Consider the following 143,050-nt stretch of genomic DNA (forward strand, 5'->3'; position numbering starts at 1 on the left):
TAAGAATAATTATAGATGAAGTCGAGAAGGAGGAAAGGGAAGCAAAGCAAATAGCTACTTATTCCTGGGCACATTAAAGTTTTTGTTTATTGGTTTTGGGTTTATTTTAATTGTAAATTTTGTAGAAAGATGCCATCATCCTGTCAGGTTAGCGTTGGAGATAATGATGAACAGGAAAAGAAAACAGTTGTTAGGGGTAGCCCAGCAGCCCAGAGCCATGAAATAGTGAGAACACTAAGTATTGTCACAGGGCCCTATGAGTTTATTAATTCATAACTGAATTTGTCTTCATGATCACTACTAATTGTAGCCTCTCTGGTGCTGGCACCAGCTGGTCTGTCTCGGCAACTCCGGAAAGAATAGTCCAAAACAGACTGCGGCTGCTTGGTTGGAATAGAAAATGTGGTGGATTTAGACTCTGAGGACCTAGGTATGGGTTGCAGCTCTGTTGCTGATTAAATTGGGTCTTTTCTTCCAGCTCCACTTAACCTTATGTGTAAAATGTAGGGGTAAATGCCTACCTCATAAGCTGTGTTAAGGGCCAGATTATGAAAGTACTGTGGACTTAATGGCTCAGTACCTGGTATATAATGCTGAAATATTAGTTGAATTTAGGTCAGTAACACAGGGCCTGTACTCCCAGGGAGTTAATAATCTAGCAGGGAAGATGACCTAAAAATGGAAATGACAACATTCATTGGCAGAATAGAGCAGTAGTTTTAAAGCCGCCTGGGTGAACATCTTGTGGGGTTGGGGAAGAGAGTTGGAGCTTGTACCATTTTCATCCAGAGTTGGTGTTTTACATATTTGGCTTTCCTAGTAGGCTTTCCCTTTGAAAACTGGGTTGAGGTTAGGGGAAGTAAATGTTTGGAAACCACTGAGGCAACAGACAAATTCACTCTCTTCATTTAATAGTAGCTTGGGAGAGGAAGGGCTCACTGGGGACTGAGGGTCCAAGAAGAATTCACTAAGCATGTGAAACTTGAACCTAGCCCTCCCTGACGGATAAATTCACTAGGCTGTGATGAAAGGCTTAGAGAGCTCTGTGATGTGAAAAAATTGGGTTTATTTGTGTATGTGTTAGGGAACTGTTGACAGGGTATGTGTTTGATTTTATTTTAAATGGAAGCATTGGGAATGCCTGTTGCCAGGGTCTGAATTGTGGGGACAGGTATAAGTAATTCTGTATAACAGGAATTGGTAAAGGGCAGAAGTTTAAGTCTAAAAGAGAGAGGAAAGATGATGGAAAGTACACAAAAGATCACTGGAGATGAAAGGAAGGCTAGCGACCCCAAGATAGTAGGTCAGGGCACCAGGACTGGGCACAGTTTGTAGGAGGCCTTTGTCCCCAGCCGAGGAAGATCAAGACACCAAACAAATGAGCTGCCAACTGCTACTGGCTGGTGCCATATTAATCTAGGTTATGATATACCTTGTGTCCAAAATTGTCTCTGTTGTGCTCATGCACCTAACCTGTTGAAATGCTGACCTGCCAGGCATTAAGTGGAATGGAAGCTGACTCTGGTGAAGACGTGAGGAGATGCTGTGGTAAGAGAATGCCTCAGAGGATCTCAGTGATCACCCTCAGCTGTAACTTAGAAAAAGAGCAGATGACAGCTCTAAGACCTCTGCTGGAGTAGCATGATATTTAAATGCTGTATGTTCTCACCTCACAGAGCTCCCCATGAGAGCCAGAAATACAAAACCACCATGACCTACCTGTTCATATTCCAGCCTTAAGAGCCCTGGATCACACTATGAAGAGAATACCTGTACGTAATTTTTTTTTTTAATTGGAGTATAGTTGATTTATACTATTGTGTTAGTTTCAGGTGTACAGCAAAGTGAGTCAGTTATATGTATACATATATTCATTCTTTTTCAGATTCTTTACCCATATATGTTATTACAGAATATTGGTTGGTTATCTATTCCACATATAGTAGTGTGTGTATGTTAATCCCAAGCTCCCAGTTCATCCCTCCCCCTGATGTTTCCCCTTTGGTAACCATAAGTTTGTTTTCAAAATCTGTGAGTCTGTTTCTCTTTTCTAAATAAGTTAATTTGTATCATTTTTTAAATTCGATTCCACATATGAGTGATATCATATGGTATTTATCTTTCTCTGTCTTACTTAGTATGACAGTCTGTAGGTCCATCCATGTTGCTGCAAATGGCATTATTTCATTCTTTTTTATGGCTAATATTCCATTGTATATATGTACCATATCTTCTTTATCCTTTCCTCTGTCAGTGGACATTTAGGTTGTGTCGATGGCTACTGTAAATAGTGCTGCAGTGAACATTGGGGTACATGTATCTTTTCTAAGTATGGTTTTCTCTGGGTATATTCCCAGGAGTGGGATTGCTGGGTCATATGGTAGTCCTATTTTTAGTTTTTTAAGGAACCTCTATACTGTTCTCCATAGTGGCTGTATCAATTTACATTCCCACCAACAGTGCAAGAGGGTTCCCTTTTCTCCACCCTCTCCAGCATTTATTGTTTGTAGACTTTTTGATGATGGCCATTTTGACCGGTGTGAGGTCGTACCTCATTGTAGTTTTGATTTGCATTTCTCTAATAATTCGTGACGTTGAGCATCTTTCCATGTGTTTCTTGGCCACCTGTATGTTTTCTTTGGAGAAATGTCTATTTAGATCTTCTGCCCATTTTTTGATTGGGTTGTTTGTTATTGTGGCATAGAGCTGCTTGAGCTGTTTGTATATATATTTTGGAGATTAAACCCTTGTTGGTCACGTCATTTGCAAATATTTTCTCCCATTCTGTGGGTTGTCTTTTCATTTTGTTTATGGTTTCCTTTGCTGTGCAAAAGCTTTTAAGTTTTATTAGGTCCCATTTGTTTATTTTTGTTTTTATTTTCATTACTCTAGGAGATGGATCCAAAAAGATATTGCTCTCATTTATGTCAAAGAGTGTTCTGCCTATGTTTTTGTCTAAGAGAGTTTTATGGTGTCTGGCCTTGCATTTAGGTCTTTGATCCATTTTGAGTTTATTTTTGTGTATGTTGTTAGAGAATGTTCTAATTTCACTCTTTTACATGTAGCTGTCCAGTTTTCCCAGCACCACTTATTGAAGAGACTGTCTTTTCTCCATTGTATAGTCTTGCCTCCATTGTCATAGATTAATTGACCATAAGTGCATGAGTTTATTTCTGGGCTTTCTGTCTTGTTTCATTGATCTATATATCTGTTCTTACACAAGTACCATACTGTTTTGATTACTGTAGCTTTGTAGTATAGTCTGAAGTCAGGGAGCCTACCTAATGGTTCTTTGATACAGACTAATCAGCTGCCTTTTTTTTTTTTTTTTTTTTTGCGGTATGTGGGCCTCTCACTGTTGTGGCCTCTCCCATTGTGGAGCACAGGCTCCAGACGCGCAGGCTCAACGGCCATGGCTCATGGGCCCAGCCGCTCCGCGGTATGTGGGATCTTCCCAGACCGGGGCACAAACCCATGTCCCCTGCATCGGCAGGCAGACTCTCAACCACTGTGCCACCAGGGAAGCCCCAGCTGCCTTTAATAAGACGTCAGAGTACATGAAATTTGATCCTATTTTTCCACAAAGACTGATTTTGGAGACTTAGCTGGAGAGCATTTTGGCAGTAAGGATGTAATTTGAGGACTTCAACATGGTTGAAATCTCACATGTAGACATGTAGAAATGTGATAAGCCTAACTGTCTAGGCAAGATTCTGAACTTTCTTCACTATTGATTCCACAGTGGTGCCTGTGATTCTTACTCTCTTTTTTAAAAGTTACTAATTTCAAGTAAATGAATCATGAACATGGTAACAAACTGTATATACTGAAGAGTCTTCTCCCACCTCTGTGCCCCAGCCTTTAGCTCTCCTTCCAAGAGACAACCTTTTTTTTTTTTTCATTTTTTCCATCTTCTTTATTAATCAAATGATACAAAACAACCATCATTCTGTAAATGCCCAAGCACCCACCTGGTCCTCTCACTCCCAAAACTCACCCTCCTCAGCCTCTCCCCCACCCTGCTCTCTCTCTTCCCCTGCCCTAAGCCTGGGAGACAGGGTCCTGAGAGGAGGCTGGGGCAGAGCTGGGGGCAAGGAGGGACAGCACTGGACAGACAGTTTGGGTTGGGGAAGAGGTTAGGAGGAGTAGGCTCGTAGAGACCCTTTTTAGAACCGAATATCCATTCCTACTTCCACCCCCTTCAAATCAGTTCCCATAGCTCAGCTCCTCTCTGCCCTTCCCCCACTACTCAATGACTTGGCCCTTACAGCATCTTCAACCCTCCAGCAGCCCTCCAATACATCCCTGGCCCCAGCCACCCCCTGAGCCTCCCCCAGGTGGGGACCCCTGGACCCATTAGCCCCACAGAGCTCCCAGGGATGAAGTACACAGAGGCCCCAGGAAGGGCCATTATGAACCTGAACCTTGCAGAGGTGAGACAGGTGGGGCTGGGGAATAGTGTGGGGGTGGTGGAGAGAGGAGTTTTATTTCCAGGCCCCCCAGGCTCTGGAGGCCCCCTTTCCCCAATATCCCCCCACCGCAGAATTCCAGGGGAAGGTTTTCAACTCCCCCGGACAGGGCTCTCCAGCTTCACACTCTTGGCTGCTTCTCCAGTCAGCTCCCAGAAAGTCCCGAACTCCAGTTTAGAGTCGTTACAGCTGCCTAAGTGAGACAACCATTTTTAACGAGTATGTTTTTCCAGAGCTATTCTATGCATATACAAATATATTTTTTAAAGTTTATTTTGACGTTATTTTACACGAATTGTAGCATATACACATATGTGCACATATAAACATGGTTTTGCACCTTGATTATTTTGCTTAACGTACCAATCCCTTCCCCTCTAGGGACACACCTTAGTTGAATGAGTTGAGTTTATTGCTCATTGCAGTGAGGGAGAACACACACCATGGGGAATTATAGGGCATCTCAGTTGCAGTGTGTTGGAAAGGACTTACCGGATTGGGGTTTGGATTTGTTGGTTTTGGGGGAAAGTTTTTTTTTTTTTTTTTGCGGTACGCGGGCCCCTCACTGTTGTGGCCTCTCCCGTTGCGAAGCACAGGCTCCGGACGCGCAGGCTCAGCGGCCATGGCTCATGGGCCCAGCCGCTCCGCAGCATGTGGGATCTTCCCGGACCGGGGCACGAACCCACGTCCCCTGCATGGGCAGGCGGACCCTCAACTACTGCGCCACCAGGGAAGCCTGGGGGGGAAAGTTTTAAGGAAGCTCATACTTGCTGTGGATTGGATGCTTTCAGGTTGCTGGAGCAATTCTATGATTGCATATTTTAATAAATCTTAATAAGGCAGGAGGAATGAATTGAGGCTAATGTTACAGTTCCTAAGTGCTGCTGTTACAGCAGTCACTCATATCAGCCAGGATAGAGGGATGTGTGGTCATGTTTGTAGTTACAATAATGTTCATGTTTTTATCTGTGTTCAGACATCATTACTAAATATTCTTGTTTTTGTCCTGACCTGTCATGGTCACAGATCTCCTTGTCTGATGTTGGGGTGTTTTGGGAAATTTTTTATGTTCAACAGGAAAACAATAAGGCCTAGCTGTGAGTGCCAGGCCAGCTTCTAGCAACATCGAGTTCTAGATGATGGTACCAGGCCATCTGCCCAGTGTCAAGGGGAGCTTTTCTGTTAGTGTTGTCTCCACTGCACAGATGTCCTAATTTATTACGCATTCCCAGAGAGATGGACATTTAGATTGTTTACTATTCAAACAGTACTGCAATAAATAACATATGTTACTTTGCCTGTGTGCAAGTTTATCTGTAGAATAAATTGCTAAGAGGAAAGTTGTTGGGTCAGAGGCCTTGTGCATTTTAAATTTCATTAGATATTGTCAGATTGACTTCAATAGAAGTTGTACCAATTTATTTTTTTTATTTGAGTTTGCCTGTTGATCCACATCATTGCCAAAATAAGGTATTACTGAACTTTTGTATTTTTGCCAACTTGATAGGTTTAAAAATGGTATCTTAATTCCCTTTCTGCATAAGTAAGCTGCAGAATTATTTTTAAATTGCAGTAAGGGAATGGTGGAATGGTGACAACTTTATTAGCATGCGAATCTTTCTGGAAGACTAACTGAATCACAGACTATGTCATATATTTTGTTAAAAACCCATATGGCTATAAGATGTTGAATGGGAAAAGGAAGAGGATTATTAGATTGAGGAGTGTTTCTCCTATTTTATTTGTAGCATAGTCTTTCAACTTGGCCATCTTTTGTCATTGGAGAGTAGTGTTTTTTCACGATAATTATCTTCCCTGAACACTGATGAAAGCTAAGTGCCATCTAGGCTAAGGGAGCGTCCAGAGGACCTAGTTGCTCTCCTTGTTTTAAAGTTCTATAAGATGTAACTGTTAATACCTGTCTGCCTACCAGCAGCTACTATTGGCTCTGACATCACTTATGAGACATTCCAAGGACTCAAATTTACCTGTCCCAGATATAGGGCTGTATTGTAGCTGTGTAGGACCTGAGGTATGGAAGATGTTTTGAAAAAATAATTATCAAACATTTATTGAACACCTACTACATGCCAAGCACTGGTGACAAAGTCCCTGCCCTCAGGAAGCTTACTTTCTAGACAATAAACAAATATATGAGAAAGAAAAAAAGCATCCCTGATAGCTGTCAACTAGCGTAGTTACAGTGGTGTTCCCCTACCGAACATAATGTTACCGAATATCAACAGCAGATGAGGACTCTGCATGATTGTGAAAGGCCATCTTCAGTCATAATTAAGCCTGAATGAACACCATGCAACACAAAAATGACAATACACCCCCCCCCCGATTAATACTGGTAACTAAGAGGGACTTCCCTGGTGGTCCATTGGTTAAGAGTCCGCACTCCCACTGTAGGGGACATGGGTTCAGTCCCTGGTGGGGGGAACTACGATTTTGCATGCTGCGTGGCGCAGCCAGGAAAAAAAATACTAGTAACTAAGATACTGAATTGCCCAAGCTTTCTGAAAACACTCAATCTGGAATAGCACCCCACTTGTTTTCTTGAACACTCTGTAACATCACCTAACACAAGCCCAAATCCTGTACAAGTCCCTCCTAAAACCCTCTGAGATTCCCCACTCTTCTCCGTGGTGTTCAGTCTCTCTTGCTACAGGGAGTTTAATTTTAAAAACTAACTTTGACTAATGTGTGTTCCTGGTGATCTTTGGCTGGTGGGAATTGACTCTTTAGGTAGCAAAAGTGCTGTCTTTGTAACACACACACACACACACAGACACACACACAGAGACACACACACACACTAGAAAACAGGATGAAAGAGACAGGAGCATTTGCTGCCTGACAGCGCTAAAAGGCCTGCAGAGGTGACTTTTATGCAGAGGCCTGAATGAAATGAGGAAGGACCCATGTGGATATCTAGGGGTGGAAGGAATAGCAACTGTGCTGGCCTCTGGAGCAGGCTTGGCATGTTCTCCAAACAATTATGAGGCCAATTTGGCTTAAGAGTGAGAAGGGAAAGGGTGATTGGAAATGAATTTAGAGAATTAGCCAGGGCTCTAATCCTGCAGGCTTCAAAGGTCCTGGTAAAGACTAGATTTTGCTTCTGGTGTTATAGGAAGCCATTGAGAAATTTTGGTTTTGTGTAGGGGAGTGACTCACGTACCACATCGCCATTGTAGCCAAAGTGACACTGCCCTTGGGCCAAGGCAGAGAAGGCCTCATTCACCCACCTCTTTCTGTGTGGGGCGACTTGCCTGGCCTTGGAGGCAGTTTCAACAAGCTCTTTTGGGTCCTTTATTAGGAGCCCAGAAGAATGAGGTTGCACAAGGAAATGAAAGCTGCAGCAGAGCCATAGCAGAATGCACCATGAGCTACAGTGGATTGAAGCAGCAGTGGATGTAATAGGAAACTGGAGTTTTCTTTTCTTCACTTGAATAAAAAATTCACAGGCTGTCAAACTAGAGTTATGAGTGTCTTGTTTTTAGTTTAGAGGTCGGCCTTTGCAGATGGGCACCAGCAGAGGGTGCTACAAACTTCCAGCAGCCTGTGTGCCTTTGTCACTTAGGCACAGAATGAACTACGGAAGTTGCTGTTTTGAACAAAGTATAGTGTGGGTATCAGAATCACCTGGCTTGTTAAAATTCATTAGATCCTACCTCCTGAGTTTGATTCCATTGATGGGAAGAATTTTCATTTCTAACAGGTTTCCAGGCAATGCAAATTCTTCCAAATTGGTTCTCTATCTGGAGGCAATCAGAATCACCTGAAGACCCTTTCTACAAGGCTGGGCGCCCTTCCCTAAGGGCATTTCACAATCGGGTGTAGTGAGAATGCAGGTGTTCACAAAGCTCCCTCGTTTCCTCCTCTTAAGTGGCTGTGAAAGTTCACTGAAGCTTGTAAGCATCATGCTTAGCATTTTTTTTTTTTTTTTTTTTTCTTTTTGCGGTATGCGGGCCTCTCACTGTTGTGGCCTCCCCCGTTGCGGAGCACAGGCTCCGGACGCGCAGGCTCAGCGGCCATGGCTCACGGGCCCAGCCGCTCCGCGACATATGGGATCCTCCCAGACCAGGGCACGAACCCGTATCCCCTGCATCGGCAGGCGGACTCTCAACCACTGCGCCACCAGGGAGGCCCATGCTTAGCATTTTTATTCCCCCATTTCTTCTTTTAATTTTGCTTTCCAATTGTATGTTACTAGTGTATATAAATACATCTGATTTGGGAATATTGATCTTTTGTGACCTTGCCAAACTCATGTATTAGTTCTAGAAGTTCTTTTGTAGATTTGTTAGGATTTTTTGCATAGTCATAGGCAATCTCGTTGTCTGCGAACAGGGACAGTTTTATCCTTCCCCCTGTCCATCTTGAACTCTTGTTTCTCTGGTGGCCAGAAATAGATCTGCTGACCCCATTCTGTCATGATATTCAAGAGCAGATAACGTACCAGTTCACAAAGCAATTGACAGTATTCTGAATCCTAAGTGACCACTGAGGACACTACGGGGAAAACATCTGAAATGTTGGTAATAGAGAGACCTAGCCTTGAAATAAGAGAGACCTAGCCTTGATGAAATAGTCTGTACTTATTGGCCACAGCTAGAGAGTCTAGCCTTTAGCACAGCCCTGCTACTCTAAGCCAGGAGTTCCTGAGTTGCAGCATCCCAAGGGACTCGGGTTAAACCTTGGGGCAGACAAGGGCTTGGCAGAGGTGAAGGTAGCCCACTTGATAGGTCCTGGGAGTTGGTAGCTGCATTCTCATGGAGGGCTCCAAATGGAAAGCAACAGATTGGGCTTCTAATGTAGGCAGCAGGGAAGAGGAAGTTTGCCTTTTCCTGGGCAGTAGTTGAATGGGGATGAATAGCATCTGGGGGCAAAGTAATGTGTTTGTGTCCTTTCTCCCTGCACGCTGCCTGGTGCCTTCATACATTGGCACTAGGAACATAACCTCCCTGGGCCCCCCCTTTGCCAAACCGCATTTCCTGGGGTCAGTTTACTGAGAGTTCCCATTTTCACAGCTTCATCCTTCCTCTGCTTCTATTCTTAAAGGTGGCCATTGTCTTCTCAAGGAAAATATCATCATGTATAAAATGCATTACATTTTCATTTCCCTAGCTGTAGGGTAGCATGTTTTGGAATAGATTCAAAATTGGTACTGCCTTTGGCCTCCCACTCTGGGCTCCACCTCTCACCCCTTATAATTCTGCCTGTTAGGAAAATTACTTAAAATAGAAATGGCTGATAACCTCAGCTGTCACACTGTAATAGGTCTTGTATAGGGGAAAGACCTTGGTTTTGTCTCCTAGTTTTGTTTTTTTTTTTTGTCTCCTAGTTTTGATGTAGTGGGACTGTGGGTGAGTTTAGGCAAGCCATCAAACCACTCTGACTCAATTTCCTCATTTGATGTAATGGGATGATAATATTCAGTATTTGGAAGGTAGAATAGTATAGTGGTTTAAGGACATGGGCTCTGAAGTCAAGTATCTGGAGTCAAATCTTGGCTCCTCTACTTACTAGTCATGTTAACCTTGGGAAGTTACTAAGCCTCTTTGTCTCTCAGTTTTTTTTTTTTTTTTAAAACATCTTTATTGGAGTATAATTGCTTTACAATGGTGTGTTAGTTTCTGCTTTATAACAAAGTGAATCGGCTATACATATACATATATCCCCATATCTCCTCCATCTTGCGTCTCCCTCCCACCCTCCCTATCCCACCCCTCTAGGTGGTCACAAAGCACCAAGCTGATCTTCCTGTGCTATGTGGCTGCTTCCCACTAGCTATTTTACATTTGGTAGTGTATATATGTCCATGCCACTCTCTCACTTTGTCCCAGCTTACCCTTCCCCCTCCCTGTGTCCTCAAGTCCATTCTCTACATCTGCATCTTTATTCCTGTCCTGCCCCTAGGTTCTTCAGAACCATATATATATTTTTTTAGATTCCGTATATATGGAATATAGCATACGGTATTTGTTTTTCTTTTTGTCTTTCTGACTTACTTCACTCTGGATGACAGACTCTAGGTCCATCCACCTCACTACAAATAACTCAATTTCATTTCTTTTTATGGCTGAGTAATATTCCATTGTATATATGTGCCACATCTTTATCCATTCATCTGTCGACGGACACTTAGGTTGCTTCCGTGCCCTGGCTATTGTAAATAGAGCTGCAATGAACATTGGTACATGGTACGTGTCTCTTTCTGAATTATGGTTTTCTCAGGGTATATGCCCAGTAGTGGGATTGCTGGGTCGTATGGTAGTGCTATTTTTAGTGTCTCTCAATTTTGAGTTGGTGATAGTACTTACCCTCATAGGGTTATTATGAGGATTTATGAGTTAATACATGCAAAGGATGTAAAATAGTACCTGGAACATCCTAAGTGTAAGATATCATCATCATCATCATCATCATGATTATAAGGATCCGGTGAGTTCATATTGTAAAAGTACTTTGAAACTGAAAAATGATACCCACCTTTGACTCTTACCTTAGTTATGCTTAGTCTGCAGGTTGAGGAGGGCTGTTTTGAATGTCACCTTCCCAAAACCCTGAAAAGCTGCTCTTGCCTGACAGTTCCTCTGCCCACAGAATGGCATGGAGGACCTAGGTCCTCTTTATTTACACAGAGCCTTAGGTGCTGATGCTATCACACCCCCAGGGAGTGACTGAACCACCTCTGTAGAAGGGAGTTGAAGAGGGAGGTCTCAGTAGGTGGCAGGGACAAGGATAATGCCCTGGCATGGGACAGAGACCTGACAGAGAGTTGTGAGATTCCTGGCTCTTGTGCCAAACTTCTGGAGGACTGGAGGGTAGTCCCTCCAGGCCTTAGTTTCCTTACCTCTAAAAGAGGAACAAGAGTCCCTGTTCTCACTTCACAAGGCACTGGAAAAGAGGCAGTGAGTTAATAAGTCCCAGATATATATTTAAAAAAAAGGTATTATTGGAATAAAAGGTTGTACTATTACTTGGCAAATTCCCATTCCTGAACCAAACCTCCCTAAAAGTGAGTTCTGTTGGAGAGTTAGGGTGTGTGGGTGAGCAGTAAGCCCTGCTCTCTTGCTGGCCTCTGTCAAGGCTTTTTGCTAGATTGTACTCTAAATTGCACCCTCTGAAGGCTTTGGTTGAACCTGCAAAAGTTTGGCCACTCTGCCACTCAGTTTTTCCAGTGTTCTATCTCTGTATGGTCAGGAGCCTGGGGAAGGCTTGCTTTGCTTTTCAGCCCTTTTGCACTCACCCCACATCATACAGGTGTTTTTGCCCTGGCACCAAGTCCTCTGCGGTAGACGCTATACTCTTTTGCACTGTGACTTCACTATTCCATCCATCAAGACACAAAGTCTGTTTCCCCAGCCCTTGTAGGTGCTGTCTTCGTGGCTTGCTTTAATTAATAAAATGTGGTGGAATTGCTGTTATGTGACTGAGGAAACTACCACTTTCACCGTCTTGGGATGCTGGCTGAAGCTGCTGTGCCATGAAGGAGACTGGGATGAAAGATCTTGTAAGGAGAGAGAGGCTCAGCTGACCAAGCTATCCCAGCTGAGCCCAGTCCCCAGCTCACCCACCAGCTGATGCAGCTGCATGAGTAAGCCCGAGGGAGACCAGGAGAACTGTCCAGTCAATGCACAGGGTTATAGACATAAACTGTTTTAAGCCACTAAGTTCTGGTATGGTTTGGTTTGTTCTGTGGCAATAGATAACCCACATACCTAACATTTTATCTCTAAAGCCCCTTCACATTGGTATTCTGTCTTGAAAGACCTGGCTCTATGTCTTTAAGAGTGCAGAGTGTGTTTGTCCAGACTTCTTGGTCAATACCCAGTTCCATGCTGTCCTGAAGTGTGTTTTCACAAGGCTGGTCTTGGCTCTGAGGCAGTTGTTTTTTTTTTTTTTGCGGTATGCGAGCCTCTCACTGTTGTGGCCTCTCTCGTTGCGGAGCACAGGCTCCGGACCCGCAGGCTCAGCGGCCATGGCTCACGGGCCCAGCCACTCCATGGCATGTGGGATCTTCCCGGACCGGGGCACTAACCCGTGTCCCCTGCATCGGCAGGCGGACTCTCAACCACTGCGCCACCAGGGGAGCCCAGTCAGTTGTATTTTAAATGCAGTCTCACTGGTGAGTCACTGGTGCATTGTCGCTTGGCTTTGCCTGGAATTAAAAGGACCAACAAATATGCTTTCAAATTTTTTCAATTAAGAAATCACAAATTTAGGGACTTCCCTGGTGGTGCAGTAGTTAAGAATCCACCTGCCAATGCAGGGGACACGGGTTCGAGCCCTGGTCCAGGAAGATCCCACATGCTGTGGAGCAACTAAGCCCATGCACCACAACTACTGAGCCTGCGCTCTAGAGCCCATGAGCCACAACTACTGAGCCCCCGTGCCACAGCTACTAAAGCTCACATGCCTAAAGCCCGTGCTCTGCAACAAGAGAAGCCACGACAATGAGAAGCCCACGCACCGCAACGAAGAGTAGCCCCTGCTCGCCGCAACTAGAGAAAGATTTCTGCCCGTGGCCAAGGTGAAGCAGTGGGGTCCAGATTTACCCTTCCACTTCATTGATGCCCTCTAGTTTGTCACCATCATCATCCTAAATATGGTATTCCAGTTGTGATATGGGCCTAATACTGAGGACAGCCAGCCCATGCTTCCCTTGATCTGGACTCTATATGTCTATCACTTCACATTTGTAATTTCATGAAGGAGGTAGAACCTGAGCAGGCATTGTCTGGTAGCTTGTGACCTGGCCTCAGCTGACCTCTCCAGACTGGCCTTGCTAGAAAACCCCTCTTCCTGCTACCTCCTCCCCTAATATCCCATCTGTTGTCATTCCCATTCTTGTCATATTTTGCAGTTTGCTGAACATGCCATGCTGCATCGTGCCTGAGCACTCTTTCCTTATGTGCTGCCCTTCCCCTCCTTGTCTGCCACACAAACACATCCTCTACTTTTAAGAATCCGTTGAACTCTGAGGCCTTCCTGATGCTTTCAGGGTGATCTGATCCCTTCATAACCCCACTGTCCTCTGTTCATATAGCAATTCTTGCGCAGACAGCACTTTACAATATTTGTTCATGTTTGTCTCCCTTTCTAGACTGTGAGATTGGTTTTTTTTTTTTATTAATTTATTAATTTATTTATTTCTGGCTGCGTTGGGTCTTCGTTGCTACATGCGGGCTTTCTCTAGTTGTGGCGAGTGGGGGCTACTCTTCATTGCGGTGCGCGGGCTTCTCATTGTGGTGGCTTCTCTTGTTGCGGAGGACGGGCTCTAGAGCGCAGGGTCAGTAGTTGTAGTGCACGGACTTAGTTGCTCCATGGCATGTGAGATCTTCCTGGACCAGGGATCGAACCAGTGTCCCCTGCATTGGCAAGCGGATTCTTAACCACTGTGCCACTAGGGAAGCCTGAGATTGTTGATTTTTAATTAGCCTCCGGCACAGTGTCTCACACACACTAGTTGCTTAATAAATGTTTGTAGAAGAAAAGGAGAGAAGGAGAAATGTGTGTTACAAAATCTGAAAGAATAGGGATTTCCCACCACCACCTGCCCCAGCTGGAAGAATAGCCCATGCAAAAGCTGAGTGGTTCCTTCTGAGTGATGAATACAGTAACTTTTATTTTTGTTAATTAATTATTTATTTAATTTATTTATTTTTGGCTGCGTTGGGTCTTCGTTGCTGTGCGGGCTTTCTCTAGTTGCGGTGAGCAGGGGCTACTCTTCGCTGCCGTGCGCAGGCTTCTCGTTGCGGTGGCTTCTCTTGTTGTGGAGCACAGGCTCTAGGCACGTGGGCTTCAGTAGTTATGGCTCGTGGGCTCTAGAGTGCAGGCTCAGTAGTTGTGGCACACGGGCTTAGTTGCCCCGCGGCATGTGGGATCTTTCCGGACCAGGGCTCGAACCCGTGTCCCCTGCATTGGCAGGTGGATTCTTAACCACTGCACCACCAGGGAAGTCCCTGAATACAGTAACTTGATTTCATTGCTCTGTTAATTGGGACTTCACTAATTTTGAAGGAATAACAAGTTGGATAGTTTATTTTATACCATTTATAAACACAGGGTTTGTTCAACTGAAATCCTGCCATATAAACAAGAGCAAGCATTTCAAGTAGCCTTAAACACCTGACAAGTAATCCTTTCCGTATACACAATTGATGGACTGAATTAGAAAATATTCTCATCTGTTCATTAAAACAGATTTCCCTTAAGACCTATACTGAAAAGCAATTTATTAGCATAGTTCCACTAGATTCCTGAAGGTATAAAACTGAATTTCTTTTAATATGCTTTATGATTCAAACCAACTCTTGTCAGCTGGACCTAGTTAATCTGAATTAACTATACATGAAGTCCTTGGCACTGCAGAGAGCCGAGTGATTCATTCAAATGGTGTGTCCTTGTAGCTTGTCTCATAAAATTGCTGGAAGCTCAGAGAAAATGGATGCTGTTTTGAGGGCAGTGAAGGAATTGTCCCTGGTACACTTTGGCTTCTAGATTTGAACCTCATAAGCTTGGTAGCTTTCTACTAAATGGGAGCTGTAGCAGCAGCCCTGACTCTTAAAAGGCACCCCTCCCAGTGACTTCCTACCTCCAACCCCCAAAATGCCCACTTCTATATATATATCATACCCATAGAACTTTCATGGGGCATCAGGACCCTAAATGAAGAAAAACACAGACTCGTCATGGAGGGTCATCCTGTTAGAAGACAAGGGAAGGAACCTTGCTACACATGAACACACTTGCCTACTGGGGGAACAAAGAGATCACTAGTGCTGGGCTGTACCCCCAGCGGGGCCTTAGGCAATTCTTCTACCTACAACTTTTCTACTCTTGGCTCAAATATCCTAGAGCTGGGGTTTCAAGGGACTAATGAGGTTTTGGGAAGAGCTGAGGTGAGTGTGAAGACTTCCCCTCCCATCAGAGAGCAACATTGGGCTCGTGGGACAGGTTACACCCTTTCCTGAGCCTCCCCAGATCCAGAGCCACAGCTGGGCATACAGGCAGAAGATCTAGGGATTCTAGTAGCTTCCTCCTGCACAGACCAATGACAGGTTACTTTGGAGGCCACCCCCGATGTGCTGTGGCTTCCCCCACCAAGTCAGAGTTCATGGGAAAACCCTAAAACCAACATGGTCTGGGGAATTCCCTGGTGGTCCAGTGGTTAAGACTCCAAGCTTCCACAGCAGGGGGCACAGGTTCGATCCCTGGTGGGGGGACTAAGGTCCCGCATGCCACGCAGTGTAGCCAAACAAAACAAACAAATAAATATTGTTATTTAGCACAGGGAGATCAGCTTGATGCTTTGTGATGACCTAGAGGGATGGAATAGGGAGGGTGGGAGAGAGGCTCAAGAGGGAGGGGATATGAGGATATATGTATACATATAGCTGATTCACTTTGTTGTACAGTGGAAACTAACACAACATTGTAAAGCAATTATACTCCAGTAAAGATGAAAACAAACAAAAAACAGAAAAAAACCCCCAAAAAACCAAAAACATGGCCTGACACCATGTACTGAATGAGAAGGCTATACTCTCAACTAGGCAGGAAAGCCCTGGCTCTGTATGTTCTAATTGTGTCCCTACATTGACCCATTGTTCATTATCAATCTTTGCAGTGTCCTTCCTTCATTTTTCTTCCATTTTTTCCTAGTTACACTAAGCTTGGGTATGAGGCTTTTACTGCTAAAGTAGCTCTTCCTGGTTGTGTTTACAAGACTTAGAGTGCCAACCTCTGCAAAGGGGCCTAGGAGCACACCTTTGGAATTCCTGGCCCTTTTCTTGGCAGTTATTTCTGAAATCACGGTTCTTTTATATATTTCAATATTATATATAATAAATATATTTTATATATATTATATAAACATTTCCTATTTTATACATGTGTTTTGAATATTTCCTGTACCATTGGTTGACTCTCCTCATTGGCGCTTCTGCCCCTTTTCTCTGAGATGCCCCTTTCCTTCTGCAAGGAACCATTTTTTTCCACTCGATTTAACAGCTATTTGTTGGGCCACAGTGAATAAGGCCCTTAAGGGGAGTTAAAGATGAAGATTACACTGTCTATCCTCAAGACTTATAAATCTGATAAGGAAAGTAGAAAAAACCACAAATGACTGTAAACCATAAGTATCATTCTGTCTGTTGAGTACCTGCTATATGCGCAGTGCTTTAAGTGTAAGTTTTCATTTAATCCTTGTAAGCCTTGCAAGATCGTGGTGTAATCCCCCATTTTACAGCTTGCTGAGGAAATTCCTAAAGGTTGTACTGCTAGCAAGTGACAGAGTTGGGATTCGAACCTGGTATACTGTCTTCCAGAGTCCTTGAGCCTCCCTACTGTATCAGGAGGCCTCTCAGAGCAGACCATAGAAACAGATTCCATAAAAGTGATGTGAGGTTCCAAGGAGGAACTGAATCTGAAAGGGCTTTAGAAACACATTTGAGACAGGTATGCTAGTTTACATCCTCTCAGCAGCAGATGCCAAGATGGAATTAAATGTGCAAGAGGTTTACTGAGGGATATGCCGGAGGCAGATAAAGAAGAAAAAGCAGTAGCAGCTTCAGATTTGGATACAGGAAGAAGATTGGGTAGAAGAGTTTCAAATGACAATGTAGCTCTAAGAAAGTTTCAGCCAGGTCAAAGGGGCATCCTGTTAGACGAGTCCCATGTTTTGCAGGGATGGGCCTGCATGAATACCCCCATCATGCTTGGTCATCAGCAGCAGCTTGTGTGGCTTCACTGGATCCAGAGGGGCAGCAGCCAGAGCAGTGAATCTGCCATGCTCCTCACAGCAGCAGATGTGAACAGTGCCTTTTCATGGCTGCCATGATAGCCTTAGAAAAACTGGTTAAATTTCAGGGGTAGCTATGTTGAGAATGACATTTGAGATAGCACACTTTCTATGGAACACTAGGCTCTCAAGATCCTTGTTGAAAAAACTGGGAATTTGTTGCATTCTCCTTTCAGAGACTCATCATGCACAATAATTCAAGGCTCTGTGAAGTTCCACTTAAAGAAATGGGTTAACCTTGGTTTAATATAACAGTTCCCACACCTATTTAATTACAGAGCTCTTTCTATGTATGTAAATTCTGTTAAAGCCCTGTGTGATTATTGTTCAGCAGAACTCTGTGCTTACTTAGAAAGTTAGGTATCAGCCATATGGTGAAGGGTTTTAACCTGTATTTAACCTGGGTTGCTTTATAGAGGGGTTCTGAAGAGGGGATTCATACAATCAGAGTTGTATTATCTGGCAATGGTGTGTAGTGGTGATTGGAGCAAGAGGGTGACCCTTAAAGTTAATCCCTGATTACTTAACAGCCGTAACCAGTCCTGGGATTGCCTCCAGTCTCCAGAAATAGCATGTGAATCATTTGAAATCCAATTGCTTTACTTCCAATCAAAGGACTAGGAGAACTCAAATTGTTGGGAGGGGTGGGTCACCCAGTATCAAACTGACCAACCTCCTACAGCCAGAAATAATGGCCCATTGTCCTGCTGGCTTCCTCATCAATTTCCCTCTGTACTGAGTGTCTAGGCAGCTGCCAGTCAAGCTGCGCTTGTGACTTTCCCAGGCCTCAGAACTCTCCCTCACACTCCTTCCACTGCCTCCTGCACCAGCCCTAGAGACACAGGGCAGCCACACAGTAGATGCAGGCAGCCATGGGATGTGAGTCATGAGACATTCTCATAGGTGACCCAGTGACAAGTCTATGGACAAGCTAGCTTCCCTCTCCCCCATTTACTTTCATTGTGGAGGCTCATGCCCTCATCACAAACCTACCAGGGAAAAAAAATTTTTTTTACATCTTTATTGGAGTATAATTGCTTTACAATGGTGTGTTAGTTTCTGCTTTATAACGAAGTGAATCAGCTATACATATACATATGTCCCCATATCTCTTCCCTCTTGCATCTCCCTCCCTCCCACCCTCCCTATCCCACCCCTCTAGGTGGTCACAAAGCACCGAGCTGATCTCCCTGTGCTATGGGGCTGCTTCCCACTAGCTATCTATTTTACGTTTGGTAGTGTATATATGTCCATGCCCAGGGAAAATTTTTCAAGGCAACTGTCTCTGCTAATGGGCCATGACAAGGCTGGTACAAAGCAGTGGACTCTTTGAACATTCCATAAGTATGGTTAGTTACCTGCATGGGGTAAGGCTTTGACGATGGGGAGGCAATGTGAATGGTTAAGAGCATGTGCCCTGACTCACAGTTGGGCTTAAATTCTGTCTCCACCACTTAAAGGTATCTATGCATACTGGGCTAGTTACCTAACCTCTGTGTTTCTAATCTATAACAGGTATAACAGGCATCCTTATAGTACCTGTGTTCATAGGGTTGTTATAAGAATTAAATAAAGCATATGAAGTGTTGAGAACAGTACCGGCACAAAGGAAGTGCTTGATATGTGTTAGCTGTGATTATTTTGATTGTGTTTATCCTTACTAGTGTCATCATTATTAGTTACTGGATGGGTGGGTGGGGAGGTGGGTGGGATAAAGTTAAGTAAGAAATGGTTCCCACCATTAAAGAGTTTGATAGGGAAAGGCAGAAGGCAGAGTGTTTTTTAAAAACATGATATGTAGGTAAATTTTAATTTAAAAAACCAAAAATATTGAAATCTAGTTAATTATATGTATGCTGAAGTATTTAAGAATGAAGTATACTGATATCTGCAATTGACTTTGAAATGGACTGATGAATGGATAGATGGAAAGATATGGGATAAAGCAAATATAGCAAAATGGTAAATGTAGACTCTAGGTAATGGATACATGGGGGTTCACTTTACAGTTCTTCCAACTTCCCGGCATATTTGAACATTTTCATAATAAAATATTGGAAATATATGTTAATACCTTATGCCATAAGGTAAAACATACCATAGAATTTCAGAGGGAGTAAAATGACGTGTAACTGGTAGGTCAGAAAAAAACTGTGGTGGGCGTATATTCGAGTTGGGCTTTAAAAGGATTCAAAGGGTTTAATTCAAAAATGGTGGGGACAGGAAAGCATTCCAGGTGGGATGAACAGCAAAGGCCATGATACTAAAAACAATGTGATTTGGGAATGTATGACCTGAATTAGTACAGGTGGTAGGAGGGAAACATGACTGTGACGGAAGGCAGAGTAGGATAATGGTCCATCTTCCTTATATCAAGGACCTTATCCTACAGATAAATGGGAGCCACTGAAGTTTCTTGAGCAGGAGACTCTCTGCATTTTTCCTGTCACTTTGGGCTAGGCTTTCCCATATAGGAAGGTGTGAACTTTTTCAAGGAACTAAACAATGTTTCATCAGTGTTTTAATTAGAATTCTGATCAAGACCACAGGTTGGACTGGATGATAAATAGCAAAGTCCTTTTATTACATATCAGTCTCTATACAAACCCAGAACCACTGGTATATCAGTTGAGAGGAACTGCATGAAACTTGCACTTAATCTGTGTCCTGACTGTTAAGCTGTAACTCCAGTATCTGCTTTAATAGTCACATCTTACATTAAATACTAAATCAGAAACGGAGTCCACACTGCATGTTTCTGGAGAGCTTTAGAATGCTCCTCTTTTCCCCTAGGGACTGCTGGGACTTGATAGACAGTCTAGATCAGTGGTTTTCATGCTTCAGTGTGCCTAAGAATGACAGCCCAATGTTGTATGCACAAAACCAGGCACACTGTCCTTTATGTGGAATTTCAGGGATTTTTTTCACAGGTACTGGCTTGAGTTTTGAGCCCAGTTAATCCTAAAATGGCCCTCACCCCCAACTGTGGGTCTTAACTCCCCCAAATATTTTAAGTCCCTCTATTTATCTGTGCTCTCCTTAGTTTTCATCTCAATCCTGTCTGTGCTTCCTTCTTCCTGGTTTGTCCTCCCACTGCTGCTCTTCCTGCCACCCTATCCCATGGAGCCCTCTAGAACCTTGTTCCATTGTAAACAAACTACCCTAACTCCTTAGTTTCACCACTTAGTGCTCTTTCACTCTGCTCACCTTGGCAAAAAGCTACCTTTTTCCATTGATATATTGGATCCTAGGGAAGACTGCTCATTTTCCCACACCCTCCCACATCCTAGGGCTGGACCTGGGGATCAGGAAGGATGGCCACTTTCTTAATTCCTCCACCCTGCTATAAAATCACCTCCTTTGAGGTTCATGCCATCAGTTCTACCATCCTCTACTGAGGTCATCCTTTATGGCCAGCTTCCTGTGTTCCCTGAGGACTTTGGCACCTGACTCAGTTTTCCTATCTCTTATCCTAGCAACATTCTGGTAACTTCAGTATCCCTGCCAGCAAACTGTGCCTATTCCACCATTGTGTATTGGATGTGTGGGGGGCAGGTAGCTCCAACAACCAAGCCTCACCTCTTGTCCTGGACCACCTTCAACTCCAGTGAACTTCACTTCCACCCTTCCATGGCCACTCCCCACCCAGAATGCTCCACTGCTAAACCTTATACCCCAACATTCCACATTCTAACTGTGCTTAGGGTTCTCTCTTTCTCTTGTCTCACCTCAATAAATGTTCCAATTGTATAAAGATTCCCAGTGCCAAGCCCCGATGACCCGGGCAAGAGGAGCCCCCACCCCAAGTCTCATACTTTAGAGGGCCCCAGTCTAACCCTTCTCAGATGGTGCCTATTCCTCTAGGGTAAGGAGTCTGCAGGGCCAAGGGAACATGCCCACCAAAGCCCGTGCTCACTCTCTCCATATCTGGACCAAACTCTGGATACAGAAGATCTCAGTTTTCCCTGTTGAAAGAGTCCTGATCCTGCTTCTGGGGCCTGCATGGGCTTTGTCTTCAGAGTCCTTTCTCTGGAGCATGGATTGAACTGTCAGTGACACACCGCTAAGCCCATGGGGTGGTCAAGGAGTGAGCTATGTGAGGGAGGATGGAGCTTGCTGTGCAGGCTACTGTGTACCCTTCACAATGTGGGGTGGAGCCTGGGGCAGGAAGAGAAGGGGTGTGTATCTAGGGCTGGCTCTTCCCATGTGACCTCATCTGGCACAGTCAGGATTAGGACTGAGTCCTAATAAAGGAATCTTGAAAACCGACCTGGCTGGATTTCAGAACTGCTGTGGACTCCATGTACGTCCTGTTTCCCCTTTTTGACCAGGGGTGTCTTCAGCAGTTATCTTGTGCCTAACCTTCTCCGTGTGTGTTGGATATGTGTATGTGTAGGGGTAGGCAGATTCTCTTTAGTTCACAGATCTTCAGATTAAGAGGAACTGTACTGGAGCTGCCGTACTTAAAGGAACTACACCTGACAAGCCTCTTGCTGATGCTATAAATGTGAAGGTTTGGGGGAGGCTTTAGGAGGGAGTTAGTGCATTTTCCGTGTAGAAGAAATGTAAATAATGTGACCAGAGTGTTGACTATGGTAGTTTAAAATGTATCCACAAATTCTTTGATACACCTTTCAAAAGGAGGAGCCTAATTTCTCTTCCCTTGAGGGTGGACTGGTCTTAGTAACTCGCTTCTAACAAATAGAATAAGGCAGGAATAACAGTGTGATTTCTGAGGCTGGATCATATAAGACATTGTGGCTTCCATCTCTCTCTCAGATCACCTGCTGTGGGAGAAGCCAGGGACCATGTCATGAGGATGCTCAAGCAGCTGCCCTATGGAAAAAGCCACATGGTGAGGAACGGAGGCCTCTTGCCGAGAGCCACGTGAGGGAGCCACCTTGGAAGCAGATCCTTTAGCACAGTCAACCCTTCAGATGACTGTAGCCCAACTAATATATTGACTACAATCTCATGGGAGGCCCTGAGCGAGAACTACCCAGCTAAGCTTAATTTTTGACCCACGGGAAGTTTCAGATAACAAAATGCTTGTTGTTTTAAGCTATTAAGTTTTGGGGTGATTGGTGACACAGTAATAGCAACTAATATTATACTTATTCGGTCTTGACCTCACTTGACCAGTCCTCAGGACGTGACACTGTTCAGCACTCCCTCTTCCACCCACGGCTTTCCCACATTGGCTTCCAGGAAAGTACTTCCACTTGAGTTTTCTTTTAGCCTCCTAGCCAGTCTTTGTCAGTTTTCTTCATTAGCTCCTCTGCTACTTGTCCCTGAAACAACCAATTCTCCTAAGACTTCTATCTTTACTCCTATCACATTGCTTATTGACTTTAATCACACCCATGATTAGTCATAATTAAAACTAAAATTTTCATGTCAATGTCTCCTCTCCAGACCTGTCTCCTAGGCTTCTGCTTATAGGATAACCGCTTATAGGACAACTCTATTTAGAGTTGGTGGTCCCTGGCTCCTCATACTTACTTGAAATTGAATCATCCTCTTTATCTTCACACCTGTCCCTCTTCCCATAGCCCTTCCAACAATGAGTGAGACCGTTGTCCTCCCAGCTGCTCAAGTCAAAAATGTTGCTCCCAGCCACCCTAGACCCCTCCTTACTTGCTGCTTTCAGGGCCTTAGTCATTTGACTCCAGCCAATATCTTTAGACTTATCTTGCAATTTTTTTTTTTTTTCCGGTATGCGGGCCTCTCACTGCTGTGGCCTCTTCTGTTGCGGAGCACAGGCTCCGGACGTGCAGGCTCAGCGGCCATGGCTCACGGGCCCAGCCGCTCCGCGGCATGTGGGATCTTCCCGGACCGGGGCATGAACCGGTGTCCCCTGCATCGGCAGGCGGACTCTCAACCACTGTGCCACCAGGGAAGCCCCATCTTGCAAATTTTTCTACAGGTTTTTTCCAGCTTTACTTAATTACTTGTGGTTTCCAAACGATTCTTGCCACTTCAAGCCCCTGTATGGCTTTGCATATGCCTCTTTCTAGAATTTTGCTTTTCCATCCTTGACCTGTTGGCTTTCCAATTTTGATAAGTCCTACTTTCAAACTTTAGCGCAAGCGTCTCCTCAGTCTAACTGTGCCCACAGTTCTCTGTGCTTATGTTTAGCATCGTCCTTGCAACTCCTGAATTCTCCATCCTACTTTGTAGGGCAATTCTCCATGGTATTTCTACATGTCTTGTGACAGCTTTTATCTCAAACTATCTTCTTAAGAATGTTTGCATAGCAAACAGCCTTGGGAGTCAGGGGTAGTAACTCCCTCTGGGACAGGAGGCAGAGGGCAGATTTTATTTCCAGAGAAGTATAATAATGTATGTCTCTGGGGCAAAGACTGGGCAGGTTAGCAGCTCCTGATAAGGCAGGAGGTTTTCTAAGCTTAGGATTCCTCAGCTGTGACACAAATGCATGGTGTGCAGTTTCTACCTAGGGTGCTCTGCATCACCCCTGTGGAACACAGAGGGCAAGGGGAACTGATGTGAACATGAAGCTTATGCTGCCTGCTGAGCCATACATAATAAAGTCCTTTGTCTGACCTTCAAGTTTCATGTCTTCTGCCAGCATCTATGAACCCATGAAACTATGGCAGGCTAATTTGCTAGCTTGCACATAGGGAAAATCTTGGACTCTTCCCAATTCTTGACACCTCTCCACATGCTTGACTGTAAGTGCCTTGAGAGCAAGAGCTGTGTCTGAATGGACTTTGCTTCCCTTGTGGGTGACACAAGGTTGTTGCTTTATAAGCGGTGGCTGCTACTAATGATGCTTCGGTCTAAAGGGCTTTGGATGTAAGCACTCAGATATATTTACTGAATCGAACTTTGAAATAAATTGCCATGATTCTGCTGCTGGCTATTAGATCTTGTGTACATTCCTCCGAGTTGTAGAGGGTGAAGGCTCAGATCTGTGTTCTGTGGCACAGTGAAATTCTCTGGGGGTTAAAAATGCTAGATAGTTCACAGGGTGATAAGCCCTACTGCAGGTAATGAAGGTGGCTGAGCAGAGTCTAGGTTTTTCTGGGAGGTGGTATATTATGCTGCAATTGTGATGGGATGGCATTCTCTGCCATTAGCCTCACAGTAGCATCAAACATGGCCAGAGCAGACCAGTTCCCTGTGGAACCAGACTGATTTCAGACCAATCTGTCTGAGCTTGAATGAAGGAATTTATCAGTGCTTCTGGTGCTTGAACTTTTAAGAGCAAAGGCTCTTCCCTTCTTATAACCCTTTGCAATGACTAATCCCAACCATGACTAGGCAAGATTGCTGGCTGGGTTTGCTCGTGGGAGGGAAATCCACCAGGCTGCAGCTTTAATCCGGCTTTGCATTGTGGAAGCCTGTCTAGCTATCCTTTTTTCCTGGTTTAGGAGGAGATGGAACCTTGTCAGCATTTGAGCAGAGGTGGCTATCAGAGCCAGAGTCAGGGGTCAAAAGGCTTTGCTCATAGTCTATGGCCAAATGGTTATTAAAGACCACTTCATCTCATTTAAACTTATAAATAAAGAAACTGGGGTACAAAGGGGATAAATTGCTGATAATTGGCGATCGATTCCGGAGCCTAAATTGACTCTATTTCCATCTCAGTAGACGCCTCACTTTTTCTTATTCCCTTGGCTCCCTCACTCTTCCTGCATACCCAGGGAACTTCAGTGCAGCATTCTAATGCTTGGTCAGCATGATTCCTAAATTTTCTAGCAGGCTTGACTCACTAAGACAGCTCCAGTTCCCTGAGTGTGTAAAGCACTCCCACCTCTAAGCGAGACGGAGGCGGCAGAAAAGGAACCCTAGGGCGTGAGCCGGGGAAGGGGGGCGTGCGGGGCAAGGCGAGGCACCGCGAGACGTGCTCGTCTGTTCAGGGAGCGGCAACCCAAGAAAGACTCAGGTCGAGTCCCGCCCTGCATGGCGATTACACGGTGGTGGGAGGCGGACGAAGGGAGTGCACAAGGGGCGGGACGTGCGTCTCTGTGCCCCACTCGTTTCTCCCTGGGCCAGGAGAGAGAGACAGTCTTTCAGAAGCGCACGCTGTACTTGTTCAGTGTAGAAGGGGTAACGCTCAGCTGACTCCCTCCTAGACTGGGGATTGGCTCTGCAGGGTGTGCGAAACTCTCCGAAGGGAGTTGGAGACAAGTACTTGACCGGCGGTGCGCGGCCGCGCCCAGTCGCGTCCAGTCGCGCCCAGGGGCGCCCAGTCGCGCCGAGCCCCGCGCAGGAACGCGCCTGAAGCCCCGCCCCGCCCGTGACGAGCGCGCGCGGGGCCTCTGCCCCATCCCTCGCCCGCGCGTTCCCCTCCACGCTGCCTCCTCCGTTCCCCGCCCCCTCGCCTCAGGGGCTGCCCTCATAGCTGCCTGACTTGAGGTCCGGCAGCTTCTGCTTTTCCTGCCCCTTCCGAGGGACCGAGGGAGCTCACCCCGTGGGCAGCGGTGCTCTCGGAACACGTGGCCATTTCGGAGCAGGTTGGAGTGAGCAGCGGGCGGCGCTGCGGGGACAGGCGCGGTGGGCAGCCCCAGGGGCAGCGGCAGGGTCCTGGCGGGGGGAGGACAGGGTTGCGGCGGGCGGAACGGTGTCTCCTTCACTTCGCCCTCCAGCCGCGGCAGTTGCAGCGGGACGCCGAGCTAGCCGAGCGGCCTCAGCTGCTAGCGGAGCGGCAGCGGTGCCTCCCCCTCCCCCCAGGAGACCACCAGGTACCGCCGCGCCCGCCTCACTCGGACCTTGGGGCCTAGGCCCCGGCGGCCAAGCAGGACGCCTGAGCCGGACTCGGGGTCGGCCCAGACTCCCTAAGATGGCCGCGCTGCCCTGCGGCCCCTCTCCCCTCTGTCTGAGACCCCCTTCTGGTCCCTTGATTCGCCTCTGAGCCCCGCTGACCGCACTTCTTGTCCCTCCCTCAGATCACCTCTCCCCGCGGCCTCGCCATGGCGACCTACGGACAGACCTCTCCGCGGCGTAAGTAGAGCGGAGATCTCTGCGGGATGGGGCGGCGGTGTCTGGGCAGCCGAAGCCTCCCGACCAGAAAACCGCAGCTTTTTTCCCCCTCTCTCTCCAAGGGCTTGGAAGTTCTCCCCTTTCGGTAGCCACTCCACCGGCTGACTTCTCTGGCTTTGCGGAGGAGGGGCTGGGTGGTTGGATTTCGGATAGGGGGACTGACTAGGCTTGGGGAGCTGGTCTGTAGCCGCATTCACGTTCAGCTTTGACGAACTCAGAAGCAGAAAGTTATTAATGATTGGGTTCAGCTTTTGCAGGATTGGATCGGTCACGTTTTTAGAGGAAGTAGTAACCCCCTGTGTGAGGGCGCAAGGTCATTCATTACATGTGCTTCTAAGGGCGTGGACGTGCTATGTAGGATGAATGAGCTGGTGTAAAGACCTCAGATTGCTTGCCCTTAAGCCTCACAGCGTGGGCCGAGGACTTGAGTGTTATACTAATATGTTTAAAGTGCATTTGATATTTAGTTGATGTAGGCGCTTGAGTGAAACATAAATGGCTTTATTTTTTTTTTAAGTTCCAATATTTAAGTTTCAGAAGTATGAATTATCTTTCTCTTTCTACTTCGGAATATTGGTTTTGATCTCCGTGAGGATACTAAAGGATGAACAGGGGGGAGAGGGACTTGTCTTAGTTTTTAATCTTATCTCATTTGGTTAAATCAACACATTCCAGTGAATTTTGGCAGGTATATCTGTATGTACAGATATATACGTGTGTATGTGTTTGATTCTTTGTACTAGTCCCATCCTAGGAAGTGAGGCTACAGGCACTGTGTAAATTTAGGAATAGAAAATCTTTTTATATATTTTGGAGGGAATTTCCCAAGTTTGTATAAACACTTAACTGTGATTATCTATTTTAGAAATAAGCCTTTGGTGCTGATACCTCCTTCATGGATCATACTAGACTACAGTGTTATTGTAGCTTCTAGTGGTATCAAAACCAAGTTGGACTGCTTGGATTTAAAGGTAGCAGTGGGTCATAAGCTAGTTCTTGGACAGACTGGGAGAACAGGGAAGTTAACACTGGAATGTTTCTTCCCACCAGCAATGTGTATTCCTCCATCATATGCTGACCTTGGCAAAGCTGCCAGAGATATATTCAACAAAGGATTTGGTAAGAACTGTTTAAAAATTTTAGATCTGAAGCGAAAATGTGTGTTTGGATTGCTTAGTGAATTAGTAATTTCTTCAGATTGTAAATATCTTGCTGCACTAAGTCTTCTATTAGCTACGTTTAAGGTAACATTTCTGTTAAAAGAGTACTGTAACAATCCACATTTCCCTCCATCCCACATTTCCTCCCTCCATCCCAATTTCCTCCTTTTTTTCATACTTTAGTTCAGGGAATTTACCTTTAAGATAAAAAACAATTGTGCTTTCATTTCCTTTGGATATAGTTTAGGCCTTGGTTGACTAGAATTATGATGTTTTACTGTTTTTTGCTTTTATGGTGGTGACTCATAAAGGGTTATGGGTTTCTGCAAATAAATTTGGGTTTTGTTAAAGATTTTGTTCCACACCCCACCCTCCCTATCCTTTAGGTTATTTCCCCAGTTGTTCAAATTATTAATTCCAAAGCGAGGTATGCCTTTGGGATAAATGTTCTAAATGCCTGTATCATAATAAACTATTGACTATTTTGATATTTAAGTTGAATTGATTTTCTGATCTGATGTTTAGGTTTGAAAAGCATGTTTTAATAAATGCTTTGATAAGATGATTTGGAAGCTGTTTTTGAGGATGGGTGCCAAATACACACCAACATACTAGGAAAGCTTCATAGACATGTTCTGTCCTTTACATGTTAGTTTACATAGAATAATTTAAATTGTTTTCATTTAAATATTGTATATCAACACACATTTTTATCCCCCTCTGAATATGTGAAATCTTTCTGGTTTTTGTTTTTTTTTAATGTAGAGTCAGCTATTGGTATGCATCCTTTATACAAAAAGATCATTTTGTTCTTTTTTGCTCTCTACTTGAAGGTTTTGGGTTGGTGAAACTGGATGTGAAAACAAAGTCATGCAGTGGCGTGGTGAGTGTTAGGTATCTGATAAGTTCTGACGAGCCTTTATACAATTTTTCAACCCATAAAATAGTCATAACTGAAAGATGTCTACCCATTTTATCTTAAAGAAGGGGCAAAAGATAATTTCGTTTTAAGGGAATTTTATCTTGATTTATTTTGGCTTTGGATATGATTTCTGATTTTCATGTGGTCTTTTGCCATATTACTATGTATGCACAAGGAACTCAGGAAGGACACTGGTCATGTGGGATTCTGTTTACTCAGTAAGGTTGCAAGCTTAAAGGCAGGGAACCTGTTATACTTTTTTGTAACCCCTTCTTTTAATGCCTGTGAAAAACATTAAGAGTTCTGGGCATAAAAATATTCAGTAACTCTTAATTTGAGTTTACTAATCGTTTATGTAATGGTCATATTCTAGCAGCCCGCCTTGGGGAAGATTTCCACTTGTATTTTGTGAATTTAGAGAGTCCTAAATTTGAGTATTTTTAAAGAGGTTACTATTTTGATATTTGGATGTCTTGATCCTGCCTAACAAACTCCCTCAAAGAGAGTAAAGTAAAATTTAATTTTGTGTAATTTTTTTCTTCTAAAATTTTTTGTTTGGGGATTGTTTTGGGGATGGATATAGTGTGCATATTGAATATTATTGGTTATTTTGATAAATTCTTCCTACAGTTGTTAACTCCCTTAGTGCATATACCTGGTATTTATTTAACTTAATCATTTTGTAGTTTCTCAATGCCTAGACTTGGATTTCTGGGGTTTTATATTGGTCGCATCTGTTTTTTTGGTTTCTTTGGTCTGAGTATTTAGTGTGGTTGAGTGACTTACTTGCTCAAGGTAACAGGTTACAGAGCAGTGACTTAGTGTTTGTTTTGTGTTCCCTCTCTTAACCTATTGCCCCTTATAAACCACTTGCTGTGTATTTGCTGAAACACAAAAGGCCTTCTAAAAAAAGTAGAAGACTCAATTCTTGTGTTTAAAAAGCTTGCTTGCTGGCTGGAGAGACAAAATAAACTTTAAAGTGGGGAACAGTCAGAGCAGTATATCTAGTACTAGATTGTTTGATAAATCAAAATCTTTGTTGGAAAGGAAAGGCTTATTGTGGATAGGAATTTTATGAAGTTAAGCTTAAGAACATGAAGGATATATAAGAGCTTGATTAGATATAGTATGTTTTAATTTACATTTAATGTATGTAATTCAGAAACGTGGTACTGATCTTGTAATATGTACCTGGCCCCAAATAGTCCCATTTCTCACCTGAACTGCAAAGATGTCTGGGCCACTGCAGAAGGTAGAAGCCTAAATGTCTTGGTGAGGAGTGAAAGGGAGAGTATAAGCTCCACCAGTGGTGTCATCTGACCCAATTCTGGTCCCAGATCACAGTGTGATCTTCTTGGTTTTGTGTCTTGAGGACTCCTTGGCATGTACTTGGCATGTATATAAGCTGGCTCAGTCTGTGGGCTGATGGTTGGCAGTGGGTGGGACCTCAAGAATCATTAATCATTGTCACTCAGGACTAAAAATAGCTACTCATACACATTTGCATTTCAAGTATCTGTTAGAACATGGCTCCATATATATTTATATTGTTTTAATAATGCATTCCTGTTGTGTAGAGCATGTGAAAATGTGCAAAGCTTTCAAAGTCTCAGTCCAAGTTAATCCTCCAGAAGTAGGTTTTGTTATTACAGTTGAGGTAACTGAGACCTAGAGAAGTGTCTTCCTCAGTGTTACTCATTTAGTAAATGCCAGCCAGAACTGGATGTCAGGACTCCTAATTTCATATCCAGTGTTCTTCCCTAACACAATTTGGTGCTTTTTAGTATGGGCATTGAGTGCCAAGCTTTGACTTGAAATTTCTGTTACTGAAAGCATCTAATTTCAGGAGATTGTATGTAAGACCTAAAGAATTGAGTCTGTTTCACGGCAGAGCAATAGTTACACAAATGCTCTGTTTTCTAAGTGAAGGATGATTTGGTCTTTTCTCCTTTTGATAGAGTTGTTGGTATTTCCTGATTCTGCAGGTATCACAATTTCAGGTCGAAGGCTTTTCCTTATTAGTTCAGATCAGCCATCTTTAAACTTGGCTTTCCAATGGCCTTAAGAGTATAACCATCATTAGCAGTCAGATCAGAACCCTCAAAGGGCATTTTTAACATTTTATCTTGGAAGATTTCAGTTGCTTGCCTGTATACTAAGCTCTGAAAGGTTAGATTTCTGGATTATCTGTAGCAGATTTTGAATTTCAGATAAGCCCTCTCCATATTATGCCTTCCTTTTCAGTTGGTGTGTAGTTAGGGATTGGCAAGTTATTTATATTTGCTACAAACATAAGATTATATAGTGCACTTCAAATTGATCACTGCATAGGTTGTTTTTTCTACTAATATCATCTGTTGTACAGAGTATAGTTTATATTATGCATGATATAAACCAGTTATAGAGTAAATCCTATAATTTCCCTCCCCGTTTTTTTTTTTTTAATGAGAATGTAAAGATGGTTGGAAAGGCATTAAACCTGATGAAGACTCTTTATGTCAGAAACAGAATATTGAGGTTACCAAAGAATTTTTTTAAAAAATCTTTTGTTTGTGGCATAGATTCTTACAGTGGGGTGCTTTCCTTTTAAGGATTTTCAGGAACCATTTCATAGTAAATTGTGTATAAACTCAGATTTTAATGAAGGGTGTCTGTGATTAGCCATACTGACCAATTTAGTGTTTCATTCAATATCAGGCAGATTGGAGGCAGTACTAAAACATCCATCCATCCATCCCCACTGATTTTTTTTGAATCCCAAATAAAATCACCTTAGCAGAAGTTTCCTTAAAAGCTGTATAGTTTGTTGTTCACTTGAGAATCAGATACAAGTAACTTTTGATCCATTGGTTGGAAATGTCAGCAGTAGTAAGATGTAGTCAGTAACTTACAGGCTAATTTGTCACTCTTGTATATACTCAGTAGCAGAGGGTAGGAGTGTTTGGGAAGCTAGAAAAAAAGAGGATTAGTGAAATTATTATGTTTCAGTGGGTTTGTGTGTGTGTGTGTGTGTGTGTGTAAATTAGGAAGTGGATTCTTCTAGGCTTATGAGAAAGTTCCTGAAGTTTGTCTTGTCTTGTTAGGAATTCTCAACATCTGGTTCATCTAATACAGACACTGGTAAAGTTACCGGGACCTTGGAGACCAAATATAAATGGTGTGAGTATGGTCTGACTTTCACAGAAAAGTGGAACACTGATAATACTCTGGGAACAGAAATTGCTATTGAAGACCAGGTAACGTCTGAAAATGTGCTTTAGTATTAATTATTTTATTTTTGTATTTCAAAAAAGAAATAAAGCTGAAAACAAATTCTTTTTCTCTCAAAATAGATTTGTCAAGGTTTGAAACTGACATTTGATACCACCTTTTCACCAAACACGGGGTAAGCATGGACATTTTTATCTGCTTTAAATTTAAAAGCATTCTTCTTTGGTATATTTAAGAAAGGTGCACATTCAGCTGCCTTGTGGTGGTGAATTTCAGTTTCTGCCTTTGGAGCATGAGCAGTATGGTTGTTGGCTTGCCTTCAAATATTTGCCTCTTATTGTGACACTAACTTGGGTACCTAACATGTTTTTTATAGGCTTTTGTGACTGATAACCAGTTCTGCAAAGCAGTCTTCCTATGGTGGTGGTGGTCCAGTCGCCCCTTGTGCCTGTCTTTTAGTTCATTGAGCCTTTTTTTTTTTTTTTTTTTTTTTTAACCTCTTATGATTATCTTGCTACCTCTTATACAGGCATACCTTGGAGATATTGCAGGTTTGGTTCCAAACCACTGCAGTAAAGTGAATATTGTAAAAAAGCGAGTCATACAGATTTTTTGGTTTCCCAGTGCATATAAAAGTTATGTTTACACTATACTGTTGTCTGTTAAGTGTGCAGTAGCATTATGTTGGGGAAAAAAACAATGTACATACCTTAATTTAAAAATACTTTATTTCTAAAAAATGCCAACAATCATCTGAGCCTTCGCCAAGTCGTAGTAGTAACATCAGAAGATCAGTGACCACAGATCACTGTAACAAATATAATAATAGTAATAAAGTTCGAAATATTGTGAGAATTACCAAAATGTGACAACAGCAACACAAAGTGAACAAATGCTGTTGGAAAAAAACACCCAAACAGATTTGCTTAATGCAGGATTGCTGCAAACCCTCAGTTGCTACAAATCCTGCTACAAACAGGTGGTGGTGGGGGGGGAAACACAGTAAAGTGAACTGCAGTAAAACAATGAAGTGTGCCTGTACTCCCCAGTTACAGTGAGGTTCATTTAAATCTGTTTTGTGCCCTCTGTGCAGAAGTTATGTCTGTAAATCTTTCCCACTGACATCAGTTTTAAGACAGATTGTTCTTTTTCCAGAAAGAAAAGTGGTAAAATCAAGTCTTCTTACAAGAGGGAATGTATAAACCTTGGTTGTGATGTTGACTTTGATTTTGCTGGACCTGCAATCCACGGTTCAGCAGTCTTTGGTTATGAAGGCTGGCTTGCTGGGTACCAGATGACCTTTGACAGTGCCAAATCAAAGCTGACAAGGAATAACTTTGCAGTGGGCTACAGGACTGGGGACTTCCAGCTACACACTAATGTGTGAGTATTTCTTTTGTGGGATATTATGATGTAGGACCTCAAAGTGGTATTGATGTCTCCTGTCATCTGTGAATCTAAGTACAATGTAAAGGAGTTCTCTTAACATAAAAAGATCATCCTTGGGCATTTCTAGAATGCCCTTCAGAAGTGTACAGTAAAAACCATTAGTCTGAGTCTTGGTGCTGAGAGAGTAAATGTTCATTTCACATGAGGCTTGATGTGCTTTGGATTTTTAGAAGAGGCTAAGACGGGAGTTCCTTGGTGGTCTAGTGGTTAGGATTTGGAGCTTTCACTGCCGTGGCCCAGGTTCAGTCCCCGGTCAGGGAACTGAGATTCCACAAGCTGCATGGTATGGCCAAAAAAAAAGGCTAAGACATTGCCAAACTCTATGTGCATTCATTTGACTTCATTGTCTGTGATGTGTGAGGTGCTCATTTGATAGGATTACCTAAAATGTATAGTTTTTACATAACCCAAGTTAAATGTATATGTAGAAAGGACTTAAAAATAATTTTTTCCCTTATAAAAATGATGCATTGGTATATAACAGAAGTACAAAGAAGAAAACAAAAATGTTTCATAATCCCACCATCTACACGTATAATTTTTGTTAATTGTTATTGCTTTGATGTTTGATCTTTTTATATGTTTGTATATAAAATACATACCAAAAAGGCTGTTTTATAACCTTCTCCCCCACCTTAATACATTTTGATCATTTTCCTATAGCATTATATATTCTTAGTGATGGTTAGTGGCTGCATGATAATTCTGCTGGATAGATATGCCATGATTGATTTGACCAATCCCTGTTTTTGGACATAAGTTGGGAAAGACCTTTGATGACATTAAAAAAATTTTTTTTTTATTTATTTATTTTTGGCTGTGTTGGGTCTTCGTAGCTGTGCGCGGGCTTTCTCTAGTTGCGGTGAGCGGCGGCTGCTCTTCGTTTCAGTGCGTGAGCTTCTCATCGCAGTGGCTTCTCCTGTTGTGGCGCACAGGCTCTACGCGCGCGGGCTCTAGAGCGCAGGCTCAGTAGTTGTGGCGTATGGGCTTGGTTGCTCCGCAGCATGTGGGATCTTCCCGGACCAGGGCTCAAACCCGTGTCCCTTGCATTGGCAGATGGATTCTTAACCACTGCGCCACCAGGGAAGCCCCGAAAAGACCTTTTAGAACTAAAGTTTTCAGTGGAACACTAGAGACCCATGTAAGCAATGGCTTTTATTTAAATGTAATGCTACAGTATCAGCCTTGTGCCTTAGACATTATTATTACATTGTCTAGTCTAGGTTGACTAATTTAAAATATCTTATAGCAATGATGGGACAGAATTTGGAGGATCAATTTATCAGAAAGTATGTGAAGATCTTGACACTTCAGTAAACCTTGCTTGGACATCAGGAACCAACTGTACTCGCTTTGGCATTGCAGCTAAATATCAGTTGGATCCCACTGCTTCCATTTCTGTGAGTACTGCTGTGGGCTTAGAATGGGATTTTGGTTGTGGGACTTAATCTTTGGGTATATTGGATTGTGTTGAAAATTTGAACTGTGGTTCATACAATTCCCAGTTTACACACAGATTGGGACTAGAACTTGGGAATGCTGCTTTTTTTGTTGAGACAGAGATGTTTGCTATCCAGGCCACAGGAGTTTGATTAAATTAACTTCAAAAGCTGCTGAAGTAATGTAGATAATAACTATGAGGGCCAAGCCTGTCCAAGCCCAGGGATGCCAGTGTTTTGGGCCCTGGGCATTTCTCATTCTGGTTGGAAGGTAATAGTACTTTGTTACTTTGTGTTTGTCTTTATGGTTTACAAAATATCTTCAGATTTGATCTGAGCAGCCAATGGTACATATGCTGTTTTGCAAGTGAAGAAACCAAAGCTTGGAGAGAGGAAGGACTTAGACAACAGCTAGGGAAGGAAGGAAAGAGAGGTAGGGCCAGGACTGGACTTGCATGTCTTTTGATTTCCCTTCTGTCTAGGGTGACTAGGTAGCTCATCCTGCTTTGCCCGGGACTATCCCAACTTCAGCACTGAAAGTCCTGCATCCCAGGAACTCCCTCCCCTCTATCATGGGTTGGTTGGGTTGCATGGCCACCCTAGTCCTGTCCTTATACTCTTTCTGCTATTTCTTCCTTCAGTCATAGTGGATTGTGGTAGGAGGGAGTACAGTGTCTGAGGGTATAGAGTGCTGGCTCCAGTTTCAGGCAGATCAGCAGCTCTTCCTGTGTGTTAGTTGCTTACAGGTCAGGTACCATATGTACTAGAATGAAAGAGTTAAACCTTCCGTGAGAGTTATTTCTGTTACATAAAGTCATCTTCATTCCTGAGGACGATATGTTTTGATAATTTAGGCAGTTAAGTTTTAGCCCCATTCTTGTTTTAGCTTAGCAGAGTTGTAATCAGAGAGAATGAGAAGCACCCGGAATGCTTTTCCTGTTGGCAAGGCAGTGATTCATTTATTTTTCCCGTCTCTATTTCTGACTACACTGTAGCAGTAAAATCCTCAGGATTCACACAGCACACTGTGCTGTGGTAGCTACATTGCTTTTCTCTTCAAATATATGTCTATGGCACCATCACAAGTTTAATGCCAGCAGAAGATGCAGCTCTCTCACAGTCTAAAATGGGAAGGCAGCTTGGGACCTGTGTGCCAGTGAGTGACTTCTGGGGATTAGTTTGGAAAACTATTGAATACTTAGCATGGTCCACCTAAGTAGTGCTGCTGTTACCCTAATCAAGCATCACCCCCGAAGCATTGCATAATGCTTAGTTTCATGGTTGACTCCTAAAATAGTAGGAGCTATTTTATTGTTTGGGGCTCTTAATTTGTTTGGCGCAAGATGGTTACTAGTGGGGCATTTCTTCCTTAGACAAATAACTCACATGGTCATTGGTGGCTCATGAAGACTTGGCTGTAGTGCCAAGTGAATACAAGTTTTGTTTCTGTGACTTTTGCCTGTATAGTTGGATCATTTCTCTCTCAATTGGGCTGTTTTGATATACATTACAGAAGAGTGTAGACATCAAATCATTTCCAAGTCTGTTTTGATCCCAGAGGCTGTTTGTTACCTTTTTATTACCATAGCACTCAAAAGGCTGAAGAGCAAAGTTACCTGACTAGGCAACCTAGGCCTTGGAGAGCAGGGTGAGATGCCCCCATTTACAGCCATAGGCCTCTGGTGTGGCTTAAGTGATGTCAGTAGTGGGAGAGAATGGAGCTAGAAGCTTCTCCTGACCATGTCTTGCTCTCCAGGATTCCTTCCAGCCCTTGAAAGTCTGTGACTAAAATCCTAAAATAGTAGAATTGTACAAGGAGGGAAGGGGTCTGGATTGGCAAATGATGCCCCTTTGGAACGCCTTCTTAAGCACAGTCCAGTTATATACAGCCAAGACTCAAGGGCATTAATGAGAGGTATGAGAAAGTGAGGTGAAGGAGTTGTAGTCAGTCTCTTTCTTCAGAGGAAGTGCTTGTCATTTGGAGATTTAGAACATGCATGGTTTAGATTCTTTAGGAATACCCTTGAAAGTAGTGTGTGTCATAGTCACAAATTTAAACTATACACATGCCATACTTTGAGGGTGGTGTGTGTGTCAATGTCATGTAGTTAGTGAGCCTGGTGAACTTCCATTACCCACATTCTGGTATGGTTTTATGTGCTAGATTAGACTCAACAAGGACAGTTTTTATGAGAGTGCTTAGGCTTTTGTGCTATATGGACAATTTGGGGTCTGTGGACACATCCCAAAAGATTGCAAAAGTTTTGTGTCCTGCTGACAATTTGAATTTAGTGGATGAGGATTAAGTGGCACCTAGTTTTTGCTTAGCTTAATACAATATTAAATTTTATTAACTCACGTGGAAAAGTGAACGCGTCATAATTGTATGATAGGGAAACACCCAGGGGCTTTGTCTCTCCATTCAAAAATTTGCCTTACATTTGTTTTTGCCTTTTATCTTAGGCAAAAGTCAACAACTCTAGTTTAATTGGAGTGGGCTACACTCAGACTCTGAGGCCTGGTAAGTATTAAGGATTGTTCTGATAGTGGTTTCAAAATTAGTTTCATTTCTCAGCTTTTTTTTTTTTTTAATGGAAACTTGAGTTTATGCTTCAAAAGGCAGTATTAAGAGAATGAAAAGACATACCATAGACTGAGAAAAATGTTTGCAAATCATACAAAGGACTTGTACCCATAACATGTAAAGAACTCTTACCACTCAATAATATGACAAACAACCCAATTAAAAAATGGCAAAAGACTTTCAGAGACATTTATATGAAGACAAACAAATAGCTAATTAGCACAGGAAAAGGTGCTCAGTGTCATTAGTCATTAAGTAAATGTAAATTAAAACCACAATGAAATACCACTTCTACCCACTAGAATGGATATAATAAAACATTAGAAAATAACAAGTGTAGATGAAGATAGGGAGAAGGTAGAGCCCTCATACAGTGCTGGCATGCACATAAAATATTACAGCCACTTTGGAAAACAGACTGTTAGATGTTTTTTTAAAAATAGATCTTTATTGGAGTATAATTTCTTCATAATACCGTGTTAGTTTCTGTTGCACAACAAAGCGAATCAGCCATATGCATACATATATCCCCATATCCCCTCCCTCTTGAGCCTCCCTCCCATCCTCCCTATCCCACCCCTCTAGATCATCGCAAAGCACCAAGCCGATCTCCCTGTGCTATGCTGCTGCTTCCCACCAGCCAACTATTTTACATTTGGTAGCGTATATATGTTGAAGCTTCTCTCACTTTGTCCCAGCTTCGCCCTCCCACCCCATGTCATCAAGTCCATTCTCTTATGTCTACCTCTTTATTCCTGCCCTGCAACCAGGTTCATCAGTACCATTTTTTTTTTTTAAGATTCCATATGTATGCGTTAGCATACGGTAATTGTTTTTCTCTTTTTGACTTACTTCACTCTGTATGACAGACTCTAGGTCCATCCACCTCACTACAAATAACTCAATTTCGTTTCTTTTTAATGACTGAGTAATATTCCATTATATATATGTGCCACATCTTCTTCATCCATTCATCTGTCGATTGACATCTAGGTTGGTTCCATGTCCTGGCTATTGTAAATGGTGCTTGCAGTGAACATTGGGGTGCACGTGTCTGGTTTTCTCAGGGTATATGCCCAGTAGTGGGATTGCTGGGTCATATGGTAGTTCTGTTTTTAGTTTTTTAAGGAACCTCCATACTGTCCTCCATAGTGGTTGTATCAATTTACATTCCCGCCAACAGTGCAAGAGGGTTCCCTTTTCACCACACCCTTTCCAGCATTGATAGTTTCTAGCTTTTTTGATAATGGCCATTCTCACCAGGGTGAGGTGATAACATCATTGCAGTTTTGATTTGCATTTCTCTAATAATTAGTGATGTTGAGCATCTTTTCATGTGCCTCTTGGCCATCTGTATGTCTTCCTTGGTGAAATGTCTATTTAGGTCTTCTGCTCATTTTGTAACTGGATTGTTTGTTATTTTGATATTAAGCTCCATGAGCTGTTTGTATATTTTGAGGTTAAACCTTTGTTGTTTCAATTGCAGATATTTTCTCCCATTCTGAGGGTTGTCTTTTTGTCTTGTTTATGGTTTCCTTTGCTGTGCAAAAAGTTTAATTAAGTCCCATTTGTTTCTTTTTGTTTTTATTTCTGTTACTCTAGGGGGTGGGCCAAAAAAGATCTTGCTGTGGTTTCTGGCAAAGAGTGTTTTTCCTCTAAAAGTTTTATAGTGTCTGGTCTTAACATTCAAGTCTTTAATCCATTTGGAGTTTATTTTTGTGTATGGTGTTAGGTAGTGTTCTAATTTCATTCTTTTACATGTAGCTGTTCAGTTTTCCCAGCACCACTTATTGAAGAGGCTGTCTTTTCTCCACTGTATGTTCTTGCCCCCTTTGTCGTAAATTAGGTGCCCATATGTGCGTGGGTTTATCTTTGGGCATTCTATCCTGTACCATTGATCTATATTTCTGTTTTTGTGCCAGTACCATACTGTCTTGATTACTGTAGCTTTGTGGTATATAGTTTGAAGTCAGGGAGCCTGATTCCTCCAACTCCATTTTTCTTTCTCAAGATTCAGCTTCTTTTGCAAACCTTTCAAGCATACAGAAGAATTGACAGAGAGTACAGTGAACACATGTTTACCTTTTGCCACAGTTTTTTATTCCTTTCCTTTTTTTTTTCCTATGCTGGGCTGTTTGGAAGTTGCAGCTATCATGACATTTCCCTAAATGCTTCAGGATGCATCTCCTCAGAATAAGAACATTCTCCTGCATAACCACAATACTGAGAAAGTTAACAGTGATTCCATATTATTATTTAATATCCATTCTCTATTTACTTTCCTCACTTGTACCTGAAATGTCTTGTAGTAATTTTTATTTCTCCAATCATAGTTCACTCATTGCTTTGGTTGTTTGGTCTCTATAGTCTCATTTACTTTACATAGTATTTTGAGCCTTGCTGTGTTTTCTGGAGCAGTACTTCTCGAATACCAGTGTGTGCATGAATCACCTTGGGAATCTTATTAAAACACGTAGGTCTGGGGCGAGGGGTTCTGACTTTCTAACAAGCTCTTAGGTGATGCCAGTGTTGCTGGTTCTTGAACCACCAGTTGAAGAGCAAGGTTCTAAAGCACTTGGAACTTTTTCCCCAGACTTTTTGACTGTTTTGAAACCTAAAGAAAATAATGGTACCACGAACACTCATACCTTCCCCACATTGACCAATTACTAACATTTATTTTGTTGGTTTTATCTTTCCATGTCTGTATATATAATCCTTCTTTTCTTTTTTCCCCACATATCCCTATGAATTATTTAAATATGTTTTCCAAACACATAGACAGATCAGCCCTAGCATACATATCATGAGAGTAAGACATTTTTACCTGCATCATTTTAAAGACATCATAACTATAATACTGTTTTCACAGCTAAGGGAATTAACAGTTTGAAATAATACTTAATATGTAGTGTATATTTGGATTTCTGCACTTGTCCCAAAAGTGTCTCTTAATTGTAGCTTTTCCTTTCCAGGATCCAATTATGGTTGTCTTTTAGTCTGGATAGTGTTTTGAACATGATTATATTTTCCAGAGCTGTTTGAGCTTTATTATGAACGTTCTTATGCTCTGGGACTTGATGCCTTCCTTACTGTGGATGTGCAAATGAGTTGTCTGGTGTCTCAGATACTCCCAAGCGCCCTCTGGTGGCTGGCACTAGTAGGTCATCTGACAAGCTGAGGAAAAGCGACAGGTTGTGGCGTGACTGCAGGCTCTCCCATGAGGTGTTTCAGGCACATGATAGTTGTCTGCTTTTGTTTACAGGTGTGAAGCTTACACTGTCTGCTCTGGTAGATGGGAAGAGCATTAATGCTGGAGGCCACAAACTTGGGCTTGCCCTGGAGCTGGAGGCTTAATCCAGCTGAAAAAAACCTTTGGGAATGGATATCAGAAGATTTGGCCTTAATATATTTCCAGTGTGACCAGCAGGCTTCCCCCCCACCCCCACCCAAGAAGGTGATCAAAACAAAGGATGATCTAAACAAGAGCTGTATTTTAAATATTTAGGCAGTTACTTGTTAGCTGGTTTCTAGTTGAATTGGTTATCTTATCTAGTTACCAATGCTGCAGTCGTGCAGTCACCTACATTTATTTAAATGTATTTAACTGTTAAATGCGCTACCCACCAATAATGAAATAGACCTTTATGAAAACTGTGCAATTGTGTGCATGTTTGTTTTTATGTTTCTTTTAACATTGAATATTGCCATTGAATGAGATGGATCAGTGGATGTTTTAAGATGAGGTTAAAATTTTTTGTTAATTTCAACCATCATTAGAATTACTTTTGGTATCCCAAAACATTACAAATTATGAATAAAACAAGTATACATAATTAATGACTCTTAAGTATTTGCAGAGTTAAAAACTTGGCAGCTAGGGTCAAATCTTCCTTGTTTCTAGCTAGTACTTTATTTTTCCAGTGAGCATTTATTTTGCTCTTTTCATAAATCTGTGCCACAGAGTCCTCTGACCTGAGAGTAACTCCATGAGATTTTTAGACTACAGAAAAGTAAGAAGATATATGCCTTCATATCTTCAGTTTGTAAATTTGAAAAATTACATTGGATCATTGTGAACTCCAGGAAGAGTTAGCAAGTGATGAAAAAAGAGAAACGAAGGGATGGTGCTGAAGGTTGTATACACCCACCACACCCCTTTGGGTTATTGCTTTGGAAATGATCCAGGCCATAGTTAGGTGGGATGGGATGAGGTGTTAGGGAAAGGGAGTAAGGCGTAGACAGACAGTGTCAGTACCCAGAGGGTCTGTAGAATGGAAGTGTATGGGCCCCAGTGAGAGGTCATTACTCATTTCTTTTCAGGCAGGCACTGAGAAGCTTGGGCCTAAGTTTGTGACCAGAGTGCCTTCAGGCTATGTGGCCATTGGCCTTAATCTGGACTTGAGCTGAATGATAGAAATTAATAGATGATTCTGGTTGGAAAAGTAGGAAAGAGGGATTTTGATGGGAGAAGAGTTAGAAAGATACCATCAAAGGTTAGAGAAGGGTTTTGTTGAACAAATGCATAATACTAGATCTGTGGTATAGTTTGAAGTCAGAGAGAACAGATAAGAAAGTGTAGTACTTACTCATTACCCAAAAAGTCATACATGCTGAAAATTTCCAGGTCAAGAAGAATCTGATGAGAGATTAGCAACCCAAACAAGCTTTCCATACAGGTGGAATGGGGGGCACAAAGGCCCCTTCTGATCTCACTGTTTGTCCTAAGGGACTGGCTGGAATGGCCCATTGAATAAGACACATAACTTAATGGCAGTAAGTTGGAATTTGAACCAGTTTGTTTGAATCAGGCAGGACCTATTGCTAGGTAAGAAGAAAAACAGGAAAGGGTGTCTGCAAGCTAGGTATGAAAGCATCTCTTGTATTTTCAGGATACTTAAAGAGTAAAATGGACCTATTCACCCATGTGCTTCTTATATACTTTTATAAGTGGGAGAGAGGATAGTTTACAGCCAGGTTCCTGAGGGTTGTCTGAAATGCAAGTATATATCCCAAATGCTGTAGGGTTATGAAAGTTGCCAGCTGTGAGCTCATGGGGCTCCTGTGGCCTTGATATGTTAGAAATTAATAGATGATTAATTTATTAATCAGCAGCCTCCAGGTTCAGTTCCACCACCCAGGCCTAACAGATGGTGGCAAAACCTAATTCTAGGCTGATGCCATTTCTGCCTGAGGCTGTGTTGGTGGAAAGGAGACTTCATATCTGAGCCTGATCTTCATTTGTGGTGTGGAGATAAGATCTTCCTATGGATTGTGGAGGTTTAAACCACAAGAGTGAAGCACCTGGCTCCCTCTCCACCTTGGCTCATAGGCTCATAGATGTTTGTGTTGGAAAGCTTAACTTTCTCTTCATCTTCCTCTGGGGAACTTGTTAAAAACTGCCTCCTACCTACTGGCCTGTCTGCTTCACACCTCTGGCCAGTGATCCCACTCAGTCTCTCATGTTCTTCAGGGACTTCAGGGGGAGGACAGGATACATACTCCAGTCAACCTTGAGGCCCTCAGGTCTAAGTCAAGTGGCCTGGTCTCAGGTGATGTTGACCAGGGCCTCCACTGCAGAGGTGAGGCCAAGCTGACAGTTCTGTGACAACATGAGCAAACAGCCAGCAGAATTGGCATAACCTACAACACTTACACGGAGCAAGGCCCTTTTCCTGCCATCAGATCCCAGATTGGTCTCCACTGGTTCCAGCTGCACTGAACAGGAACTTCATTCATTTGCCCCTCTTAGGAAGAGGTGTTAGAGGGAGACCACAGGGGCTCTACCAGGCTTCCAGCCCTCAGATCCTGTGGAGGCAAATCTCCACAAGGAGCTGGGGTTTCTGACCAACTGCATGTGGGCAGGTCAATTAAAACTTTTGATACCCTGCTTCCAGTCAGCTGGAAGCTCCTGTGGTCAGGCCACAGCCCTGGTGCCAGAGGGTCCTCAGGAGTGTGCCAGGGAGGGGATGAACATCTGTGGCCTCAAGGCTCCCTTTTGTTGAAGATGTAGCCAGTGCGGGGCCTTCACTTCCTACCCCACTTCAGCACATATGGAGGCTCAGAAGGTCATCGTGTCCCAGGCCTCACTTTATTGTCAGATTTAAAACTCGATGTCGATGGCTGGGGGTCCCAGGGCCCCTCGAGGCCACTCGCTAGGGGCCAGCCCTAGATCTTGAAGGCTAAGGTGAGGCCGTCGCCCAGGGGCAGGAGGCTGATGTGGACCCTGGCGTCCCGCAGAATGCGCTCATTCAGGTTTCGCACACACTGGGCCGCCTTGTCCTGTGGTTTAGGCTGCAACACCTCTCCACGCCACAGGACCTGCGGAGGGGCGGGGCATCGTGGGGGCTGGGCCGGGGGGGTGCCTGAGCAGGAGGCGGGGTGAGAGCTGGAGACCCAGGACCTGAGCAGGGAAAGTGGAAAACCTGGGGACTCAGTTCGAATACCTGGGGGGAGGGGCTTACGTGATTGTACTAGGCGAGGCTCTGGGGCAGGGGGGCGAGGAGGAGCCCAAGGAAAAGACGGACCCAGCTCAAGAGGGTCTTTCTCCCCCGGGGCTGCCCCTTACACTGAGCACAGCGAGGACGCCTCCGGGTCGCAGCAGCTGCAGGCACCGCTCGTAGTAGGCGGTGCAGTTCTCCTTGTCCGCATCCACCACGGCCACATCGAAGGTGCCGGCCTCGCCCGCGGCCAGGAGTTCATCTTGCGGGGGAGGGAGGGGCAGATGCAGCTGAGTCCGCAGGCCCCAGCGGCCGGAAGACCCCGCCCAGGCCGGCCCAGGCGCTGTGACCATTCAGGTACTCGAGGGCCCCTGCCTGCCACTCTGCATGTGGCCGCGTACCGGGTGGCGGGGGGGCTGTCATTGCCCAAGCCCGCCCTTTGGACCGGGTCACTACCTCGCGCCGGGTGGTCCCATTTGGGAAATGGCGCCAAGGCCCTTTCCGCTCCGTTGCTCACCCAGGGTCTCCAGGGCGGGTTTCAACCGAAGTTCGATCTTGTGCTCCTCCTCGGCCTACGTGCGGGAGGAGCGGGGTCAGAGTCAGCATGTCCTTTCTTCCGGAGCTGGGAGTGGCCGGGCTCCAGGGGCCCGACGAGGGCCTCAGGTGTGTGGGACACTTACCTGCCTCCACAGGGGACGTCCCAGCTCCGGGGGCCCTGCGTCCACTTCGCAGGTCACCACGCGCCCAGCCGGGGGCAGCGCCAGGGCCAACGCTAGGGCCGAGTAGCCTGTGAAAGTGCCTGGGGACGTGGACAGGGACAGGCTCAGGCCAGAGTGGGGCGACGGCCCGGTGACTCCGGCCCCCAGTGACCCCAGCCGCGCGCCCTACCCAGGTCCAGCGCCTTCTTAGCCTTGATGAGGCGAGCCAGGTTGGCCAAGAGCTGGGCCTGCTCACAGGTCATCATGGAATCGCCCTGCGGCTGCTCCAGGGTCAGCTGCTTGGGGGGAGGAGAGGGTCGCACTAGCCCTGCCAGTCACCCAGCTGAGCCCCAGGTTTAGAGCCCCCAGAGGCGTGGCTGTGGGCGTGGCCCAGGGGCGGACCCTCATGGAACGCCCAACCATGCCCGGCCTGCGCGGACGGGGGCCACCGACCAGCCCTAGGTCACACAGCCACGTGGGTCCCTCCCGGCCCGAGGTGGGCGCCCGTTCCCGCTTCCGGCCCTGCTGACCAGCCGCAGGCTCCGCAGCGCCGGGTGCTCCCGCATGGAGCGGCTCAGCAGATACTGCCACAGGGGGCTGTCCTCCGGGGGCTGCAGGCGCTTCTCTCGCCGGGATCGCCATGGAGGGAACCGTCTCCCTGCCGGGGAGGGGTGGTGCTGGGTCAGGGCCTGGGGCTCCAGGGCGCCAGGGGTGAGCCTCAGCCGCAGCCAGCCTCGCGGGTTCACGGGCTCTGCTCCTGCGTCCGCCCGCCCGCGGGGCCTCTGCCGAGGGTGCCGAAGGCCCGGCCCTACTCACCCAGGAAGAGGCCGCTGGCGAAGGCAGCGCCCAGTGCGGCCGAGCCCAGGGCGAGCGCGGCGGGCACAGAGAGCCGGGGCACGGGCTGGGTCATGGTGCGGGCAGGAGGCAGCGGCGTCCAGGTCACTTGCGCTAGGGCTACTGGGACCGCCCTGGGACCCGCGGGCCCTCGCGGCTCCAACTTGCCCGGGCAGTGCCCTCGGAGCCGCGGCCTCGACCACCATCTGGCGGCCTCATGGCCTTACTGCAAGACCCGCCCAAGTGGGTCAGTCGTCATCTAGTGGCCGCTTTCGGAACTGTGCCGGCGGCTGTACTGCTTCCTCATCGCTACCATTTTTGCTGAGAACCCCCAGGGGCATATGTGGGTGGGCGAGTAGAACGTCGGTATAACAGGGTACTAACAGGTACAAATGATAGAAATTAAAGGAACCCTGGGAGGGACCGAAAGGATCGGGGGGGGCCTCTTGGGGGAGGTCACCAAGGATGTCAAGTTGAAGGAATGTATGTTTGGGGGGAGTTGGGGTTTGGGACCCCTGGGTCATGTCTGGTTGATGGGGTGCTGAGACAACACCCTTAGAATCATGCTCTTGGGTGCCAGCTAGGCTTAGGTGTGAGATCTTGGGCCCATCAGTCTCTGAGCCTCAGTTTCCTTTGTGTAAAACTGGGACCACTGTCTTACTATTAATGGCACCAGATCCCATAGCCTGGCACACAGTAGCTGCTCAAGAAATGGCAGCCGCTGTTATCATAAGTTGAAGATATCTTGGGGAGGAAAGATCAGAGGGCAGGTGAAGTCCCCTTTCAGGGCTGTTCCGCAGGGACGCTATCCAGTGAACAGTGATGGGAACCCCGACTGTGTGCCAAATGGGGCGAGGTGAAAGAAGCTGTCCTGGCTTGTGTTAGCGAAGCTGGGCTCAGAGACCACAGGACACGGGGAACTTGTGTGTCCCGGCTTCACAATTTTCTGTTCTGTAAAATGGGGTTCTTAACAGTCCTGACCTCTCGGGAGATGAAATGAGAAAATCCAGGTGAAGGATTCACTCAGGGCCTGGGACTTAGTGGGCTATAGCTGTTACATTTAAAAGGAGTCAGATTCCATCGGCTGTTGCTCCGCGGCTGTCCCCTGACACCAGCCTTCAGCAACCACACTGGGCAGACCTGAGCCCCACCGGGGGCTTTCTAGACGAGGCTCAGCCCCAGCAAGGCTCAGGGACAGGCTTGTTGGGGGAGGTTGGTGAGGGAGTGGTTTGGCTGAGGCTGAAGACGGGACGAACTAAAGAAGCCCGGGCGAACTAAAGAAGCCCGGAGCTCAGAGCCCGGGACTGACCGGAGCTGCGGGAGCTCTGGGCCCGCGGGAGACCACGCAGGAGCGTGGACACACAATGAGCTCTTTTGACCCGGGGGAAACCAGAAGTGCTTTCATGGTTCCTCTGCTGAGACCCTTCCACCAGGCCAGGCGGCACCGGGGCGCTGGGCTCAGCCGAGGCTGCAAACCGGCACTCTCTTTCCTGTCTGGGGGTCTGGGTTTGGGCAGGCCCCCAGCTCACACCAGAACCTCCCTCCCCCCACCTGGCTTCAGGCCGGAGCCTGTGGAGGTGGGAGGCGGGCAGGGAGGGGAGGCATGTCACCATATATCCCCCTCAGATTAAAAAACTAATTTGAAAAGATTAATGTATTCCATTCTTGTTACGCTGGCTCTGATACCTCTGGGCCTGCGGCTGCCCTGCCCCCTGATTATTGAATTTTTATGGCCTGGTAATTAATTGCAGATTCCCTGTTTTGTTCTATTTCTTTTTCTCTGACATTTTAATTTCAACAAAAAGCAGTGGTCTCCATGCAGGTTCTCTCTGGAGATCCTAATGGTCTATAAAACAGAATGACTTATAGACGTGGCACCCACTTCAGTTGGCGAGCGATTGTTTGAAACCTTGCTGATCACGCAAAATTTAATTTTTCCACCTCCCTCCCCCGTTCGCTACTCATTTCTTGTCTCTTCCATTACAGCGCCGGTGTCTCAGTTCACAATGAAGGGAGCAAAATGTCGCCTCCGAATCTGTTACAGGGCCTTTTCCTAGAAGACCAGGGGGCTGAAGACAAAGTAGGTTTGGGTTCTTTTCCTTGGAGGTGGCCCCAGTGGTGGCGGTGGAAGCTGGGCCTCCCCAGAGGGCCACGTGGATGTGGGCAGCTGTCTCTAGGGGTGGGGGAGGATCATTTCTGCCTCTCTCAGTTGCCCTTTTGGCCAAGTGCAGCTGCCCCATGAGGCACCAAGGCACCTGCTGGTCATGAGGGCAGAGAGGATGGGTGCCCATACATGTTGTTGGGTCGACACCAGGAAGTCAGGGGCTTTGACCCCTGCCAAATTCTTAGCCGGACTGGGTCACTGGAAACAGCTGTTCACAAGAATGGATCTGGTAGAGGCCCCTGAGTTACTAACCTAATGCCCCCAACCCCTACTTCTCTCAGCCCTGCTAACATCACACAGGCTGGGCGCCTTCCCTCAGGGCCCCCCAGGACTGGGCGGGGTAGGGGCAGAAGAGTAAGGTTATGGAGTCAAGTTGGGCCTAAAGGATTGGAATTCAGATATCTTCAGGGGTCAGGCAGGCAGGTGAGGGGAGGGCGGTAGGGAGCAGTGGGGACTGTGGTGCTCCAGAACTGATGCCCCATCAGGTGTGGCAGCCTCTCAGCTCCTGCTTATTTGGCCATGTGGGAAGAAGAGCATGTTGTGGCTGGAGCTTCTGATTTTTCAAAAGAGGTTGGAAATCTGGCTTTTAATGTGAAATCTCACAATTTAAAACACTTGGGTTAGACTCTTTTTTTTTTTTTTTTTTTTTAATCTCCATGTCAGCCAAACTGAATACATCTTTGATCTTTGTGTCTGACCTGGCCCATAGGACAGCTGTTTCTTCTAATTTGGAGCATGGGTCAGAGAAGTTAGGACATAGGAGTGGAGTCTGTCGGAGCCAGAGAGGCCTCACTGGCTGGCTGATCACCCCCAGTTCCCAGGCCCTGCCCCAGGAATCCTCCTCCTACCTTTGGGCCCTTCAGTCCCGTTCCTGCACTTGTGGGCTCTTCCCCGGCAGCTGTGGTTCTCCCAGAGGTGCCTGTGAGCCTCTGTCCAGGGCTTGCCTTCTTGAGGCCTCCTCTCTCCACAGACAAACTTGCAGCCTGGAGTCTGACCACATCTGGGTGAGGTCTGCTGAGCTTTTCACCTAAGACTTTGGGGGGCGATGCTGTGACTCTAGTGGCTCCGGGGGCCGTGGTGGGCCGAGTGGGCTGATGCAGACAGACCATGAATCAGGAGCTTCTGGGGCGCCTCAGATGAGTGGGGGAGGACAGGGGCCACGGCCTGCTCCCGCCTCCTCTGTGCTGAGATGCTGTGGAGCTGGCGCTGGCAGTGCCCTGGCCTCTCATGCCTCAGTTTCCTCATCTGGACAGGCCAAATGGGAAGTGACAGCATGGGCTCCGGAGTCTGAGGGACTTGGGTTCAAACACTGGTCCACCACTCACTTTGTGGCTGTGTGAGCTCAGAGTTTCTCAGCTAGAAAGATGGGGATGATCCTTCTGTCTTAGTGTTCTGTGCTGTGTAATGAACCACCACACGCTGAGTGGCTTAAAACAATGCCATTTTTTAATCTCATCGTTCTGTAGGTCAGGAGTCAGGCCAGGCCTGGCTGATCCTCCGCTCAGGGTCTCACCAGGTGGAAGGCACCTCGAATACTTCTGGTGCTTCAGATCACTCTGCCTTCCTTTTCTGCTTTTCAGGGCTCACGTGATTCCAGGGGACCCACCCGGCTAATCCAGGATAATCTCCCCATTTCAAGGTGAGCTGGTTAGTGACCTTAGTTCCATCTGCAAAGTTCCCCTTGCCATCTGAGTTGATGACCGAGAGAGTAACATTGGTGGTAGAGATCATGAGAGAGTGGTCAAATTCTGCCACCAACTGCAGCCTCTCAGTGTGGTTGTCAGGATGAAGATAACCCTGCCTAGTTCCCGTCCTCCCTCTTTGAGAACCACGGTGTGAGGTTTTTGGTTTGTTTTTATTTTTGGCCACGCCACGCGGCATGCGGGATCTTAGTTCCCTGACCAGGGATTGAGCCTGGGCCCCTGCATTGGGAGCGAGGAGTCTTAACCACTGGACCACCAGGGAAGTCACATTAGGTATTTAAATACAGAGGATTCCCTGCTACTGCATAGACAGAATGGGCGGTGGGCATGTTCCTCACAGCCACCCTCTCAAGAAGCTAGCATTGCCCCCATTTCCAGATGTGCAAACTGAGGTTCCCAGATGTCAGGTGACATATAAGTGGCAGAGCTAGGTGTGAACCTGTCCCTGTCTCAGCTTCACATAAGAGTTTGTCATCTCACCACTGGCCCAAGTCCAGAGCTCCTATATCCCCTGGAAGTTCATCGAGTTCTCTTGAGAGGTTTCCACCATGTGCCAGAGATTTACCTGTGATCCGATTTCTCTGGTTCAACTCAGGTCCTGGCATTTGGGTGTCTCTGGGAGTCCCCAGTGGATGACTTAGGTGTGTGTTTCATGGTGTCACCTGCTCCTTTCTTCTTCTTTTTTTTTTTTTTTTAATAAATTTATTTGTTTTTATTTTTGGCTGTGCTGGGTCTTCGTTGCTGCACGTGGGCTTTCTCTAATTGAGGTGAGCGGGGGCTACTCTTCGTTGCGGTGCGCGGGCTTCTCATTGTGGTGGCTTCTCTTGTTGAGGAGCACGGGCTCTAGGCACGCGGGCTTCAGTAGTTGTGGCACACGGGCTTAGTTGCTCCGCAGCATGTGGGATCTTCCCGGACCAGGGCTCGAACCCGTGTCCCCTGAATTGGCTGGCAGTTTCTTAACCACTGTGCCACCGGGGAAGCCCTGCTCGTTTCTTCTTGATGGGATGGCCAGGGTGCCACTATCACAGCCACTCCTGGGTGTCATCGCTTTTACCGGACACCTCAGCTGACACTCAGGAGCCGTCAAATGGTCAAGACTTCATGGGGGTCCTTTTGAGAAATAGCAAAGAAAGTCCCCCTGCAGCTCTTCTCTCTCCTCCTTGAGACACTGGCCTACATTGTGAATCCTTCCTTCCCCAAAAGAAGACAAGCACACACGTCCCAGCCTCCCCTGCAGGTACCAGACCTGATGCCCACAGTCAGATGCAGTGCACAGGATTCGCATGCCAAAGTGGCATGTGAGTCCATGGTTGGAAGGAGAGTGATGCTGTGTCGCATCCAAGCTCTGGCCCTCCCAGAGTCGGCTGTTTGCCACAGAGTAGAGTTTGCTATTTGCAACAAAGTGGATTCTGTTATTTGCAACAAAGTGAAGTCTGCTCTTTGCCACAAAGCAGCTTCTAGATTTGCAGTTAGGAGTCCTCCTGCCTGGTACCTGCTCCTCTGTGGGACTGATTCTCCCGCTTCCAGCACACGGTGTTACCATCCACTGCAGAGCCAAACCCCTCCTTCTGCTTTACCAACAGGAGCCCAGTATTGTTCAGGCGACAATGTGCCCAGATCTGGGGGATGGACTGTGATCAGTCTCAGGCTGTCACAACCCCCCTCCCCCCCAGTCCCTTTTTCAAGATATCCAGGGATATCTTGCCAGGGAAAAAGAGGTGCTTCTCAGGACTTTTTATTCCCTGATAATAAGAAATCCCCTCTTCTTGCTTAGCCTTTTCTTACCCTGAATAGGGTTGTGTAAAGACGAAATGCTTGGAACTGTAGCAGCTATCTTGTGGCCATGAGGCAACAAGCTTAAGGATTAAAAAAAAACAAACAGTGAGGATGGTGATGGTCCTTGAAGACATTATCTAGACATTAAACCACTCCCAGCAACTGTTTACCTCTAGCCTCTTTGTTATGTGAGAAAATGGAGCCCTTTGTGTTTAAGCAATGATTAGCTATTTATTCTTTATTTGAAGTTCAAAGCATTCCTAACTGATACAGGCACTCTAGCAGTGTGGCCTGTGCCCAGGGGTGATTGAGAGTTGGTGCTGAGATAACCCCTTTTGCTTTTTTTCAGGTTGAGTGACAGATTCCACACTGAACTCAAAATCACGCTCTCCAAAGGTAAGGCCTCGTTTTCCTCAGGGGTCAGTTTTCTCCCAGGAGATGCCCTATCCCTCCCCCACCTGACAAGTAGAAATGCCAGTACCGTGCACCCTACCCTTGCCCTGCTGCAGACTCGTGGTGTCTCATCAAGCCTCCCCAGTCCCTGGTGAGGCAGGCATGATCACCCACCCTCTACAGACAGGGGACATCTGGGGTCTCATAGGCAGGATGTGGGGATTGGCTCCAGTTCTCTATGGCACAAAGCCTGGGGTCTCCCCACTCCAAGGAGAGTCTCTCTATTTGCATCAGAGCCAGAGGTGCAGGGGCTTCTGGGACAGTGGATGACCAGACAGGGTGGGAGCTTCTGTGCAGCAAGCTGGGTCCAGGTTGGGGAAGCCCATGACCTCCCAGCATAGCGGTCAGGTTTCTGCTGCAACATTGCTGTGTGGCAGCCCCAAGTCTCAGCAACTTCCAAAATAACCACCTACTTTTCTCACTGCTGGGTCAGTGGATCAGCTGGGCTATTTCTGCTTGGGGTTGTGGGTCCAGATCATTCTGAGACCAGAAGCTACCTGGGGGTGCTCTTTCCCAGGGGACAGCATGGGGGCCAGAGGCCAACCACACAGGTGCTTTGAAAGCCTCTGCCTCAGTCAGGTCTGCTCATGCTCCAGCGGCCCCAACAAATCACTCAGCCAAGCTCTGCATAGGGGGCAAGTGTGTGTACTCTGCCCTCTCTGTGGGGTGGCCCTGTGAGCTCACGTGGCAAAGGGTGTGGCTGTGTAGCCCTATGATGGGTCAGGGAGAGAAGAGTCAGGATCAGCAGTTCAATCTACACACAGATCCCAAGGGCCCCTGGGTGTCCCCAAAGCCGTGGGTGCAGAGATCCCCACAGGGCAGGGCCTCAGCAGGGACAGGAGGGCCAGGGTCCCTGCCTTGTGCCTGAGCTGAAGATTCCCCAGTCTGTGTCTCAGAGGAGGAACTTGGAGCTCTGGGAATCAGAGTGTCACCTGAGGTCACAGGGCAACCTCCTGCCTCTGTCCACCTCACTGCCATCCTGAACCCAGCGGGGAGGGAAAAAAGGGTCAGGCTCACCTTCCCTGGGTTCAGCCCAGGGCGCCTACCTCCCTGGGGAGGACGAGCCCCTTTCTTTTATCCCCATGCTCAGCATATGCCCATTTTCCCCCGAGAAACCAGGACATGGAGCCTGGAACTCAAGGATTCCGACTGCATTGCATGGGAGACCTCTCAGTGCTTGTTTACTTCTGGTGGCCCCTGAGCTGGCCTGGGGACATATTTTGTTTGCCTCGATCAGTATTTTGTTTATTTGAATGGAGCCAACACTAAACAATCAGAAAATTTCGCAAAGAATTCAGATTTGATTTCCATTTCTTTTGAAAGAGCAGCAGATTTGACAACACTGGGCCCATTTTGCTTCAGGGCAGGTTGGCTGGTGCTGTGTGGTGCCTCCCCCATCCCCCACGGGTCATGTGCCCCTGCCCCAGTCCCCACCACTCCCTGCTGCCCTAAACCCAAAGAGGTTCCCTCATATTCCACATTGGTCTTTGAGCTGCTGGCGCATGAGCTGTAACCTCTGGTTTAATCCACTCCCCTGAGGCCCAGAGAGGAGAGACACCTGCCCAGGGTACACAGCCCACCTCAGGCTTTTGTTTCTCTTTCTCGCTTGCTGAGTAAGAACTTCACCTGGATTCCAAAGAGCAATCCCTCTGTGGGCTCCAAACAAGGATCCCAGGCGGTGCCGCCCACCCCAAGCAAAACGGTTCATGTCATGGTTGAAACTCAGAACACCTCTGGCGTTGCTACCCTGAGAGCACAGCCACTTTGAGGGGAAAATCTAGACTGAGATGAGCTTTGGGAGATGTTACAGGGACCCAGGTCCCTGAGTTACATAGGGAATCCCCCTAGATCTACAAAAATGGAATACTAACGGCTGATATTTATATAGCAATTACTGTGTGTCAGTTAAACTTCCTATTAACTCAATCTTCACATAAACCTTGTAAGGGGAAAGGCACCATTTTTATCCCCATTTTACAGGTGAAGAAGCTGTAGCACAGAGAGGTTAAGCAACATTCCTAAATTTGCACAGCTTATAAGTAGTAAAGTTGGGATTTGAACCCAGGTTCTCTGGTTTCAGGACTTATAGTTCTTAACCACTGACATATCCTAGAGGAAATACCTACTGAGTTGGCCACTTTTCCTGTAATAACTCATTTCACCCTTGGACTTGCCCAACAAGGTAAGGTTGAGTTTGGCTGTGAGAGACAGAAAAATCCAAAAAAGAAGTTGGTTTCTACTTTATACAGATGTAACTTGGAGGTTTTACGGAGCCTCCAGGGTCAACTGAGACTCGGGCTTCTCCTCTGCTGTGTTGCCATCCTCATGTGGTGTCTTCTCATTAAACAGGATGACTGCTTGAGTTCCAGCCATCACACCTTCAACCCAGTTTTTAGGAAGAAGAAAGGGACAAAATAGAACTAACCTCGTTCCTTTAAGGACACTTCTTGAAAGTTTCATAAGATATTCTACTTGCATCCCTTTGAGCAGCACTTAGTCACATGACCACACTTTGGCCTGGAAATAGTCTTTATTCTAGAGGGTTATATGTTCAATGAAAAAATCAGTTCTATCATTAAATTTAAAAGGGAGAATGGATACTGGGAACATTCAGCATCATCACTGTGTTTTTTACAGATAAAGAGACTGAAGCTCAGAGAGGTGAATGACCTTCTGGCGGTCACACAGCCAGGAAGAGGTGGAGCCTGGATCTTCTGTCCCTGGGCCCATTGGAGCAGGTGGGCTCCAAAGATATACTCTGCCGATTTCTTAAGGGGTGAGGAGGACTGTGGATACGTGCATAACCCCCTCTACAGACCCTGGGAACACCCAGTGCCAAGGTCCTGCCAGCCAGGCAGCCTTGTGCCTGCAAGCCCTGGCAGCCTGTCTGGGCCCAGATCCATCACCCCGGCACCAACCATGCCCTGGGCCTGACTCCATCCATCCCTCTAATGCTGCATCGACTGTGCTCGGGCACGTTCCTGAGGCGGCCTCAAGAGCGCTGAATAATTCAGTTCTGCGTAATGGGATAATGAATTTACTGACAACCCAGTGTGGTCTTGGTACTTACATTTCAAGAAATACTGACTCCCTAGGCCTGCTCTGCAGGCTGGAGACGTACACGTGCCAAGAAACTGTTGCCTTTACTTGCCTCGTGAGGTTCAGGCTTGAATGAATGGAGACCCTACTTTGGTCTCACTGATTCTTAAACTGTTTTGGCTAGTGGGGAGCCTGGGGGTAGGGGGACTGCCTGGTTGGAACTTTGGGGTGAGGTGGAAGTGAAATCACAGAAGCTTGGACATGCAGAGCTGGAAAGGACCCCTTGGTCCTGCATACCCATTTTATGAACCGGGAAACTGAGGTTGTGGCAGGGACGGGCCTCTGCTCCTGCACACTGTGTTCTGTGGCTGGGAACGCCGGGGATGCCTCGGGACTCCGGGGAGGAGACCTGCTTGTTTTCCTTCTAACCTGCTGGTTTCCCCGTCCCCCAGCTGCTGAAGGTTGCTGCTAATGACTCCCAGCTGCCCCTTCGCTGGAGATGAGCCCTCAGCCAAACGAGAGGCGTCCCCCGGAAGGCCGGCCCACCCTGCCTTCCTTTCCCGACCTGGGCAGTCGATGGCTGATGACCGGCTGATGTGGTGCAAAAGACCACCCCAAGCCTCAAGGTAGGACAAACTCTGTGATGCTATTAGGGGTCCAATATCCTTGGTGGGACTGTGGCTTGACCCCAGCTGAGACCATGTTCTGGCTTAGCTTTTACCCCTTCCCTATCCTGCTTCCCTCACTCCCTTTCTCCTCAGGGCCTCCCCAGACCCCATAACTCATCTGAATGGGAATCCCTGACTCAGGCTCTGCTTCTGGGGAACCCTCCTGAGACAGCTGCGTTTCCTGGTCTGAGCCCTCCTTTCCGAGGACTCCTCCCAGAGCACTAAGAAAGGCTCAGGGCCACTGGCTCTGCTGTGTGATGGTGAGGAAATCACTTCTCCACCCTGAGCCTCAGTTTCTCCTTTTGTATGGCTGGGGTTGGGGGAGCCTCTCTCAGATCCCTTCCAGCTCTGAAGGTCTGTGATATGACCTGAGGTGCCAGGAAGCCTTCTCCTTTCTTAACTAGCGCCACATGTGCATGGAGTCCTACCATCGGGGACTTTTCTCTGAAGGCCTTTTCAAAATACAAAAGCATCTGAGACGAGAATGAGTTTCACGTTAGGTGATCATGCTGCAGGGCAGACTCTCTTAAGGTGGGAATCCTTGCATCACCTGAAGGGGTGCTTATTATTAATATTTCCCTTCCCTTCTTCATATTTCTTTGAATGTGGTATGTGATGTCTGGAGCTGCAGCAACTATCTTTCAATCATGAGGAAACAGCATGAGATGTAAACAATAAGCTAAGGAGAGTGAAGCAGAAATATATAAAGAAACTGATTTTCACTGGCATTTCTGAATCATTGTACAAAACCTGAAAACTACCTCTAGAATCTCAGTATGTGAAATAATTGTCTTTATTGCTCAAGCAAGTCCTGGTTGAATTTTCTGTTATTTGCAGCCCAAAGCATTCCAAACAAATCAACAGTCTTTTTTTTTTTTTTTTTTTTTTTTTTTCTTTTTGCTGTATGCGGGCCTCTCACTGTTGTGGCCTCTCCCGTTGCGGAGCACAGGCTCCGGATGCGCAGGCCCAGTGGCCATGGCTCACGGGCCCAGCTGCTCCGCGACATATGGGATCCTCCCAGACCGGGGCACGAACCTGTATCCCCTGCATCGGCAGGCGGACTCTCAACCACTGCGCCACCAGGGAGGCCCAAATCAACAGTCTTTATCTCACTGAATCATAATAACAGTCTTTAAAAAAAAATATTTATTTATTTATTATTTTTGGCTGCATTGTGTCTTCATTGCTGTGCACGGGCTTTCTCTAGTTGTGGTGCGTGGGGGCTACTTTTCATTGCGGTGTGCGGGCTTCTCATTGCGGTGGCTTCTCTTGCTGCAGAGCACAGGCTCTAGGCATGCGGGCTCAGTAGTTGTGGTGCGCTGGCTCTAGAGCACAGACTCAGTAGTTGTGGCGCACAGACTTTGTTGCTCTGCGGCATGTGGGATCTTCCCAGACCAGGGCTTGAACCCGTGTTCCCAGCATTGGCAGGCGGATTCTTAACCACTGCGCCACCAGGGAATTCCATAATAACTGTCTTTTAAAGTAGGGATTATTATTATTGGCTCAGAGAGGTTAAGTGACATAGCTAAGGTCACACAGCTGACAAAGGGCAGCATCCTTTTGGGCTGGAACTTTCAGGTTGGGAGGAATTTTGATTATTGATGAAAATTTAATTCCTGTCTCTGTTGTGTGTGTCCTATTGTAGCCTGACCACTGGGAATAATCTCCTTCCTTCTCCATTCTTGTCTTTGGTCATTCTCTCCCAATCCATCCCACCCTAGGTCTCAGCTTAGAGACTCGGCAAAGGTCCCTTGTGAGGTGGGGAGAAGGGGGTGGCAGGTAGCCACTGTCCATTCCTTCATGGAGTTTTCCAAACGAGTGTGGCCAGATTCTGGTACCAAGGACGAGTGGAAGGCTGAGCCCATTTTGGAGTGATTCTGGCCTCTAAGCAGCCCTAGACTCCTGTGTGGGGGTTACAGTGAAAGAGAGAGAGAACGCAGACAGAAATAGACAGACAGAGAGATGGAAGGAGAGGGAGAGAGAGGCAGAAGTCGAGCAGGAGGAGGGTGAGAGGAAGGGAGAAGAGAAGGAGGACAGGTTTTAGAGATAAACGTTGAGACAAACGTGACAGTGAACCTCAAGTCAGACACAAGCTAGTCCATCACCCTGCCCCCGCCCCCGTGCCGCAGCTGCAGCCTCTTCACTGTGTAATGGAGTAGACTGGGGCACCTGCCTCACAGGGCCGTCGGCAGGGATGGCTCAGCACGGACCTGGCGCAGGCGCTCCGCCAGTGGGTGCTTCTTTCCCACCCAGACTGGTCTGACGGTTTGGTTGCTGCTCTGAAGGTGGAGGGAAGATGATGTGACCTCAGGTGAACCTTTGTCTCACCTCTTCTGGAGAGCAGTGGCCTCTTGGAGAAAGGGGAGCAGCATTTGTGTATATGTGTCCCAGACTAGGTGCTTTCAAGTTATCAGAAGGCTGGGTATTTTGCTTGATGGGAAAGTGGCCTCCTGGACTAACAGCAATACCAGAAACGCATTTGTCTCCTGACCAAGAGGGTGGGGTGGGGTGGGGGGAGATTTTTAAAGAGCCATCAGAAGGAAGGGAATTGGGGAGCCACAGCTGGGGTTAGCTGGGGGGAGAGTCAATGCTCCAGACTCCGAGACTGAGCTCCCAAACCTCGGGGGTTGATGTGTGTGTGTGGAGCCCACTCTGAGGGGCCTCCCGTCTGCCCCAGATTAGTGAGGAAGGCAGGGACAGAAATGGCCCCAGACTAAGGACGAAAAGAAGGATCTCTGAGTGGTGGGGTGGAGGGGGGATGAATTGGGAGATTGGGATTGACATGTATACACTAATGTGTATAAGATAATAAGAACCTGCTGTAAAAAAAATAAAATAAAACTTAAAAACCAAAGTATTCATAAAAAAAAAAAAAAGAAGGATTTCTGTCAGGAAAACAAAGCACCTGTGGGTGGTGGGCAGCAAGGAGCCCAGGGGTCGCCTTTGGCTTGGGTGCTCTCTGGGCAGAGTCTGACCTCCAGGTCCTGGCGTGGAGCCTCAGCTGAGTGCGTGAGCCCGGGGCTCCACCAGGCCTGGAGGCTATGAGCAAGGGTGAAGGGAGCAGTACTCCAGCTTCAGCTGGGGGTTCCGGGCTGGGGCAGGAGGGGTGGCTCCTCTCTCTGGCTCACGCCCTGCTCACCTGGGTAACTCCTCCTGCCTGTCAGGGAGGCAGACAGTGCTGTCTCCCTCAGGCCCGATGTGCCCCTGACTGAGCCGGTGCAGTGGCATAAAAATGTGACTGAATCCTTAGACCATCCTCTCATCGGGAGGTGGGGTCTGTGTCCCCTCGCCCTGAACTGGGGCGAGCCTCCTTGAACAGAATGTGATGGAAGCGATGTTCTCTGACATCGCTTGGAATGGTTGGAAAAGGCCAGGTAGCATCTCCCAGGTTCTCTTGGGAAGTTGCTCTGGGAGCTGTCAGCTGCCCTGTAAGAAGTCCATCTCTGCGGAGGCCGCCTTGTGCAGGGATCACAAACAGTGGGAGAGATGCCTGAGGGGCCCCAACTCATCCATCCCCAGCTGTTTGAGTCTCCCCTGCCCCAGATATCAGACATGTGCATAAGGAAGCCTTTGAGATGACCCTAGTCTCAGCCACCAAATGCCTGCAATGCATGACAGACCCAGAGTGAGAAGCTGCCTGCAGTCCAGGTGACCTCCGGATTCATGAGTGGAAGACAAGATCATATATGAGTTTGCTAGGGCTGCCTAGGTAACAAATGGCCACAAACTGGGCAAAACAACAAAAATTTATTCTCTCAGAGTTCTGGAGGCTAGAGTCCAAAATCGAGGTATTGGCTTGTTCCTTGTGAGGGCTCTGAGGGAGAATCCCTGCCTTTCTCCTAGCTTCTGGTGGTTGTAGGCAGTGCTTGGCTTTCCTTGGCCTGTAGGTGCATCACTCTGGCCTCTGCCTCCATCTTCGCATTGTGTTCTTGCTGTGTCTCTGTGTCCAAATCTCCCTCTTCTTATAAAGGACACCGTCACATTTGATTAGGGGCACCTGTACTCTGTATTATCTCATCTTGACTAATTCCATCTGCAATGACCCTATTTCTCAAATAAGATGACATTCTGAAGTACTGAGGGTTAAGACTTTAACATATCTTTTGGGGGGACATAATTCAATCCATGACATATCGTTATCATTTTAAGCCACTATTTTGAAGTGATTCGTTATGTAGCAGTAGTTACTCAGAACATGAGGATTAAAGGATGGCTAGGGAAGCAACTAAAATATCAGTGGAAATGTAATTTACCAGAACATCCTTCTAGGAGGCTACTGTATGTGGTTGGGATAATTGATTTTCTAAGTAGCTTGGGGTCGGGTCTGGATCCTCCCCACAAAAGATGGATGTTCCAGCAACAACATGTGCTTGAATAATAACAGACAGCTTCCCTAAAGCCTTCTAATGTGGGAAAAGAACTTGAGTTTTGCTTTGTATTCCTCCCCCTTAAATAAATGTTGAATATTTACTTAAAGAGAATCAATGTGATTATTAGAGTGTTCCTGGCCTCCATATATCTCAGCATGGCCTTGTTTATTAACACCTACCCTGTCAGAGCACTGATTAACCGTGGGCTACAGTTGCCTGGTTAAGTGTCTCGTTTCTCCATAGACTGGAAGCAACCCTAAGAGCAGGGACAGGCTATGTCTTGTTCTCTCCTGAATCCCCAGCACAGTTCTTGGCACATAGTAGGTGCTTAATAGTTAGTCTCTGAAAGCATGGATGTTGGAAAAGGAACAAAGGGACTTAAAATCTATATGATGATTAAAGGTATACAAATATATCAGCTACAGAACATCTAAGGATGCTAGAAAAAAATATTTTTGAAATTTGAAGTTCTTTTCTGTTAATGGAAGAGCCTATAAGCAAATAAGGGAATTATGAGAGGCCAGGAACAAATTGGAAACATCAGTCCAGGGAAGGAAAGACTGCTGGACACCCTGAGGACTTCTACCTTGTTGGGCAGCCTACAACTTCCACACCTTGAGCTTCTGTGGCACAAGAAAGACAAGGAAGAAGCAAGGGATGATAAACATGACCAGGAAGACTTGAAAAAGAACCAGACAGAGGTTCTAGGAATTTAAGTATATCACATACAAAATTTAAAACTCAATGGAACAGTTAAATAGAATAGACACTGCTGGAGAGGGAATTAGTAAACAGGAAGATAGATTTGAAAAATTATACATAATGCAGTACAGAAAGAAAAATGAAACTATGAAGAAGAGGTTAAGAGACATGGAGAATGGAATGAAAAGCTCTAATATATGTCTAATCAGATATTTGGAAAGTGATTATAGGAATAATGGGAGAGAGGTATTATTCAAAGAGATAGCAGCTGAGAATTTTCTATGATTATTAAAAAATATGAATCTTCAGATTCAGGAATTCCAGTGAATCCCAAAAAGGGTAAATAAAAAGAAGTCCATACAGAGATACGTCATAATCAAATTAAAGAATATCAAAGACAAGTAGAAAAAAAGAAAAAAAGACAAGTAGAAGATCTTAAAAATACCCAACAGGAAAAAACTTTGTTGTTCACAACTTCTCTAATTAGAAGAAATTAGACTAATGGTGATTAGTTATAATACTATAAATAGTAACAATGAAAAACAGAATAATGATGACTTCAAAGGGCTTTTAAAATTCACACCAACTAGGGACTGTATACCCCAGCCCCTAATAAGACTGAAATAATTTCTTAAAAGATAATTTATCTTTTAAGGATAAATGTAGATCCTAAGTATGTGCTAAAGAAAATTGAAAACATATATTCATACAAAAACTTGTACACAAATGTTTATTGCAGCATTATTTATAATAGTGAAAAAGTGGAAACAACCTAAATATCCACCAACTTATGAATGGATAAACAAAATGTGGTATATCCATACAGTAGTGTTACTTGCCATAAAAAGGAATGAAGTTCTGATCCATGCAACAACATGGATGAACCTTGAAAACATTATGCTAAGCAAAAGAAGTCAGACACAAAAGTTCACAAATTGTATGATTTCATTTATATAAAATGTCCAGAATAGGCAAATCGATAGAGACAGAAGGTAGATTTGTGGTTGCCAGAGGCTGGAGGGGAATGTGGAGTGACAGCTAAGGGGCGTGGGGTTTCTTTTTGGATGATGATAAGTTCTGGAATTAGATGGTGGTGATGTTTGTTAAATCTTATAAGTACACTAAAACCACTGAATTGTACACTTTCAAGGGTGAATTTTTATCGTATGTGAATCATATCTCAATAAAAATGCAAAAAATAAGGGTAGAAATAAGGACGTTTTCACTTACAGGCATACCTTGGAGATGTTGCAGGTTTGGTTCCAGGCCACTGTGATAAAGCGAATATTGCAATAAAGCAAGTCACAGAAAAGATTTTTGTTTCCCAGTGCATATAAAAGTTATGTTTTGGGAAGTCCCTGGTGATCCAGTGGTTAGGACTCGGCACTTTCACTGCTGAGGGCCCAGGTTCCATCCCTGGTTGGGGAACTAAGATCCCACAAGCTGCGTGTCGTGGCCAAAAAAAAAGTTATGTTTACACTATACTATGTTCTGTTAAGTGTGCAATAGCATTATGTCAAAAAAGTGTACATAGCTTAATTTAAAAATATTTATTGCTAAAAATGCTAACCATCTTCTGAGCCTTCCAATGAGTTGTAGTAGTAACATCAGAGATCACGGATCACAGATAACCATAGCAAATATAATAATAGTGAAAAAGTTTAAAATATTGTGAGAATTACCAAAATGTGACACAGAGCAATGAAGTGAGCAAATGATGTTGGAAAAATGGCGCAGATAGACTTGCTTGATGCAGGGTTGACACAAACCTTCAATCTGTAAAAAAAACACAGTAAAGAAGCACAATAAAATGAAGCTCAATAAAAGGTATGTCCGTTTACTATAACTGAGAGAATTTATAAACAACAGGCCCCCATTCAAGGAGTTTCTGAAGGATGAGCTTGAGAAGAAAAATGATCTGAGGAAAAAAGTCTCAGATACCAGAAGTGATGATGAATTGAGAAAATAATAAAAATATGGGTAAATCTAAACAAACACACTGATTGTCCAAAACAATGTCTATTTTGTGGGGTTAAACAGGAGATGGAACTAAAAGCCTGGACCGTAAGTATAATAAATGGAATTAAAGCTTTCAAAGCACTTTGCATTGTTCAGGAGAAGGGTAAGATATTGATTAACTTTAGACTAAGTTAAGTTAGGTAATAATTTCAAAATGCTAAGTCACCAATAAAAAAAAAATAGAATGTCTATCCTCTACACAGTAGAAGGGGGAGAAATGGGATGAGTAAAAAACCTCAATTCAAAATAATGCAACAAAGAAGATGAAAATAAATCCTTAGGAAGCAGGACAAATTAAAATAAAAACAAAACAGAAACAAGATCATAGAAATAAAGTCAAATATATTTGTAAGCTCTATAAATATAAATAGACTGAACTCTCCAGTTAAAATTATATACTCTCAGATTGGACTGAAAAAAGAATAACCAAATGCTGCTTACATGAGACATGTCTAAAAGCGATAAAAAATTGTAAGTAAAACAGTGAAAAAAAATCAGAAAAATATTAACCAAAAGAAAATTAGCATAGTTATATTACTATCAGACAAAATAGAATTTAAGGCAAAAAGGCATCATTAGAGATATAGAGGGTCAGTGTATGAAATTTAAATTTACCAGGAGAAAATAGTAGTTCTAAATTCATGGATACCTAATAATGTAAGTCCCTTATCAGATATATGACTTGAAAATATTTTTTCCCATTCTGTGGGTTGTCTTTTCACTTTATTGATGGTGTCCTTAGAAGCACAAACGTTTTCAATTTTAAGTTCAATTTATCAATTTTTTTTTTCTCTTTTTTCTCATGCTTTTAGGGTCACATCTAAGAATACTTTGCCAAATCCAAGATCACGAAGATTTAACCCTATGTTTTCTTGTAAGAGTTTTATAGTTTTAGCTCTTACATTTAGGTCTTTGATCCATTTTGAGTTAATTTTTGTGTATGGTGTGAGGTAGGGTTCAACTTCATTCTTTTGCATGTGGATATCCAGTTGTCCTGGCATCATTTGTTGAAAAGACTATCTTTTCTCCATTGAATGGTCTTTACACCCTTGTCTTTATACCCTTGTCAAAAGTCAGTTGACCATAGATATATGGGTATATCTGTACTTTCAATTTTAGTTCACTGATCTCTATATCTATCCTAGTGCCAGTACCACACTATCTTGATTACTGTTGCTTTGTAGCAAATTTTGAAATCAGGAAGTGTGAGTCATCCTACTTCATTCTTCTTTTTCAAGATTGTTTTGGCTATTCCTGGTCTCTTGTAATTCCATGTAAATTTTAGAATCAGCCTGCCAGTTTTACAAAGAAGTAGCTGGGATTCTGACAGGGATTGCATTGAATCTGTATTCAAGTCTCACATCTCTTTGCAAAGTGAGCGTATCTCCAATCAACTGGTCCACGAGAGTAGGACCAAAGGATGTTCCTGACCAAGCTGGTCTGGTGTGACCCCATGTATGTGTCCTCAAGAAGCTACGTTCAGTGTGGGTATCCCTGGGACTGAATGTGTGCAGTAAGAGTGTAAATGACTGAAATAGGAACCCAACTCTTCAAGACCTTTCCAAGGTTGTCCTCATGACTGTAGTAATGGATGATCTTAGGTTGGGTCCCCCAAGAAGCAGACCTTGAGGCAAGGATTCGCGTGAAAGTAGTTTTGTGGGAGGTGGTCTCAGGAAGTTCTGGAAGGGGAGTGAGGAAGGTGACCAAGGAGGGGAGAGAAGTCAGGAGTGTGTGCCTAACTGAGCAGGTCGTTGCTATGGGCATCTGGGGCTCAATCCCACTGAGGATCTCTGTGAGAGGGTAGAGAACAGGGTTTCTCAACCTCAGCACTATTGACATTTTGGACTGAATAATTATTGGTTGTGGGGTGCTGTCCTGTGTGTTGTTGGATGTTTAGCAGCATCCTGGCCTCTACCAGATGCCAGTAGCAACCATCCAACCAAAATGTCTCCAGCTATTGCTCCATGTCCCCTGGGGGTGCAAAACTGTACCTGGTTGAGAATCACTGGTATAGATTTGTCTCAGAATTGTCCCATCCAAGAGGGGAGAAGGTGGGGGTATATATACACCAACTCCCAATCGTCTTGTTAAGGCTGCTTCTGAAGGTGTCAAATCCCTGCACTTCTGGCCTGTCCTGAGGGTCTCCTGAATCCTAGGCCAGAGAAAGCTCTCAGGCAGCAGAGAAACTGCCCATAGTAAGAAGCCACCAGCATGCGTGGAAATAACGAGGGCTGCAGGGATGTGGGCCCCCATAGTGCAGCTACCTGGATTATGCTGTGTGAGGCTTTGGAGACCCCAGCTCCTTCCCAGATCTGCAGCTTGGCCTGGACTTCCACGTTCCTGGGGCTTTGCGGGTTCCACTGCATCACTGTGTTGAAACCAACCCACCCCCGAGCAAGGCTTTAGCCCCTCAGCTCACTTCCTAGTCTCTGCATCTGTCACTGCTCCTGCAGGATGAGGAAAGATGACTTGCGAAGACTGATAGACAGAAAAGACCTAAGTGATGTTGTTTCCCCAGGTGGAAGTAACTGGTGGGAAAGTTGCTCACAGAATTCCCCTCCTCTTCCCGTCTCAGCTCCTTGCACCCACTAGAGACACTAAGGATGTTCTCCTTTTTCAGCATGCTGTGTGGCTTTGGGCAATCACACCTCCTGTCTGGGCCTCAGTCTTCCTTCTATAAAAAACACGGGCCTGCTGGGGGTGGACCAGATGACCTTGAAATGTCCTTCCATCTCGCGTGGCTGCTGAGAGCCCTGGGAGGCGGTGGGGAGTCACCAGGCAGCCAGAGCCTGGGGGCCGGCCGGAAAATGTGACAGCTCGGCCTCCAGTGGTGTTGCCGGCCTCTGATCTCCACTGTGTGCCCGATACTCTGGGTCTGGTCACAGCCCATCGCGGCCCCTCGCTCACTCAGGAACATCTGCTACAGCATTTACCACGTTAATAGATTAGCTTTGAGAATCGGGCAGGTGTTTTCCACCCAAGCCAGAAAACATCAAAATCAGATTGCTCTCCAAGACTTTCCGCACAGGCAATCGAGTTAGAATGACTCGTACGGTCTAACAGATAATAAAACACACATAACATTTGCTTTAAGGTACAGGCAGGGGTATTTTGTCCCGCACTTAGGAGAAACAAAAACTCACTCTATTTGGGAATAGGGTAATTGAATACAGATGGGAGGAGGTAAATGAAAGAATTTAGCAAATATCTCAGCGGAATAGCTAATGGGAATGAGACAGAATAGGAAATTAAAAATTATTCGAAGCAGATGGACCATTCTTTGAGTTTTTAAAAATTTATTAGGGCCGCGAAAAAATGTGTCTGTTTATTTTCTACGGCCATGAAATTAATGACTTGGTGAGTTTTGCTTGTGCAATTTTATGACTGCCATGTCATCTGTCATAATTTGGGGGCTGTTTGATATAGATTTATGAATGTCCCCACCCCCGCACCCCTCCCTGATTTATTGGCGTGGGTCAGACATGAATTAGGCTGTCCCCTATCAAGGGAGCAATGCCAATGGCAGTGTAACCCCACAGGCCCTGGGTGGGGGGCCTTGGGGGATTCTCAGCCCAGAGGTGAGTGGAAAAGCCATGGAGGGGCTGTGGGAAAGGGGTAGGCCTGACCTGGCTGAACTTCCTCTGCAGGGATGACCCCAGCCTGCCCGGGCTGGGGAGGAGGTGCTGGGAAGGGGTTTCTTGCAAACGGTGGGGGGCAGGAAGACAGCCCGGGCTGCTTGTGCTTGGCCGGGAGTGAGGTGAGGGCTGTTGCTGCTGCTTCAGCCCAGCCCAAGGGCCACCTGGCTTCCTGTCCCTTCAGCCCCCATAGCTGGGCTCATCTGTCTCCAGACCTGAAGCTCAAGGAAGGAGAAGAAAATTCACAAATTGGGAATCTGTGTGCCTGGCTCATGCTGGGGGCTTACATGCATCCTCTAGATGGTGGTTAAAATAGGGCTTTACAACCAGCAGATTTGGGTCCAGTTTCACTCTGATTCTTCCCAGCTGTGTGGCTTTGGGCTGGTTACTACCCTTTCTGAACTTCTTTCCTCCTCTGTAAAGTGAGAATAAAAATGCCTAATGGAAGGGATGTTTTGAGGCTCAAAGGAGATAATGTAACATCCCAACACATAGCAAAGTGCTGGTAAATGGTAACTCTTATAATTATTAATAAGCATCTTGAGGTGGATATTATTATTTCCACCTGACAGATGGGGACACTGAGGCTCAGAGAGGTTAAGTGATTTGTCTGAGGTCACGCGGTTAAAGGGACGGAGCTGGGCTTTCCGCATTGATTTGCTCTTTCTTCCATAACTCTGACACCCAGCCTATTCTGAACTGAGAAACTCCAGACCCCTGGGGGCACAGTTCAGGGCTCCGGACACATGACTGTTCTCTGCTTCCTCTGCCTGGGCCTGGCCTGTTCCCTACCTGACCTAGATGTCCACTACAAACTTAGTCCTGGTGATCAGTCCCTTCTGCTGCTCGGGCTCCCTATGGGAACAGAGAGCCTCTTCTACACCCCATTGCTGGGGTAGCTGGGCACCTTGTCTAGGTGTGGGTGGGCGAGTCTGTCCATCCTGAGGACCAGGAGCATCCCAATCCCCTACCTCCCTCCCCCGACCCCAGCTCCCGGAGGATGCTGCAGTGAGTGGGGCTCGAGGGCCCCTCAGGCTAGGGAGCTCTCTAAGGGCAAATCCCTGCCTTGGCCTGAAGTCTCGGTATGTGGTGTGTGGCCTCTGGACAGGCTGCGGGTAGCTTTGAGTCCCACCTGAGCTCTCTTCTCTTTAGCCCCACCTGTTCCCAAAGTCCAGGCCCTTTCATGCCTCTCTCAGCACCTCCAAATTACTAACAGTAATAACTCCTATTTCCCGAGCACCTGTGAAGGGCCGGGCACTGTGCAAAGTGACTTGTTCATGCAGTCAGCCATTTATTCCTCCATTGTTTCAATATTTATTGAGTGATTTCTGTGTGCCTGGCATTGTCCCAGCACTGGGGATACAGCAAAGAATAAAACAGATATGGTCCCTGCCCTCACTGAACTTAACATTCCAGTAGGGAAGATAGGCATTCGGTAAACATATTACTCTCTAATGTGTTAGGTAGACGTAAGAGCTTTGAAGAAAATTAAAGCAGGGTAAAAGATAGGAAAGGAGGTGGTGGGCGATGAGTGGTAGTAGGTGGTGGTGTCTGTTTTTTTTTTTTTTCTTTAATGTGTACACTTTATTGAAATGGTCTCAAGTCAGTGTACAGGTAAGCCTGGCTACCTCTGCACCTCAACCCGCTCCCAGGGGGACCAAGAGCCTTCATACATCTCAAGTTGGGGGACAAAAAGGGGGGCCATGATGGCTGACCATTCAAAATAAAACAAACGAAAAGAACAAGTATTAAAGCGAAGATTTAAAAAAATTGTGGAGTACATAATTTACACAAAAGCAGTGCTATCACCTTCCCCCGTGTGGACTCGGGCGAGGACTGGCCCTTCTCCTCAGGGAGAAGTGGGGCAGCTTTTGGGAAGGCAAGGGACTTCCTGTAACAATGCATCTCACGATACTTGGAATGACTATTAAAAAAAATAATAACAATGTACAATCAAAGTCCTCGGCTAGGGGCTTCCCTGGTGGCTCAGTGGTTGAGAGTCCGCCTGCTGATGCAGGGGACATGGATTCGTGCCCCGGTCCGGGAGGATCCCACATGCCGCGGAGCGGCTGGGCCCGTGAGCCATGGCCGCTGAGCCTGCGCGTCCGGAGCCTGTGCTCCGCAACGGGAGAGGCCACAGCAGTGAGAGGCCCGCGTTCCGCAGAAAGTCCTCGGCTACCTTGTAGAACTTTGGGGATGCTCCATCCAGCCAACTGCCGTCACCTTCACCGTTCCAGTTTTTAAATCCTGAGTCAAGCGCGCGTGCACACACACACACACACAAATCAAAAAAGACAACAACAACAAAAAAACAGATAAAGCCATGCCAGTCTCATCTCGTTTTCTGCACGAGTTAGGTTTTGTCAAGAAAAGGGTGTAATGCAACTAACAGTCCACCTGGAAGCATTTGCGGTCGACGATGGAGGGGCCAGACTCGTTGTACTCCTGCTTGCTGATCCACATCTGCTGGAAGGTGGACAGCGAGGCCAGGATGGGGCCGCCGATCCACACGGAGTACTCGCGCTCAGGGGCAGCAATGATCTTGATCTTCGTTGTGCTGGGAGCCAGGGCAGTGATCTCCTTCTGCATCCTGTCGGCGATGCCTGGGTACATGGTGGTCCCGCCAGACAGCACCGTGTTGGCATAGAGGTCCTTGCGGATGTCGACGTCACACTTCATGATGGAATTGAAGTTAGTTTCGTGGATGTCACAGGATTCCATGCCCAGGAAGGAAGGCTGGAAGGGACCCTCAGGGCAGTGGAACCGCCGGTTGCCAATGGTGATGACCTGACCATCGGGCAGCTCGCAGCTGTTCTCCAGGGAGGAGCTGGAAGCTGCGGTGGCCATCTCTTGCTTGAAGTCCAGGGCGATGCAGCAGAACTTCTCCTTGATGTCACGAACGATTTCCCGCTCGGCCGTGTTGGTGAAGCTGTAGCCATGCTCCGTGAGGATCTTCATGAGGTAGTCCGTCAGGTCCCCGCCAGCCAGGTCCAGATGCAGGATGGCGTGGAGGAGGGCGTACCCCTAGTAGATGGGCACCGTGTGGGTGACCCTGTCACTGGAGTCCATCACGATGCCACTGGTGCGGCCAGAGGTGTACAGGGCTAGCACAGCCTGGATGGCCACGTACATGGCTGGGGTGTTGAAGGTCTTGAACATGATCTGGGTCGTCTTCTCACGGTTGGCCTTGGGGTTCAGGGGGGGCCTCAGTCAGCATCATGGGGTGCTCCTCGGGGGCCACACACAGCTCATTGTAGAAGGTGTGGTGCCATATCTTCTCCGTGTCCTCCCAGTTGGTGACGATGCCCTGCTCGATGGTGTACTTGAGGGTCAGGATGCCTCTCTTGCTCTGGGCCTCATTACCCACATAGGAGTCCTTCTGGCCCATGCCCACCATCACGCCCTGGTGCCGGGGTTCCCCCGCGATGGAGGGGAAGACAGTCCGGGGAGCATCGTCGCCTGCGAAGCTGGCCTCGCACATGCCAGAGCCGTTGTCGACCAGGAGTGCAGCAATAGTGTCATCCATGGTGAACTGTGGGGAGAACAGGACTATGAGCCAGGGGTCAGGTGGGCTGCCCTCGCCCTACCCACTTTCCTGGTGTCTGTTTTAGATAGGCTGGTCTAGGAAGGCCTCTCTGACACGGTAACATTTTTTTAATATATAATTTTATTTATTTTTTAAATTTTATTTATTTATTTATTTTTGGCTGCGTTGGGTCTTTGTTGTTGCACACAGGCTATCTCTAGTTGCGGTGAGCGGGAGCTACTCTTCCTTGCAGCGTGCGGGCTTCTCATTGTGGTGGCTTCTCTTGTTGCGTACCATGGCCTCTAGGTGTGCGGGCTTCAGTAGTTGCAGTACACGGGTGCGTAGTTGTGGCTCGCAGGCTCTAGGGAGCAGGCTCAGTAGGTGTGGCTCACGGGATTAATTGCTCTGTGGCATGTGGGATCCTCCTGGACCAGGGCTCGAACCCATGTCCCCTGCACTGGCAGGCGGATTCTTAACCACTGTGCCACCAGGGAAGCCCTGTGGTAACATTTTGAGCTGAGACCGGAAGGAAGTGAGCTATGCATATGGATATTCAGGAAGAGACTTTCCAGGTATAGAGAATAGCAAGGGCAAAGGCCCTGAGGTGGGAGGATGGTTGGAGAGTCGGAAAAAGCAAGAAAGCCAGAGCAGAATAAATGAGGAGGAAAGTGATTTTAAAGTCCATTATCTCATTTGAACCCTATCACAGTTCCCCAAGGTGGGCGTTATTAACCATAGTTTTACTGATGGGGATACTGAGACTCAGAGAGGTCAGGTCACTTGGCCAAAGTCACACAGCAGAGAAAGCTTCCAGCCCTGTGCCTCTGTGAATTTTTCCCGCTGTACCATATTACTTCTCTGGACATTACAATTGGGTGGCACTGCAGAGTGGGACCAAGGGTCCAGAGAGAGGGTGAGAGCTGGAGAAAACTGCAAGGTTGTTTACAGTTCCTGAGATGTCTGGAAGGTGTGGCTCTGAGTGCAGGCAGGGCTTGCTCCTGTGGCCAGGAGGCCCGTGGCAGCCCGAGCTGTAAGGATTCTTTAAGGCTGAAGCACTGGGCTGTGACAGGGCAAGATGGATGAGATCACTGGGCTTAGTACCCGACTGAATTTCCTGAGCAGTTTTCATCCAGATGGTCTCTGGGAGAATAAGGTTTAAGAAGATTGATTCCCTGGGAAGGGAGGACAGGAAGGAGAAAGGGCTCCTGGCCTGTCTGCTCCCGGTGGAAACGTCTCTTGTCTTTGAATAAAGGAAACTACTTCTTTGAAAGGTGTGACTGGACGGGCTTAGTGGCTCGTGTGATTTGCAGGCCTCAGGAGTGGGGCGGGAGGACAGGAAAGGGGTGGTGATGGCTTTCCCACCTGGGAGGAGGGCAGAGGGGGAGGCGCCCCTCCTTCTGGGCAGGGGCACCTGCATCCCGTGCAGTGCTAGGGGTCCACTTGGGTGCAGTCTCCTCAGCCCCGCCTGGATTTCTCCATCCTCTGCTTCCTCTTTCACCTCTGAATGACTTCAGGTCTCCTGTTGACCCCAAATGCTCACAGCTTCATGCCTCCAGGTCTCTTCTCATGCTGAGCCTGGGCTTGGAAGGCCACCATTCTGTGGTGGGCTGGCCAGTGACGTGACACTTACTGTGTGTGTGTCGGGGGATAAATGAGACAGAGAACTGGCATCATGGCAGGAAAACTGGCATGAAAGTTGCAGAAACCTTCTTGGAGAGAAAGGACCAAGACTTGAAGGTATTCAGAGCTTTGGGAGCGTGTATGTGAAATGCTGTGAATGTTTGGAAACTAACTTGGTGATGGTTGTACATTTTTGTGACTTGACCAAAAACCATTGAATTGAACACTTACAACGGATGAATCGTGGGGTGTGTGAGTTGTATCTCAATAAAGTAATTATTAAAACAACACCAAGGGGCTTCCCTGGTGGCGCAGCGGTTGAGAGTCTGCCTGCCGATGCAGGGAACATGGGTTCGAGCCCTGGTCTGGGAGGATCCCACATGCCGCGGAGCAACTAGGCCCGTGAGCCACAACTGCTGAGCCTGCGCATCTGGAGCCTGTGCTCCACAACAGGAGAGGCCGCGATAGTGAGAGGCCCACGCGCCGCGATGAAGAGTGGCCCCCGCTTGCCACAACTGGAGAAAGCCCTCGCACAGAAACGAAGATCCAACACAGCCAAAAATAAATAAATAAATAAATAATTAAAAAAACCCAACAACACCAAAAAGACCCAGTGGCAGGGAGGGCTATTGAGGTCCCTGAGATAAAAATCATCGTGGGGACAGGCTTGGGACCGGTGGGTTGGCTGGTGGCTCTGCGTGGGGCAGAGAAGGCAGCAGAGACTAAAATCTGCCTCAGTCCAGTTGTTCTTGTTTGTCTCCGGGATTTTGTGTGTAGCAAATTATTTTTTTTAATATACTTTTAGAAAATTTCAAACAGACGAAGATACCAAAGGATTCATTAAGAAAATGTCAAATGGAACATTTTAAATATCCCAAAAGAGAATAGTATAATGAACTCCTGTGTACCCATCATCCGACTTCAACAATTATCAACTCATGGCCATTTTTTTTTTCATTCACATCCCTGTTCACTTGTGCCCTTTCCAGCTTATATTGAAGCAAATCCCACACATCATATTTCATCTGAAAATAACATTAGTATACCTAAAAGAATTAATAGTAATTCCTTAAGATCATCAAATCCAGTCATTATCCAGATTTCCAAATGTTCCATTAATGTCTTATTTTTAAAAATTTTAGTTTGTCTGAGTCAGGATCTAAATAAGGCCAAACATTGTGATTAATTGATATATCTCTGAGTCTTTTATATATATATATATATATATATATATATATATATATATATATATATATGAATTTATTTATTTATTTATTTATGGCTGTGTTGGGTCTTGGTTGCTGTGCACGGGCTTTCTCTAGTTGTGGTGAGGTGGGGCTACTCTTTGTTGCAGTGCGTGGGTTTCTCATTGTGGTGGCTTCTCTTGTTGAGAAGCATGGGCTCTAGGCGCGCAGGCTTCAGTAGTTGTGGCATGTGGGCTCAGTAGTTGTGGCTCATGGGCTCTAGAGCACAGGACCAATAGTTGTGGCACACGGGGTTAGTTGCTCCATGGCATGTCGGATCTTCCCAGACCAGGGCTTGAACCTGTAGCCCCTGCATTTGCAGGCAGATTCTTAACCACTGTGCCACCAGGGAAGTCCCATCTGAGTCTTTTTTTAATCCATAAGTTCCTCCTCTTTTTTTTTTTTTTTTTTTTCTTGAAGTTGGTTTGTTGAAGAAACTGGGTTGTTGTTCAGAAAAGTTTCTCACAGGCTGAATTTTCCAATTGTATGTTTAGCAAGCTCCTCTGCACTCTGAATTTCCTGTAAACTGAAAGTTGGGTCTTGAGGTCTGATCAGGTTCAGTTTTTTTGTTTGTTTGTTTTTTTCTGTTTTTGGCAAGGCTATGTCGGTGGTGGTGCGTTATTCCATCAGGAGACACATAGTGTCTGGTTGTCTTTCTTTTTGTGATACTCAATGTCTAGATCCATAAATTCATAAGGGGCTGCAAAAACTATCATTATTCCTTCTGCATTTGTTGCAAAGAGAAACTTCTCCTCATCTACTATTTGGTTTCCCAGTGGTACAATTCATATAGGAAAGGCAGGATAAAGCTGGATTTATCCTTTTATCTACCAGTCTTTAAAAGAACGAGTTAGTTTCCTATCATCCTCCTGAGTTTGTTTGTTTGTTTGCTTGCTTTCAGTATCATTATGAACTCATAGATTTAAACATATTTGGTGAATTTCAATCCATTGCAGTTAGTTTTATTATTGATGTCTTACTTGTCCCATCTTTGTCCAATGGGAACACTTCAGTTGGCTCCCGAGTCCTTTTGATGCCACCCTAGTGGTCTTTGAAGAGTCCTTGCTGGCTGATACGATATGGCTCATCTTGTCCATTCCCTGCCTCAGAATTGGGATCAGCCATTTCCTGTGGGTGAATAAACCTAGGTACGTTTGTGGAGAGGAGCATCCTCTCTTACATCCTGTGTACCATTTTGGCTTGGGCACTGCATGACTCAAAGAGCTCAATCTGGTCCCATTGCTGCGGACAGAGCAAGTGGCCGAGGTCTCAGTGTAAACAGCACTTTCTCAAGAAAGCCCTCAGTGCTCCCCCAGACCACATCAACAGCCCCTCTTTTACATTTCTTATTTTACTCATTTTGGCAACAGTCAACATTCTTGGTTGCAAGCAACAGAAACTACCTCTGCTGACTTAAATGGAAAAAGGATTGCTTTTTTAAGAAGTACGTATTAGGATGTTGGTTGGGCTGTACTGACAGATAAAGATAGAGCATTTATTTCTGTCTTGTAAAAATGTAAGATGATAGGCAGTTGGAGCAGGGGAGGCTGCAGGGTGACTCTGCTCCTCAGAGTTGTCCAAGGACCCAGGTTCCTTCTGTCTTGTTGCTCTGCATCCTCCATGACAGTGCTGTCCAATAGAATTTTTGGTGATGATGGAGATGTTCTTTACCTGTGCTGTCCAGTACAGTAGCTACTGGCCACATGTGTCTATTGAACACTTGAACGTGGTTAGAGTGACTGAGGAACTGAACTTTAAATTTTATCTTAATTAATAAATTTAAATTAATTTAGGCTCATGTGGCTAATGGCTCCAGGGTCAGACAGCATATGTCTAGAAGTTGTCCTCACTGCCTGGCTGTGAAAGAGACTCTACCAACCTACCTTATAGATTTCAGGATGGGAAGAAGGAGGAGGGGCAAGCAGCTTCCTTCTGAGGACACAGATCAGTTCCTGTCCCTTCCCATTGGCCAGAACTTAGAGGGTCAGGCTTTGCTGCAAGGGAGTCTGGGAAATGAAGTCTCTAGCTGGAGAGCAGTTGCTACTAAAAGGAAGAAGAGGGAGAATAGATATTGGTGGACAACTAGAGACAAGGAAACTGGGTAGCTTTAGACTGTTGCCAGGAGGTGGGGACAGCAGAGACTTAGGTTTTGAGGCCTCCAAGGCAGACATAAATCTCAAAATTCTCACTGTGTTGCTGATCCTGTATCTTGCTCACTCTGTGTCTCCTGGGGCACAACTGAGGGGTTAATATTGCCACCCCAGATCTTACAACAGGATCCCCAAGTTCCACAGCTAGCTGTATGGTCATTTCATTATTTAATTCTCAAAAACAATTCTAGGAGGAAAGAACTGTCACTATTCCATCTCCAAATCTCAGCCTCCATCTTCACATCACCTCTTCGTGTCTGTCTCGAATCTCCCACTGCCGCTCTCTCATAAGGACACTTGACATTGGATTTAGGGCCCACCTGGATAATACAGGATAAGCTCCTCTTTTTAAGGTCCTTAACTTAGTTGCATCTTTTGCCATATAAGGGAATACTCTCAGGTGCTCAGAAAGGACATAGACATATCCTTTTGGGGGTCAGCCTTTATCCCACTACAACCCAGCTCACAAACCTGGTAAGTAGGTCCCTGGGTGACACAATTGCAGACACATGGTGTTTAGCATGGTGGTCCTATTGGTGACGGCAGAGCTGGGATTTGAATCCAGGCCAGCCTGATTCCAAAGCCCACTGTTTCCATCTAGAATTTAACCTCTAAAGGTTTGAGAGTTAGAGCAGTTAGAGCAGTTCAAGAATAGATAGCTGTGGTTAGCCCAACACTGGTTAGATTCACGCTGAAGGCTGGATCTGAAGTTCTCATCCTGGATGAACTTCTCAGCTCCCGCCAGGATCAGGGGTTTTCTTCTCTGTCTCTCTTCCCCCTCTTACTAGTTCCTCCACCGCGCTGGTGGGTTGTGCTGTGCCTCTAAAAGAGAAGAATTCCTCACATCTGTAAAGTGATTTACCCTTTATAAAGCAACTTCATATAATATAAATTTGATGACTTTTTTTTTTTTTAGAATTGGTGCTACTTATTGTTCTTGATTTAAAAAGCAGAAGAGTTGAGATCCTTCGGTATTTTTAAGGAAAAACAGCCCCCAGATTAAATTGGCTTTGTAGCTGACCGTGGCTTCATTCCTTTTTAGGGTCAGTGGCCTTTGATAGAAAAAAAATACCCTCACTCCTGCAGCCTGAGGAAGTGGAAAGACAAAGGAGGCTTGAGCAGCTCAAGGCAGGAAGAAGGCAGCCCAGCGTGGGAGCTGCTCCCCAGGGCAGGGGGCTGTGGAGAAGGGAGCTGCCCAAAGGCCTTGCTTGTCTCCATGGGGAGGCTGGTTCCAGGCTCTTCAGAGCTGGGTGCCAGGCTGGGAAGCAGTACCCAGGGGACCAGCCCCTGACTGGTTATGGCTGCTTTTCCCCGAATCCTAGCATGTGCACCCTCAAGAGCACTCATGCCCATTCACTGCAAAGCTGCACACATTTCCATACTCAGAACCCATATCGACACGCACTGGTGCGCGCGCGCGCGCACACACACACACACACACACACACACACAGGTCTATTTTTTTTTTTTTTTTTTGCGGTACGCGGGCCTCTCACTGTTGTGGCCTCTCCCGTTGCGGAGCACAGGCTCCGGACGCGCAGGCTCAGAGGCCATGGCTCACGGGCCCAGCCGCTCCACAGCATGTGGGATCTTCCCGGACCGGGGCACAAACCCGCGTCCCCTGCATCGGCAGGCGGACTCTCAACCACTGCACCACCAGGGAAGCCCCACAGATCTATTTTTGAATAATACTTGCTAGCACTTATTAGGCACTTCCTGTGTACTCGCACCATTTGATGAAGTGCTTTTCATTCATGAATTGGTTTCAGTCATTACCACAACCTTGTAAGATAGGTAATATTATTCTTCCCATTTAACAGATGTAGAACCTGAGGCACAAAGAGACTAAGTCACTTGCCTGAGTTGGATTTGAACCCAGCCCATCTGGGCCTAGAGTCCACACTGCTTCACCCAGGCCCCCATCTCCTCTGGTGTGACACATATGCATGTACACACACACACACACACATTGTGCCACTCACGGTGCTACCAGTTTGTGTGCAAATGCACTCCGACACACACACTTACTGCTGACCCTACACGTGCACTCCTGCTGCCCCTCCTGCCTTCCTTCCCCTCCTAGGGACCAGTTTTCTTCTGAAGCCAATGACGGAGGCCCGGCCAGCCGGGTGTCAGGGTCAGGATGGGGGCAGGGTGGCCGCTGACAGGGTGATGGAAAGCAGGAAAGTCACAAATAAGCAAACAGCCCTGCCTGGACACAGCCTCGCAGAGCGTTTCCTGAATGTCCAGGGACATGTTTATTTTTCGACGACTATCCAGAGCCGACCCCAAGTCTTTTCCTTCCGCATGGCTGTCTTGATGGAGCCATGGTGCTGTGGGTCTGGCTTGTTCAGAGCTGATGTTTACAAATGTCTCTCTTCTCTAACAGAGGCTGGCAGGCCCTCATGGGGTGGGTCCTGTCTTACTTTTCAACCTCATCCCTCCAACCCCAGGTTCCTGGCTCCTGGCTCTCTGACCCCACACCCTTCAGCCCAGTCCAGCCCCCCTTCCTTTGTTTGAGCTGTCCTTTGCCTGGGATGGCCAATTCCTGTTTTCTAGGTAAATTCTACTCTCCTTCCTGGGTCTAACTCAAATGACACTTCCTCCAGGAAGCTTTCTAGGATTCTTTCAGGGTATAAGGAATCTCTTCCTTTCCATGGCACTGAAAAAAAAGTTAAATTTTAATTGTGGTAAAATACACATAACATAAAATTTACCATCTTAGTCATTTTTAAGTGTACAGTTCAATAGTGTTAAGTACATTCACAATGATGTGCAACCATCACCACCATCCATCGACAGAACTCTTTATCTTGCAAAACTGAAACTCAGTCCCCATTAAACAGTACCTCTCCATTCAACCGTCTCCCCAGCCCCTGCAACTACCATGCTACACTCTGTCTCTGTGAATCTGACAACTCTTGGTACCTCATATCAATGGAATCGTACAGTATTTTTATTGTGTGTGTGTGTGACTGGTTTATTTTACTTAGCATAATGTCCTCAGTGTTTATCCATGTTGTAGCATGCATCAGAATTTCCTTCCTTTTTAAAGGCTGAATAATATTCCATTGCATGTATATACCACATTTTTTTTATCCGTTCATCCATCAATGGACACTTGGGTTGCTTCTACCTTTTTGCTATTGTGAGTAATGCTGCTATGAAAATGGGTATATATCTCTTTGGTACTTTGTTCTTTTAACACAGCACTTGTTTGTCCATTCATTTGTTGATGGATATTTGACTATTTTCCAGGTTTGACTATTACAAATAAAGCTGCTATAAATGTTTGTCTGCAAGTCTTTATATGGACCTATGCTTTCATTTCTCTTGGGCAGATATCTGGGAGTGGGCTGGATATGCTAGGTGTATATTTAACTTTCTAAAGAGACTGTCAAACTGTTTTCCAAAGTGGTCATACCAATTTACATTCCTAGGAGCAATGTATGAGAGTTCCTGTTCCTTCATATCCTCACCAACACTTGGTATGATAAATCTTTTTTTTTTGCAGTATGTGGGCCTCTCACTGTTGTGGCCTCTCCCGTTGCGGAGCACAGGCTCCGGACGCGCAGGCTCAACGGCCATGGATCACGGGCCCAGCCGCTCTGTGGCATGTGGGATCCTCCCGGACTGGGGCACAAACCCGTGTCCCCTGCATTGGCAGGCAGACTCTCAACCACTGTGCCACCAGGGAAGCCCTGATAAATCTTTTTTATTTGAACTATTTTAATAGGTGTGTAGTGGTGTCTCATTGTGGTTTTAATTTGCATTTCCCTATTGACCATTATTTCTCATTTCTCATTATTTTTCACTTCTTTGGGAAAGTGTTCAAATCTTTTGCTGATTATTTTTTTATCGGGCTGTTTGTTTTCTTATCATTGAGAGTTCTTTGTATATTCTTATCATATTCTTTGTATATTCTTATCATTGAGAGTTCTTTGTATATTCTGGATATAAGACCTCTATCATATGTGATTTGTAAACATTTCTCCCAATCTATGACTTGTCTTTTTATTCTCTTAACAGTATCTTTTGAAGAGTAGAAAAATTTAACTTTGTTGAAGTCCTATTTATTATTTTTTCCTTTATGTATATGCTTTCAATGTCATATCTAAGAAATTTTTGCCTACCCAAAGTGACAAAAATTTCTAAAAAAAAATTTTTTCCCTTTGGGGCTCCACCTTTTAATTGTCACATTTTAGGGAAGGAACGGAGTAGGTGATGTAATAAAACAAAACAGTAGGCATTTCATCACGATCATACCAAACTGGAAAGCAAAACATATCACTTGATGGCCTTGGAGGAGTGTATTTATGGAAAACTCCAGGATTCTCTGGAATTCACACTGTACAGGAAGCCCTAGTTTCTCATCTCTCCTTAGCAAGGTAGAGAATAAGAGAGAAAATAAGTCACTACTGGCAGACCGAGAAGATGGCAGACTAGTGTCTCCGATAAACCACCTTATCGGGGTTTGGATGCCAGTTTCTTTTATAGCACAGAAAGGGGTTAGAGACGAGGAAGTAAAGTAAAAAGGCCATACGTTTTGCAAATATCCCCTGGAACTGCCAGCCTGGGTGAGGGGATGTGTTAATGTCTTTTTTTTTTTCTTTTTGGCAGCCATCCATGGGTGGGCAGGGTCAGACTGTCTCCCTCTGGGTCCCGACTCCCGGAGGTGGGAAGCAGCGACTGCTGAACCCGAGCGCAGGTGACCGCGGCTCTCCGCGTCCTTCCCTGACAGCTTCCGCCCCGCGGGCTGGCGGGCAGCAAGCCCAGCGTGGACACCCTCCCCCACTAGAATTTTTATAGTTTTAGATTTTACATGTAAGTCATGATCTATTTTGATCGAATTTTTTTACATACATATACATAAGTATATATATTCTTTTTTTACATTCTCTTCCATTATAGGTCATTACAAGATATTGAGTATAGTTCCCTGTGTTATACAGTAGGTCCTTGTTGGTTATCTATTTTATATATGGTAGTGTGTATATTTTAATCCCTAATAAATAAACTCCTAATTTATACCTCTCTCCTCTTCCCTATTAGTAACTGCAAGTTTGTTTTCTATGTCTGTGAGTCTATTTCTGTTTTGTAAATAAGTTCACTTGTATCCTTTTTTTAGATTCCACATATAAGCAATATTGTATGATATTTGTCTTTGTCTGGCTTTCTTCACTTAGTATGATAATCTGTAGGTCCACCCATGTTGCTGCAAATAGCATTAGTTCATTCTTTTTTATAGCTGTGTAATATTCCATTGTATATATGTACCACATCTTCTTTATCCATTCCACTGTCAATGGACATTTAGGTTGCATCCATGTCTTGGTTATTGTAAATAGTGCTGCAGTGAACACTGGGGTGCATGTATCATTTTGAAATATGGTTTTCTCCAGATATATGCCTAGGAGTGGGATTGCAGGATCATATGGTAGTTCTATTTTTAGTTTTTTAAAAGAACCTCCATACTATTCTCCATAGTGGTTGTACTAATTTACATTCCCACCAGCAGTGTGGGAGAGTTCCTTTTTCTCCACACCCTATCCAGCATTTGTTATTTGTAGACTTTCTGATGATGGCCATTCTGACTGATGTGAAGTGGTACCTCATTGCAGTTTTGATTTGCATTTCTCTGATAATTAGTGATGTTGAGCAGCTTTTCATGTGCCTTTTGGCCATCTGTATGTCTTCTTTGGAGAAATGTCTTTTTAGATCTTCTGCCCATTTTTTGATTGGGTTTTTTTTTAATTGAACTGTATGAGCTGTTTGTATATTTTGGAGATTAATCCCTTGTCAGTTGCATTGTTTGCAAATATTTTCTCCCATTTTGTGGGTTGTCTTTTATTTTGTTTATGGTCTCCTTTTCTGTGCAAAAGCTTTTAAGTTAAACTAGGTCCCATTTGTTTACTTTTGTTTTCATTTCCATTACTCTAGGAGACGGATCCAAAAAGATAATGCTATTTATGTCAAAGAGTGTTCTGCCTATGTTTTCCTTTAGGAGTTTTATAGTATCCAGTCTTACATTTAGGTCTTTAATCCATTTTTTTTTGCGGTACGCGGGCCTCTCACTGCTGCGGCCTCCCCCGTTGCGGAGCACAGGCTCCGGACGCGCAGGCCCAGCAGCCATGGCCCACGAGCCCAGCAGCTCCGCGGCATGTGGGATCCCCCCGGACCGGGGCACGAACCTGCGTCCCCTGCATCGGCAGGCAGACTCCCAACCACTGCGCCACCAGGGAAGCCCTTTAATCCATTTTGAGTTTATTTTTGTTATGGTGTTAGGGAATGTTCTAATTTCATTCATTTAAATGTAGCTATCCAGTTTTCCCAGCAGCACTTATTGAAGAGACTGTCTTTTGTCCATTTTATATTCTTTTCTCCTTTGTTGTAGATTAATTGACCATATGTGTGTGGCTTTATTTCTGGGCTTTCTATCCTGTTCCATTGATCTATATTTCTGTTTTTGTGCCAGTACCATACTGTTTTGATGACTGTAGCTTTGTAGTATAGTCTTCAGTCCGGAAGCCTGATTCCTCCAGCTCTGGTCTGCTCTCTCAAGATTGCTTTGGCTATTTGGGGTCTTTTGTGTTTCCATACAAATTGTGAAATTTTTTGTTCTAGTTCTGTGAAAAATGCCAGTGGTAGTTTGATAGGGATTGCATTGAATCTGTAGATTGCTTTGGGTAGTAGAGTCATTTTCACAATGTTGATTCTTCCAATCCAAGAACATGGTATATCTCTCCATCTATTTGTATCATCTTTAATTTCTTTCATCAGTGTCTTATAATTTTCTGCATACACGTCTTTTGTCTCCTTAGGTAGGTTTATTCCTAGATATTTTATTCTTTTTGTTGCAATGGTAAATGGGAGTGTTTCCTTGATTTCACTTTCAGATTTTTCATCATTAGTATATAGGAATGCCAGAGATTTCTGTGCATTAATTTTGTATCCTGCAACTTTACCAAATTCATTGATTAGCTCTAGTAGTTTTCTGGTAGCATCTTTAGGATTCTCTATGTATAGTATCATGTCATCTGCAAACAGTGACAGCTTTACTTCTTCTTTTCCAATTTGGATTCCTTTTATTTCCTTTTCTTCTCTGATTGCTGTGGCTAAAACTTCCAAAACTAGGTTGAATAAGAGTGGTGAGAGTGGGCAAGCTTGTCTTGTTCCTGATCTTAGTGGAAATGGTTTCAGTTTTTCAGCATTGAAGACGATGCTGGCTGTGCGTTTGTCATATATGGCCTTTATTATGTTGAGGTAAGTTCCCTCTATGCCTACTTTCTGCAGGGTTTTTATTCTATTTTATTTATTATCTATTTATATTATTATCTATTATCTATATCTATTATTATCTATTTATATTATTTATATTATTTATTATTATCTATTTATTCTATTTTATTCAGTGTTGAATTTTGTCGAAAGCTTTCTCTGCATCTATTGAGATGATCATATGGTTTTTCTCCTTCAATTTGTTAATATGGTGTATCACGTTGATTGATTTGCGTATATTGAAGAATCCTTGCATTCCTGGAATAAACCCCACTTGATCATGGTGTATGATCCTTTTAATGTGCTATTGGATTCTGTTTGCCAGTATTTTGTTGAGGATTTTTGCACCTATGTTCATCAGTGATATTGGCCTGTAGTTTTCTTTTTTTGTGACATCCTTGTCTGGTTTTGGTATCAAGGTGATGGTGGCCTCGTAGAATGAGTTTGGAAGTGTTCCTCCCTCTGCTATATTTTGGAAGAGTTTGAGAAGGATAGGTGTTAGCTCTTCTCTAAATGCTTGATAGAATTCGCCTGTGAAGCCATCTGGTCCTGGGCTTTTGTTTGTTGGAAGATTTTTAATCACAGTTTCAATTTCAGTGCTTGTGATTGGTCTGTTCATATTTTCTATTTCTTCCTGATTCAGTCTTGGCAGGTTATGCATTTCTAAGAATTTGTCCATTTCTTCCAGGTTGTCCATTTTATTGGCATAGAGTCGCTTGTAGTAATCTCTCATGATCTTTTGTATCTCTGCAGTGTCAGTTGTTACTTCTCCTTTTTCATTTCTAATTCTATTGATTTGAGTCTTCTCCCTTTTTTTCTTGATGAGTCTGGCTAATGATTTATCAATTTTGTTTATCTTCTCAAAGAACCAGCTTTTAGTTTTATTGACCTTTGCTATTGTTTCCTTCATTTCTTTTTCATTTATTTCTGATCTGATTTTTATGATTTCTTTCCTTCTGCTAACTTTGGGATGTTTTTGTTCTTCTTTCTCTAATTGCTTTAGGTGCAAGGTTAGGTTGTTTATTCGAGATGTTTCCTGTTTCTTAAGGTAGGATTGTATTGCTATAAACTTCCCTCTTAGAACTGCTTTTGCTGCATCCCATAGGTTTTGGGTCGTCGTGTCTCCATTGTCATTTGTTTCTAGGTATTTTTTAATTTCCTCTTTGATTTCTTCAGTGATCACTTCGTTATTAAGTAGTGTATTGTTTAGCCTCCATGTGTTTGTATTTTTTACAGCTCTTTTCCTGTAATTGGTATCTAGTCTCATAGCATTGTGGTCAGAAAAGATACTTGATACAATTTCAATTTTCTTAAATTTACCAAGGCTTGATTTGTGACCCAAGATATGATCTATCCTGGAGAATGTTCCATGAGCACTTGAAAAAAATGTGTATTCTGTTGTTTTTGGATGGAATGTCCTATAAATATCAATTAAGTCCATCTTGTTTAATGTATCATTTAAAGCTTGTGTTTCCTTATTTATTTTCATTTTGGATGATCTGTCCATTGGTGAAAGTGGGGTGTTAAAGTCCCCTACTATGATTGTGTTACTGTCGATTTCTCCTTTTATGGCTGTTAGTATTTGCCTTATGTATTGAGGTGCTCCTATGTTGGGTGCATAAATATTTACAATTGTTATATCTTCTTCTTGGATCGATCCCTTGATCATTATGTAGTGTCCTTCTTTGTCTCTTCTAGTAGTCTTTATTTTAAAGTCTATTTTGTCTGATATGAGAATTGCTACTCCAGCTTTCTTTTGGTTTCCATTTGCATGGAATATCTTTTTCCATCCCCTTACTTTCAGTCTGTATGTGTCTCTAGGTCTGAAGTGGGTCTCTTGTAGACAGCATATATATGGGTCTTGTTTTTGTATCCATTCAGCCAATCTGTGTCTTTTGGTGGGAGCATTTAGTCCATTTACATTTAAGGTAATTATCGATACGTATGTTCCTATTCCCATTTCCTTAATTGTTTTGGGTTCGTTATTGTAGGTCTTTTCCTTCTGTTGTGTTTCTTGCCTAGAGAAGTTCCTTTAGCATTTGTTGTAAAGCTGGTTTGGTGGTGCCGAACTCTCTCAGCTTTTGCTTGTCTGTAAACGTTTTAATTTCTCCATCAAATCTGAATGAGATCCTTGCTGGGTAGAGTAATCTTGGTTGCAGGTTTTTCTCCTTCATCACTTTAATTATGTCCTGCCACTCCCTTCTGGCTTGTAGAGTTTCTGCTGAGAGATCAGCTGTTATCCTGATGGGGATTCCCTTGTGTGTTATTTGTTGTTTTTGCCTTGCTGCTTTTAATATGATTTCTTTGTGTTTAATTTTTGACAGTTTGATTAATATGTGTCTTGGCGTATTTCTCCTTGGATTTATTCTGTATGGGACTCTCTGTGCCTCCTGGACTTGATAAACTATTTCCTTTCCCATATTAGGGAAGTTTTCAACTATAATCTCTTCAAATATTTTCTCAGTCCCTTTCTTTTTCTCTTCTTCTTCTGGAACCCCTATAATTCGAATGTTGGTGCGTTTAATGTTGTCCCAGAGGTCTCTGAGACTTTCCTCTGTTCTTTTCATTCTTTTTTCTTTATTTTGCTCTGCATCAGTTATTTCCACTATTTTATCTTCCACCTCACTTATCCGTTCTTCTGCCTCAGTTATTCTGCTATTGATCCCATCTAGAGTATTTTTCATTTCATTTATTGTGTTTTTAATCGATGCTTGATTCATCTTTAGTTCTTCTAGGTCCTTGTTAACTGTTTCTTGCATTTTGTCTATTCTATTTCCAAGATTATGGATTTTGGAAATAGAATCTTGGATCAGCTTTACTATCATTATTCTGAATTCTTTTTCAGGTAGACTGCCTATTACCTCTTCATTTGTTAGGTCTGGTAGGTTTTTATCTTGCTCCTTCACCTGCTGTGTGTTTTTCTGCCTTCTCATTTTGCTTATGTTACTGTGTTTGGGGTCTCCTTTTTGCAGGCTGCAGATTCGTAGTTCCCGTTGTTTTTGGTGTCTGTCCCCAGTGGCTAAGGTTGTTTCAGTAGGTTGTGTAGGCTTCCTGGTGGGGGGGACTAATGCCTGTGCTCTGGTGGTTGAGGCTCGATCTTGTCTTTCTGGTGGACAGGTCCACGTCTGGTGGTGTGTTTTGGGGTGCCTGTGGCCTTATTATGTTTTTAGGTAGCCTCTCTGCTAATGGGTGGGGTTGTGTTCCTGCCTTGCTAGTCGCTTGGCATAGGGTGACCAGCACTGTAGCTTGCTGGTCGTTGAGTGAAGCTGGGTGCTGGTGTTGAGATGGAGATCTCTGGAAGATTTTCGCCGTTTGATATTATGTGGAGCTGGGAGGTCTCTTGTGGACCAGTGTCCTGAAGTTGGCTCTCCCACCTCAGAGGCACAGCACTGACTCCTGGCTCCTCAATTTGGGATGATTTGTTGTCTATTCATGTATTCCACAGATGCAGGGTACATCTAGTTGATTGTGGAGCTTTAATCCGCTGCTTCTGAGGCTGCTGGGAGAGATTTCCCTTTCTCTTCTTTGTTCTCACAGCTCCCGGGTCTCAGCTTTGGATTTGGCCCCGCCTCTGCGTGTAGGTCGCCGGAGGGCGTCTGTTCTTCGCTCAGACAGGACAGGGTTAAAGGAGCAGCCGCTTCGGGGACTCTGGCTCACTCAGGCCGGGGCGGGGGGAGGGAGGGGCACGGAGTGCGGGGCGAGCCTGCAGCGGCAGAGGTCGGGCGTGACGTTGCACCAGCCCACGGCGCGCCGTGCGTTCTCCCAGGGAAGCCTTCCCTGGATCCCGGGACGCCGGCAGTGACGGGCTGCACAGGCTCCCGGAAGGGCGGCGTGGACAGTGACCTGCGCTCGCACACAGGCCTCTTGGCGGCGGCAGCAGCAGCAGCCCCAGCATCCCACGTCCGTCTCTGGGCTCCGCGCTTTCAGCCGCGACTCGCGCCCATCTGTGGAGCTACTTTAAGCAGTGCTCTTAATCCCCTCTCCTCGCGCACCAGGAAACCAAGAGGGAAGAAAAAGTCTCTTGCCTCTTCGGCAGCTCCAGAGTTTTCCCGGACTCCCTCCCGGCTAGCTGTGGCGCATTAGCCCCCTTCAGGCTGAGTTCTCGCCGCCAGCCCCAGTCCTCTCCCTGTGCTCTGACCGAAGCCCGAGCCTCAGCTTCCAGCGCCGCCTGCCCTGGCAGGCGAGCAGACAAGCCTCTCGGGCTGGTGAGTGCCGGTCGGTACCGATCCTCTGTGCGGGAATCTCTGCGCTTTGCCCTACCCAGGTACGTGGGGAGTTTCTTGCCTTTTGGGAGGTCTGGGGTCTTCTGCCAGCGTTCAGTAGGTGTTCTGTAGGAGTTGTTCCACGTGTAGCTGTATTTCTGGTGTATCTGTGGGAAGGAAGGTGATCTCCGCGTCTTACTCTTCCGCCATCTTCCCCAGAAGTCTCTGGAGAGCTTTTTTTAAATTTTTCTTTCATGGACTCCTTTAATGCCTCCAACATAAGTTCTTTTTTTTTTTAATCGACATATAGTTGATTTACAATGTGGTGTTAGTTTCTAGTGTACAGCAAAGTGAATCAGCTATACATATACATATATCCCCTCTTTTTTGGATTTCCTTCCCATTTAGGTCACCACAAAGCATTGAGTAGAGTTTCCTGTGCTATACAGTAGGTTCTCATTAGTTATCTATTTTATACATAGTACCGATAGTGTATATATGTCAATCCCAATTTCCCAATTCATCCCACCCAACATAAGCTCTTAATCTGAGGTCTGTATATGCAAAATGTGTGCATATGCATTATTCTAGGAAGAGCCTGGAGAGTTTTTTTTTTTTTTTTTGTCATAAATAGATGTTGAATTTTATCAAAAGCTTTTTCTGCACCTATTGAGATGATCATATGGTTTTTATTCTTCCATTTGTTAATGTGATATATCACACTGATTGATTTGCAGATATAGAAAAATCCTTGCATCCCTGGGATAAATCCTCCTTGATCATGGTGTATGATCCTTCTAACGTATTGTTGGATTTGGTTTGCTAGGTTTTTTTTTTTTTTTTTTTTTTTTTTTTTGCGGTACATGGGCCTCTCACTGTTGTGGCCTCTCCCGTTGTGGAGCACAGGCTCCAGACACGCAGGCTCAGCGGCCATGGCTCACGGGCCCAGCCGCTCCGTGGCATGTGGGATCCTCCTGGACCGGGGCACAAACCCGTGTCCCCTGCATCAGCAGGCGGACTCTCAACCACTGCACCACCAGGGAAGCCCTGGTTTGCTAGTATTTTGTTGAGGATTTTTGCGTCTATGTTCATCAGTGATATTGGCCGGTAATGTTCTTTTTTTGTGGTATCTTTGTCTGGTTTTGGTATCAGGGTGATGGTGACCTCATGGAATGAGTTTGGAAGTGTTCCTTCCTGTGCAATTTTTTGGAATAGTTTCAGAAGGATGGGTGTTAATTGATCTAATTTTTTGCACATGGTTTGAGGTATTGATTGAATTTCATTTTTTACATATATGTAAAAAAATTTCATTTTTTACATATATTCAGTTGTTTCAGCATCATTTGTTGAAAAGACTATCTTTTCTCCACTAATTTACCTTTACATCTTTGTTGAAGGTTAATTATTCACTTATTGTGGGTCTTTTTCTGTTCCATTGATCTATTTGTCTACCTTGATGTCATCATCACACTATTTTCATAACTGTAGCTTTATAATGTATCTTGAAATCAGGTAGTGTTAGACCTCCAACTTTGTTCTTTTTCCAAGTTTTCTGGGCCACTCTAAGTCTTTGTATTTCCATATGGATTGTAGAATCAGCTTGTCAATTTCTAGAAAAAAAGCCTGCTAGGATTTTGATTGGGATTGCTTTGATTCTGTACATCAATTTGCGGAGAAGTGACATCCTAACCATCTCTGACCTATGAACATGGTATTTCTCTATATTTATTTGGATCTTGTTTATTTTTCTTTCAGTAGTGGTTTGTAGTTTCTAGTATACAGGCCTTACACATCTTTTGTTAGATTTATCCTTAGGTAGTTCATATTTTTGCTGCTATTGTAAATGATATTTTTCAATTTTAATTTCCAATTGTTTATTGCTAGTATATAAAAACACAATTTTTTTTTTGAAATTGATCTTGTATCCTGTAATCTTGGTAAACTTACATATTAGTTGTAGTAGGTTTTTGTAGATTCCAAGGGATTCCCTATATAGATTATCAAGTCATATACAAATAAAGACAATTTGCTTCTTCTTTTCCAGTCTTTCCTAAGATGTCTTCTTAGAAATCTTTCCTTGCCTTATTGGATTGTCTAGAATCTCTAGTACAATGTTGAATTGGAGTGACAAAATCTAACATCCTTACCTTGTTCCTGATCTTAAGGGAAAAGCATTCAGCCTCTCACCGTTAATTATGATGCTGGCTGTGAACTTTCCATAGTGCCCTTTATCAAGTCAAAGATGTTTCCTTCTGTTTCTGGTTTCTTGAGAATTTTCATCATGAGTGGGTGTTGGATTTTGTCAAATTCTTTTTCTGCATCTATTGAGATAATCAACTGGCTTTTAGCCCCTTCTTTCTATTAATGTGGTGTATCACATTAATTGATTTTTGGATGTTAAATCAACCTTGCATCCTTGGGATAAACCCTTCCTGGTCATGATATGTTACTCTTTACATACTGATGGATCCAATTTGCTAAAATTTGTTAAGAATTTTTGTATCAAGTTTTATAAGGGATATTGGTCAATCCTTTTCTTTTTTAATAATGTCTTTGGTATCAGAGTAATTCTAGCTTCATAGAATGAGTTCAGAGGTATTCTATCCTCTTCAGTTGTCTGGAAGAGTATGTAGAATTGGTATTATTTCTTACTTAAATGTTTGATAGAATTCATCAGTGAAACCGAAAGTAAAATAGTTAGCTAGTGGGAAGCAGCAGCATAGCACAGGGAGATCAGCTCGGTGCTTTGCGATGACCCAGAGATGTGGGATAGGGATGGTGGGAGGGAGGGGATCTGGGGACATGTGTATGCATATGGCTGATTCGCTTTGTTGTATAACAGAAACTAACACAGTATTGTGAAGCAATTATACTCCAATAAAGATCTATTTAAAAAAAAAGAATTCACCAGTGAAGTCTCTGGGCCTGGGAAGTTTATAACTACAAATTCCAATTCAATACGTATCTATAATAGATATAGGAATATTCAGGCTATCTGTTTCTTCTTGAGTAAGCTTTAGTAAGTTGATGAAAAATTTTGGCCATTATTTCTTCTTTCCCTTCTCCTTTCCTTTAGGGATATATTCATATAATATTCATATACATATTCATATAATATATATTATATGTATGTATGTGTACATATACATATATATGTATATATGTGTGTGTGTGTATATATATATATAAGGCTGCTTGAGTTTTTCCACAGTTTATTGATGATTAGTTCAATTTTATTTCTCTAGAGTTGATTTGGGTCTTTTTTTATGTCTTCTGTGTCTCTTCTCAACACGTTTGCTCTTTCCTCTAGCTTTTGAATATATGGATACAGTTATAATAACTGTTTTAGTGTACTTGTCTGCCACTTCTAATATCTGCATCATTTCCAGGTTTTACTGATTGATTCTTATCTTCATTGCTTGCACTTTCCTACTTTTTTGCATGTGTGGTAACTTTTTTTTTTTTTGCAGTACGCGGGCCTCTCACTGCTGTGGGCTCTCCCGTTGTGGAGCACAGGCTCCAGACGTGCAGGCTCAGCGGCCATGGCTCATGGGTCCAGCCGCTCCGCGGCATGTGGGATCTTCCCGGACCGGGGCACGAACCCGCGTCCCCTGCATCGGCAGGTGGACTCTCAACCACTGCGCCACCAGGGAAGCCCCTGTGTGGTAACTTTTGATGGATGCCAGACATTTTGAATTTTACTTTCTTGCATGCTTTGTGTTCTTATAAGTCTTCTCGAGCTTTGTTCTAGATGCCATTATGTTACTTGGAAACAGTTTGATCATTCTGAGTCTTGCTTTTAAGATTTGATAGGTAGAACCAGAGTAGTGTTAATCTAGGGCTAATCTTGTCTCACTGCTGAGACAAACCCTTGTAAGTACTCTACCCAATGCCTGTTGGAAACCAAAAATATTCTTGGCCTTCTAATCTCTTCTGGTAGTTCTTCCCCTGGCCTCGGGTAGCATCCTTATACACCACGCACTGCTCAGTACTCTGCTGAGTACCTGAGGGGGAGGTGCTCATCTCTTGGGTTGCCTCTCTGTGCAACCCTCTCCTATCCATGGCTCTGTCCTGCAAATGCCAGGTGCCCGGGTTTCCTCAGAGACCATCTTAGCTCCATCTCCTTAACTCATCACATTAACTAAGCTCTGCCTGGGATTCCTCCACCCTTTGTGGCATCCTGGAAACTCTCTCAAGGCAGTGATTTGGGGAAAGTGCATGGCTCACCTCGCTGATTTCCCATCTCGGTTGCTGTATGTTCAGTGGCTCGAAAATTGTCTCATATACTTAGTACAATGTTTTAGTTGTTTCACGTGGGAGGGTAAATCCAGTCCCTGTTGTTCTATCTTGGCTGGAAGTGGAGGGCGCTCAGTGCCCTTTGGCTTTTAGCAATAGTGCCGTCAAACCGGGAGGCTAGCAGTTCTGGAGGAGTCTGAGGTGTGTTATGGGGTTGGCTGGAAGAAGAAGGGTCAGTTTATATGAAAGGGTGAGCATCTCTGTGCCCGTAGCTGTGTATCTGCTGTCCCTGACTGCACATCTGTCTGCACGTATCTCTGCACGTCTGAATGCATTCTGCTGGAGTCTGGGAAGCTGTCTGTGGCTGGCCCCCTGGAACAGAGTCCCTCCTTTTGTCTGCTCAGGTGAAACTCCAGGCTGCTCATACAATCACTCTGCCAAATTTCTGGATGTCCCACACCAGAGTCCATCAGGCCTGCGCTGGCCTTGGTACAGCCTGAAGATGAGGCAAGCAGACGTTGCCTTTTTTTTTTTTTTTTTTTTTTTTTTTTTGCGGTACGCGGGCCTCTCACTGTTGTGGCCTCTCCTGTTGCAGAGCACAGGCTCCAGACACGCAGGCTCAGCGGCCATGGCTCACGGGCCTAGCCGCTCTGCGGCATGTGAGACGTTGCCTTTTGTAGTCAGGTTGGGAAGACGGGGTGGAGAGCAGAATGGTTTTCCTGTTTTGAGTCAGCTGGGGCTGATCTAGGGGCCCTGTCTCTCCTTTCCCTTACACAGAAATCCCATAGGCCCCAGGCTGACCCTTCTGTGGTTCCTGGCTCGAGTGCTGGTCTCTCTGGGCGTAGGATGGGTCTGGTTGTTGCTATCAGCCCAGCCCAGGCTTGGCCTTGGAGGAGCACGACCTGGTGTTTTGCACTATGAATTTTTCCATGGGCCTCCAGGAGAGCCAGTACCATCACACTTCCAGGCCATCCGGCCTTTCCCAGAACTCTCTGCTTTTCCTCTTTTGCTCTTGTCACTTATGCCAGGAGGTAAGCAAGGGCTGACATTGCCCAGGCCACCTCCACAGCATCCAGCTCATTCTGAGGCCTTTTTTTCTAAGGGTGGACAATAGCACATAAAGCTGTGTCCATAGCAGGTGGCAAAGTTTCCATGATACTTGGAATAGAAGAAAGGTGTATTTTTAAAATCAAATTAAATTTGGTTTAAGGCCCCACTTGTCAGGACAGATAATTGGCCCTAAAATTCTAGAACTTGTGCAGACCAAGAAAAGGGGGGGGATTTAATCCAATTAAGTATATTAGGTATATAGATCCCTAATGACCCGAGAAATCTGTATTCCAGGGAAATTTTCTCACAGATCCATAAGGGGCATGGACATGTTCACTGAGGCATTGTAGATAGCGCTGTGGAGTTGGCGGCAATCTGGCTGATATCCTGCCTGAGGGGGTATGAGAACCAGGTGCAGGGAAAGCCTTACAGTGCAGTGTCTCTCACTCTATGATGGCCTTTGTTTAAGCTCCTCCTGTGACGGGCAGCTCAGAGTGATGTGTTATGTTGCTGGGAAGCTCCAGCTGTGCCAGAATTACTTCTCACTGCAGACGATCGCAGTGAACCTGGTGGAGGTACGCATTTGGGAGAAACATCGTGTATTCATTCATTCATTCATTTGACAGTTGTGGGTCAACAGCCTCTGCTAGGTTTTGGAGATGCAGGGGTCTCTGCTTACAATCTAGTGAGGAAACAGATATTAAACAAACATGTCATTCAGATGGATGATTCTATCAATAAAGAAAAATAACAGCATTGGTATAATAGAATTAAGGTTCCTGGGGGATAGATAAAGGAAGACACCTCTGAAAAAGGAACACTGAAATGAGACCCGAGAGCTCAGTAGAACTAGGCTAGAGAGGGAGCAGGGACAGTGTGTTCCCGGTGGGGTCCCGAGGCATTGGCCCCTTCAGTGAGCCCTCTGCCTGGCTGGAGGGAGGTGTGTGAGCCAGAGGGAGCGGAGGAGTGCAGCCTGGGGATGAAGACAGGAAATGTGCAGAGCCTACTGCTTGATAAGGTGACCACATAATTTATCATCCAGACTAAGACACATTTGAGACCGAAAGGGGTGCTACTAATAATAATGTTGGGATAACAGGTCACCCTACTTGTAGGTCAAGGTAAAGGGTTTGAGTTTTATTCTCAAGGTTATGAGAAGCCATTGGGGTCTGGAGGAAAGGGAGATGTGACCCAGTTTGCACCTGGAGGGCCTGAGGTGGGACCCTAACACTCAGAAACCTCCCACCATCCTTCCCATCCACATGGAGGAGCTTCTGGAGAAAGGTTTAGGAGATATCAGAAATCTGCAAGCGACAGCAGCAGCCAGGAGCAGAGAAATGGCCTGTGGAATCCCATGGGATGGGCAGTAAGCTGGTTACTGTTACTGTGTAGCAACCCGCCAACCCCAGTGGCCCTGATTTAGGTTCTACCTGTCTCCTGCCTGCTTACTGACAGATGCAGCTCCCAGCAAGTGAATCTGCCCCTAATTGGATAAGGAGACAGTGATGAGAATTTTCTCATGGGTGTCACAGGCTTGGGGCATTGTCGGGGGGACACCCTGTCCTGCCCCAGCTGCAGGTGGAGGTGGGAAAGGAACAACCCCCTTATAATAGCCTAAATCAATTTGACTGTCAAGGATTTTATCAAGCAAGAGTGTGGGATGTATGAATAAGATGATAAGGCTTCCATTTTGGTGCTCTTGGTCTCTAGCACATTGGTTTCCACCTTCCCATGGGGAAGTCTGCTGGGAAGGGCTCCTCTTCCTGAGCGAAAAGACAAAGTTTTGACTGGAGAATTCCTTTTTTCCCTCTCTCTAACCCCTTTTCCCTCCCTGGACTGAAGACATGATGCTTGGTGGTACAGCAGCCACTTTGTAACCAGAAGGCGAGAAGCTAGAATGCAGGGATGATGGAATGGGGAGATACAAAGAGTCCGTGTTCTTGAAGTTCTTGTTGAGCTGCACCAGTCCTGGATGACGTGCCTTGGCCTTCTTGTTATAGGAGACAATTAACCTGTACTTGTTTAAGCTGCTGTAGCGAGCATTCTGTGACACACAGCCAAAGTCTGGCCTTGACTCCCACCTCTATGAAGCAGCTGAGGCTTCCAGTTTGGGGAACCCCTGTCCCTATCCTTAAAGGAGGAATTGAATGGCACAAAGAATTGGGAGATTCCCAAGATCATGAACCCCAGCTTGGCCTCTTCCCTAACAGGATGACCTGGGGTGAATTAACCTTGCTGGATCTTGGTTTCCTTGTCTGCACTTTAGAGGCAATAAGTAGTACTTTCCTCATAGAGTTGTTGTGAAGGGAATGAGGAAATAAATGGGATAATGAGGACTCAAGAAAGTAATTCTGGAATCCCTGGATGTAAAGTAGCTGTTCAATAAAAGTCAGCCCCCTTTCCTCTCTGGGAGTTACAGAGAGCCACCCCTCCAACCCTGGCTGTCAAGTCACACACACACTCACTGTGCATGTCACCCTTCTTGCCAGGAGAGGATTTTGCATTATGGAACCTTGAGTTATAAATTAAGTGTCAAATATAATTTGGCCACACTAAGAATTAATTATGCGACTGCCCTAGAAAAGCCAGGGAGCTCAACTCTGACTGTGAAATTGGTGTCTGCCCACAGGGAGGGACACCCTCCCCCCACCCCAGGGAAGTGAATGGAAGGGGACACAGGCATGGTGCTTTGCACACTCAGCATTTCCCACCTGGACCCTCAGCAGCAGGGCTCCTTGAGAAGTGATCAAGGAGTGGGGCTGAGGGGTGGAGAAGAGAATATTTCTAGGAGGTGTCCCATCCCCCCATCACAGTGGCCCTGCCTTGGGTAGCTCCGCCCTCCATGGCTTGTGCACATCTGTCAGCTGCAGACACACATGTGGCTGCTGTCAGTCCTTCCCCTTTAAGGGAAGGGAAGCACTTCCTGAAAGGGTGGTGGGGGGAGAGGGAGACATGCGGCCAGCAGAGAGGCCACATTTGTCTCGATGGCAAACCAAGGACAGAGGCTCAGCCTGGAGCATTGCAGGAGGGGCCTGCCTCCTCCTGAGGATGGAGAGAGCCATCCTCTGCTGGCCTCGGGGTCCAGGGCATGTTTTGAGGAGGGGGAGACTGTGCAGGGAGTGAGGAGCTGGGCCCCGGCATCCAGAACCCAAAGCAAGTGAGCAGCCGCCACCCCCAGCCCAGGCCTCCCCAAGCTGAGGAGTCTGGGTTTAATTTTCTGGTCAGTGCAAAAAGGAGACGGAAGAGGACGAGGAGGAGGAGAAGAAAGGAAAGAGTTGAAGTTCCAGTGCAGTCGGCTGGGATCTGTCACTCAGCGCACAGCCCGCTGACGACTAAGGGCAGCCGAGCTGTAAGCGGCCCATGATTTATGGACACCGAGTGAACTCCTGCGGCAGAAACCAGCCTTGAGATCAGAGCAGCAATAGGGCCCTTTTTCTGGCAGGAGACAGGGCCTGCATTTTTCTCATTCATGCCAAACTGCTTTGCACGGCAATTAGCTCTGTCCTCATTTAGTCTCCAGTCCCAAAGGGTAATGAAAGTCATATATCATCTTCAAGACTGCTAATTATTGAGCTCGCTTACAGGTAGGCTTTGTAGCTGTGAGAAGGGCCCGTCGGCCTGATATTTATTACTCTTCCAATAAGTAAGCAAAGAGGGGGAGGGTGCTGAGGGGAGAAAGGGGAGAGGGAGGGAGGGAGAGAAGGGGGCACAAGCAACTTTCTTGAGAGACCGCCCAACCCCAGCCTGGGATCTGTGACATACCTTCTGCAAATGTGCTCATCAGAGGGGAAACATCTTTATTCCACGGAGCCATTTTTCATGCCCTAACAAACCAGCCTGCTAGAGAGGAGAGAGACGAGAGTGGGGAGGGGAGGCCTGTGGAGGGCGTGGCTGGGGTCTGCTCAGGAGGGCGGGGAAGGGGACTGAGAGGGGCCCTGGGGAGGAGAGCACAGGAAGAGACCAGAGTGGAAGTGGAAGACAGAATCCATCCAGCCCCCACCCAGGTCCAGAACATTCCGCCCTGGGCCTGCCAGGTGGATGGCGGGGGTGAGGGTCAGGACCTGGGCTGGGATGAGCTATGTCTGTCACTTCAGGGCCTGGCGTGTGGAAGGCTAATGCTTGAAGTCGGAGCCCCTTTGCCTTTATTTAGCTGTCCTGCAACCAAGTGGATTTACCGTCTGGATTGTAATCCAAACCAACAGATTTCTGTGTGTGTGATTAACGAAGGGGAAGGTAGGCCCTTATTTCCACTCAAACGGACTTAAAAAGTGTAATGACTTTTTAGAAAAACTGAACATAAACATTAGCCAGGTTACTGATGGTTGTTTTAAAACAGAGGGTGCGATTAAAGCAAGAGCTAAAGAAATACAAATATTTAAAGATTGTTAGATGCCGTACTCAACATGCAGTTAATATTAATTGAGTGCTTCCTCAGTAAATGTATCAGGTATTGTTCTACGTATGGGGATACAGCAGAGATCATGACAGACCAGGACCTTGCTCTCATGGAGCTTCTAGTCCAGAGATCAATCCCTACTTATTGATCATTATTTGTTTTCTACCCGACGTAAATGGTAATAACAGCTAACATCTGTTTAGTATTTATTATGTGCCAGGTACCGTGCTGAGATCTTTGTGTTCACATTTCTCATCGAATCCTCATAACCGTATGTGGTTGGCCCTGGTGCCATCCCCATTTTACAGATAGGTTAAGTTACGTATCCAAAGTCACACAGCTAGATAGGATTGAAAACATACCATCTGGCTCCAGATTCCAGATTCCATTCCCTAAACCATGGCAACGTATTTTCCTTAATTCATTCTGAACCATTTACATTTCTAGCTAATGACTTTGGTGTATTGGTCTGTTTGGCATCAAAAGCCCTTACAGACAGACTTTCCTCTTCTGCCATCAGTAACCCTTTCACTCTGAGCCTCCGTGGATGGCAGGCACATTGATTTCAGGCTAAATCGCAGGAAGACTATTAGGTTGACTGGAAAGTCCTTTCAGTTAGCACCAGCTGCTCTGGAAACTTTCCTTGACTGTGGGAGGTTCAGTGGTGTGCTGGAGTCCTCCCAACTGCATTCAGGGACATCATGTTGGAACACTGAAATTGACCGTAGTAGGAGTATTTACACTATGGAAAATGGCAGATGCTACAAGTCAGGTTTTTTGTTGGTTTGTTTGTTTTCTGAAGAGATGGTTATTAAACATTTACCAGCACACCACTGGGGAGGACCCAAGGGAAAGGGGAAAACATGATGCTGTAGCTCATGGTAACCTCTTGGTAAGTTCTCTGCATCAGACGGAAGTGCAGAGAGCACTGGAGAGGGCGTCAAGAGACCCGAGTTCTAGACCTGGTTTTGCCCCTGAGGGATCCTGACTTGAGTTCTTTGTCCTCATTTGTGTCAGTTGGCCTCTTAGGTGCCACCATAGTCATAGGATTAAGTACAAAAATACCTTCACAAAGAGCCTAGTGCTACAAAGTTAAACTTAAGTTTTTGCTCACAAATATAAGGCAGTTCCATCAAACGTGTACACAGTGGGCTAGGGCCGTGGGCATTTGTGCAAAACACATGTTGCTCTATGAACTGTAGGGCGTGTTGTATATTCCTTCTGCTTCCTCTTTCTTTCTTCACCATTTCTGGAGCTAGACAGACCAGGGTCGAAAGCCACCTCTTCCCACCTCTGTGACCTTGGACAAGTTGCTTATCTTCTCTGTGCTTTGGTTCTCTACCAAGGCACAGAGAAGCTTCTCCTGCCCAGCTTCTCCTCACAGTAGGGGCACAGCTGCCAAAGCTGTGGCCTCGCATCAATACCCTTGGAGGACAAAGGCTATCTATCCCTGGTCTAGTTAAAAAATCCTAGGAAGGACTCTGTCGTCCAAGCCTGGGACCTGTGCTCACCTCTGGACGCATCACCGTGCTGAGCAGATGGGGTTCTAGAATGGGCCAGAAATGGGGCCCCTGCCCTCTCTTGTTCGTGGTTAGATGAAGTATTGTCCAGAAGAAAGGGGAAGCTATGCTAGCATGGAAGCGTGCCTCTACTGCAGGTGGTGATGATCTGCCACCACTCCACAGTGTTAGGGCAGCGCCATTCCTGACAGGCTTAGAAGTGCAAGTTGCTTGAGCTTGGCCTGGGAATAGGCTGGCTGCCTGGCATGAGGGCCAAGGTCACAGGGAGGACTGAAGGGGTATAAAAGGTCAGAAAAGGCTCACTGCAGCCCTCCTTGTTCTGGGCCTTGGCAGACTCTTATTCATGGACGTATATGTAAAAAAAGAGTAGAAGCATTTATTGATTTTAGGTGAATCCTCCTGAATTGAGGAGGGCTCTCTCTGGGTTGCAAGTGACAAAAACAAATCTAAACCTAGTTTAAGCAAGAAAGGGAATGTGTTGACTCACCTGCTGCGAAGGTCAAGGGTAGAGTGGGCTTCAGGCTTGACTAAATACAGGGACCCGAAGAAGTCATCAGATTTGTCTTCAGTGGGCCCCACTGCCCTGGTTGGCCTCATTCGCTCCTGCAGTCAGCTGGTTTCCTCCAGGCAGCGGCAGTCCTGATGCTGGCAGCTCTGGGGTCCTAACCTTACCACTCTCAATCCAAAAGGAATGGAGGGCTTCCCTGGTGGTGCAGTGGTTGAGAACCCGCCTGCCAATGCAGGGGACACACGTTCGATCCCTGGTCCAGGAAGATCCCACATGCCACGGAGCAACTAAGCCCACGTGCCACAACTACTGAAGCCTGCGCGCCTAGAGTCCGTGCTCCGCAACAAGAGAAGCCACCACAATGAGAAGTTCGTGCACTACAACGACGAGTAGCCCCCGCTCACCACGACTAGAGAAAAGCCCACGCACAGCAACGAAGACCCAATGCAGCCAAACATAAATAAATAAATTTAAAAAAGGAATGGAGAGCATCTCTCTTTCAGAATCAAGATATGAAATCCCAGGGAAGGACTCTGACTGGCCTGACATGGGTCCCATGCCTATCTCTGGGCCGATCTGTATAGGCAGAATGATGGGATAGAGTGACTGGCCAGGCCTGGGTCACATGTCTTTTCCAGCGGTCAGCTGTCTCATAGGCATCCAAGGGCAGGAAGCAGTACAACCAGGACTCAGGGGACAGGAATAGGCAAGTCAGGAATTGAAGCATGCTGTCTTCTGGGTCTACCTGGCATTTCTCATCTGCTTCTTTTTGCCCACCTGCTCATTCTCTTACTTCACTTTCCCCCCCACCCCTTCTCCCAGCACGTACATGGCTCATAGTGGCTTCCTCAGACCCAAACACTACCTGACTTTCAGGAGCCCAGCACCACCTGTGGCTGAGTTCAGATTTTTTTCAAGGAAAAGAGAATCTGATTGGTTGCAGGGATAGGCATTCACTACTGGAATGATAGCAAAAGGTAGGGTTATATAGTGCAGACATTCCTGTGAGGCCTTCCCCTTGAGCAGACCTAGTAGGAGCGGTACCTTAGGGAAGGGGGCTATGGGTGGGGCAGGCATTTTCAGAACAAGACATCATCCTGTTCCCAGGTGACCCAGAGAAGAGCAGAGCATGGCGCCGTCCCAGGCCTCAAGTAGCTTCAAGCCTAGTTGGGCAGGCAAGATGCCCATCTGAGCCGGGGGTCACAGGATTTCAAGGAGGGCAAGGTCATTGCAGGCCAGGGTAAGCAGAGCAAGGAGAACAGAGCTGGCCTTCTTCGCCCCTGAGCTGGCTCACCTGAACCAATTTGCAAATGTACTTGAAGTGTATAGGCCTTCCTACCTCCACCCCCAGGTTCCCACCAGCCTCCTCTTAACACCCTTGGTCCCTGGCTGACCATGAAGTGACCCGTCCGCTCTGCTGCTCACCATCTTTGGACCTGTGTGTGGAGGTTGTAGGGAGTTTTCCATGACTTTCTGGAAAGTCAGGGAATGTCTTCTCTCCCCCAAAGCCAAGAATGAAAACAAAATACAAAAAACCCACAAAAATACCCTCCAAGAGTAAAAGGAGGAAAATAACATTTTGCATGTGGAGAAGGTAAAGAGACCCGTAAGAGCCCTGAAATAGAGACTTCTACTCCCATGTTTGGATGAAGAAATAGAGGTCCAGGAACATTCCGGACTTGCCAAACTTCTCGTGGTGGGACTGGGACCCTGGCCTCTCACCATGGGCCCCTGCTGACCAGTGGGGAGTGGGCCTGGCAGAGGAATCTGTATGTGTGTGTGTGGGGGATGCCCCACCTTCACAAGGCAGGAATAGAGGCTCAGCCCAGGAAAGTGTGGCCCAAACCATAAAAAAAGTTCTGTTGGGAGCCCTGGAGGGTTCAGAGAGTGGCTAAGAGGTCTCCAGCGGCTCGTCAGGCAGCTGGGTGAAGGTCCATCCAATATGCTTTATCTGGGCAGATTTCATTTCCCGTTGGAGGAAAAGGAAGAGATCTTTGTGTTTCTCTGCTGTTTTTTCCCTTTCAGACAGATCAGAAATCAGATCCTGTCAGATAAACCCAGATGAAAAGAAAGTGGCAGAGGCTGGCCCAAAGAGAAGGTTCCCTGGCAGAGGTCACACAGGAAGAAACCAGAGAGGCCCTCCCCCTGCAGAGGAGGGAGAAGGGGGTTCATGTGGTCCTCACTTTCCCCAAGGACCTTGCTTTAGACTTTTAATATTTCCAAATGAGGTTTTATACACAGTGATTGTATTATTATTTTTTGCATCTGGTTAAAAGTGACAGATTGTTAAATATAAACTTGAAGACTTCACACTTCTCACCCAGAAGCGGCATCTCTTCATGGTTTCAGGCAGGGGCCACCTAACCAAATGGAAGTGGCTCAAACCTCACTTGACCTCTGAGAGGCCCAGAAGGCAGTCACGGGAGGGCGGGGAACAGGGAGGAGGAGGGGTGGGGGAGAGAGAGTGGGGAAAGAGAGGGGAGAGAAGCCGGCCAGAGCCTGGAGAAGAGGCGTGGGGGGAGTCAGGAGGGACAGAAAGAGGAAAACGCGAGGGAGGAAGAGGAGAGAGGGCGAGGGCGAGCCGGGGAGAGGGCAAGGTGACCGCAGGTATCAGCGAGGGGCCAATTGTCAAGGTTCTATCTGCGCGATGATTGATGCGAGCCTGGGTTTTTCTGTCAGCCTGTCACGGCGCAGGAATGTTTAATGTTCTCATTATTGGTTACGCTGTTGTGTATATTTCTCTGTCAGCACCGCGGACCCAGCTGAACTGGCAGAGCACTTCAAAGGCCTGCGGGTCATTCATCTTCCCCATGACGCTCCGGCAAATGCTCAGCTTCAGCTCCGCGCCAGGGATTTGTTATGACTTGCGAGCCGGCTGACAGACAGGGCTGTGGCGGCCGTGGGAGGGGACGCGGGAGGGAGGCGCGCAGCCCTTTTTGTCACTCTGGGCCCGCGGCAGCGCCCAGCGCCCGGACTTGGCGGCTCCCAGGGGCGAGCGGTGCAGACCGGCCCGGGGTTACTCCCCGGGGCGGGGGGGGGGGGGGCGGACCCAGGCCCCCTTCCCCCCGCCCCCCGGCACTGACTCTCCCCTTAAGCCCAGCCGGCGCCCTTTCCCTCCAATCCCACCCTCCTCCTCTCGGCTGGCGGTGGCGTCTCCAAAAGTTGTGCTGAAAACCCAGAGGTTGGGGGAAAAAAGAGAAACTTTCAACGGTCCGGGGGCCTGGGGAGGGGCGGGTGGGGAGGGGTGAGGGGAGAGCAGAATATCGGAGCTTTGTTTCCTTTCCCAGGCCGTGACATGATTAATCGTTTTCTTCTGATCTAATTTTGGAACATGAAAAACAGCACATTTGTCTTGAAGAAAAATGATGTGCCGAACTGCGCAGATGGAAATTTCGAGCAATGAGAAAGATTAAAGTGAAACCCCACTCCTTAGACCTAATCATGAGTTGTAGATTATTCTGTCGGCCCAGCCAGATGGTAGCTCTGATTCCACAGCCCCTTCTTATATTAATGAATACTAGACTGTTATATTTGACTTAGGTAAGTGAAATGTCTGTCAGAGCGAATGGACTGCCAGCCAGCATAACACATGTTGTACCGCTAAGGGTCCTTGCTGCATTTTTCATGTTTTATACTAATGTAGAACATTTTGTTTCCTACTGTTTTTCATCATTGTCACTGTTTGCTAAATATTTTCACATGGAAGCGGGAGAGAGTCAGGAGGAAAAAGAACCCCCCTCCAAACTTGTGTCCAAAGCTAATTTCCTCCCGTTGGGCTTGGCTATAACTCTACAAGTAAAACAGTCACCCCGAGCAATGCGTACAGGAACTCAATAGTAACGTGATTAAGTTCCTAGTCAACAAGACTACACTCCACTGTATGTTAACAAACCTAATTATAGCCCCGTGGTGATAAATTCGGCCAGGGTCCTTGCTGCACATCTCTGAGGTCATGTCTCCAAGAGCAGCTTGACCCTCATGTCCCAGGGGAGAGGATTGTCCGGCAGAGGAGTCCCAGCCTCGGCTTGCGGGGAGGGGCTGTTCCTCCTTCACCCCCTTGTCCAGTCCCTGGGGAAGGTGGGCAGATGCTAGGAAATACTGCAGAGCAGAAGGTCAGAGGTTTGAGCAACTGGGCAGTAGGCTTTCCTGGCTGAGGCTGGATTGGCATTGGGAGCCGTTGGCCCCATCCGTGTCATAAGCAGTAACAGGATGCCTGAGAGTGGAGTGGAGTGCTCCCAGCCTGTTGGTTCCATGCAGGCCTGGGGGCACCCCCTCTGGGCCCAGTAGGCCCTTCTCCTTCTTCCAGATGCCTTGTCCATACACTGGAAAGCCCCTGAAGAGCTAGCTGTGCAAAAGGCAATCCTCTTGTTTGTGAAGGACCCAAGCCTGGGTGGGGATGGTTTCCTGGAGAAAATGAGTCCCGGAGATGGAATCCGAAAGGTGTCTGGGGACAGATAAGATGGAGGCAGTTGAGGGACATCTTCAAGGGGTGGTGTCTTGAGAAAAAAATGGAAAGTAATACATAGACAGGGAGGAGAGACTGCGAGACATGAAAACACATGGAGAGAGATGGAAGGAAGAGACGAACGCACAGAGAGAGAGACATAGACATAAAGAAATGTAGATACCGACAGAATAGATGGCTTGTGAACTCAGAGAAACTCTTCTTTCTCCAGCCAAAATGAGTTCCCTAAAAAGCACATCTGACCCCTGCCTAAAAATTCTCTCTTGGCTGTGATTCCCACAGGAGTCAGTTCAAATGTCTTGGCTGGGTATAGATGACCCTTTTCCATTTGCCCCTAACTTACCTCTCTGGCCTCTTCTCTCACCTTGAACCCTGCACTTCTGGGTATGAACCTCCACATGAGCCTTCTCTGGGTCCCCAAGAATGCCAGGCTCTTTCAGAACAATGTGCTTTTGTCTGTGTTTATCTATCCCACTTCCTTGCATTCTTTCTCTGGCAAACTCCTAGTCATCCTTCAAGACCCAGCTCCCATGTGTCCTCCCCTGCCACATTTTCCTGACATTCCCCAGGAGGCATTATTTCACCCTCTGGCCCTCCCATAGCATTCTGCCCATATCCATGTGAAAATATTGTCCAGGCTGTATTGAAAAATGTCTGTGTTTACAGACCTCTCCCTCTATACCTCCCTTCCTCTGCAACTGTCCCTTTGTTCATTCATTTGTCTGCTTATTCAAGAAATATGTATTGAGAACCTACTACATGCCAGGTATTGTTCTAGGCACGGGGGATTCAGCGATGTACAAAATCCCCTGCCCTCTCAGAGCTGACATTTTGGTAGCTATATGTGTGGGTATATTAGTGAGGTTTTTTCCATAGTGAGAAACAGAAACTCACCTAGGCTAGCTCTAGTAGTGGGGGTTATTGTAAGATGGCAGCAATAAGGACACAAAAATCTTCTGGAGACCCAAGAACAACGGTATAGCTGAGCCTCTCAACTTTTATAACTCATAACTGGCTCCTTCATGGCCTCTCCGAGCTCCTAATGCCACTTTTTAAACTTTTTGTGGTATAATATATACACAGAAAAGTACACGTTATCATTAGAATATAGCTCAATAAATTTTCATAAACTGTAACCCACAATGAGCTCAAGAAACAGAACATTCTGTACTCTAGTACTGGCCCCCCACCACCGCTAGTTCCCCTTTTTAATTTTTAAGTGAAATTCCCATCCCACCTTTTTTTTTTTTCTTTCTCATTCCATGATACTTTTTTTTAAAAACATCTTTATTGGAGTATAATTGCTTTACAATGGTGTGTTACTTTCTGCTTTATAACAAAGTGAATCAGTTATACATATACATATGTCCCCATATCTCTTCCCTCTTGCATCTCCCTCCCTCACACCCTCCCTATCCCACCCCTCTAGGTGGTCACAAAGCACTGAGCTGATCTTCCTGTGCTATGCAGCTGCTTCCCACTAGCTATCTACCTTACGTTTGGTAGTGTATATATGTCCATGCCACTCTCTCACTTTGTCACAGCTTACCCTTCCCCCTCCCCGTGTTCTCAAGTCCATTCTCTAGTAGGTCTGCGTCTTTAGTCCCGTCTTGCCCCTAGGTTCTTCATGACCTTTTTTTTTTTTAGATTCCATACATATGTGTTAGCATACCGTATTTGTTTTTCTCTTTCTGACTTACTTCACTCTGTATGACAGACTCTAGGTCCATCCACCTCACTACAAATAACTCAATTTCATTTCTTTCTATGGCTGAGTAATATTCCATTGTATATATGTGCCACATCTTCTTTGTCCATTCATCTGTTGCCCATCCCAACTTTTGCCTGCTATTAACTATGACATTTTGATTTCTGTTTTCAGTGGGTTTGGGTTTTTTTGAACAGCTTTATTGAGGTAAAATTTACATACCATAGAATTGCCCATTGTTAGTGAACAATGTGATGCTTTTTAGTAAACTTATAATAGAGTTGCACAACTGTGGTCACAATCCAGTTTTAGAACATTTCCATCATCTCCTCCAAATTATCAGTCAATTTTCAGGGCCATTTTCAGTCAATCCTGGGTTCCAGCCCTAGTCCTAGGCAACCAGGTTTTAGATTTAGGTCTGCAATCCATTTAAAAAATATATAACAACTGTTTTGAGGCATAACTCACATGCCATAAAGTCCATTCTTTGAAAAGGTAAAATTCACTGGTTTTTAAATATATTAACAAAGTTGTATAAATATCACCACTACCTAATTCCAGAATGTTTCATCATCCCCTCCCCCCCAAAAAAACATACCCATTAGAGCCAGTCCCCATTCCTCCCTCCCCCTAGTACCTGGAAATCACTAATCTACATTTTGTCTCTATGGATTTTCCTACTATAGACATTCAATATAAATGGAATCATACAATATGAGGCTTTCTGTGTCTGGCTTCTTTCACTCAGGATAATATTTTTAAAGATTCATCCATGTTCTAACATGTAAGAGAACTTCATTCCTTTTTATGGCCAAACAGTATTCCACTATTAGGATTTACAACATTTTTTTTTCCATTTCTCACTGATTTACTTTTGGGTTGTTTCCACTCTTTGGTAGTTATGAATAATGCTGCTATGATCATTCATGTACAAGTTTTTGTGTGCACATATGTTTTCAGTTTTCTTGGACATATATCTAGGAGTAAGTAGAATTGCTAGGTCATATGCTAACTCTGTGTTTAACTTTTTGACTGTGATTCATTTGAAGTTAATCTTTGTGTATGGTATGAGGTAAGAGTCTAAGTTCATTTCTTTGCATGTGGGTATCCAATTGTCCCAGCATAACTTAAAAAAAAAATCATGAATTAGCACTGGATTTTGTCAAATGATTTTTCTACATCTACTGAGTGAGGTATTGAAATTTCCAATTATTACTATTAAACTGCCTATTTCTCCTTGAAATTCTCATATGAGTTTTGTCCTTTATTCCTTTAATAATGGTTTACTATATTAATTAATCTTCAAATATTAAACCCACCTTACATTCCTATGATAAATACCACTTAGTAATGGTGTTGTATTTTTCTTAAGTTCTTTTTTTGATGTGGACCATTTTTCAAAAATTATTTATTTATTTATTTATTTGGCTGCATCAGGTCTTAGTTGCGGCATGCGGGATCTTCTGTTGCGGCGAGCAGGCTCTTCATTGCGGTGTGCGGCTCTCTAGTTGTGGCATGCAGGCTCAGTAATTGCAGCACACAGGCTCTCTAGTTGTGGCATGTGGGCTCTAGAGTGCACAGGCTCAGTACTTGTGGCCCATGAGAGTTGCCCCGTGGCATGTGGGATCCTAGTTCCCCAACCAGCGATTGAACTCGCGTCCCCTGCATTGGAACACGGATTTTTTTTTTAAGATTTATTTATTATTTATATATTTATTTATTTTTGGCCATGTCGGGTCTTAGTTGCGGCACATGGGATCTTCTTTGTGGCATGGGGGCTTTTCACTGTGGCACACAGTCTTCTCTCTAGTTGTGGAAAGCGGGTTTTTCGCTTTCTAGTTCTGGTGTGCATGCTCCAGGGCATGTGGGCTCTGTAGTTGTGGCAGGCAGGTTCCAGAGTGTGTGGGCTCTGTAGTTTGCAGCACACAGGCTCTCTAGTTGAGGCGCATGAGCTCAATAGTTGTGGCACGTGGGCTTAGTTGCCCCGCGGCATGTGGGATCTTAATTCCCTGACTAGAGATCAAACCCACATCCCCTGCACTGTAAGGCAGATTCTTTACCACTGGACCATCAGGGAAGTCCCTGGAAGGCGTATTTTTTGTTTGTTTGTTTGTTTGTTTGTTTTTGGCTGCATTGGGTCTTTGTTGCTTCACGTGGGCTTTCTCTAGTTGTGGTGAGCGGGGGTGACTCTTTGTTGTGGAGTGTGGGCTTCTCATTGTGGTGGCTTCTCATTGCGGAGAACAGGCTCTAGGCATGCGGGCTTCAGTAGTTGTGGCTCGTGGGCTCTAGAGCACATGGGCTTAGTTTCTCTGCAGCATGTGGGATCTTCCTGGACCAGGGCTCGAACCTGTGTCCCCTGCATTGGCAGGTGGATTCTTAACCACTGTGATACCAGGGAAGCCCAAGGACCTTTTTTTTTTAAGTCTTTATAGAATTTGTTACAACATTGCTTCTGTTTTTTAATGTTTTGTTTTTCTGGCCATGAGGCATGTGGGATCTTAACTCCTCAACCAGGGATTGAACCCCTTCACCCCCTGCATTGGAAGGCAAAGTCTTAACCACTGGACCACTAGGGAAGTCCCAGTAATGGTGTTTAATCCTTTTTGTATGTTGCTGAATTTAGTTTGCTAATATTTTGTTAAGGATTCTTTCATCTACGTTAATGTAAGATATTGGTTTTCTTTTTTTTATGACATATTTGTCTAGCTTAGCTTTCTGGGTAAATCTAGCCTCATAGAATGAATTGGGAAGTATCCCTCCTCCAGTGTTTCCTGAATTTGTGAAGGATTGGTACTATTTCTTCTTTAAATATTTAAATTTGATTTACCAGTAAATCCATCTGGGTGTAGGCTTTTTTTTTAATAGCTCTTTTAAAAAATTAATTAATTAATTAATTGGCTGTGTTGGGTCTTCGTTGCTGCGCGTGGGCTTTCTCTAGTTGTGGCAAGTGGGGGCTACTCTTCATTGCGGTGCACAGGCTGCTCATTGCGGTGGCTTCTTTTGCTGCAAGCATGGGCTCTAGGTGCATGGGCTTCAGTAGTTGTGGCACGCAGACTCAGTAGTTGTGGCTCACAGGTTCTAGAGTGCAGGCTCAGTAGTTGTGGCACACGGGCTTAGTTGCTCTGTGGCATGTGGGATCTTCCTGGACCAGAGCTTGAACCCATGTCCCCTGCATTAGCAAGCAGATTCTTAACCACTGTATCACCAGAGAAGTCCCTGGATATGGAATTCTTGATTGAACATTTTTCTTTTCTTCTAGTATTTTGAATATGTCAATCCATTGCTTTCTAACCTTCATTGTTTCTGATGAGAAATCAGCTGTTAATTGTATTGTTGGTGGTAATTCCCTGGCAGTACAGTGGTTAAGACTCCATGCCCTCACTGCTGAGGGCCTGTGTTTGATCCCTGGTCTGGGAAATAAGATCCCACAAGCTGCATGGCATGGCAAAAAAAAAAAAAAAATTGTATTGTTTTTCTCTTGTATGGGATGAGTTGTTTTTCACTTGCTGCTTTGAAAATTTTCTTTGTCTTAGGCTTTCACCGATTCGACTGTGTGGATCCAGCTGTGAAACTCTTTGTATTGATCCTACTTAGGATTTATTGAGCTTCTTGGATATGCAGATTAATATTTTTGTTACATTTAGGAAGGTTTTGGTCATTATATCTTTACATAATTTTTATACCCCTTTCACTTTCTACTTTCTTTCTAAGATAACAATTACAGATTTGTTGGTACCCTTAATATTACCTCACATCGGGGCTTCCCTGGTGGCTCAGTGGTTGAGAATCTGCCTGCTAATGCAGGGGACACGGGTTCGAGCCCTGGTCTGGGAGGATCCCACATGCCGCGGAGCAACTGGGCCCGTGAGCCACGGCTGCTGAGCCTGCGCGTCTGGAGCCTGTGCTCCGCAACAAGAGAGGCCGCGATAGTGAGAGGCCCGCGCACTGTGATGAAGAGTGGCCCCCGCTTGCCACAACTAGAGAAAGCCCTCGCACAGAAACGAAGACCCAACACAGCAAAAATTAATTAATTAATTAATAAACTCCTACCCCCAACAAAAAAAAAAAAAAAAAGAAAAAAAATATTACCTCACATCTTTGCACGTGTGGACAGGCTCTGTTGGCCAGGGATGTGTGGGCATCTCTGGCCCTCTTTGGTCCCTGCTATACATGCACACAGTCTCTGGTCATCCCAGGATATGTGGGAAGCTCATCAAGCCCCTGATGGCTGTCTTACCACCTACAACTTCTTGGTAAATTCCTGGCTAGTCCACCAGTCCTTTTGCTTGTCAGAACCAAGCCTAAAACCTCACATTAATGGAGAGAATGCTCCTCCCTGTTTGCTAGCCACTGAGATTATCTCTTCAACTGACAGTGCTCCAAATAAAGTGTGCCGCCTCCAGCATCAGTGGTGAAGCTACTGGTTTTCATGGCATTGACAAAGCTGAGGGAAGGGGAATGGGGTGTGAGCAGCCATAGACTCATGGTGTTCTTACCCAAAGCTTGGTAGTTTTAATAAATAAATTTTTCTTAGTTGTTGTATGCCTTTGGTAGAATTCCAGAGTGTGAAATGTTTTGTTTGCTTGCTTGTCTGGCTTGGTTTGGTTTTTGTTTCTGCTAATTGACCTCCATTTAAATATTTCTTTATTTCCTCTGTAAAATATATGGACTTATGCCCTCAATACGATAAACACTTGTATGCTACTCTCCAACATGTCCACCAGTTGTGTTGTCTGCTTACTACAAATTAGTTGTATGTGTTCCTAAGCCTGTTTATGTCAGTTTTACTTGAATTTTAATAACCTTATTTATTTAAATATAACATAAACTAATAAAATCTGACTATAAAAATAATTTTTTATATTAACTGAATTGAATGTTTTAGAAAGACTTGATAAAGACAAGTAGCAAAAAATTTAATGTTAAATTGGGTGTGCACAGACCTACTAGAGAATGGACTTGAGGATATGGGGAGGGGGAAGGGTAAGCTGTGACAAAGTGAGAGAGTGGCATGGACATATATACACTACCAAACGTAAAATAGATGTCTAGTGGGAAGCAGCCACATAGCACAGGGAGATCAGCTCGGTGCTTTGTGACCACCTAGAGCAGTGGGATAGGGAGGGTGGGAGGGAGGGAGATGCAAGAGGGAAGAGATATGGGAACATATGTATCTGTATGACTGATTCACTTTGTTATAAAGCAGAAAGTAACACACCACTGTAAAGCAATTATACTCCAATAAAGATGTTAAAAAAATAAGTAAATAAAGTGGGTGTGCATGTAGCAGCTGGAAAAATTGGAGGAAAAAAATCACAAATATCCAGAAGGAATCTCCATGTGTAAAGGATTCTGCTTAAACTCTCTTTGTACTCACAGTGTAAAAGAGACAGAGATGCTAAAATTATCTGACGAGTTTTAAAGTAACCATGATAAAAATGCTTCAGCAAGCAATTACAAGTGTATTTGCAACAAACAAAAAAAATAGAAAGACTCAATAAAGAAACAGAAGATAAAAATGGAGATATTAGAGCTAAAGAATACAGTAACCAAAATTAAAAGCTCAGGGAATGGGGTCAACACTGGAATGGAAGGTAGAGCAAAGAATCAGTGAACCAGAAACTAAAACTATAGAAATTACCCAATCTGAATAAGAGTGAGAGCAAGAGAAAGAAAGGAAGGAAGGGAGGGAGGGAGGGAGGGAGGAAGAAAGAAAGGAAGGGAAGGAGGGAGGGAGGAAGGAAGAGAGGGAGGAAGGAAGAACAGAGCTTCAGAAACATGTAGGACTATAACAAAATATCTAACATTTGGGTGTCAGAGTCCAGGAAGGATAGGAGAAAGAGGGTGGGGCTGAAAAAGTATGAAAAGAAGTAGCGGTGGAAACCTTTCCAAATTTGTCAAGAGACATAAACCTAATTCAAGAAGCTGAGTGAACCCACTACAGGATAAACTCAAAGATATCTATCCTAGCATTCATCATAATTAAACTACTAAAAACTAAAAGTAAAGAAAAGTTCTTGAAAGTAGACAGATAAAAATGACAGTTTACCTCGAGGGGAAAACAATTTGAATTGCTGTTTGTTTCTCGTCAGAAACCATAGAGGCCAGAGGGGAGTGGCACAATATATTTAAGTGCTGCAAGTAAAAAACTGTCAATTTAGAGTCATATACCCAGCAAAAATATCCTTCAGGAGTGGAGAAGAAATGAAGACATTCTCTGATTAAGGAAAAGTAAAGTAATTTGTTGCCAGCAGAACTATCCTAAAAGAAAGGCAAAAGGAAGTTCTCTAAACAGAAAGGAAATGATAAAGTGAGGAACTTTAGAACATCAGGAAGAAATAGCACAATAAGCAAAAATATGGGTAAATATAATAGACATACTCTTCTTAAATTTTCTAATATAATGTTTGATGATTCAAGCAAATTATATAATATCTTAGCAGTTCTAAATGTATATATAAGAAATGTTTAAAATAATTATATTATAAGTGGGAGAGAGTAAAGGAACACAAAGGGAGATAAGACCTCTATTCTTCACTTAAACTGGTAAAATGACATAAATAGACTGTGACAACTTACGTAGGTATAAAGTAATACCTACAGCAACTACTAAAAAAAGCTATACAAAGAGATACACTCAAAAACACTATAGATAAAATGGAATTTTTAAAAAGTTAAGTAATCTACTTAATGAAGAGAGAAGAGAAAGGCAAAGCAAAGAAGAAGCAGAAAAAAAATAGACTTAAGCCTTAGCATATCAGAAATTACATTAAATGTAGATTATCTAAATACAATAATTAAAAGACAGAGATGGCAGCAGGATTAAAAAACATGGCCCAACTTATACACTGTCTACAAAAAAATTACCTTCAAATATAATGATACAGCCAGATTGAAAGCAAAAGGCTGGAAAATGACATATCATGCAAGTATTAATTAAAAGAAAGCAGGAGTGACTTAGATGCAACGGACCAATTTCAACACCAACTACCACAATTCACCCAGTATGAAATAGATAGATATATACTATCCTATATTAAGGATATTGAATTCATAATTTAAAAAACTCGCAAATAAGAAATCTCCAGGCCCAGATGGTTTTACAGGAGAATTCTACAAAATGTTTAAAGAAGAATTAACACTAGTTCTATACAGTCTTTTGTAGAAAATTAAAGAGGAGGGCACACTTCCAAATTCATTTCATGAGGATAATATTACCTTGTTACCCCAAATCAGCTATGTTCATACAAAAAAAGAAAACTATAGACCAATAACCCTCATGAATATAGATTAAAAAATCCTTTAAAAAATTAGCAAATAGAATTCAGCAGTATATCAAAAGAATTATACACCATGACTTAGTGGAGTTTATTGCAGGGATGCAAAGCTGGATCAATATTCAAAATTCTATTAATGTAATCTACCATATTAACAAGCTAAAGAAAAAAATCACATTATTATATCTATTGATGCATAAAAAGCTTTGACAAAATTCAACACCCATTCATGGTGTTGAAACTCTCAGAAAGGGGACTTCCCTGGCGGTGCAATGGATAAGACTCCATGCTCCCAAGGCAGGGGGCCTGGGTTTGACCCCTGGTCAGGGAACTAGATTCCATGTGCATGCAGTAACTAAGAGTTCACATGCCACAACTAAGGAGCCCACAGGCTGCAATTAAGGAGCTGGTGAGCCACAACTAAGGAGCCCACCTGCTGCAACTAAGATCTGGTGCAACCAAATAAATAAATAAATAAATAAATTCTCACAAAATGCTTTAAAAAAAAAGAAAAGAAACTCTCAGAAAAATAGGAATAGAGGAGAACTTCCTCAACTTGATAAAAAGAATCTACAAAAAATCTACAACTAACATTATAGTTAATGATAAAAGACCTAATCTTTCCCCCTTAAGTTGACAAGGTAAAAATGTTTGCTGTAACCACTCTTGTTCAATGTAGTGCTGGAAGTTCTAGCCAGTGCAATAAGGCCAGAAAAGGAAATAAATGGCTTGCAGATTGGAAAACCATTTGGTAAATAAGAAATGAAAACTTATGTTCACACAAAAACCTTTACATGAATGTTTTATAGCACTTTATGTATAACAGGCAACAAGAGGAAACAACCCAGATGTCCTTCAATGGGTGAAGGGTTAAACTGTGATATATCCACACCATGGAATACTACTCGATGATTAAAAGGAACAAGCTATGGGTACACACAACAACCTGGATGAATCTCCAGAGAATTATGCTAAGTGAAAAAAAGCCAACCCCAAAAGGTTCCATACTGAATGATTCCATCTATATCTGGTTCTCAAAATGAGAAAATTATAGAATGGAGAACACATTAGTGATTACCAGGGGCTAAGGTGGGGGTTGGAACATGAGGGAAGTGGGTATGGCTATGAAAGAATAACATAAGGGATGAAAATGTTCTATATCTTGACTGTATCTATGTGAATATCCTGGTTATGGTATCATGGTACCGTTTTGCAAGATGTTACTATTCAGAGAAACTGGGTAAAGGGTATGCAGGATCACTCTGTATTACATAAAAACAAAGAGTTTAATTAAAAAAAACCTGGACTCTCTTAATCGTCTATATGTGTGTCACCTGTGATACTTAGAAAAATTAATAAAATATTCTACATTGAAAAATCTATATCGGCCAGCGGGAGACGCGGCGGGCGAGCAGTTCTGCTCTGAGGGCGTAAGTGCGTGCCCAGGTTTCAGTCACTGACCAGGCAGCAACATGGTGGCACCAGTGCTGGAGACCGCTCACGTGTTTTGCTGCCCGAACCGGGTGTGGGGAGCCCTGAGCTGGAGCTCCAGGCCCGGAGGACTTCTGGCCTTCGGCACGTCCTATTCCATGGTGCTCTATGACCCTCAGAAAAGTGTTGTTATTACCAACCTGAATGGTCACACTGCTCGAGTCAATTGCATACAGTGGATTTGTAAACAGGATGGTTCTCCTTCTACTGAATTAGTTTCTGGAGGATTTGATAATCAAGTGATTCACTGGGAAATAGAGAATAATCAGGCATTTGGAAGTCAGTGAGGATTTCTAAGCAGCGGAGTATGAATACCAGAGAAGATGAATCTGATGGGAGCGTGCCAAATTAGGATAGGAAAAAAATATGAAGGAAGAGATATGGGATATATTTTTGAAGGAAAATGATTTTGGCATTGACTAGATAGTTGTCAAAGGAGTGGGGAGCTATTGAGTAGAGGAGTGAGAAATCAAAAAGAGTGGGATTCTGGCTCAGGGCTCTGGAAGAAAGATACTTCTACAAAGCAAAATAGACAAGTGGGAGGGAAGATGTGGAATTCAGCTGTTAACATGTTACTTGTATTGCTAGCCAGAGAGAGGGGGCAGGCGTGGAGGAGGGGATCGTGTAGTCACTTAGACTTGAATGAGAGTTCTAATGGTTGTGTAGCAAAGCAGCTCCTGTTTAGACTTACCTTGGTAGAGGAATCCAGAGAGAGCCATCCGCACACTCATTTTTGAGACCTTGAGTTGAGATTTGCAAGACTCTTTCCTCAGTGCTGCCCTGAGCTTCTGCCAGTAGAGAGGATAGCAGGCCGAGTATCTGATGGCACACAGTGAATTTAGAGGTGGACCAGAAAGTAGAATGTGAGGCCATACAGGGAGGAGGAGAGGAGGAGGATGAAAGGCATAAAAGAGGGATGAAGGGAATAAGAGGATTTGGGGGAAGAAGTCACATATTATAACCTTAGAGGCTTAAAGGTTCCTTCTGGTATGCATTTCCATGCACACAGGTGTTCACTACATCTTGACTTCTGATAAAAGGAAATAATTCTAAGCTGGTATCATGAGAGATTTGAGTCTTTGAACAGTGGACATCGTTTTTTTAAAAGCCAGTGAACTTAAGAGACTTGTTTTGTTTGAGCTTTTAAGATTCTCTAATGGTTGAAATACAACCCTGCTTAAAAGATGTGAAGTGACAGAAAACAAACTTATGGTTACTAAAGGGGAAAGGGGGTGGGAGTGGGGATAAATTAGGAGTTTGGGATTAGCAGATACAAACTACTATATATAAAATAGATAACAACGTCCTACTGTATAGTGCAGGGAACTATATTCAATATCCTGTAATAAATCATAATGGAAAAGAATATGAAAATGAATAGGTATATATATATAACTGTACACCAGAAACTAACACAATGCAACATTGTAAATCAACTATACTTCAATTTAAAAAAATAAAATAAAATAGAAAAATAACCTATATCATTATTGGTATATTCTATCCAATACTAAGGGAGGTATGTTAAAATAATCCATCATGATTGGGAAGTGTCTATTTCTCCTTTTAGCTCTGTCAATTTCTCTTTTATATATTTTGAGACTATATTATTTCATGTATATACATTTAGAATTATTCAATCTTCTTGGTTGATTGTGCTTTTAATCACTATGAAGTCTCTCTCTTAATTTCTTGTGATGCTTTTTGCTTTAAAGTCTGTTTTGTCTGATTTTAGTATAGTGACACCATCTCTCTTTTCATTAGTATTTGCATAGAACTCCCCCCTATTCTTCTACTTAAAAAATTTTTCTATCTTTATTTTTAAAGGATGTCTCTTGTAAACAACATATGCAATTGTTTTTATGTAATATAATATTACATTTTTTGTCTTTTAATTGGAGTATCTTGTTCACTTACATTTAATATAACTACAAATATATTTGGGTTTACATCTACCATTTTATTTATTTAGTATTTATCCCACATATTCTGTATTCCGTTTTTCTCGCACTTCTTGACTTCTTTTCAATTAAACAAATATGTTTATTATTCCATTTCTTCCCTCTATTATCTTGTTCATTATAATTCTTTTATTATTATTTTTAGTAGTTACCTTAGAACATTCAACATATATCTTTGACTTATTAAAGTCTAATATAAAATAGTACTTTCAGCACTTTTCATATCATTCAAGGACTTTAGAATACTTTAATTCCATTTCCCACCTCCAATTTTTATGCTATTATTTTCATATGTTTTAATTCTACATATATTTTACACCTTACATGATATTATTATTTTTCTGTAGAAACAATATTCATTTTTTGATTTGTTACAGTTAACATTTTGCATTTCATTTGGGGTTCTCTCCATATCTTGGTTGATTTTTTTAAAAGTTTAAATATAGTAAACTTTGTTTTTTGTTTTGTATTATTTTATGGGTTTTGTCAAATGCACCGAGTCATTTAGTGACTCTCAGAGTGGCACAGAGCCACCACCAAAACCTCTTGATAGAGAACAGTCTATCATCCCTAAATTCCTTTGTGCTGTCCCCTTATAGTCTACTCTGTTCCCAACTCCAACCCCTAGAGATATATGTAGCCTTCTGGGTCTGACTTCTTTCACTTAGCAATATACATATAGGATTCATACATGTTATTGTGTGAATCAATAGATTGTTTCTTTTTATTGCTGAGTAGTATTCTATTGTATAGTTACACTATACTGTATCCATTTGCTAGTTGAAAGACATCTGTGTGGCTTCCAGTTTGGGGCAATTATGAATAAAACTCCTATAAACATTAATTTATCATAAGCATACATTTTTATTTCTCTTGGATAAATACCTAGTAGTAGGATTACTGGGTCATATGGTTATGTGTATGTTTGATTTTTTAAGAAACTGCCAAATTGTTTTTCAAACAATTTGCATCTCCATCAGCAACATTTGAGGCTTCCAGTTACTCCACATCCTCATCACTACTTGGTATTATCAGTCTTTTTAGTTTTAGCCATTATAGTAGGTATGTAGTAGTATCTCATGGTGGTTTTAATTTGGTTATCCCTAATGACTAATTATGCTGAGCATGTTTTAATGTGCTTATTTGCCACCCATATATCTTCTTTGGTGGAGTGTGTGTTTGGAACTTTTGGCAAGTTAGATATTGGGTTACTTTTTTTTAATCAGCTTTTAGAGTTATTTATATGTTCTGTATACAAATCTTTGTCAGAAATATGATTTGCAAATATTTTCTTCCAGTCTGTGGCTTGCTTTTGAATTCTCTTATCAGTGTCTTTTGCAAAGCAAGAATTTTTAATTTTAATAAAGTTCAAATTATCATTTTTCTTTCATGGATCATGCTTTTGTGGATTGTGCTTTCAGTGTCTAGAAATTCTTTACCTAATGTAGGGTCATGCAGATTTTCTCATGTATTTCTACCAGAAGTTTTGTAGTTTCACATTATACATTTAGGTTTATGATCCATTTTGAGTTAATTTTAAAAAACATTTTATTTTATTGAGATATAATTCACATACCATAAAATTCACCCTTTGAAAGTGTACAATTCAGTGGTTTTTAGTATATTCACAAGGTTATGCAGCCATCACCACTATCTAATTGCAGAGCATTTCATCATCTGAAAAAGAAGCCCCAGAACTCATTAGCAATCACTGCCCCTTGCCCCTCCCCCGGCCTTAGGCAACCATTAATCTACTTTTGGCCTCTATAGATTCTTTCACTTAGCATATTGTTCTCAAGTTTCATCCATTTTGTAGCATGTATTGGTATTTCATTCCTTTTTATTGCTGAATAATGTTCCATTGTATAAATACATACATATTATTTATCCATTCATCATTCAGTGGACATTTGGATTGTTTTGGCTCTTATGAATAATGCTGCTATGAACATTCATGTACAAGTTTGTGTGTGAACACATACTTTCAGTTATCTTGCATATATACTTAGGAGTGGTTGAGTTAATTTTTATATAAGGTGTGAGGCATGGGTTGAGGTTGTATTTTTCTTTCTTTCTTTTTTTTTACATATGGGCATCTAATTATTCCAGCACCACTTATCGAAATAACTATCCTTTCTCCACTGAATTGCCTTTGACACTTGTTAAAAATCAGTTGAGGGCTTCCCTGGTGGCGCAGTGGTTAAGGATCCTCCTGCCAATGCAGGGGACTCAGGTTTGAGCCTTGGTCTGGGAAGGTCCCCCATGCTGCGGAGCAACTAAGCCCGTGCACCACAACTACTGAGCCTACACTCTGGAGCCCGCGAGCTGCAACTACTGAAGCCCGTGCACCTAGAGTCCATGCTCTGCAACAAGAGAAGCCACCACAATGAGAAGCCTGTGCACCCCAGTGAAGAGTATCCCCCGCTCACCGCAACTAGAGAAAGCCCATATGCAGCAATGAAGACCCAACGCAGCCAAAAATAAATAAATAAAATCAGTTGAGTGTATCTTGATTGTTTTGTTCCATTGATCTATATGTCTGTCTTTTTTGCTAATGCCACACTATCTTGATTGCCATACTTTTTTAAGCCTTGAATTTAGGTAGTTTAATTCCTTCAACATTTTTCTTCCTTTTCAAAATTGTCATTCTAGATCCTTTGCCCTTGTCTCATACATTTTAGAATCAGCTGGTCAGTAATGATTCAGGAAAGTATACTGAAATTTTGATTCGGATTGCATTGAATGTATAGATCAATGGGGGGGATTGTTATCTTACCAATTTGATTCTTCCAATCCATAAACATGGATTATCTTTTTATTTATTTAGGTCTTTGATTTCTTTCATCAATATTTTGTAGTTTTCAACACACAGATCCTGCACATATTTGTTAGATTTATAACTAAGTCTTTCATTTTTGGGGTGCTATTGTAAATTGTATTGTTTTTAAATTTTTGAATCCAATGTTCATTGCTGATATATAGAAATACAATAAAATTTTGTATATCGACCTTGTATCCTGTACCTTTGTTAAACTCACTTATTAGTTCTAGGAGCTTTTTTATTTTAAAGTTCACTCTTATTTATTTATTTATTTTTGGCTGTACTGGTCCTTGTTGCTGCACGGGCTTTCTCTAGTTGTGGTGAGCAGAGGCCACTTTTTGTTGTGGTGCATGGGCTTCTTATTGCATTGGCCTCTCTTGTTGTGGAGCATGGGCTCTAGGTGCATGGACTTCAACAGTTGTGGCATGTGGGCTCAGTAGCTGTGGCTCTTGGCCTCTAGAGTGCAGGATCAGTAGTTGTGGCACAGGGGCTTAGTTGCTCCGCGGCATGTGGGATCTTCCCAGATCAGGGATCGAACCTGTGTCCCCTGCATTGGCAGGCAGATTCTTAACCACTGCGCCACCAGGGAAGTCTGTAGGAACTTTTTTTGTAGATTATTTGGAGTTTTCTATATAGACAATGTAATCATTATAGTTTTATATACATTTTGACCCTTCCTGTTGCTCTTCATTCCTTCCTGAATATCTTCGATTTCATCTGGGATTGTTTTCATTGTTTTCATCTGGGATTGTTTTCCTTTTTGTAAGACTTTCTTTAGGTCTTTTTTTTTTTTTTTGATGTTGGTCTGTTGGTTAAATATTTTAATTTTTGTCTGAAAATGTCTTATTTTCATTTATTTTTAAAGAATTTTTTTGCAAGATATATTATTCTAAATTGACAATTATTTTCTTTCAAAACTTTGAAGATATCCCTCGTTGTTCTGGCCTCCATTATTTCTATAGAGAAGTCAGTTGCTGCTATTGTTACTGCTTTGAAGATAATATTCCTTTTTCTCTCTGTTTTTAGGGTTTTTCTTTGCCTTGTCTTTCAGCAGTTTTACTTTGATGTGCCAAAGGTGTGGATGTAGTTTTCTTGGTATTTACCCTGCCTAGGCTTCTTAACATTTCTTAAATACATAGCTTGTGTTTTTTCGTTTCTTTTGAAAAATTCTTAGTCAATAATCAATCTCTTCAAATATTGCTTTTGCTCTGTTTTCTCTCTTCTCCCCTTATTGGAAAATTACACATATTTTGTGCCTTTTCACTTTGTTCATATCTTTCATTTCCTTTCTGTATTTTCTATTTTTTCTCCCTTTGCTTCAGTCCTATTAGTAGCTAGTTTTCTAGTCCTCTTTTCAGCTGTGTTTACTTTGTGGTTAAACCTGTCTATCCAGTTCTTAATTTCATTCATTATATTTTCCAGTTTTAAAATTTCTGTTTGATTTTTTGGACAGATTCTAGTTCTCCACTGAAAATTTTCTACTTGTAATTTGTTTTCTTAAATGTATTGATGACAGTTCATTTAAAATTGTTTCTGCTAATTCTCATATATGAATTACCTGTAAGTCTGTTTTTATTATTTGGTCTTTCTCTGGTTTTTGGTCGCTTGGTTTTATCTCCTGGTAAGTCTGGTAACTTTTGATTGAATGATGGACATTGTGGATAAAAAATTATGGTGGAAATTTGAGCTTGAATGTTATCTTCCTTCAGAGGGGGTTTGCTTTTACTTGAGGTCAGGGTTAGATCATCTTAATCTAGATTGAGATGGTTTAAATCTGGGTTTCAGCTTTTATGATGGCTCATCTCTTTACATATCCTAGAAGTAAGGTTAGCCCTTACTTTTAGGCTATAACTTGTCAGGTGTCCCAACTGAAAGCTGGAGATGTTTGCTAAATTTCCTATGTTTTGGCATCCCAGAATTCATTTTTAAAATCCTCACTCCCAGGAGACTGCTGAATATCTACTCAGCTTCTGGGCCCCTCAGATGTTTGTTTACAAATCTGCAAATGCCTGCAGGGGAAAAATGTGACCAGATATCAGGTTCACACAATGTACTTCTTTTATCTTAGTGATCTTGGCCTCTCAAGCCTTCAGTGCCCTGGTAACTTTTCTTTTTGTTCAAACTTGCTTTCCTAGTTGTGTTTGGTGAAGAGGTTGGTCTGATACAAGCTAATCCACCATATCCAGAAGCAATACAAAGAACATGGACTTTGGAGCCAGAACTCCAGAATTCAAATCTCAGTTCCATCGTTTACTTGTCCTGTGATCATGAACAAGGTATTAACTTTTTTTGAGCCTCACTTTTCTCATCACTAAAATGGTCATAATAACAGTAGCTACCTTATAGGGTTATTGTCATGATTTAACAAGTATTATATATAGTGTGTATATATATATATATATATATATATATATATATATATATATATATATATATATACTTTCCTACTTACCTTCTTTTTCTGGCCTCCATTGTTTCCATAGAGAAGTCAGTTATTGTTATTATTACTACTTTGAAGGTAGTATTCCTTTTTTTCTCTGACTGTTTTTTAAGGTTTTTCTTTGCCTTTGTCTTTTGGCAGTTTTACTCTGATGTGCCAGAAGTGTGGGTATGGTTTTCTTTGTATTTATCCTGTCTGGGCTTCTTAGCATTTCTTATATCATATATACTTTAAAAGTATATAATATAATATATATCTAAGAAAAGTGCCTGGAATCCAAAAAATGCTGTATTGTTATTTGCTCTTATTATTTTTACTTGCTGTGGTCATCTTTCCAGTTAGTGTTGTTTTCCACTGTGTTGTGTCATTTACAAATCCTCAATAGGCTCTGCTGGCTAGTAGATGAAGTCCAAACTCTACACCTGTAGTTCTCAGCCTTGGTGGCATATTGGAATAACCTGTGATGTTTTTAAAACTGAGGCCCAAGTCAAACCAGGCCAATTACATCAGAACTTTTAAGGTGGGATACAGATATTAATCAGTATTTTTTAAAGAGCCTCAGGTGATTCCAATGTTCAGCCGATGCTGGGGGCTCTCACACCTCCTCCTCCGCTCTTCTGAGCAACTTTTGAGGGCCTGGAGAAGTGCCTGAGACATGACATGCTCTAGGGAGAGAGAGGAAATGGATGCAAAGAAAAGAGGAAAATAACTCACGGTGGTACCATAGGAACGTGCTTGTGGGAATTCTCATTCTTTGGAGAAACAGCAAACTCCAGCTGTGTGCTCTGTTTTGTGGTTTTCTTTTGGGAGGGGGCAACGTCAGTGATCCCCCCTTCTATCTCCACATCAAGCCATCTCTCAATTCACTCTCACCTTTCCCTCCCGAATTTACCTCCCTCTCTTTATTCAAAGAGTTGTTGAAATATCTCCTCCCTCTAAGAAGGCTTTTTGGTTTGTTTGGAGGAGGTACCTTCTCACAGGTACTAAAACATTATTCAAGGTGGTCCTGTCCAAGGAGGGGTATGGGGGCTAAGGATGGGCACTTGGGATGGCCAGAGGCACCAGGTGACTTGACAGCAGGTGAGAAAGGAGCATTGGAAAGGAGATGGGAGAGCCTCTGGAAAACTTATCAGATCATAAAATGTCACCCAGCCTAACCTCTGAATGTTTACAAAACTCCTTAGTGTGCGCCACTGATGGTAGAATTTTTAGGCACTGTGACATGCTGGTGGGGCGATATTTTGTCAAGAGATAAAGGGAGAAGGCCTAGACAGGTGCCTGTTCTGACACCACATGGGGCGGGCATCTGCCAGCAGGGAGCCAAGCCCTTTGTGCCACCTCTGCTGATGCCTTCAGGGAAGCGGTGTTGTGGCTGGAAAGGAAGAGGCTGGGAGAGAGGGGAATGGTGTGGTAGGGAATAATTTTAAATATTTTGGTGCTACATAAGCTGTGAAGACATAGCATGTAGGTCTTCATGAGCCAACCAACTGTGTTTCTCCTGAGCCAATGGGGTGGTGGATTGTGAAGTTCTGTGATTCAGGATGCTTTCCTGGGCTGCCTCTGCTTTAGACAGGGAGCAAGAACAAGTGACATGAGATTTAAAATAATAATAATTGTATATAGTGCAGGGAAACAGGTCTCTCACCTCTACTGATGGGAGAATAAATTTGTTCAATTTTTCTTAAAGCATGTGAGCACCATGAATCAAAAGTCTTAAAAATGTTCCTGCGCTTTGACCCAGCAATTCCACTTCTAGGAATATGTTCTAAGGAAGTAGGTGACAAGTGCACGATGTTCTATGTATACTGACATTCATTATAAGCTTGTTCACAATAGTGAACTGAAAACAGCCAAAATGTCCAGCAATTAGGCATTAAATAATACTGGGAATATAGAATGCTATGCAGCTAGTAAAAAGGACACTGCTACTCCTCCATATTTATTGAAATGGAAAGATGTTTATTATATTTTAAGCAAGAAAAGCAGGTCCCAGAACTACATTCACTGTGACCATATTTCATTTATTTTGGTAATTTTTTTTCCTCCCAGACCATTATTTTATTGAAGATGAATGACTTCATGCTAAGCCTGTATCATGTGGGCAGCCCAGTTTTACACAGACTACTGCCAGAGTAGTTTATTACTACCAATAATGTGTAAATTACTTTGCATAGTGTCTGACATAGAGGAAGAAAAAGTAAATATTACTTTCAGAAAGTCTCTTCAACTGTTAAAGAGACTTTACCCCTCTAGAGTGGTTTAGCATTTTAATAGAATAGAAAGTATGATACAAAAATTGGCAAAGTTTGGTGGCCAGAAATCATGTAGTTCGTATGATCTCAATTTTGAAAAACACAGCACATGTGCCCATTAGGAAAGTCGGTAAAGATATCTTTATCTTATTAACAGTGTTTGAGTAATGTTGGGTTATGAGTCGTTTTTATGTCCCTTTTTTTTTTTTGCTTTAATACACCCAACCTCCTGTGATAGAATAGACTGCCTTTATTACTCTTTCTCTTCACTCAAAGTCTAAAAAAACAAAAAACAAACAAACCAAAAAAAACCCCAGGCTTTAATTACTGATATAAAGTAAAACAATAACTTGTTGGTTGGCTGAGAATTGCTGGAAATTAATAACTAGTTTGGAAATTATTTAGTAAATGCTAATTACTTAGCAAAAGTAATTAAAATATTTATAAGCAAACACCCATAAAACACCACCAAGCAAATACATTGCTCAATAAATGGTTTAATTAGTATTTCATTACTAGAAATTAATCTCAGTAACCAAACATTACTACAAATTACATGTAGGATGGACAACTTGTTTCACTGCTATTAATGATTTCAATTACAAAGTTTGTACAAGTCTAATTCCTTCCTGCTTCTCCCGCCTTCCTCCTGAGCCCACCTGGGCGAGTTCCCACACACTGGGCCTGAGTTAGGATGTTTGGGGCTGGGCTGACACCTTCCACATTGTTGGAAATCCCGGATTAACAGTTTCTCTCAGCTTATTTCCCAGCTGTCTTGCAGAAATACTAGCCCTGGGTGCCTCTTAATCAGCTGGAATCAGCCTCCAGGAGCTGGTGGGCTTCTTACCACAGATATACTCTCCTCTGGAGTCTCCTAAATCACTTGGCTGCAAGGCCCGATTCCCTCCCCATGTCTCTGCCAAGGCCTTCCAGCACTGGGTTGCACTCCTTGTTCAGCTCTCAGGCTGGGCCAGGCTGCTGCTAAGTCATAAAAGGGCATCTTCGTGCCGATGAGAAAAAAGGAGTCCTTTCCTCCAGACAGATGTAGTCACACGTAAGGGTGGATTTTTGCCCCAACGTGTTTCTTTCTCAGTTTCCCCAGGGAACAGACTCTGAGACTCGAGATTTGTGTGCAGGCGTCTTACTGAGGAGTGTCCTCAGGAATAGCCCCTGAGTGAGGGAGTGAGGGAAGTAGGATGGGGTAGAGGGGAAAGTTGGACCACAACCGCACGGGAAGCTCCTGGATTGAGGCAAGGAAGGGGGCAGGCCTTTGTTGTTTCAAACGAGCAGACATCACTCTGGGACTGATGTGCCTCTCTTTGGCTGAGGACAGGTCCTGGAGGGGCACTTGGTTGCCAGCCATCAACACGCAACACTCCCAGCAGCTAGAGGAACGAGTGCCTTGGCTCTGAAGGAGAAATATGGGCAGTACACCAGCATCCACTACAGTCCCCTTGTGTCATGGACAGCCTGAGCAACCACACAGGAAGGTCCTTCTGGGGGTGGCCTGAGGCCATGAGTTGAATGGGCATGAGTTGTCCCATTGTTTTACTGGGACTGGGAGGAGTCTTACTTCTGCAGTTAGGGTGGATCCCCACTTAGGTACAAGCTGGGACTTATGCCTAGGCTGTAAGCTCCATGCAGGTAGGTCTGTGTCTCATGGTATCCCGAGAACTTAGCACAGTTCGTGGCTCAATTAATGTTTGCTGATTGAATCTATAGTAATAAAGACAGTCACCTAAATGCATTAATATAAGCTGTGTTACAATTGATGAAGGGAAATACATAGAATGTGACCTAGAAGGGGTCAGGGAAGCTCCCTCGAAGAAATGACACGAGCTGAGACCCAAGGGATGGGTAAGAGTGGGCCAGGCAGAGTGGACTGGGGGTGGGGTGCTTCCCAAGCCTCCTAAGATAGGCATTTACCTTGGCCACCTCCTGAGGGGGTCTCCTCGTGGAAAAACAGAGGCGACTTGAGAAATCCCATTCACTGAATCTCGCTTGTTATCTGTTGGTGAAATGTATCCTTTGTCCTTATCACAGCCTTATCTGGTCTAAGATTCATGTGTCAGAGAGCTTTTCCACTGTGGCTTGGCCAGGCCCTGGTGGCATGAAGGTTGCCTGCACCTGGCAAGTGCTTTCTGGAGTGAGAGAAACAGGCCAGGTGTCACAGCTGGAGCTGGGGGTGCAGATCCCCCTGAACCCCCCATGGGGTCTCATGCATGTGAAGGCCACCTATGGTGGAGGAGCTGAGGCTGGAAGCAGCTGGGCTTCAGATCTAAACCCTTGCTTCCTCTTCGTCCTCATCTCCATCCTGCCCCTGGCTTTGCCCCTCTCCAGGCCTGTCTCCAGATGCCTCACTGCCCCAGGAGCATGTTCTGCTCACTTTGCCTCCACTCCTGTGCATGTGTCCTCCCCTTTCTCCAGGACCACCACTCTACTCAGAAAACCCACCCAAAGCACCGCCATGGAGCCCTGGCCAGCAACTCCAAGTCATACTGAACTCACCCCTTTCTGCATTTCTAGAGCCCTCAGCTGTAGATTCTTTTTTTTTTTTTTTTTTTTTTTTTTGCGGTACGCGGGCCTCTCACTGTTGTGGCCTCTCCCGTTGCGGAGCACGGGCTCCGGACGCACGAGCTCCGGAAGCGCAGGCTCAGCGGCCATGGCTCACGGGCCCAGCCGCTCCGCGGCATGTGGGATCTTCCCGGACCGGAGCACGAACCCGCGTCCCCTGCATTGGCAGGCGGACTCTCAATCACTGCGCCACCAGGGAAGCCCAGCTGTAGATTCTTTAGGGCAGAGGCTGGTTTAGAAATCCGGGCCTGGTACCATACCTGGTCGAGAGCAAGAAGGTTGGGAGAGGCTGGAGGAGAGGAGAAGCCCTGAAGGAAAACCCAGTGTGCCCGTCCCTGCCACGATGCCCTGGTTGGCGCCGGGCAGTGTGAGTGGTGGCCTGGACGATGTCTGCTGGCCTCCCAGCCAGGTGCACCGTGAGGGGTGCCGCGGGCCTGCCTTCTGCTGTTGGTGGTGGGTGGTGGCGACGGACGGGAGGGGGAAGATGGAAAGTTCATGTTTATCACGTCTGGGACTTTGCCTGCCTTGTCCTTAATCAGTCTATAGCTAATTAGTCGCCTCCCCCAGCTGGCAGAACACCATGAATCACCAAGGAAAAGGCTGAAGTCAGCGGGCCTCCTGCTCGGGGGAATCCTGGCTCCCTGGGTGGGCCCTTGTTGCCTGGGGCATTGTGAGGGCCACAGGATGCAGGAGCTCCTCTGGAAAGAATCTGGGGTTGTTGGGAAGGGGCCCCGGGGTCCTGTGCCACCTAGGGTGACTGTAGGGGGAAGGGTGTGGCATCATCCTCTTTGCTGCAGCATAAAGGCTCACTTTCCCAAACTCTCTTGCAGCCAGGAAAGGCATGGGACACATTCAGACCAATGGGGCATAAGCTGAAACCTGCGGGGGGGCTCTGAGGAAGGCTTTTCCTTTCTTGATAAAAGGCATTGGATGCTGCTGGTGCTGGCCCTTCTTGCCCTTTCTTCTTCTTTTTTTTTTACATCTTTATTGGAGTATAATTGCTTTACAATGGTGTGTTAGTTTCTGCTTTATAACAAAGTGAATAAGTTATACATATACATATGTTCCCATATCTCTTCCCTCTTGCGTCTCCCTCCCTCCCACCCTCCCTATCCCACCCCTCTAGGTGGTCACAAAGCACTGAGCTGATCTCCCTGTGCTATGCGGCTGCTTCCCATGAGCTATCTGTTTTACGTGTGGTAGTGTATATATGTCCATGCCACTCTCTCGCTTTGTCACAGCTTACCCTTCCCCCTCCCCATATCCTCGCCCTTTCTTCTTTTTGCCTTGAATGCAGACTTGAAGGCTGGAGCTGCAGCAGCCATCAGCCTCTATGAGGGAAAGACCAAGAGAATTGTAATGACACCAGCCATGAGCTGACAAACCAATGCCAGTAACTAGCCTACCTCCAGATTTCTGTCAGGTGAAAATAATAAATCACCATTTGTTTAGTGCACTGTTGGTTGGTATTCTGTTAGCTGCAACTGAATACACTTCTAACTGATACAGAGGGGAACTCTAGATGGTGCCAGCTTGACTGCACAGATGCCCATGGTACCAGAGTAATCCAGACATTCCTGGCCTCATCAGCCAGTGAGGTTATAATACCCATGTGCCACCAGCTCTGTTCCCTCCTCCAATCCTTCATCTTTTAAAGTCTCATTCGTCAACCCTTTTTAGACACTTATGTTATTAAGAAAGTATCTGGGTATGACACTGATGTGCCAGTCATGTTAAACCCCGTGTAATGGTGTGCCTAGGAAGGCAAAACTAGATTTTCTGGCAAAAGAATAATCCCTGTTCTCTTAGTTATGCAGTGCTTATGTTAAGTAGGCAAATACAATGCTCTGGGAAAAGGGTGCAAAAAGGAATTATGTGATTCTGAGAAGGTTTTGCAGGGCTGATCACAGAGGCAGGATATTTGCATATGGGAGGGCTGAGGTCAAGACCCTGAGTGACCCTTCCCTTTTGGGGTTTAAGATTACTAGAGCCTTTCTGATGTACTGAGTTGGGCCTCTCTGAGATCCTTTGGCAAGAAAGGGTAGAAAGAATGCCACAGGGGAACCTCACCATCAGGAAACGGGGATGCTGAATAGGTGAACCAAGCTAATATCAGGCCTAGATACTTGTTAGTGAGGCTGGAGCCCAGCCAGCAGCTGACATGGCAGAGACCTCCAGGCACTCTGGTAGAGGTTGTGCTGTGGGAGCCGTGGCTGCACATAAGAGTGTGAAATAAAAGAGTTGTAGCCTGGAGCCCAAGTGTGGGGCGCTGCTGTGCACCTCCAGGGTTGGCTCAGCAAGGGCAGTACTGAGCTGTGGACGTGGAGGCAGCAAACTGCGCAGGACCAGTTTTCAACAGCGACCCCTTGTGGCAGCGGGCTGATTAGACTGTTCAATTCTGCCTCCACCTGGCTTTTAGAGCCAGGACAGATCCCGATGCACTGAGTCGTGGTTCCAGTTCTTGGGCACCTTGGGGAAGGTGAGTGGAGGAAGACCCTGAGGGTAGAGGGTTGTATAGCACCGTGGATGGGAGGATGGACTCTGGAGTCAGACTGCTCGGGTTCCAGTTTCTGCTCTGCTACTTCCGTGGCCTGACCTCATGGGCTGCAGACCTGTACATCCTCACCGGAGCCTGCCTTAAACAGGCACCATGCTGGGCTTAATGCTTGCTGTCTTGAAAGTCATAATAAATTTTAAAAAATCTGTCAGCCATATTTTATTTTATTAACTGAGGTATAGTTGATTTATAATACAATGTTGTGTTAGTTTCAGGTGTATGGCACAGTGATTCAGTTATACATACATATCTATCTATTCTTTTTCAGATTCTTTTCCCTTATAGGTTATTACAAAATATTGAGTAGAGTTCCCTGTGCTTGACAGTAGGCCCATGTTGGTTATCTATTTTATATATAGTAGTGTGTATATGTTAATCCCAAACTCCTAATTTATCCCTCCCCCCTCCCTTTTGGTAACCATAAGTTTGTTTTCTACATCTGTGGGTCTATTTCTGTTTTGTAACTAAGTTCATATGTATCATTGTTTTTTTAGATTTCATGTATAAGTGATATCATATATTTGTCTTTGTCTGGCTTACTTCACTTAGTGTGACAATCTCTAGGTCCATCCATGTTGCTGCAAATGGCATTATTTCATTCTTTTTTTATAATAAGTTATTTTTGAAGAAGGACCCCCTTCCACTCCTCTATTTTCATTTTTCACTTGGCCCTGCCAATTATGCAGTCAGTCCTGCTTGGGCAAATTACTTCTCTATGCCACAATTTCCCCATCTGTAAAATGGATTAAAAAAAAAACAACCCTGCCTCAGAGAGCTGTTGTAAGATTAAATGAGTTATATACATAAAGTACTCAGAACAGGATCTGGCATGTAGTAAGCACTGTGTAAGTGTTAGCCATTGTTACTGTTCCTGTTAATTTAGGCTGATGAGGACTCCAGCGATTAATCTGTAAAACACAGAGACATGACTACATTTCTGTCTCCAGCTAGTGAAGCAGATCAGATCAAGCACATGGGGAAACAATGCAAGGAGAGGAAACTGTGACCCCTGGACTTCCTTCTCACACAAGATGAGATGCTTCATTAAGCCCACATCCATCTGGGCCCACAAGGCTGACAAGAGAGGAGAACGCTGGGGCCTGAGAAGTGTGGAGTCAAGGCCAACCTCCCGCTGTAGGGGCTGGCAGCAGGAGTGGGCACGGCTCAGAGGCGCAGGCTGGGGCACCTCTGGAAGCAGCCGGCCTCCTCCCCATGGGGTCAGACTGAGAGGCAGGCTGTCATCAGACTGAGGCCTTGCTGTCCCTCCTCTCAGATGAGACACACTCTCAGGGAAGGATGGCCCCACCCCAGCCTTCCCTCCCGCCTGGACCCATCTTGCATTTATAGAACTAGATCAGAGGATAGGATGCTGGGAAGGATGCTTTATTATGATGATGATTCTAAATAAAATTATTTCTTGGCATGTAGCCTACATACAAAAAGAGGAGAAATCATAGTTGCTCAGCTCAATGAATCCTCCAAAAATGAACACACTCAGTTCAAGATATAGGACATACACCAAAGTCAGGAAGCTGCCAGCCACACTCCCCTCCCGGTCACTCCCTCCTTCCCCAGTCGACCACTGTCCTGAATATTATTTTCTAAAAGCATTAGATTTCATTTTCCCAAATTTTTTATTTTGGAAAAATTTAAATCTACAAAGTAAATGGGAATAATAGAATAGGAACACCCATATACTCACCTAGATATACCAATTGTTAACATTTTGCAACATATTCTCTCTCTGTCTTTCTGTCTCCTTTTCTGTCTCTCTTTTTTCTCCCCCCATCCCTACACACACAATTTTCTGAACCCTTTGAGTTATTTGCAAACATCATGACACTTTATCCCTAAGTATTTCAGCACACATCCTAAGAAGGAGAACATTTACATAGTGCAGTTATTTCAATAAAGAAATTTAACATTACTATAATATCGTTATATAATATACAGTTGATATTCATATCTCCCACTTATCCCATGATAAATATATAAATATATATAATATATATATCCCAATGATATTATGTATACATATATGTGTGTGTGTGTGTGTGTGTGTGTATGAAAGCCTGGAACACACTTTGCATTTAGTTGTATGTCTCTTTCGTCTTCTCTAATCTAGAATAAGTTCTCTCTCTCTTATTTTTTTTTGTCTTTCATGACATTTTTGGAGCATATAGTCAAGTTTTCTTGAATATCTCTGAGTTCGGATCGTCAGATTATTTCCCCATGATTGAATTTAGTTTAAACATTCTTAGCAAGAATGCTATAGGAGTTTTATTATTATGTATATGTTCTTTATCATTAATTACTAATGAGAGTAGCTGCAACTTATTGAGTGCCCATCATGTGACATGGGGATTTTGATGTCCACTTTACAGAGCAGGTAACTGAGGCAGAGAGTGGCTAAGTACTTTTCCCCGTCAGATGGTCAAAAAGAGGAAGTGCCAGGATTAGGCTTGTCTGACCCCAGTGCCCATGCTCATAGCCCGTTCAACCCACGGTCAGAGATGACTGGTCCCGCTGGAAGTAGACCTGAGGCTGTGCCCTGGAGGGCAGGGACTGCATTATGTTCTCTGCTGAATTCCAGGCTTAGCCAGGGCCAAACCCAGAGCAAGGGTCCATGATTGTTCATTAAATAAATGGATGAATGATTGTTTTATGGACAAAGGTTAGCATGGAGTCCATGGACCACTGGCATCAAAATCACCCAGAAAACTCATCAGAAATACACATCCGTGGGCCCCACTGCCAACCCAGAGAAACTGAATCTCTGTTGATGGGACCCAAGGATCTATGTTAGGTTTTCCTGATACCCAGATATAGATAAAATTAAGTGAAAAAAGCAAGTTTCAAAACAGGGTGTGCTGCATAATTCCATGTCTTTTTCTCTGTGTTTTAAGGTTACGTGGTTACATACAGAGTTACCGTTTCTTTTTGTTTGTTTGTTTTTTGGCTGCATTGGGTCTTTGTTGCTGTGCGTGGGCCTCCTCTAGTTGTGGCAAGCGGGGAGCTACTCTTCATTGCGTGTGCGGGCTTCTCATTGCGGTGGCTTGCTTCAGTAGTTGTGGCTCGCAGGCTCTAGAGCGCAGGCTCAGTAGCTGTGGCGCACGGGCTTAGTTGCTCCGCGGCATGTGGGATCTTCCCGGACCAGGGATCGAACCCGTGTCCCCTGCATTGGCAGGCGGATTCTTAACCACTGCGCCACCATGGAAGTCCCTAGAGTTACAGTATCGAAAAGGATGTTAGAACTGTTAACAGTGGGTTACCTCTGAGGAGTGGGACTGGGGCCCTGGAGAAGGAGAGGAAGACTTTACCTTCTCTCGATACACTGCTAGAGATGACACAAGTGATCACTTAATATATTCTTTTTGTAAAAAATTAAACCCTACAGATAAGTAGGGTAATTAAGTAACTTATCACCCAATCTGAACACTTTTGAGAGTGAAAGGCAGTGCTGTTATTAGTTACAGCAGCAACAGAGAAAACAGAGGCCGTTCTGGGAAAACCTGGGCAAGCGGTCACCCTACATAGGGTGACCAAAGTCCCCTTTGATCACCTCCCATCCTGGTTACAGCCACCCCTAATCAGGGGTAACCACTGTTACCAGTTTGATATATTTTACAGACCCTTTTATTATAATATGTAGCCACTGAAAGCACCTTGTTTGAGACTTCTCTTTCTACATAAGTGGTATCACACTAAATATATCAACATGCAAGTTGTTTTTTCTCATTCAACAATATATGTCTTGGAGATTTGGCCGTGTCAAGCCCACGTGGGTCTGCTTCATTCCTTTTAACTGCTGTCAAGCATTCCACATGTGAATTTTTCCACTCTGTTGTGGATGGATATTTGGGTTGTTTCCAATTCTTTAGAATGACTAACCATGCTAATGATGGTGGTGACGGTGATACTGTCCCAATAGCAGAACCACCCAGCGTCCAACAGAAGTCAGTCTAAAAATATTCTCAGGAGATGGCATTTTTGAGGAATGTCTGAATTTATGAGTAAGGTCTCTCACCAGGACTGAGGCTCCTCCATTTGTCCTGTTCAGGGACGGTACGGGGCTTCAGAGATGAGGCTGTACCCAGCTTCACCATCAAAGGCTCTCAGAATGCCCTTGGCCTCTCCAAGCTGTTCCCACAGTTGAGGTCCAGCAGAAGCTCCTGTCCCCAGGCCTGGTGCCTCCAGTCTCACTGCTCTTCCTCTTCTCCTCTTGCCTCTACTGCTCATAAGGCTCTTGCACTCACAAGGGGTGACGCTTGGCTATGATGGAAAGAGCCAGAGACTGTTCGATTCCCAGTTCTGCCACTGACGGATTGTGTGACCTTGAGTGAATCTCTTTCCCTCTCTGGGTCTCCAGTGCTTCATTTGTGGGATGGGGAAAATAGTATTCACCTCCTGGGCTTGTGAGCTCTTCTGTGGGATAACAGAATGGGTCACGTACATGCCCCCGTCACCACCACGAGGGTGCTCCGTAAGTGGTCACTTCAGTCCCTTTTCCCTTGTCTCCCTGTCGCTTTGTGTGGATTAGTGTCACCGCAAAACTGAAAAGCTAGTCGATGCTCCTGAGGACAAAGATTGTATCATCTCCCACTTTGGCATTGTCCCTGCCCCTCTCAAGTCCTGGCGTAGGTTTGGGGCACACTTCGGGGCCCCAGGAGAGAGGGAGTGATGTAAGGAGGCTGTCTTTCTTCAGGGTCCTGGGAGGCTACCCAGAGAAAGATGGGGAGACAGCGCCCTACCCTTGGACTGATCCCTCACTCGTGGGATTTTTTAATCTAATGAGGCAATAGTTCCTAATGGTAGAATCTCCTGTCTGATGGGAGAGAGCGTCTCTGCCTCCAGGGGATCTCCTAGTGTGATGGGAAGGACATGGTCAGTATCCCCTGAAGCTCCTTGCCTGATGAGGGAGAGATGTTATCAGTTCCCAGGGAAGCTTCCAGATTGATGGAGGAGACATACGTCTGGGGCGCCTTCCTGACTTTCACTGAAGATTTCCATTTTGTGTGAACCTTTCTTACAGCATCCCTTCCTTAACATGTACATGCTGCTTGCTCTCCCTAGAGGACTGTGAGTTTCATGAGGGCAGAACCGCTATCTCATCACTGGGATTTCTGGTCCCAGCTTATTGCTGGGCGTCCTAAGGAACGCTTGAAGATTGGCCACATTCTCAGGGGCTCCCAAGAGTCAGGGTTCTCGAGCTACTCAAGGCCAGACAAAGCAATTTAGAGAATGAGTGAGTCATCAGAGGGGCATGGTGGGGGAGGGGATGGGTGGGCGGTGGCCTGGGCCTGGGGTCTGCCCTCACACCCTCTCCCCGCTCCCTTCTGGAAGCTGCTGCAGCTCTGCCTGTGACATCTCATGGGATCTGGGTGCTGAAGTGGGCGCTTCTGTCTGTGTAGGAGACAAGACACATCAGATCCCCGGGCTGATGGGCAAGTCAAAACTGCTGGTTAAGTGGCTTTAAAGTAGTGGCCATTTATAAGTTAATGAAAGAGAAAATAGGCACATTATACATACAGATTTGTCCTTAATGAGGGGAAAAGGCATTGTTTACTGATGTGCAGTTCTAATTATCCGCGCACAAGGCTAGCTTTTTTCCAGCAGCACCATGTGCCTCCATTCTGCTATCTTCCACCATGTTCCTTTAACCCCTTCAGTGCCCGGCTGGGCACCGACTCATCCCTCAAAACATCAGTTTCCTGTGCTGCCTGAGTAGCCAGTTCCTGAGTGAGTCTGTAGCACCTTTGACCCCAAGACTCCCGGCAGCTGCTCGTGTCCTCTGCTCACCTCAGCTGGTTGGCCAGATGGAGGACAATGCTGCCAGGGCCCTCAGGGCAGCCACCCTTGGAGAGCGGCAGAGCTCAGGAATGGCTGCTTTTCTGGGGCAGGGGGTTGCGGGGTAGCAGGGAGGACCCAACCGAGGGGACAGATGGAGGGTGAGGGCTGCAAGCCGGGGGCCCCCCAGGAGGCAAGGGCTCGGGAGCACCACCCAGCAATCCCACCCTTTATGGTTTTTCTGAAAGTGTCAAGAAGGAAGGGGGCGCCACTGGGAAAGGTGAATGGCAAGGTGCATCCCAAACGGGCTCCTCCCTGAAGCCATTGCTGAGGTTACACCCGTCTGTTTCTCACGTTAGCATAAGCACACATGAGGTCACTCTAGGATAAACAGATAACCCCCCACTGCCCCGTAAGCTCCTCTTTTATCCCCAGGTCCCAGCCCTTACCCCAACCTGCTAGATGCTGCTTGTCCTCAGTGGGGAAATGAACCAGCAACAGAGATGGGAGTGGGACACGAATGACTGTTGCCAAAGTGAGGTCACTGATATCCCCTGCTCAGCTGGGGAAGTCCGTGAGGACAGAGGAAGCTGAAGCAGTTACTGGAAGTTGCGGGGGGAGATGGCTAGGTCGACCCCAAACTCTTACATCAGGGGCACACTGGAGCTGTCTTCTGGAGCCGAGGCTGGGAGGGAATGTGGCTCTCCCTTGAACTTTCTGGGTGAGTTACAGGCAGTAGTTGTAACTTGCTAATGCTCAGAGTGCCTTCATGGCTCTGGTGGCAGGGGGTGGCGGCGGGGGGGGGAGGTGGGGAGGTTGCGGAGGGGCGGTCCAGGAAACTGTGGCTCAGGTTTACTCACAGGTTGTTGGAGGCAAAAACACTACCTCCGTGACCCCTGGACAAGAGTACACGCGGTGGGGACTTCCCTGGTGGTGCAGCGGTTAAGAATACACCTGCCAATGCAGGAGACACAGGTTCGTGCCCTGGTCCAGGAAGATCCCACATGCCGCGGAGCAGCTAAGCCCGTGAGCCACAACTACTGAGCCTGTGCTCTAGAGGCCACAAGCCACAACTACTGAAGCCCGCACTCTTAGAGCCCGTGCTCCGCAACAAGAGAAGCCACCGCGATGAGAAGCCCACTCGCCGCAACTATAGAAAGCCCGCTCGCCGCAACTATAGAAAGCCCGCACGCAGCAACAAAGACCCAACGCAGCCCAAAATAAGTAAATAAAATAAATTAAAAAAAAAATTTTTAAGAGTACATGCAGTGACCGCACAGTGCAATTCTGAGGGTTTGATAGAAGGGAGGACTTAGTGATAGATTCAATGGACAGTTGAACAACTTTTGTTTGAAAATATGTTTGAAAATTTAGGTAAAACGGACAAAGTCCTAGAAAAACAAAAATGACCAAAACCGACAAAACAATAGAAGGCCTGAATCATCCTATAACTATTAAGGAATCTGAATCTTTTTTTTTTAATTGAAGTATAGTTGATTTACAGTGTTACAATGTGTTAGTTTCTGGTATACAGCAAAGTGATTCAGTTATACATACATATACATATATATATCCTTTTCCATTATTTTTTAAAGTATACATATTAATAATTTCATTTTGCCAAAGTGAAAATAACTTTCATCAATAGTCAACTCCCTTCTTAATTCCTTATAAAATAATTTCATTAAAATGTTCATTCTTTTGCCTTTTCCGGTTTTCTTTTGCATTGTGTGCTTAACTTTTCTAGTCTGTTTCTCTCTTATGTTTTTTCGTAGGATATTGGATATAGTTCCCTGTGCTATACGGTAGGACCTTGTTATTTATCTATTTTATATATCGTAGTTTCTATCCACTAATCCCAAACTCCTACTGTATCCCTCCCCCACCCCCTTTCCCCTTTGGTAACCATAAGTTTGTTTTCTATGTCTTTGAGTCTGTTTCTGTTTCATAAATAAGTTCATTTGTGTCATATTTTGTGTCATATTCCACATACAAGTGATATCATATGGTATTTGTCTTTCTCTTTTTGACTTACTTCACTTAGTTCTATCCATTTTGCTGCAAATGGCATTATTTCATTCTTTTTTGTGGCTGAGTAATATTCCATTGTATATATGAACCACATCTTCTTTATCCATTCTTCTGTCAATGGACATTTAGGTTGCTTCCATGTCTTGGTTATTGTAAATAGTGCTGCTGTGTATTCAATAGGTTGGGGTGCAAATATCTTTTCAAGTTATAGTTTTGTCCAGATATATGCCCAGGAGTGGGATTGCTGGATCATATGGTAGCTCTCTTTTTAGTTTCTTAAGGAACTTCCACACTGTTTTCCATAGGTACTGCACCAATTTACATTGCCACCAACAGTGTAGGAGGGTTCCCTTTTCTCCTCACCCTCTCCAGCACTTATTATTTGTAGACTATCTGATGATGGCCATTCTGACTGCTGTGAGGTGGTACCTCATTGTAGTTTTAATTTGCATTTCTCTAATAATTAGTGATGTTGAGCAACTTTTCATGCACCTATTGGCCATCTGTATGTCTTCTTTGGAGAAATGTCTATTTAGGTCTCCTGCCCATTTTTCGATTGGGTTGTTTGTTTTTTGTTATGAGTTGTATGAGCTGTTTGTATATTTTGGAAAGTAAGCCCTTGTCGGTTGCATCATTGGCAAATATTTTCTCCCAGTTCGCAGGTAGTCTTTTTGTTTTGCTTATGGTTTCCTTGGCTGTACAAAAGCTTATGGCTTTTTAAAAAAATATTTATTTATTTATTTGGTTGTGCCAGGTCTTAGTTGTGGCAGGTGGCCTCCTTAGTTGTGGCTCCAGGGCTCCTTAGTTGTGTGTTGCTGGCTCCTTAGTTGTGGCACTTGGGCTCCTTAGTTGAGGCAGGCGGACTCCTTAGTTGCAGCTCACAGGCTCCTTAGTTGTGGCATGTGGACTCTTAGTTGTGGCATGCGTTTGGGATCTAGTTCACTGACCAGGGATTGAACCCAGGCTCCCTGCACTGGGAGCATGGAGTCTTATCCACTGCACCACCAGGGAAATCCCAAAAGCTTATAGCTTTGATTAGGTCCCATTCATTTATTTTTGCTTTTATTTCTTTTTTAAAAAATTTTTATCGGAGTATAGTTGATTTACAATGTTGTGTTAATTTCAGGTGTACAGCAAAGTGAATCAGTTGTACATATACATATTGATATATCCATTCTTTTTTTAGATTTGTTTCCTGTATAGGCCATTACAGATTATTGAGTAGAGTTCCCTGTACCATATGGTAGGTCCTTATTAGTTATCTATTTTAAAATAGTAGTGTGTATATGTCAATCTCAATCTCTCAATTTATCCCTCCTCCCTCTACCCCTGGTAACCATAAGTTTGTTTTCTACCTCTGTGACTCTACTTATGTTTTGTGAATAAGTTCATTTGTACCCGTTTTTTAGATTCCACATGTAAGCGATATCATATGATATTTCTCTTTCTCTGTCTGACTTACTTCATTTTGCTTTTATTTCTGTTGCCTTGGGAGATTGACCTAAGAAAACATTGGTATGATTTATGTCAGAGAATGTTTTGCCTATGTTTTCTTCTAGGAGTTTTATGGTGTCATGTCTTATATTTAAGTCTTTAAGCCATTTTGAATTTATTTTTGTGCATGGTGAGAGGGTGTGTTCTAACTTCATTGATTTACATGCAGCTGTCCAGCTTTCCCAGCACCACTTGCTAAAGAGACTGTGTTTTCTTCATTGTATATTTTTGTCTCCTTTGTCAAAGATTAATTGACCGTAGGTTTGTCGGTTTATTTCTGGGCTCTCTATTCTGTTCCATTGATCCATGAGTCTGTTTTTGTGCCAATACCACACTGTTTTTTGTTTTCTATATTTTATTTCTTCATTTTTGGCTGTGTTGTGTCTTCGTTGCTTCATGCAGACTGTGTCTAGTTGCAGCGAGCAAGGGCTACTTTTCCTTGTGGTGTACAGGCTTCTCATTGTGGTGGCTTCTCTTGTTGTGGAGCACGGGCTCTAGGCGCATGGGCTTCAGTAGTTGTGGCTTGTGGGCTCTAAAGCACAGGCTCAGTAGTTGTGGCTCACGGGATTAGTTGCTCTGCGGCATGTGGGATCTTCCCAGACCAGGGCTTGAACCCACGTTCCCTGCATTGGCAGGTGGATTCTTAACCACTGCGCCACCAGGGAAGTCCCTACCACACTGTTTTGATTATTGTAGCTTTGTAGTATTATCTGAAGTCTGAGAGGGTTATGCCTCCAGCTTTGTTCTTTTTCCTCAGGACTGCTTTGGCAATTCTGGGTCTTTTATGGTTCCATATAAATTTTAGGATTATTTGTCCTAGTTCTGTGAAAAATGTCATGGGTAATTTGATAAGGATCGCATTAAATCTGTTGATTGCTTTGGGTAGTATGGCCATTTTAACAATATTAATTCTTCCAGTCCAAGAGCATGGAATATCTTTTCATTTCTTTGAATCAATTTCAGTTTCTTTATCAATGTTTTATAGTTCTCAGCATATAAGTCTTTCACCTCTTTGGTCAGGTTTCTTCCTAAGTATTTTATTTTTTGATGCAATTTTAAAAGGGATTTTTTTTTTACTTTCCCTTTCTGATATTTCATTGTTAGTGTAAAGAAATGCAACAGATTTCTATATGATAATCTTGTACTCTGCTACCTTGCTGAATTCATTGATCAGTTCTAGTAGCTTTTGTGTGGCATCTTTAGGGTTTTCTATATATAATATCATATCATCTGCATATAATGACAATTGTACTTCTTCCCTTCCAATTTGGATACCTTTTATTTTTCTTCTCTGATTGCTGTGGCTAGTACTTCCAATACTATGTTGAATAGAAGAGGTGAAAGTGGGCATCCTTGTCTTGTTCCATATTTTAGTGGGAAGGCTTCAGCTTTTCACTGTTGAGTATTATATTGGCTGTGGGTTTGTCATAAATAGCATTTATTATGTTGAGATATGTTCCCTCTATACCCACTTTGGGAAGAGTTTTTATCATGAATGGATGTTGAATTTTATCAAATGCTTTTTCTGCATCTATTGAGATGATCATGTGGTTTTTTTCTTTTCTTTTGTTGAGATGGTGTATCACATTGACTGATTTGTGTATGTTGAACCATCCTTGTGACCCTGGGATGAAACCAACTTGATTGTGGTGTATGATCTTATTTATGTGTTATCGGATTTGGTTTGCTAATATTCTGTGGAGAATTTTTGCATTTATGCTCATCAAAGATATTGGCCTGCAATTTTCTTTTTTGGTAGTGTCTTTGTCTGGCTTTGGTATCAGGGTGATGGTGGCTTCATAGAATGACTTTGGGAGTATCCCCTCCTCCTCAGTCTTTTGGAAGTGTTTGGGAAGATTCAGTGTAAGTTCCTTTTTGTATGTTTGGTAAACTTCCCCAGTGAAGCCATCTGGTCCTGGACTTTTGTTTGCAGGGAGGTGTTGTTTTTTTTTTTTTTTTACTACAGAGAATTTGAATCCTTAATTAATGATGTCCTCACAGATAAAACTCCAGGCTCCAACTGCAGCCCTTCCTGTGGCAGTTATTGGGCATTTATTGCTATTAATAAAGCTGGGGCTTCAACCCACATTCACCTCCTTATGCCTATTTTCTATACATTAAAACCCTGAGAGAAGAGAATTATGTTTTAATCCTCCTTACCACCCTCAACCCAGAAGAAATGTCCTGCAGCATCTCATTAACACCTTCTATTTATTTGCAGGTTTGAATGGGCAACAAAAGGGCCTTTTATGAGAATATTTATTAAGGGTCTATGTGCCAAGCAAGTCACCTCTATTGATCTTATGTAATCCACACAAGCATCCCACAAGAGAGACATTATTATCTTCATCTGAGGTTCAGAGAAGTAGGCTGACTTGTCTAACTCACAGAGTTAGTGAGAGGCCATCTGACTCCAGAGGCTATTCCTTTTCCACTGGACTGCAGTGATGCCAGAACAAGCCTGCCCCTTCCTCAGGGAAAGGAAGGTCACAACCAGTCCTCTCCCCACCCCACATACCAGCCCCCATCTCCAGCTTTCAACATCTAGGTCAGAGTTCCAGGTCCCTCCCACCCTGACTACAGTGCATGGGAATTTCTTCAGTGGGTCAATGACCCTCTTACATAGCAGCCCCCAGAACTGAGCATGGCATTGAAAGCCATGGTTGGCTATTCTGGTTATCTATTGCTAGGTTAAAAATTACTCCAAACTCAGTGGTGTGAAACAACCATTTATTATGCTTTTAGACTCTGTGGGTCAGAAATTCACATAGGGTACAGCAGGGATGCTTGTTCTCTGCTCCACAATGTGGAAGCCTCAGCTTGGGAGATTCAAAAGCTGAAGGTGATTCAGCCACTGGGGGCTGGAATCATCTGAAGGCTTGTTCACTCATATGTCTGATGGCTGGTGCTGGCTGTTGGCTCGGACCTTAGCTGGGACTCTCGGCCAGAATATCTGCATGAGGCCTCTCCAGATAGCTTTGGCTTCCTCACAGTATGGTAGCTCGATTCCCATGAGACAACCAGTTAAAAGCATGTTGCCTTTTTTTGACTAGCTCTTCTAGCTGTACGGGAGCATGACTGCACCATTCTGTTAAGTTGCCACAGAGCCCTGCCCACTTTCAAGGGGAGGAGAAATAGACTCCACTTCTCAATAGGAGAGTGTCAAAGTTCTAGAAGAGCAGGTGGGACTGGAAATATTACTGTGGCCATTTTTGGAAAATACACTGTACTTCACAGGCCCACCTTAGAGGAAGCTGTCCACACAGGAGGACCTGAGAGGTGCCCATGCTTTACAACTTTGTTCATTCAGGCAATATATAGTGTTCACCACGTGCCAGATGCTGCCTCTCCAGTTGGTCCCCAGCTGCAGAGCCGTTCAGCTCCACCCACCCAGGTGCTTCCCCTGAGGCCCTGAGAGGTTTGATCAAGATGAGAGAACTTTGGGCTTAACTCTCTCCAGCCTTCTGGAAAACATTGCTCTGGGTCACTGTGGCTACAGCCCAGAGAATAATTTCTCCCTCTGGGGGCTGCTGTTGAATTGAGGTTTTATACTCCCATTTCTGAAAGAACAGACATAGTGAACAGTTTCTATTTATTGAAGAACATAATAAGTTGTTTTTTACTTTTATATAGCTCTTATTTTGTGGCCCCCATGAAACAAGTGGTTCCTCAGTAAGAAAGAGGTTCCTGCCCTTTGGTGACACTCAGAAGTGGGAGAATCCGTTTGTGAATTAGGTCCTTGTGGTGTAAAGGAAGAATCAGGGAGAGCTCTTTTAACTGTTTAGCACATGAGTTTGGCTAGTATAACTGGTTCACTTGCTATCACCCTGGAAAATGTAATGATCTGGTCATGACAAGTTGAGGTATAGCTAGTATAATAATCACAATAATAACCACACCGTCCACACATAATAACCACAATAATTTTACACACTGTCCCATTTAATCCTCTTAACAATGCTGTGAAGAAGGTACTAAAATTGTTTTCACAAATGAGGAAACTACTTACTAAGGTTCAGAGAAGTTAAGTAATTTGCCCAAAGACACACAGCTAGGAAGTGGTGGAACTGGGATTTGAATCTAAACCCATGGACTCTGGATACTGTTCTATTAGCATTGGGCCATGCTATGCAGATAGTAGGCCTGGTAGCTTAAAGGGAGGGAAAGGAATTAGAGTACAGTAGGCTGGGTGTTGGGTCTCTTTGGCTGGGTACCAAGGACTCATTCTGATGCCTCAGTCTGCTCATCTGTAAATGGGGATAATGCCTACCTGAGTGAGTTACATAAAGCACCAGTATAGTCCTCCAGACCCAGTGGACGTTCAGTGCATGACTGGGGAGTCCCCTTCCCTTTCTCCTTCCTCCATAATTTACTTGAGCTGACCCTTAGAGGGGGCCTCCCTGCCCAGAAGTGGGGGATGGACAAGATGACTTCCATGGCTGTTCTAAAATCCCTGGTTCCCTAAACTCCTGCTGGATTTCAAGATTCCATTCCCTCCCACCGTGCTTTTCATTGGGAGAACTTTAAATGATTTTATAAAAACTGCAAATGTACAAGGTAATTGTGTCTTCTGTTTTATTACCCTGAGCTGCCTGGACCTTGCCTGGCCTCCTCCTCACTCACCGAGCTGCTGGAATAAAGTTGGAAGTGTTTGCACTGGTAATATATAGGACTTAATTAACCTGGCCTTTTATAGCATTTCCAGTGGAGGGTTGGAAAGAACTTCGAGGCAGCTTGAGAAAAAGGAAGGGGGGCCTAGGGTGGCAGTGTGTATGTATGTACAATGCTCGATGTTGTTTTTTTTCTTTCCTGTTCTTTTCTCCTGTACTTTAATCAGCATTTAATGGCCCAGTCGAAAATCTGTCCTTCGAACCCAGGCACTGGTGGGAAGGGCTGGAGGGGAAGCCTGCCTTCTTCCCTCCATCCCAAGCCCTACAGCAGGCTGTGGAGTGGCCAGTGAGTCTGGCCACACCAGTCTCATTCCCAGAAACTTCCAGCAGAGGCTAATGCAGCTCATCTCAGACGGGAGATGATGAATGGACATTAACAAGTGGACTCTCTGTGTTGGCCACTCCCTACTCAAATGCCCACCAACCTAAGAAGGCTCCATGGGGTCGTGTCCTCTTTCCTGGAAGCCTGAATCAGTCTCCTAGCCTGTCTACCCCTCCCCGCACCCCCAGCTCCCCAACATTCCCACTCCTTTCCCCTCCTAGCCTGAAGCCATCCCTCAGCCAGACACCCTTCTAAACCAGCCCAGGAAAAAGTGACTCAACTCAGATCCACCCTGGGCACAGGGGGATGGGTTTATAACAGCCAAGGTAGCTTCATGCCTTAGACCATTATTTTAGGGAGACTTCAAGAGAGGGCAGTCAGGGTAAGAGCCTCTCAGCAGCTGCCTACTCAAACCATCGCTCCACATACCATAGCTCATAAATCCTACCCCAACGCTGCCGAGTGGTTACATCATCCCAAACCTCGTGCAACCATTTGATTTGGAAATAAAAACACAAGTGTTAATTGACTCACTCCCTCTGCCCCTTTGCAGTGCCTCTGACCCTCGATAGCTTTTAACCTTGCAGTTAATAAAAGTTTGGGGCCCAGCCCCAGCACGGATCCTCATTCATTCTTTCATAACGTCAGCGCATTCTTACTGAGTAACCATAATGCACAAATCATTGACCAGTCCCTTCAGGGAGGGCGTCAGGTGGCCGAAGATGAGCAAGAAGCATTTCATGCCTGAAGGATGAAATCCAGAGGATGCTCACAAATGACACGGATTTGGGTGGCAGGTGCTCCGGGCCCCCAGAGAAGGCCTGGGTGTGGCCAGAGTTTTAAAAGAGTCTCCAGCTCTTGAGTTGATGCTCTTGAGTTTGCCTGCTTAGCATTCATCCCTCCTCTGAGAGCACCCAGATTTTCCTTTGGGGAACCCATATCTCTTCCACTAAGTCTCTGTGGTTTCAAATGGGGTGAAATGGCTGGAGTCCTCTGGGCTCAGCCCAAGACTAGAACTAGCTCATCAGAGCAGGTCAGCCCCCTGGCCACAGTGGTTAGTTCAGTGATGGGCATGGGACTGGAGCTGGGCTAATGAAAGCTATTGGTGCAACTACTAGGAAGGAGAAATTCTTTGTTCCTTTGGGTTGGCCAGAAGTGGGCCTGGTGCTGCTGGCCGCCATCTTGCTCTCACACAGGAGATGCTTCCTGAGCCTCAGAGTGAGGACATCCCTTTACTTTCTCCTGCAGGGGCACCTTTAGCTTCAGGTCATGCTGTCTCCTGCACCGCCGTGAGCAGCTTCGGTTTTTAGGTGTGTGTATTATCCCAGGTTCAAGTGACCCTCTGTCTACCTTCAACTAGACTGTGCCCAGGAAGAATTTCGAGAAGAGCAGAGCTGAGAGATGGAAAGAAAAAGATTGTTGATGGGTAACTGGATCCAGCCTTGTCTAAGGCTTGACAGCCCCTGAACTTTCAGTTAGGTGAGCCAGTGAACGGCTCAAGTTTTATCTCTGCTTACATTTGCATAAGTCAGTTTCCTTAGAATTTCTGTTGCTGATTCAGTCTCTGAGTTACCAGCTTTCTAGGTACTGATGGAAGTCACCCTGTCTGTCCCCCAACTCAACAGCTGAGGCGAAGGAGACGTAGGCTCCTTTCCGCTTCCCCATTTGTGGTAGTCAGCAATTCAGGGTCAAGCCCTGGCAATAGAGGGGCTCGAGCACATAACCATAGGGCACTTTTTATTTTATTTATTTATTTATTTATTTATTTTGAAGTACGCGGGCCTCTCACTGTTGTGGCCTCTCCCGTTGCGGAGCACAGGCTCAGCAGCCATGGCTCACGGACCTAGCCGCTCCGCAGCATGTGGGATCTTCCCGGACCGGGGCACGAACCCATGTCCCCTGCATCGGCAGGCGGA

The 143,050-nt window shown here is 44.7% G+C and overlaps 3 protein-coding genes and 1 pseudogene across 6 annotated transcripts; 2 read left to right on the top strand and 2 right to left on the bottom strand.

Annotated features, from left to right (window-relative positions):
- Positions 1–25,664: 25,664 nt before the first annotated feature.
- VDAC2 (voltage dependent anion channel 2) lies at positions 25,665–40,889 on the top strand. 2 transcript variants are annotated; one of them, XM_082606393.1, is made up of 10 exons: positions 25,665–25,763; positions 26,196–26,250; positions 27,340–27,408; positions 28,283–28,332; positions 31,455–31,607; positions 31,704–31,756; positions 32,737–32,964; positions 34,280–34,430; positions 36,933–36,990; positions 40,319–40,889. In XM_082606393.1, exons 2-10 carry the CDS (start codon positions 26,220–26,222, stop codon positions 40,408–40,410), a joined length of 885 nt encoding a protein of 294 aa, XP_082462519.1. In that variant the 5' UTR covers positions 25,665–25,763; positions 26,196–26,219; the 3' UTR covers positions 40,411–40,889. The 2 variants fall into 2 exon arrangements, with proteins under 2 accessions (XP_082462519.1, XP_082462518.1); XM_082606392.1 differs by lacking the exon at positions 25,665–25,763 and adding an exon at positions 25,827–25,991.
- Positions 40,890–43,127: 2,238 nt separating this feature from the next.
- On the bottom strand, positions 43,128–46,984 carry COMTD1 (catechol-O-methyltransferase domain containing 1). 2 transcript variants are annotated; one of them, XM_082606413.1, is made up of 7 exons: positions 45,008–46,984; positions 44,722–44,849; positions 44,382–44,490; positions 44,174–44,292; positions 44,011–44,065; positions 43,622–43,755; positions 43,128–43,374 (listed from the first exon to the last, which is right to left on the bottom strand). In XM_082606413.1, exons 1-7 carry the CDS (start codon positions 45,099–45,101, stop codon positions 43,222–43,224), a joined length of 792 nt encoding a protein of 263 aa, XP_082462539.1. In that variant the 5' UTR covers positions 45,102–46,984; the 3' UTR covers positions 43,128–43,221. The 2 variants fall into 2 exon arrangements, with proteins under 2 accessions (XP_082462539.1, XP_082462540.1); XM_082606414.1 differs by having other exon boundaries at positions 44,382–44,487; positions 45,008–46,981.
- LOC309794675 (uncharacterized protein) lies at positions 44,829–119,377 on the top strand. Its single transcript, XM_082606470.1, has 7 exons — positions 44,829–44,902; positions 47,012–47,105; positions 48,770–48,828; positions 51,018–51,064; positions 53,759–53,859; positions 54,613–54,786; positions 119,143–119,377. The coding sequence occupies exons 1-5, from the start codon at positions 44,832–44,834 to the stop codon at positions 53,788–53,790; spliced, it is 303 nt and encodes a 100-aa protein (XP_082462596.1). The 5' UTR covers positions 44,829–44,831; the 3' UTR covers positions 53,791–53,859; positions 54,613–54,786; positions 119,143–119,377.
- On the bottom strand, positions 67,884–69,095 carry LOC309798873 (actin, cytoplasmic 2-like; annotated as a pseudogene). Its single transcript has one exon. The product of its transcript is annotated as an actin, cytoplasmic 2-like (transcript).
- Positions 119,378–143,050: the final 23,673 nt, after the last annotated feature.

Source organism: Mesoplodon mirus (assembly GCF_964341445.2).
Source record: "Mesoplodon mirus genome assembly, chromosome: 2".
NCBI lineage: Eukaryota > Metazoa > Chordata > Mammalia > Artiodactyla > Ziphiidae > Mesoplodon > Mesoplodon mirus.

Bases quoted from the DNA above. Each gene is read 5' to 3' on its own strand.
- VDAC2 (XM_082606393.1), top strand. From the start codon at position 26,220: ATGGCGACCTACGGACAGACCTCTCCGCGGC. The intron at 28,333-31,454 runs GTGAGTGTTAGG...TTGTCTTGTTAG, and splicing joins CAAAGTCATGCAGTGGCGTG to GAATTCTCAACATCTGGTTC. The intron at 31,608-31,703 runs GTAACGTCTGAA...CTCTCAAAATAG, and splicing joins AAATTGCTATTGAAGACCAG to ATTTGTCAAGGTTTGAAACT.
- LOC309794675 (XM_082606470.1), top strand. From the start codon at position 44,832: ATGGAGGGAACCGTCTCCCTGCCGGGGAGGGGTGGTGCTGGGTCAGGG. The intron at 44,903-47,011 runs GTGAGCCTCAGC...CTTCCATTACAG, and splicing joins GGGGCTCCAGGGCGCCAGGG to CGCCGGTGTCTCAGTTCACA. The intron at 47,106-48,769 runs GTAGGTTTGGGT...TCTGCTTTTCAG, and splicing joins ACCAGGGGGCTGAAGACAAA to GGCTCACGTGATTCCAGGGG.
- COMTD1 (XM_082606413.1), bottom strand. From the start codon at position 45,101: ATGACCCAGCCCGTGCCCCGGCTCTCTGTGCCCGCCGCGCTCGCCCTG. The intron at 44,491-44,721 runs GTCAGCAGGGCC...CCTCCCCCCAAG, and splicing joins CGCTGCGGAGCCTGCGGCTG to CAGCTGACCCTGGAGCAGCC. The intron at 43,375-43,621 runs GTAAGGGGCAGC...GCCCCTCCGCAG, and splicing joins GCGTCCTCGCTGTGCTCAGT to GTCCTGTGGCGTGGAGAGGT.